The 144,179-nt window shown below is 38.7% G+C and overlaps 5 protein-coding genes across 11 annotated transcripts; 1 reads left to right on the top strand and 4 right to left on the bottom strand.

Moving 5' to 3' along the window:
* Window positions 1-20,809: 20,809 nt before the first annotated feature.
* Window positions 20,810-25,916, bottom strand: LOC124088480 (serum amyloid A-4 protein-like). The gene is made up of 4 exons (XM_046438125.2): window positions 25,767-25,916; window positions 25,133-25,227; window positions 21,642-21,780; window positions 20,810-21,258 (listed from the first exon to the last, which is right to left on the bottom strand). The coding sequence occupies exons 2-4, from the start codon at window positions 25,221-25,223 to the stop codon at window positions 21,096-21,098; spliced, it is 393 nt and encodes a 130-aa protein (XP_046294081.1). The 5' UTR covers window positions 25,224-25,227; window positions 25,767-25,916; the 3' UTR covers window positions 20,810-21,095.
* Window positions 25,917-31,652: 5,736 nt separating this feature from the next.
* On the bottom strand, window positions 31,653-34,266 carry LOC124088481 (serum amyloid A-1 protein). Of its 2 annotated transcripts, none has more exons than XM_046438126.2 (4): window positions 34,155-34,266; window positions 33,642-33,733; window positions 32,377-32,515; window positions 31,653-31,927 (listed from the first exon to the last, which is right to left on the bottom strand). In XM_046438126.2, exons 2-4 carry the CDS (start codon window positions 33,727-33,729, stop codon window positions 31,789-31,791), a joined length of 366 nt encoding a protein of 121 aa, XP_046294082.1. In that variant the 5' UTR covers window positions 33,730-33,733; window positions 34,155-34,266; the 3' UTR covers window positions 31,653-31,788. The 2 variants fall into 2 exon arrangements, with proteins under 2 accessions (XP_046294082.1, XP_046294084.1); XM_046438128.2 differs by having other exon boundaries at window positions 34,175-34,233.
* Window positions 34,267-45,259: 10,993 nt separating this feature from the next.
* On the bottom strand, window positions 45,260-47,818 carry LOC124088479 (serum amyloid A-1 protein). Of its 2 annotated transcripts, none has more exons than XM_046438124.2 (4): window positions 47,777-47,818; window positions 47,244-47,335; window positions 45,980-46,118; window positions 45,260-45,539 (listed from the first exon to the last, which is right to left on the bottom strand). In XM_046438124.2, the coding sequence occupies exons 2-4, from the start codon at window positions 47,329-47,331 to the stop codon at window positions 45,401-45,403; spliced, it is 366 nt and encodes a 121-aa protein (XP_046294080.1). In that variant the 5' UTR covers window positions 47,332-47,335; window positions 47,777-47,818; the 3' UTR covers window positions 45,260-45,400. The 2 variants fall into 2 exon arrangements, with proteins under 2 accessions (XP_046294080.1, XP_046294079.1); XM_046438123.2 differs by having other exon boundaries at window positions 47,757-47,796.
* Window positions 47,819-64,983: 17,165 nt separating this feature from the next.
* On the bottom strand, window positions 64,984-104,567 carry Hps5 (HPS5 biogenesis of lysosomal organelles complex 2 subunit 2). Of its 5 annotated transcripts, none has more exons than XM_046438239.2 (25): window positions 104,428-104,567; window positions 103,898-103,992; window positions 103,573-103,799; window positions 101,737-101,898; window positions 99,639-99,749; window positions 99,435-99,499; window positions 98,218-98,410; window positions 96,774-96,907; window positions 92,961-93,173; window positions 92,590-92,661; window positions 86,670-86,758; window positions 84,667-84,845; window positions 84,059-84,217; window positions 82,896-83,082; window positions 81,904-82,027; window positions 80,572-80,721; window positions 79,891-79,968; window positions 79,079-79,656; window positions 75,056-75,176; window positions 74,723-74,878; window positions 73,673-73,846; window positions 72,078-72,191; window positions 70,121-70,227; window positions 67,588-67,858; window positions 64,984-65,965 (listed from the first exon to the last, which is right to left on the bottom strand). In XM_046438239.2, the coding sequence occupies exons 4-25, from the start codon at window positions 101,842-101,844 to the stop codon at window positions 65,905-65,907; spliced, it is 3,444 nt and encodes a 1,147-aa protein (XP_046294195.1). In that variant the 5' UTR covers window positions 101,845-101,898; window positions 103,573-103,799; window positions 103,898-103,992; window positions 104,428-104,567; the 3' UTR covers window positions 64,984-65,904. The 5 variants fall into 5 exon arrangements, with proteins under 5 accessions (XP_046294195.1, XP_058432944.1, XP_046294194.1 ...); XM_058576961.1 differs by having other exon boundaries at window positions 104,425-104,555; XM_046438238.2 differs by lacking the exon at window positions 104,428-104,567 and having other exon boundaries at window positions 103,898-104,372.
* A 99-nt stretch (window positions 104,568-104,666) lies between these two features.
* Gtf2h1 (general transcription factor IIH subunit 1) lies at window positions 104,667-139,921 on the top strand. Its single transcript, XM_046438242.2, has 15 exons — window positions 104,667-104,841; window positions 112,623-112,791; window positions 117,488-117,680; window positions 118,425-118,590; window positions 119,941-120,034; window positions 121,288-121,437; window positions 121,571-121,650; window positions 127,130-127,257; window positions 127,369-127,456; window positions 129,089-129,177; window positions 129,574-129,691; window positions 133,353-133,443; window positions 133,723-133,838; window positions 135,764-135,856; window positions 138,664-139,921. Exons 2-15 carry the CDS (start codon window positions 112,638-112,640, stop codon window positions 138,748-138,750), a joined length of 1,647 nt encoding a protein of 548 aa, XP_046294198.1. The 5' UTR covers window positions 104,667-104,841; window positions 112,623-112,637; the 3' UTR covers window positions 138,751-139,921.
* The last annotated feature ends 4,258 nt before the right edge of the window (window positions 139,922-144,179 follow it).

The raw sequence follows: 144,179 nt of genomic DNA, 5'->3' as shown, positions 1-144,179 counted from the left end.
GATACTAAGAGAGGGCACTTGTTTTACCAGGTATTGAAAGCAAATGAAAGGGAATACCAAAGAAAAAGAAATGGAAACAGACCCTAAAGGATCAGCAGTAAGCAGCAGAGGGGCACGTTCTCAAAAAGAAAAATGACAACAGGCTGCAATAATGATCTAGGTTTTATAGGGTTTTAGCAGACTAGGTCATGGGAGGAGTTTTGGTGGTGGGCTCATTTAGGGTATAGCAGGAGGGTGGGTAAGGGAACAGTTGTAGTTAAGGGACGTTCCATGGCTCCTATTGTCCATATCCTGCAGGTGTTACAACGTACAGCAAAGCACAGTAATAGAAACAATGGAATTGGCCCAGGAAAGGACAAATTGACCAATATAAGAGAAGAGCCATGTAGATAATATCTTAATATATAATCAAGGACACAATAAAAATCAATGGGGAAAGGATGCATTTTTTAATTGATAGTTTGGGAGCAAATGGTCACTTAACAGAGGAAAATAAAATTGGATCCTTCCCTAACACACATACAAATGTCCACTCTGGAAATATTAAATACTTATAAAATCATAAAGCTAATAGAAAAGAACATCAAAGAACATATTTGTGATTTAAAGATGTGGAAGTTATTTTTCCCATTTTTAATCGATGCATTATAATTATACATATTGGGGGATTTATTATTAGATATTCATAAGTGCACATGACATAAAAATATAATTTGGCCAGTATCAGGCCTCAGTATTTCTCCTTTCTCTCCCTGCCTTTCTTTCTTCTACAATACTGCTCTTCCTTCAGTTTTCATGAGGTGCCTCCCCCTTCCTTTCCTTTTTCCTCTGTAGTTTCCACATGTGGCTGAAAGCTCAGTTCTTGTCCAATCCCATAATAAGAATGCAGTTTTGAGAAAAAGGAAAAAGAAGGTTTATGGCTTTGCTGTCCTGTCCCAAAGTCTGTGATTCTGCTAATCAGCAAGAACAGGAGCCTTTTAAAGAGGTGATTCAAAGACTGTATCCAGCACATAGAGGGCAGAAGCTCAGCTCAGAGGGCACAGCTCCAACTATTGGAAGAGAAGAAAATGGGATTCAGCCATAGAACAGGGGATGCCAGCATGGCAGAGATCTGATGTCATCGGAGAGCGGCCGAGGAGAAAACTTCATCGGTGCCAGCAGCGACGGAAACAGTTGGTCCCATGGTAGGGAGGGTGAGTCACAGATACCCGAGTCTCTCTCGCTTTGTCGTCGAGCCAGAGGCGAGGAGAGGGGCCGCCGCCCACGCCCGCAAGGTAGGAAGACCTGCGACCAACCTGCAGATCAGGCCCAGCGGTCTGCAGGCGTGGTAAGAGGGGCAGGGCAGAGCCACCGCCCGCGCTGGCAAGGTAAGCAGACCTGCGACAGACCTGTGGATCAGGCCCAGCGGCCTGCCAGCGTGGTACACACTTCACCCCAACTGGAGTAGGGGCAGAGCAGAGCCTTAGCCCGCGCCCAGATCAGGCCCAGCGGCTCGCCTGTGTGGTGGTCAAGTGACCCCAATTGGAGTGGGGGCGGAGCGGAACTGACACCCTTGCCCACAAGGTGGGCAGACCTGCGACCAACCTGCAGATCAGGCCTAGCGGTCCCCGGGCGTGGTAGGAGGGGCAGGGCAGAGCCTTCGCCCCCACCTGCAAGGTAGGCAGACCTGCGACAGAACAGCGGATCAGGCCCAGGGGTCCGCGGGCGTGGTAGACACCTCACACCAGTTGGAGGAGGGGCAGAGCAGAGCCCCTGCCCGCACCTGCAAGGGAGAATTTTCAACTATACAAGAGCAACATAAATATATAGGGGGGGGAAAAATTTCAAAAACACAACAGTTTCACCAAGAAGAAAGAAACGCAAGCAGTATGAAAAGACAAGGAAAGAAAGGACTACAAGCAATGCAGGTCAGCTCAACTTTAGAAGAGGTAACAGCTGCAGCAGATGGAATGTCAGATAAAGAATTCAGGATATATATGCTTCAGATGATCTGGAGTATCAAGGAAGAAATTAGACAGCAAAATCAGACAATGAAAGATCACTTCGACAAGGAATTACACAAACAAATCCAGGAAGCAAAGGATCAACTATACAGGGAGATAGAGGTTATAAAAAACAAACAAACAGAAATCCTAGAAATGCAGGAAGCAATAAACCAACTTAAAAACTCAATTGAGAGTACTACCAGCAGAGTAGAACACTTAGAAGATAGAACATCAGACAATGAAGACAAAGTATTTCAACTTGAAAAGAACATAGACAGCTCAGCAAGACTGTTAAGAAACCATGAGCAGAACATCCAAGAAATATGGGATAACATTAAGAGACCAAACTTAAGAGTCATTGGGATACAGGAAGGTATAGAACTCCATACCAAAGGAATGAGCAATTTATTTAATGAAATAATACGAGAAAACTTCCCAGACTTGAAGAATGAGACAGAATCCCAAATTCTAGAAGCCTACAGGACGCCGAATGTGCAAAATTATAAGAGATCCACACCTAGACACATTATAATGAAGATGCCCAACATACAGAATAAGGAGAGAATTTTAAAAGCTACAAGAGAAAGGAAGCAGATTACATTTAGGGGCAAGCCAATCAGGATAACAGCTGATCTTTCAACACAGACTCTGAAAGCTAGAAGATCCTGGAATAACATATTTCAAACACTGAAAGAAAATGGGTTCCAACCAAGAATTGTGTATCCAGCGAAATTAAGCTTCAGGATGGAAGATGAAATTAAAACCTTCCACGACAAACGAAAGTTAAAAGAATATGCAGCTAGAAAACCATCTCTTCAAAACATCCTCAGCAAAACATTACAGGAAGAGGAAATGGAAAATAACAATGAAAACCAACAGTGGGAGGTAGGACAGTAAAGGGGGGGGAATAATCAAAGAGGAAAACAAACCATGTTTAGTAACATAAATAAACAAATATGGCTGGAACAACAACCCATATCTCAATAATAACCCTAAATGTTAATGGCTTAAACTCACCAATTAAGAGACACAGGCTAGTAGAATGGATCTCAAAACAAGACCCAACAATATGCTGCCTACAGGAGACGCATTTGATAGGAAAAGACATACATAGGCTGAAGGTGAAAGGTTGGGAAAAATCATATCACTCATATGGACTTCGGAAAAAAGCAGGAGTGTCCATACTCATATCAAATAAAATAGATTTCAAGCCAAAGTTAATCAAAAGGGATAAAGAGGGACACTACATACTGCTTAAGGGAACCATACACCAACAAGACATAACAATCATAAATATATATGCCCCAAACAATGGTGCAGCTATGTTCATCAAACAAACTCTTCTCAAGTTCAAGAGTCTAATAGACCACCATACAATAATCATGGGAGACTTCAACACACCTCTCTCGCCACTGGACAGATCTTCCAAACAAAAGTTGAATAAGGAAACTATAGAACTCAATAATACAATTAATAACCTAGACTTAATTGACATATATAGAATATACCACCCAACATCAAGCAGTTACACTTTTTTCTCAGCAGCACATGGATCCTTCTCAAAAATAGATCATATATTATGTCACAGGGCAACGCTTAGACAATATAAAGGAGTAGAGATAATACCATGCATCCTATCTGACCATAATGGAATGAAACTGAAAATCAACGATAAAAGAAGGAAGGAAAAAGCATACATCACTTGGAGAATGAACAATAGGTTACTGAATGATCAATGGGTTATAGAAGACATCAAGGAGGAAATTAAAAAATTCTTAGAGATTAATGAAAACACAGACACAACATATCGGAATCTGTGGGACACATTGAAAGCAGTTCTAAGAGGAAAATTCATTGCTTGGAGTTCATTCCTTAAAAAAAGAAAAAACCAACAAATAAATGATCTCATGCTTCATCTCAAAATCCTAGAAAAAGAAGAGCAAAACAACAGCAAAAGAAGTAGAAGGCAAGAAATAATTAAAATCAGAGCTGAAATTAATGAAATCGAAACAAAAGAAACAATTGAAAAAATTGACAAAACTAAAAGTTGGTTCTTTGAAAAAATAAACAAAATCGACAGACCCTTAGCGATGCTAGCGAAGAGAAGAAGAGAGAGAACTCAAATTACTAGCATACGGGATGAAAAAGACAATATCACAACAGACACTTCAGAAATACAGAAGATAATCAAAAATTATTTTGAATCCTTATACTCCAATAAATTAGAAGATAGTGAAGGCATCGATAAATTTCTGAAGTCATATGATCTGCCCAGATTGAGTCAGGAGGATATAGACAACCTAAACAGACCAATATCAATTGAGGAAATAGAAGAAACCATCAAAAGACTACCAACTAAGAAAAGCCCAGGACCGGATGGGTATACAGCAGAATTTTACAAAACCTTTAAAGAGGAACTAATACCAATACTTTTCAAGCTACTTCAGCAAATAGAAAAAGAGGGAGAACTTCCAAATTCATTCTACGAGGCCAATATCACCCTGATACCTAAACCAGACAAAGACACTTCAAAGAAAGAAAACTTCAGACCAATATCTCTAATGAACCTAGATGCAAAAATCCTCAATAAAATTCTGGCGAATCGGATACAAAAACATATCAAAAAAATTGTGCACCATGATCAAGTAGGATTCATCCCTGGGATGCAAGGCTGGTTCAATATACGGAAATCAATAAATGTTATTCACCACATCAATAGACTTAAAAATAAGAACCATATGATCATCTCGATAGATGCGGAAAAAGCATTCGACAAAGTACAGCATCCCTTTATGTTCAAAACTCTAGAAAAACTAGGGATAACAGGAACATACCTCAATATTGTAAAAGCAATCTATGCTAAGCCTCAGGCTAGCATCATTCTGAATGGAGAAAAATTGAAGGCATTCCCTCTAAAATCTGGAACAAGACAGGGATGCCCTCTCTCACCACTTCTGTTCAACATAGTTCTCGAAACACTGGCCACAGCAATTAGACAGACAAAAGAAATTAAAGGCATAAAAATAGGAAAAGAAGAACTTAAATTATCACTATTTGCAGATGATATGATTCTATACCTAGCAGACCCAAAAGGCTCTACAAAGAAACTATTAGAGCTAATAAATGAATTCAGCAAAGTGGCAGGATATAAAATCAACACGCATAAATCAAAGGCATTCCTGTATATCAGCGACAAATCCTCTGAAATGGAAATGAGGACAACCACTCCATTCACAATATCTTCAAAAAAAATAAAATACTTGGGAATCAACCTAACAAAAGAGGTGAAAGACTTATACAATGAAAACTACAGAACCCTAAAGAGAGAAATAGAAGAAGATCTTAGAAGATGGAAAAATATACCCTGTTCATGGATAGGCAGAACTAACATCATCAAAATGGCGATATTACCAAAAGTTCTCTATAGGTTTAATGCAATGCCAATCAAAATCCCAAAGGCATTTCTTGTAGAAATAGAGAAAGCAATCATGAAATTCATATGGAAAAATAAAAGACCTAGAATAGCAAAAACAATGCTAAGCAGGAAGTGTGAATCAGGCGGTATAGCGATACCAGACTTCAAACTATACTACAGAGCAATAGTAACAAAAACAGCATGGTACTGGTACCAAAACAGGCGGGTGGACCAATGGTACAGAATAGAGGACACAGAAACCAATCCACAAAACTACAACTATCTTATATTTGATAAAGGGGCTAAAAGCATGCAATGGAGGAAGGATAGCATCTTCAACAAATGGTGCTGGGAAAACTGGAAATCCATATGCAACAAAATGAAACTGAATCCCTTTCTCTCGCCATGCACAAAAGTGAATTCAAAATGGATCAAGGAGCTTGATATCAAATCAGAGACACGCCGTCTGATAGAAGAAAAAGTTGGCTACAATCTACATACTGTGGGGTCGGGCTCCAAATTCCTCAATAGGACACCCATAGCACAAAAGTTAATAACTAGAATCAACAAATGGGACTTACTCAAACTAAAAAGTTTTTTCTCAGCTAAAGAAACAATAAGAGAGGTAAATAGAGAGCCTACATCCTGGGAACAAATCTTTACTCCTCACACTTCAGACAGAGCCCTAATATCCAGAGTATACAAAGAACTCAAAAAATTAGACAATAAGATAACTAACAACCCAATCAACAAATGGGCCAAGGACCTGAACAGACACTTCTCAGAGGAGGACATACAATCAATCAACAAGTACATGAAAAAATGCTCACCATCTCTAGCAGTCAGAGAAATGCAAATCAAAACCACCCTAAGATACCATCTCACTCCAGTAAGATTGGCAGCCATCATGAAGTCAAACAACAACAAGTGCTGGCGAGGATGTGGGGAAAAGGGTACACTTGTACATTGCTGGTGGGACTGCAAATTGGTGCAGCCAATTTGGAAAGCAGTATGGAGATTTCTTGGAAAGCTGGGAATGGAGCCACCATTTGACCCAGCTATTCCCCTTCTTGGTCTATTCCCTAAAGACCTAAAAAGAGCATGCTACAGGGACACTGCTACATCGATGTTCATAGCAGCTCAATTCACAATAGCAAGACTTTGGAACCAACCCAGATGCCCTTCAATAGACGAATGGATTAAAAAAATGTGGCATTTATACACAATGGAGTATTACTCTGCATTAAAAAATGACAAAATCATAGAATTTGCAGGGAAATGGATGGCACTAGAGCAGATTATGCTAAGTGAAGCTAGCCAATCCCTAAAAAGCAAATGCCAAATGTCTCCTTTGATATAAGGAGAGTAACTAAGAACAGAGTAGGGACGAAGAGCATGAGAAGAAGATTAACATTAAACAGAGATGAGAGGTGGGAGGGAAAGGGAGAGAAAAGGGAAATTGCATGGAAATGGAAGGAGACCCTCAGGGTTATACAAAAGAACATACAAGAGGAAATGAGGGGAAAGGGAAAAATAATACAAGGGGGAGAAATGAAGGTCAATGGGGGGGTAGAGAGAGAAGAAGGGTGGGGAGGGGAGGGGAGGGGGGATAGTAGAGGATAGGAAAGGTAGCAGAACATGACAGTCACAAGTATGGCAATATGTAAATCAATGGATGTGTAATTGATGTGATTCTGCAATCTGTATATGGGCTAAAAATGGGAGTTCATAACTCACTTGAAGCAAAGTGTGAAAGATGATATATCAAGAACTATGTAATGTTTTGAACAACCAACAATAAAAAAAAATAAAATTAAAAAAAAAAAAAAAAGAAAGATTAATGAACTTGAAGACAATAAAAAAAAAAAAAAAAGACTGTATCCATTCCACACCTTCTTGTTTGGAGTTGTAATTCACTTCTTAATTTGGGAGACAGTAATTTCTGAGATCTTCTGGTACCATCCCCAAAGTCTGGGTTACTTCATTACTGGCTTGGGTGTGTACTCAAGTACAGATAAATTGGCCTAAAATGGGGAAGAAAGATTTCCCCCAGATTAGGCAGTGGGAGAGAATAGGAAGGATCAGGGAGAGAGGAAGATAAAGAAACAAATCCATTTAAAAAATAAGATGCAACCCCTTCATGTTCAAAACACTAGAAAAAACAGGGATAACAGGAACATATCTCAATATTATAAAGGCTATCTAGGCTAAGCCTCAGGCCAACATCATTCTAAATGGAGAAAAATTGAAGGCGTTCCCTCTAAAAACTGGAACAAGACAGGGATGCCCTCTTTCACCACTTCTATTTAACATAGTTCTTGAAACACTGGCCAGAGCAGTTAGATGAAAGAAACTAAAGGGATACACATAGGAAAAGAAGAACTCAAATTGGCACTATTTGCTAATGATATGATTCTATATCTAGAAGACCCAAAAAGTTCCACCAGCAAACTTCTAGAACTAGTAAATGAATTTAGCAAAGTAGCAGAATATAAAATCATAGGCATTTCTGTATATCAGTGACAAATCCTCTGAAATGGAAATGAGGAAAACTACCCTATTTTATAATAGCCTCAAAAAAATACTTGGGAATCAAAGGAAAAGGTGAAAGAGCTATACAATGAAAACTACAGAACCCTAAAGAAAGAAATCAAAGAAGATCTTAGAAGATGGAAAGATCTACCTTGCTCTTAGGTAGACAAAATTAATATTATCAAAATGACCATACTACCAAAAGCACTACACAGATTTTTTATATTTATTTTTTAGTTGTATTTGGACACAATACCTTTATTTCACTTATTTATTTTTTATGTGGTGCTGAGGATCCAACCCAGGGTCTTGCACGTGCAAGGCAAGTGCTCTACCCCTGAGCCACAACCCCAGACCAGCACTATACAGATTTAATGCAATTCTGATTAAAATCCCAGTAGCATTCCTCATACAAATAGAAAAAGCAATCATGAAATTCATCTGGAAAAATAAGAGACTCAGAATAGTTAAAGCAATCCTTAGGAAGAATGAAGCAGGTAGAATCACTATACCAGAACTTAAACTATACTCCAGAGCAATAGTAACAAAACAGCATGGTATTGGCACCAAAGCAGACTGGTACACCAATGGTACAGAATAGAGGACACAAAGACTAACCCACAAAATTACAATTATCTTATATTAGGCAAAGGTGCCAAAAACATGCATTGGAGAAACATAGCCTCTTCAACAAATGGTGCTGGGAAAACTGGAAATCCATATGCAACAAAATGAAATTAAACCCCTCTCTCTCACCATGTACAAAACTCAACTCAAAGTGGATCAAGGACCTAGGAATTAAACCAGAGACCCTGCGTCTAATAGAAGAAAAGGCAGGCCTTAATCTTCATCATGTAGCATTAGGCCCCAACTTCCTTAATAAGACTCCTATAGCAAAAAAAAAAAAAAAAGACTCCTATAGTACAAGAATTAAAATCAATGGAACCACCATTTGACCCAGCTATTCCTCTCCTCGCTCTATACCCAAAGGACTTAAAAACTCCAGGGACACAGCCACATCAGTGTTTATAGCAGCACAATTCACAATAGCTAACCAACCTAGATGCCCTTCAGTAAATGAATGGATAAAAAAAATGTGACATATATACACAATAGAATATTACTCAGCAATAAAAGAGAATAAAATCATGGCATTTGCAGGTAAATGGATGGGATTTGAAAAGATAATGCTAAGTGAAGTTAGCCAATCCTCAAAACACAAATGCTAAATGTTTTCTCTGACATAAGGAGTCGGATTCATAGTGAGGTAGGCAGGAGGAGCTTGGGAGGAATAGAGGAACTCTAGATAAGGCAGAGGAGTGGGAGGGGAAGGTAGGGGGCAGGGGATTAGAAATGATGGTGGAATGCGATGAACATCATTATCCAAAGTACATGTATGAAGACACAAATTGGTGTGAATATACTTTATATATAACCAGAGATATGAAAAAGTGCTCTATATGTGTATTATGAATTTTAATACATTCTGTCTGCTGTCATATATTTAAAAAAATAAAATAAATTAAGAAAAAATAAGGTGCAAGACAGCAAAGTGACTCACACCTGTAATCCCAGCAGCTTAGGAGGTTGAGACAGGAAGATTGCAAGTTCAAAGCCAGCCTCAGCAACTCAGTGAGACTCTGTCTCTAAATAAAATACAAACTAGGGCTGGAGATGTGACTCAGTGGTTGAGTGCCCCTGAGTTCAATCCTCAATACGCCTCTCACAAAAAAATTTATTTTTAAACAAAGTGATTCACATTGAGATATTAATAAAATATTATAGGGCTGCTTTTACAGAACACAGTAACAATCTCTGAAGTCTTTTGGTGTTTGTTACTATTGTTCTACAGAATTCCTTTGTTAGAAATAACTTTTGTAAGCACAGCTTTTATTACCCTATATGCTAGTCTTACAGCTGTGCAAGAAAAGAGCCCATTTTCTCTTCCCTATATTTTAAAAAAAAACTTCTCCCACCAGAAATTAGTAAAGTCTCTAGTTTTCAAAGCCAAGTGCTGAAATTCCACTGACTGGCCCCAAAAGAAATGCATGCTGGGTGTGGTGGTGTACACCTGTAATCCCAGCAGCCCAGAGGCTGAGACAGGAGGATTGAGAGCTCAAAGCCAGCTTCAGCAACTTCAAGGCCCAAAGCAACTCCGCCAGACCATGTCTCTAAATAAAATACAAAAAAATTGGATGGGGGCCTGAAAAGAAATGGAATCTATGGAACTGAAAAGGTCAGAGCAGGATTAACAGAAGAAATATATAGTATATCTTATTGTACTCTTTATTAATTGCAATGCATTATTTGTATCTATGTGTTTGTACATTTATTGTTGCCAGTGTGTGTATACAGAGAATAAGTCATACCTGTAAACCCATATTATGAATAAAATATTTTTGTCTCTTTTTCAAAAAAATTTTAACACATAATAATTGTACATATTTATAGCATATGATGTGATGTTTCAACACATAGATGCGTGGTGTCATGATCAAATCAGGGTAATTAGCATGTCCATCACCTTAAACGTTTATTATTTCTTTTTTATGTTTTTTTTTTATTTTTTTAAATATTTATTTTTTAGTTTTCGGCGGACACAACATCTTTGTTTGTATGTGGTGCTGAGGATCGAACCCGGCCGCACGCATGACAGGCGAGCTTGCTACCGCTTGAGCCACATCCCCAGCCCCCATTTATTATTTCTTTACAATGTTGTTTTTCCTTATCTCAACCCTGGAATGCCAATGAGGATAGGAACTGGGTTGTTGGATTCTTTTCACCATCCAAATTCAGTGCCTAGAAAAGAACTTGAAACATATTTAACTTATGAATCTTGGTTGAATAAATATGTTCACTGTTGAAAATATGAAAAATAAAAAAAAATACAAAAATGAAAAGAAAAAGCAATACCAATTTAAGTTGTTTTTTTTTTTTTTTTTTTGTGGTGGTGGGGATTGAACCCAGGGCCTTGTGCATGCAAAGCAAGCACTTTACCAACTGAGCTATATCCCCAGCCCCAGCAATACCAATTTTATAAGTCAAGATTGGGGGAGGGGTGGAGAGACACACTGTAGAAAATTTCATATTTGGTCTCTATTTTCTAGATTTATATAAATATAGGAAAACATACACAAACATAAGGTGTTGGGCTGGGATTGTGGCTCAGCGGTAGAGCGCTTGCCTAGCACATGCAAGACCCTGGGTTTTTGTAAATCAGTGGATGTGTAACTGATGTGAATCTGCAATCTGTGTATGGGGTGAAGGTGGGAGTTCATAACCCACTAGAATCAAAGTGTGGAATATGATATGTCAAGAAATTTGTAATGTTTTGAACAACCCACAATAAAAAATTAAAAAAAAAAAAAAAAAAAAAAAAAAAAAAGACCCTGGGTTCGATCCTCAGTACCACATAAAAGTAAATAAATAAAATAAAGGTATTGTGTCAACTACAACTAAAAAATAAATATTAAAAAAATACCTTGCATTTTCTGTTCTGCTTTTGTTTTCTTTTTCCTTTGTTGCTATGGATTGAACCCAGAGCCTCAGTGCTCTACAACTAAGCTATCACCTCTAAATTCTACTGTTTCATTTAATAACCTAGCATGAACAGGTTTCCATGTTACTACCTTTACTAACAATACGTCAGTGGCAAAACTGAAACTCAAATCTTATATGTTAGGACTGAGCGTTTGGATTCTTAGCCATGTACTATACAGTTGCCACCTGAACTTGTGATTTGGTTGTTTTAAATTCTTTCTCGCTTAATAATCATTCTCCCTTTGAAATTTCAGCACCACAAGAACATTGATCTTGTCTGTCTCACTCTCTACTATATTCCTAGGCCCTAGAACAGTTCCTGCCACGTACTAGGAGTTCATTAAATAGGTGTTGAACAAGTGAATAGAAAGACAAATAAGTTTTACAAGTGTGTTTTTACTGGAAAGGTAAATTGGTTGAGGGTTTTTTGTTTTGTTTTGTTTTGTTTTTAGGATTCTATGTTAAAGAGAAGCATGGCACTATTTAGACAGTACTAAGTCCAGCCGTGCACAAGACTAAACCAGGATCAATCTGAGAGCAGAGTACATTGAGGCACCTGCCTGGAGTTCCTGTAAATTCCTCAGCACTTTCAGAAAAGATAAAACTGAGTCATTGACTAGACGCAATACCTTTTGAGGTTTCTGTAAATTCCCCAGCACTTTCAGAAAAGATAAAATTGAGTCATTGACCAGACTCAATTTCATCAATTATGATGAAATCATATGTAAATAAAATGTACTTGACTTGACTCATAAATAGATTTCAGCCAGGCACAATGGTGCATGCCTATAATCCCAGTGGCTTGGGAGGTGGAGGCAGGAGGATTGAAAGTTCAAAGCCAGTTTGCAGTCCCACCAGCAATGTACAAGAGTACCCTTTTCCCCACATCCTCTCCAGCACTTGTTGTTGTTTGACTTCATAATGGCTGCCAATCTTACTGGAGTGAGATGGTATCTTAGGGTGGTTTTGATTTGCATTTCTCTGACTGCTAGAGATGGTGAGCATTTTTTCATGTACTTGTTGATTGATTGTATGTCCTCCTCTGAGAAGTGTCTGTTCAGGTCCTTGGCCCATTTGTTGATTGGGTTATTTGTTTTCTTATTGTTTAATTTTTTGAGTTCTTTGTATACTCTGGATATTAGGGCTCTATCTGAAGTGTGAGGAGTAAAAATTTGTTCCCAGGATGTAGGCTTCCTATTTACCTCTCTTATTGTTTCTCTTGCTGAGAAAAAACTTTTCAGTTTAAGTAGGTCCCATTTGTTGATTCTTGTTATTAACTTTTGTGCTATGGGTGTCCTATTAAGGAATTTGGAGCCCAACCCCACAAAGCAGTATGGAGATTCCTGGGAAAGCTGGGAATGGAACCACCATTTGACCCAGCTATTGCCCTTCTCGGACTATTCCCTGAAGACCTTAAAAGAGCGTACTACAGGGATACTGCTACATCGATGTTCATAGCAGCACAATTCACAATCGCTAGACTGTGGAACCAACCCAGATGCCCTTCAATAGATGAATGGATAAAAAAAATGTGGCATTTATACACAATGGAGTATTATACAGCACTAAAAAATGACAAAATCATGGAATTTGCAGGGAAATGGATGGCACTAGAGCAGATTATGCTTAGTGAAGCTAGCCAATCCCTAAAAAACAAATACCAAATGTCTTCTTTGATATAATGAGAGCAACTAAGAACAAAGCAGGGAGGAAGAGCAGGAAGAAAAGATTAACATTAAACAGATACATGAGGTGGGAGGGAAAGGGAGAGAAAAGGGAAATTGCATGGTAATGGAGGGAGATCCTCATTGTTATACAAAATTACATATAAGAGGTTGTGAGGGGGATGGGAAAATAAACAAGGAGAGAAATGAATTACAGTAGATGGGGTAGAGAGAGAAGATGGGAGGGGAGGGGAGGGGAGATAGTAGAGGATAGGAAAGGTAGCAGAATACAACAGTTACTAATAGAGCATTATGTAAAAATGTAGATGTGTAACCGACGTGATTCTGCAATCTGTATTTGGGGTAAAATTGGGAGTTCAAAACCCACCTGAATCAAATGTATGAAATATGATATGTCAAGAGCTTTGTAATGTTTTGAACAACCAATAAAAAAAATTGAATTAAAAAAAAAAAAAAAGAAAGTTCAAAGCCAGCCTCTGCAATTTAGCGAGGTATTAAGCAACTCAGTGAGACCTTGTCTCTAAATAAAATATAAAAAATTGGGCTGGGAATGTGGCTCAGTGGTTGAGTGCCTCTGAGTTCAATCTCCAAGACCAAGAAAAACAAACAACAAACAAAAAGCAGGTTTCAAAATATAAACCTGGAAAATTGGAGGGTTGTGAGGAGGCTCCCTTTACCCCTGAGTTTGAAAAGCAGGCTGTTGAATGATCCTTTATCCAAGTACCCAACATCCTACAGACAGCATCCAAGAAGTGGGGTCAGACCTCATAAGCTCCCAGGACATATAGAGAGGGAGCAGTGCAGGCCTTCAGCAACCATGCCCTCCTTATCCCTAGTGCACCAGCTGGTCCATAGCAGAGGACCAAAGGCAGGGACAGGAGAGAGCAGGGTTGCTCTGCTACGGGGAATATGGTATTGTAGATATTGTTGGCCTCTTCATCTAGATTTGGGGTACCAGGAGAAAAGAAAAATGCCTTCTCAGTCCCCAGCTGAGTGCATACTAAGCTGCAAAAATAGTCAGCTTGTTCTGGCATCCCTGTCCAAGCAGCAGAGTATAGGGAAAGTGTTCTTGGGGGAGCTTGATGTGTGGGTGGGTCAGACAGGGACATTCTGGTGTTTGCTTCTCATTTAGAAATCTGGGAAAGATAGAGCAGTCCACACCAGTGGAGTTTGAAGGAGAGGGTGGTATTAGAGAGTGCCCAGAGAGAAGATGGGGGTGAGCTGTTATCCACCTCTGCTGCCTGGATGGGAACAGACCCTCGGTCATTAGGGTGGACCTATTAGAGGGACCACACTGACATTAGTGTAAAGGCAGTGACTGGGCCCTGTGAGGCAACACCTTACCCAGAGAAGAGGCAAGCCCCTGCCAGGACCAGTCACAGACTCTGATGCCTACTGTGATTCTGCCTCTCTAGAGAGTCCTCCATTTCTGAGAGGGATGATGTGAAGGTAAACTTCACCTCAGGAGTAATCATGCCCACCATCTCTGGGGAGACCCCCAAATCAGCAAGGACTATCAGCAACAGTGAGGAGCACATCAAACCAAGGTGAGGCCAGGGTGGTCCCCTGCTTGCTACTGCTCTCTCCTATCCCAACCCTGAGGCCAGGAGGCCCGGTGAAAAGAACCACAGAGCTGGACTCTCCCCACCCTCCTCCAAGGTGCTGGAGCAGGAGCAACGGTGACAGAACTTGTTGAGCCCTCACCCCTCCCAGTGTCCCAAATGCAATGTGTCCAGCAATGGGGACTGCTTTAAAGCACACATGATTTTGAAGTTTGGAACAGAACTGCAGTACAGCAACTTTTAATAATTAAAAAAGGCCCAATTGTTAAGGACAGAGAGGAGAGTATAATATCACAGTTGAAACAAAGTGGAGGAAAACAAAACCACTTGAAGTTAAAAGCTCTGAACTGAGACTCCTCTCTAGATGGTTTATATTTGGGTCATGTATATCATTTATAGACCTAGTCTTCATCTGTTTATTTTTCATTTATTTCTTTTAGATACATGATAGTGGAGTGGATTTTTGACAAGTTATACATACATGGAGTGTAGCTTATTCTAATTAGGATCCCATTCCTGTGGCATGTTGTGGCGTTTCACTGGTCATTCATATATGAACATAAGAAAGTTTTGTCTGATTCATTCTACTGTCTTGCCTATTCCCATCCCCTTCCCTTCCTTTCATTCCACTTTGTCTATTCTAATGAACTTCTCTTCCTTCCCTCTCCCCTTGTTGCATGGTGGCATCCGCATATCAGAGAGAACATTTGGCCTTTGGTTATTTGGGGATTGGTATATTTCACTTAGCACGATAGTCTCCAGTTCCATTCATTTACCGGCAAAAGTCATAGTCATTCTTTTTTATAGCTGAGTAATATTCTATTGTTTATATATGCCACATTTTCTTTATTCATTCATCTGTTGAAGGCTACCTAGGTTGGTTCCATAGCTTAGCTATTGTGAATTAAGCTACTATAAACATTGATGTGGCTACATCACTGTAGTATACTGTTTTTAAGTCCTTTGGGTATAAACCAAGGAGTGGGATAACTGGGTCAAGTATTGGTTCCATTCCATGTTTTCTAAGGAATCTCCATACTGATTTCTAGAGTGTTTGCACCAGTTTGCATCCCCACCAGCAATGTATGAATGTGCCTTTTCCCCACATCCTTTCCAACATTTATTGTTACTTGTATTCTTGATAATTGCCATTCTGACTGGAGTAAGGTAAAATCTCAGTGTGTTTTTTAATTTGCATTCCTCTAATTGCTAGAGATGTTGAGCCTTTTTTCATGTATTTGTTGATACTTTGTATTTCTTCTTTTGTGAACTCCCTGTTCAGTTCCTTTGCCCATTTATTGATTGGGTTCTTTGGGGAGGGGTTGATGCTAAGTTTTTTGAGTTTTTTATATATTATGGAGATTTATGCTCTATCTGAGGTGCAGGTGGCAATGATTTTCTCCCATTCTGTAGGCTTTCTCTTCATGCTTTTAATTGTTTCCTTTTCTGGGAAGAAGCTTTTTAGTTTAATACCATCCCATTTATTGATTCTTGATTATATTTCTTGTGCTTTAGGAGTCTTGTTGAGGAAGTCAGTTCCTCAGCTGACATGATGGAGAGTTGGGCTTACATTTTCTTCTAGTAGGTACAGGGTCTCTGGTCTAATGCCTGGGTCCTTGATCCACTTGGAATTTTGTGCAGGGTAAAGATAGGGGTTTAATTTCATTTGGCTACATATGGATTTCCAGTTTTCCCAGCACCATTGTTGAAGAGGCTCTTTTCTCCAATATATGTTTATGGCACCTTTGTCTAGTATGTACTGTATTCATGTCATGTGTTTATAATAATAGAGAGCCTTGGTTTGCAAGCTGCATCTGGCTTTACCGGTAACCTTTGTTGTACCCTCCCCCCTTGCCCTTCCAGTCCCCCTGAAGCATCTACAAGTTTCATCAGTAATGGTCTTTAAGTCCTGAGGCAACAACCTTCACATAAGATAGCGTCCCACAAGAAACAAAGGTTATCAGTTGGCACAAGCCCCAGTTACAAAATCAATCCCCCACAGCTATAGGAGAGCTGCCTGAGGCTCCTCAAGAGCCACCTTCTGCCCTCTTCACTCTGCCTTCTGTTCTAGGTGGTTGGACTATATAGACCTTTGTCTCTGACTTCTTGCTAGCAGGAGATGAGGAGAGGGAGATTTGATGATTTATTCTCACAACTTCCTCAGCATATAGTCACCACAAACTGAAAGATCACAAACTCCTGTCAGGAACCCTGTCCACACAGATCTCTGTCTCTGGCATTCTCTTTTCTCCTGACTCCCTGTTTCTCCTTCTCCATCCCTGATTTCAGTAGTCACTCCATCCTCTAGGCCTTAGGTCTAAAGGGTAAAATGTCCCCACTTCCCCCAGACACACAGGTAATTTCTAGACCAAGGCATGGCCCAGCCCTTGTGATTGCTCTGTACTGTGCCAGTACTTCATAGTCCCTTATCAAATTCTCCTCACAGTACCTGTTTGAATGTGTCCTCTCTTTCCAGCCAGGGTCCTGACATAGCATCTACCAAGTTTGAATATGTCCCCTAAAAATTCATGTGTTAAACACTTAATCCCCAAATTTACATGTTAACAGTATTTGGAGATAGGGTCCTTATTTATAATTAGAAGAGGTCATGAGGATGGAATTCCCATGATGGCATTATAAGGAGAGGAGGAGTGACCTGAGCTAGCACACTTGCCCTGTCTTACCAGGGTGTCCTCCGCCATGTTTTGATGCAATGAGAAGACCCTTACCAGGTAGGTGCTGGCACCCTGCTCTTGGACTTCCCACCTACAAAACATGAGCTACATAATCCACTTCTTTTTCTTTTCTTTTCTTTTTTTTTTTTTTGGTGATTGAACCCAGGAGTGCGTAACCCTTAGCCACATCTCCAGCCCTTTAAATATATGTATATATTTAGAGCTAGGGTCTCACTGAGTTGCTTAGGGTCTCCCTAAGTTGCCAAGGCTGGCTTTGAACTGGTGATCCTCCTGCTTAGCCTCCCAAACTGCTGGGAATACAGGCATGCACCATTGAGCCTGGTAAACCTCTATTCTTTAAAAGTCACCCAGTCTATAATATTAAGTTGCAGCAACAGAAAACAGACTAAGCCTTATGTAGTTTCACAGAATCTGGAATTTTCTGCCTTATGAAGGATGTATGCATGAACCAATTTTCCAAGGCTAATTATAATAAATAAACAAATTCCATGTCCTTTTATTTGCTATGGATTAAGTAAACTCTGTGATGCATTCCAAGTATGTGGTCATACCATGCTTTGAGGCTAAAGGTCACATTCCTACGGTGGGGGGGGGGGGTTCTTTAAAAACTTTGTGATTAATGACTAAAAGTTTATTATTCCTTCTCAGTAAATACAATAAGAGAGAACCTATCTAGGTTTAAATTTAAATATCATACTTAATCACTTCTAAGACACACATTTATTGATTATAAATTTCTCAAATTATATTGGATTTGAGAAATTTATAATCAATAAATTTGAGAAAGATTCTCTAAAAACAAGTTAGCATTCATTAAGCACTTCATTGCTTTAGGAATACTTATTTTTTTATGCTTTCCTTTCTGTATATACACAAAGTGATATAAGACCAAAATCTATGTCTAAGTGAGTCTAAACATTTTCATTAAGTGTAAAATAAATCTCTGGGTGATAAGAAAGCATTATGTCTTAGTGTAATTGGCAGCATGTTTCTCTTGGCAGTTAAAAATTATACTGCATCCTTAAGAATATGGTGTCTTAGAGAAATTCAGTGTGGCTCACAGTGTGTTCTGTGAGCACAGTACTTTGGAAGTTCAAAATATTTATTCCTTTCTCCCAATGCTTTCCATCAGATACCATTATGACTGATGGCTTATTTAGATATAGGAGTCATAATTCTTGTTTCTATGAGACAGTGTGCAAAGCATTGCCAGATAAAATCAAATATTATCTGCGATAGAGTACAATTATGTCTTTTTTGCTGGTATTTTAGTATAGATTTGCATAATCATATTGAAGTGACTCATTAGCACATTCCACAGGCTAACACTTGTGTAAAACATCCATGCTTTCTACACTTCCTAAACCCTCCTCCTAGATCTGTTAACTTCTGAAGAATAATTTTTCATTCACTCATTTCATCACATATTTATTGAGCATCTACACTATGCCAGGGGCTAGAATAGGTACATGAATGCAAAATTAACATGCAGGGGCTGGAGTTGTGGCTCAGTGCTAGAATGCTCACCTAGCATGCATGAGGCACTGGGTTCGATCCTCAGCACCACATTAAAAAATAATAATAATGTGTCCACCTAAAACTAAAAAAAAAAAAAATACATAAATAAATAATTTTTTTAAAAAAATGACATGCAGTCAGATAGCCATGATTTTTGCCCTTTGTTTTCTTACATGCTTGCCCCCAGCAATGATGAGCATGTGGGCAAATGCAGTGAAACATGCTGAGCTCTAGGAGTCACCATGACTCCCTCAGGTCTGCTGTCCATTTTTTTTGTTTGGTTTTGTTTTCTTAGAGTGGAAAGTAGAAGCTTTATTAAAGGACAGTAGAGGGCTGGGGATGTGGCTCAAGGGGTAGCGCGTTCACCTGGCATGCATACGGCCCAGGTTCGACCCTCAGCACCACATTACAAACAAAGATGTTGTGTCTGCCGAAAACTAAAAAATAAATATTGAAAAACTCACTCTCTCTCTCTCTCTCTCTCTCTCTCTCTCTCTCTTTAAAAAAAATAAATAAAGGACAGTAGAAAAGACTTCTCCCCGGAGGAAGAAGAGGACTCGAGAGGTGGAATCCCCCCCCTTTTTTTTTCCATACTGGGAATTGAACTCAAGGGTGCTCTACCACTGAGCTACAATCCAGCCCTTTTTTAAAAATATCTTTATTTTGTTTATTTATTTTTATGTGGTTCTGAGGATCGAACCCAGGGTCTCACATGTGAGAGGCGAGTGCTCTACTGCTGAGCCACAACCCCAGTCTCTTGCTGTCCATTTTAAATGTTCTGTCTCCCCTGGTCTCATTCTCTTCACCTTCCTTCTTTTCTCAAAGCAAGAGATGTTTCTACTCATTTGTCAATTAACCCATCACCTATGGGATTGATCTACCTCCTCAGGCTTCTGCTTGACTTTGGTGCAGCAGTTATTCTATCTCTTCTTATCTTTTTTTTTTTTGTGGGGGAGGGTGTACTAGAGATTGAACTCAGGAGCATTAGACCACTGAGCCACATCCCCAGCCCTATTTTGTATTTTATTTAGAGTCAGGGTCTCACTGAGTTGCTTAGCGCCTCACTTTTGCTGAGGCTGGCTTTAAACTGGAGATCCTCCTGCCTCAGCCTCCCTAGCCACAGGGATTACTGATGTGTGCCACTGCACCCAGCCTGTCTCTTTTTATCTTTGGAATCTTCCTTTTTATTAATCCTTTACTGTTCCTTGAAACTATACTGACCTTCTTTGGAAAGAAAATCTTGGCTTTATTAGTAAATTAACTGGGATTTTCTGCCTTAACAAAGAGGTACAAACTTTACATAGCCTTTCATATTTAGTAATGTTGTGTCTATCTGCATATCTCACTTCCCCTCTAGAACAGGAAGTAGAATTTTATCCAAGTTAAAAGACAGTGAGAATAAAGACAAGAAAAACTAATGTGAGAACTATTCATTAGGTAAAACAAGCAGAGACTATTTAAAATTTAGTTGGGGTAGGTACTGATATTGTTAAGAAATAAGATGGGGTCCAAGATGATGATTTCTAGGATAGGGCTCCTGGGATTAGGCTTCTTGAAGCAATGTACCCCCTCAATATGGAAGGAGGTCATGGGGGACAAGACCTGGAGCCAGACAGTGAACAGGACGCAACTGATTGAGCAGAGTAGAGTCTGTATTGAGAGAGGCCTGGGTTGAAACCAGAAATAGGGGGAGAATAGAGGTTGATATAATTATGATTGGGTTTATGCAGAGATTGATGGGAGGCTGCCTGTGAAACTTGTGCCAGCCATGATGACGTCATGAAGGACCCAGCATGATGGTCAGTACTTTGTCAGCTCAGATTTACTCAGCATGAGAATCTGGGACCGCTAAGAATGAGAGAGGCTTTGGTGGGGATAATGTGAGGGACCTTTATTGTCACGGGCCAGTTGGGGGTCCTTGCAACCCCACAGTCACAGGCGCCTCCTTTATGGGGCTGTTTACATTCATTGTGACACAAGATGACCGTTTTTCTCAAAAAGTCGATCTCAAAGTTTCTAGTTTCCATCAAGAAATTAAATTTGAAAACATCTATTGGACAACTCTGGATGCCCTGTACCAGTCCCTGGGACACGAAGCCCAGCATTCAGGAGAGGTGTGTGGCCCCCAGCCTAATTTCCTGACAGCAGCAGGAGTGGCAAGCTCAGAACTTCTCAGGCAGGTCGGAAGGTCTGAAGTGTTTGGGATCTTTGCCACTTCGGCCCCACTCTTCAGCCTTCCGGTTGGCTTGAATGTTCTCCCATCCACGATGGCCACCTCCATAATAATACTGATTTAGGAGTCCCCGAAAATACTTGCCAGCAGTGCTAAAATCCAAAGAAGGGGGAAAGAGGAAATTAATCTGACACCTGAGATAGCTCTGCCTCCTAACTCCCTCCTCCCCTGATGCTCAAGGAATGACCAAGAGAAGCCTAGAGAAGTCAGTCCTCAAGGACAGAAAAACTAAAATATCAACGCTCTTGGGAAAAGGCATTGAATCAGCTGATTCTTTCTGTACCCTGACACAGGGCACTTTTGAGATGCCCTCTCTAGTTTTTGCTTTTTCTATAGAGGTGAGAGGCGACAACACTGACCAACTCTGCAGGCCATCCAGGCCCTGGAAGCCTAGATGGAAAGAGGACACGCCACAGGCAGAAGGGATTGGAGGGCGACCAGCTCTGCCTGCTGCTCAGTGGCATTTCCACTTTACCTTATCACTTTAGCAGCCCAGATGCCCCCAGGTCCCCTTTGAGCAGCATCATAGTTCCCCCGGGCATGGAAGTATCTCTCTGAATTTTGGTGATTGGCTTCTCTCATGTCCCAATAGGCTCTCCACAAGTCCGCAGTCCCTGGAAAGGAACAAAAATGACGAATATGAACCTAGTGATGTATTGATGAAGTGGAGGAATGAAAAATTTCTACTGACTTCCAAATTTTTGCTCTTGACAAAGTAATCCTTTGAAATTATACATCGAGACAAAGATATGCAACACTAGAAATGCTACTTCTCAGTGAATTAAATTGGATTGGATTGATTAGCAATTCTGTTGACCTAGGCTATGTCTTATATGGTTCTGCATATGCTGTGTACAAAGAAGAGGTGGGACTGTCATGTAAGGGAGAAAAAAAAAAATGGAGAATGACACTACATCTGTAGGATCCAGGGACTGCATGGGGGATGCAGCGAGAAGAGTGTTGCACATCTATCATGGCCTGAAGAAAAAAGTTGTATGAAGGCAATTCTGATTTAAGTAAATTTGGCTGATATGGGTGTAAATTGCACAGAAAAGCTGTTGAAATAGGCATTTAGTAAGTGAGGAGGTAGAATTGTCTTTGGAGAGCTCCAAAGGACATGGGAAGTGAGGTTTACCTGAAGAGCATAAATGTAAATATTCAGCTCTCTGCTCTGCCAACTACACTCCACCTTAACTCACCTTTTAATTGGGAGAATCATACTTACCTTTCTGGTGGATTAAAAGACAACTTGAATGAATTTTATGGTCAGAATGTTGAGTGAAAGAAAGACATAAAATATACATTCTACAAGACTCCTTATATTCAAAGATCAGAAGCAGACAAGACTAATCTTTAATAATAGAAATAAGAATAGGTGCTACCCTTGGGAAAGTTAATTAACTTTAATTAATAGAGTGCTTAGCATGTTCCACCTCTTGATCCAATGGTAGAAACATGGGTGTTTATTATATGTGTAAAAGTTTGTCAAACTGTACAGTTTACTCTATGTAAGTTATATCTCATTTTTAAAGTTTTTTTTTTTTTTTTTTTTTTTTTTTTTTTTTTTTTTTTTTTTAAGAATACTGGGAAAAGCAGCTGCTCAGAACAGGTCTATGGGAAGAAGAACCGCAGGAATCGTTTACTTGTGTCTGAGTTGTCCACTCAATGAATGTTTTTTATTCCTGCCACGGCTTGGGTCTAAAGTAAGCCAGCTTATTTATACCATCTCACTTGGACAAAAGAAAAGTGGAGATGGATAGTTTTAATTATTCTTTATGTACTTTCTCACTATTTGCATGTATTACTTACTTTGTGTCTATAATTCAGCCAAGTAATTTATCTCTGACATGGTATAGTGACTTCTTTCTCAGATATCTACTTAGTAATCATTCATGTTGTTCAAATTGCTTACCAAGCATCATCTTCAAGCATCTGACAGATTCTGTCACTGGGTGTGATAGCAAAACCTTAGACCATCTTTCTCATTTGTATTAACCAGAGGAATTTATAGTTTAAAATGTGATCCCTAGTCCATTTAACTTCTAAGATTCTGACTAGCACATGTACTTCTTTTAACTATATAATTCTATTTATTTGAATTTCCAGAAAAGGCAAAACTAATTGTGATGAAAAAAAATCATAACAGCGTTAAGGGTGTAGCCCAGTTGTAGGGGACTTGCTTATCATGTACAATTCCCTGGATTTGATCCCCAGAACCATACACACAAAAAGACCTTGAAAAGGAAGTTGGAAGTTGGCAGGTGGAAAGGCAGGTTGGGAGAGGGAAAAAAAAAAACTTGGAAAACCATAGTTTGTCTTGCTCTTCTCATTCCCAGAAAATATATAATATGTAAATATAACATAGAAATATAATTTGAAACCAGTAAAGACAATACCAGACTCATTTGTCATTGTTTATTCAAAATACATTGAACAGTTACTTTGCTGGTTACAATTATATTTCTATGATATATTTACATATTATATATTTTCTGGGAAGCAGTAACTTCCATATTAATGCAAATTACTAGACTTTAGCCTAACATTTTTAATTTTTAAATATGTTTGGATGTATATATGTGTTTACCAACTTAGCACTGCTCTACTAAGTGCCTGAGATGTATTATCTCAAATGACTAGGCATAATGATATAAGGAAGCTTATATCATTGTGTCTGACTCATCAGCCTGGTTTACCCACTTCTCTTTTTTTAATTGATTTTTTTAAAGTTATATATAACATTAGGATTCATTTTGACATAATTATGAAAACTTGGTATAAGTTGTTCTAATTCAGTCCCCAGTATTTTCCCTTTCCCTTCCCTCTTCTCTCCCTCTGAGAGATGTACTTTTTTTTAATATTTATTTTTTAGTTTTAGGTGCACACAATATCTTTATTTTATTTTTATGTGGTGTTGAGGATTGAACCCAGTGCCTCACGCATGCCAGGCCTGCTACCACTTGAGCCACATCCTCAGCCCAAGAGATGTACTTTTAAAACAAACACACCTAGCAGATATAAATGCTGGAGGATCACACAACAAATTCTGAAATACATTGACCTAAAGAAGAAGATATTCTTCATTATACATAGAAAAAATTATCAATTACCAACAAAATTCTTTTTAAAAGCTGTTATTCAGAGACTTTTTTTCATTTTAAAAATAGCACATGAGGGCTTGGGAGATAGCAAGTATAGAGCACTTGCCTAGTGTGCTTGGAGACCTGGATTACATCCCCAGCACCACAATCAACAACAAAACCACATGAAGTTTAAAATTTAGAAAAATTGGAATTCATACACATTCACTTAAGAATCTATAAAAATTCAGTTGCAAAATTAATTACAATACACTTCAAGTTCAAAGTATTACAAAATCTAACAACATATTTTTTTCATTTTAACAATTGGCCGACAAGCTTCTTTTCCATCAGGAAAGACCGGTGTCAGTTTCCTCACCCTATCTCATCTCAGAGTGGCTAATCAGTGAGAGCTTTCTCTTTTTAATACACAGCTATAAGTTAGAAGTTAATCTCCGTGAGCTTTGCATCCCAGTCATTGGCCATATGTCTGGGACAGGGTGGGATTTCTCTGTGCAAGTGCTGCTGTTCTCCTCTGTCCCAGGCACTCTCCCTCCCTGGGATAAAGCATAATATTTATTCAGCTCAGCCACCTCTAGCCTCCAGGGGCATATGAATTCACAACCACACTCTAGGACTAAGAAATTTTCCATCTGTGAATTCCCACAGTGAGAGCTCCCCATTGGAATTCCAGATCCCTCTGCACAAAACACCAGTAGCACAGGCTGGGTCCAAATGTGGAAGCAGAAACAGATACAGAAAACCACACTCCTGCTCTGCCCCATCTGTGGCTTCTCAGGAGAACCCACATCTTGCAGTTATGTGGCCTCTGCTCAGATGAGTCCTGGGGACCACTGGATGTGCTCCCCATCCTCCAGGTTTTTACCTTGGATAGCCTCCTTGAAGAATGAATACCAGCTTTCACTGCTGACTCCCAGGACTAAGGAGCAGAAAACAATTCCTGTGCACAGCTTCATTGTGCTGAAAGGAAAGGAAGAGCAGCAGAATTAGATCTAGTTTCTGAGGTTTGGAATTTCAAAGATAGCCTAGTTCTGCATTTCCATTTGTTTATCTTAGAATTGTTACTGTATAAAAAAATTAAAATGGGGCTGGGGTTGTGGCTCAGCAGCAGAGCTCACCTAGCGAGTGCGAGGCCCTGGGTTGGATCCTTAGCACCACGTAAAAATAAATAAATAAATAAATAGTATTGTGTTCAACTACAATTAAAAAATAAATATTAAAAAAATTTTGAAACAGGTTGGGGAAGAAGCATAAACCCGCCAGATCATTAGGGGGAAAAGAGAGCGATCCAAAGTGTTATTGGTTTGTGGCCCATTTGCACCCAATAAAATAGGCTAAAATCAATCAACAAGCATTTCTTGAGTGCCTACTCTGCTCAGCACTGACCCCATGAAGAAACAGAACACACGATTTCTTCCCAATTAGAATGTACTAACTGTATGAGAAATGGATCTCAAAAATAAAACAAGACAATATTTCTCCCTGGAAGACAGAGTCACCTGTGGCCTTTTCTCCAGCTAAAATTCCAGGGGAAGCAGGGCTTCTAGGACCTTCTTGCGATGAAGCAGCTCCTGGTGTCTCTCCTGACTTCAGTATTAATGGGAAGAGGGGTTCCAACAACCTGCCTTGGCAAAAACCCTCTTGCTCAACCCTTCTCAGTAAATAAAAGATCAGCATATTAGGTAACAGAATTTGTTTATTCACAGTAGATTTCCAAATTGGGTTACCCAAGGTTTTAGTTTTCTGGAAATGTTTCCTAATTGCCATTTTTCTCTCTCTTTTTATAGTTTTCTATCATCACAGAAAATAGTTGTACTTGCAGAATAAATTGTAGGAGAACCAGGGTCTCTCTCCACTTTTCCCATCTGTGGCCTTCCATTCTCACCTGCCAAAGTTGCACAGAGATATTATGCTCTAAGAAGTCATCAATACTAACTATTTGCAAAAGAAATGTTTGCTTATCTCTTGTGCCTTTTTTCCTAAGGAATTTAAGGACAAGGGATAAGTAAGACTTGGATCTACCAGCCAAGGGACGAAGTAATGATTCTGGAAGAACAGAGGAAGGAAGGGCATACAGCAGGAAGATCAAGGGTGAGGGTCTTCTAGGTAGTAGACTCAAGATAGACGAAAGGTAGATACTTTGCTTTCATACTAACATATATTATTTATATTTTAAAAATTTAATATACCTTGGAAGTCCTTCCATATCAGTTTTGTGTTATTTATTTATTTATTTGTTTGTTTGTTTGTTTTTAACAGCAGCACATGATTCCATTGTTTGAATAGACCATAATTACACCACACAATATTGATGGCCACTGTGAGTGTTACTCATATTTTGATATTGTAAACAAAACAGGCCTATGTTTCATTTACTGTTTATACATCCCTGACATATGTACAAATATTTTAATTTTTAAGTAAATGACCTGATGAAAAGATATGAGACTTTAAAAATTTTTTGTAAATCACAAATTACCTTCCATGAGGTCTCTATCAATCTGTACTCTCACCAAAATGAGTGAGAATGGCTGGTTTCATACTCTCAAACCTTTTGGTGTTGGAAATTTTGGTAGATAAAATATAGCTCAGTGAAATTTTAGTTTGCATTTCTCTTATCATGAGTTTTATTTCACATCCTCCACTATGTTTAAGAGACATTTGCTTCTACTGCTATGTATAACTAATTAGAACAAATAAAAAAGAAATATTTAAAAAATTTTTAAAAAGAGCCAATTGTATTTTCTAGGGATTATACATTGATATCTTCTGTTCAAAATGGTATTTTTCTTATTGGTGTGTGGGGTGTTTATTTATTATTTTGCAAGAAATTTTTTTCTTTTTTGTTTTAGTTACACATGACAGTACAATGATCTTGACATATCATATATTTGAATCAGATGGGGTATAATTTTTCATTTTTCTGAGTGTACAGGTTGCAGAATCACATTGGTCATGCAGTCAAATATATATATATATACAGCAATAATAAATAATTTTTTAAAAAAATATTTTTTAATTGTACATGAGTGCAGTATCTTTATTTTCTTTATTTACTTTTATGTGGTGCTGAGGATTGAACCAAGTGCCTCACACATGAAGGCGAGCACTTTATGCTGAGCCAAACACCAGACACCAAGAATTTTTTATACAAGGAAAAATTAGCCCTTTTTCTTTGATATGAGTTACAATTATTTTTTCCAGCTTGCCATTTATATTTTCCTGTGGTGACTCAGTATGCAAAGTAATTCTATATATTCTTTATTGATATTTTCATTAGTGCCCTCTAAATTTTGTGGTATAGTTTGACATTCCCTACTTCATGTTCCATGGTTGCTGCAGATTTTATTGTTGCTATAATATTTTCATTATTTTGTAACTATTCATTACTTTTAAAATTTTAAAATGTTGATAATATTTGCATTATTATGTAAATATGAAGTACATTTAGAACCTGTCTTAACATATCAAAATATGTTTTCAACTTTACATCATTAAGATGATTACCTGATTGTCCCAATCCCATTCATTGAATAACCCCTCCCTTATTACTACTTTGACATACAGTCTTTATTATGTACTAAATTATCATACGCACTCATGGAGATTTTTGTTCCATTGACTAGTTTTTCCTGTACATGGCTCAGTACTACACTGTCGTACTTATTCAGACATTATTCAATGTCGTCATTGCCTTCGTTGCTCTCCTTTTTTAGAAGTAGTTGAGGTTCATTTTCTGTTATTTCCTTTACCTGTTAGTTTTTGCTTCCAAAAACACTGTTGATGATTTTTACAAATTGTGTTGCCCACCACCTGTCTCAACTGTCTCCTTGTCTGTATGGGTGTTTCAGTTGATGTGTGGGGTGTTCAGGAGTCCCATGTCCTCCCCTGCCATTCTCTCTACACCTGTTTCACTAGGCCTCAGGCCACTCTTCCTCTGCAACCACATTAACAAGATCAGCAACCACTCCACATTGCTTAGGCAAGGGTCAACTTCACAGCCTCTCAAATACTACTGACACTGATTCTGGAACTCCACATTCTCCAGTCCTCCTTCCCCAATAGCTGTTCCTTTTCAGTCTATTTTGCTGAATCCAACTTTTCTCAGGACTTCTAACAAATGGAGACTCCAATGGTAGATACTGAGAACAAGCTCCAAAGGCCATGCATAGTCTTTTGTAGTTCCGGGGGGTACTGGGGATTGAACTCAGGGGCACTCAATCATTGAGTCACATCCCCAGCCTTATTTTGTATTTTATTTAGAGACAGGTTCTCACTGAGTTGCTTAGCATCTCACTTTTGCTGAGGCTGGCTTTGAAGGTGCGATCTTCCTGTCTCAGCCTCCTGACCCGCTGGGATTACAGGCTTTGCAACCACATACTAATGAAAAACTTAGTACTCCTTGAGCAAAATAAAGTCATTAACAGGGGCTGGAGATGTGGTTCAGTGATAGAGTGCTTGCCTAGCACGAATGAAGCCCTGAGTTGGATCCCCACCAACACAAAATAGGAAACAAGCAAACAAACAAGGTCACTAATAAAAAGAGTTTTGGAAGCAAAAAAACTTAGTTAGTATATAATAAAATAAGATCAACTTGGCATTTTCCACATGATAGCTCTTAAAAATATGTGAAAACAAAAAAAAAAGTGTTTCCGTATATTCAAGCGTAAGGATAAAGGGTGACAATATAAATCATAAATTCTTGAGTAAACAAGTACTTTCTTCTTTGGATTAAACTCTGATATATTTTTAGGTTACAAATTCTAAGAAGTCAAATGATGTTGAGTTAGGAATTTAGGATATAGGGATATACCAAATCTGAAAGGAAATACCCATGAGCCATTGAGATGCAGAAAGGAGAGTTGTACACCTTGAGCAACTTGCCCTTGGCCTGCTCCCTTGTAAAATGAAGGAAATACACAAGTTCAGGGAAAAGTGGCACAAAATTATGCAGCTCCACCCTGGCTCTATCTCCAGACTGGTCCCAAACTACAGCTCCTCTATAAATGTCGGACCTTCCCAACCCAAGGAGGGACTTTGCCCTCCTGAGATAGCCCACATTTTCCCTTGAGTGTGCACCTACGTCCTAAATAAACCTGTCTATGCCTTTGTCTGTGGCTCAGTCTGAAATGCTATTCCCTTATGCATGCCAAGATCCCCACTGGTCCTGAGTTGAATTTCCCTTTCCCTCTGGGAGCTTCTCAGACCCTACTCAGGAGTCACCTCTTCTCCCATGACAATGTGATCCATTACAAATTTGTGAATGAATTTCTGTACCCATTTTAGTAGTTTTTTAGTTGTACATGGACATAATACTTTTATTTTCTTTTCTTTATGTAGTGCTGAGGATCGAAATCAGTGCCTCACATGTGCTAGGCAATCGCTCTACAACTGATCTACAGTGCTGTCCTGAGCATTACTGTCTTTTGACAATTTTTAACACCTTCAAACTTGACCCTCCCTGAACCCTAAGTTAAAATGCCTTGAGAATGCTCTCACCAGCCAGTCTGATGTCAATATCCATACAGTCATGTTGATCTTGCCCATGTCTTATTGTGAAATAAACTCACCCTCAAATATCCCAAATCTCCTTTACCTCCATGTCTACTAGTGCTTTCAGATAAGAACTATATGAGAAAGTTCTCTTGGGATTTACTATAGCAACAGTTTCCCTACTAATCAAATTGACAACTAATTTAATGACTTTAGCTTATAAATCTCACATTCTCATCAATCTCCTACCCTTAAGAGTCCTCCTTCATTCCACTTTCAAAGCAAAAATGGAGACCAGTAATCAATTTGTTTACTTTGAGCCCCATATCCACATTTCCTTGACTCTCTGTGGTCCTGGAGCTGGACCCTCTAAACACCTCACCCTGGCCAGCTGTGCAGGATGCTAATCTCTGTCAGTAGAGGGCAATGGAGAAATAGGGGGAAATGAAGATCTTCCTGGTGCCCTGCTTTGGCTTCCCAGGCTCCTGTGAGGATCCTCCCCTGCCACACCCAGTGACACTCAGCCCAGGGAGTTTTAGTGAAACCTGAAGGACGTGGTTGTTTCAACAATTTCTGTGGCACCTCAATTAGATTTTCAGTGTGTTCAACAGCACTCCACTTCTGCTAGCCTGAGCTGCCATAACAAGGTACCACAGGTGGCTTCCACACAGATATTTATTTTTCGAAATTCTGAACACCAGGATGTTCTAGATGAAGGTACACGCTAATTGAGCACCTGGTGACTGTGCTCTTCCTGGCTTACAAACATGTACCTCCTTACTGTGACCTTGTGGGTTTCAGAGAGAGAGAAGCTCTTTGTTGTCTTCACTCATAAGGACTATCAGTTCAGGTCCAAATAAAGCCACTCTGGGAAAAAGGCTTCAGCACATGAAGTGGAGAGCATACAACTCACTCAGAAATCTATCCCTTCCACAGCTGACTTCCCAGAGAGATCAGTAGCATGTTTTCTGCTACTCCCATGAGAACAGCTTCTGAGCAGGTTTATAGCTCCCTCACCCCACATTCCCAGTGAGCACAGTGGCTCCTGGACAGCATGCTATCAAGTTCTATTGCTATCTCTATAGAGTTCCTGTTTCTCAGCTTTGACTATGGCACCCAACAAAACATTCTCTCCATGTAATGGGCTATAGATTTGCCTAGGAGAACCAAATGTCTACCTCTAGGGAGGATCATACAAAGTTTATACCCTCCTGATTTATTATCCATGGTGGTAACTATTGTTGATAATTAAGCATTCCTAGTATTAAAATTTCCCTTTTCAAATCTCTGCCTGGTTTGTCTCCTAAAGGACCTGACTGATAAGGAGATCTTTTCCACCATGACTGTTCTTCACAAATACAACACCACAAGTGGTGTTCACTTACATCTTTATTTAGGCTTGAAATAAGGCAATAAAAATAGAGTGGGAGACACTGCTCTGAAGGTATTTCTTGGATAGAATGAACAGAAATTGGTGAATAATTGGCTTTGCAGATGTTGCTAAAAACTAAGCAGAAAACCAAGATGGTGGTATCTGGGGCAGGATAACAGAGCCAGCCTTCCCATAGCCATGCCCCATGTCTCCAAAGGCAGACGAACTGAGGACTAAGGCCCTGGGGGCAGAGAAGGTGATAGGACACAGTTGTCAGGAGTGAGGTGGTCAGGACATGGAAAGGCCTGGAAATAGCAACAGCTAACCACGGGGGCCTGAACAAGTGAGAGAGTCTGATTCTGAGAAGGCTCAGTGCCAGTATCTGTCTGTGTTGTGTGACCACTGAAATCACATCCCCTACACACTGAGGTCCAGGCTGGATCATCCTGGTGTTTATTGTTCACCACTTTGTACCAAACATCCCACCCTCAATGTGAACTATAACACCCACATGCTAGAATTTCCATCTCTTATGCATTTATTGAACAACGACTGTGGGCCATCTATCCATTTATATGGACAGAGGATGCAGTGATTTCATATCCCAATCTTTGGGGGCTCACAGTCAGTCTCCTGAGACAAAATGAAGATGAAGCTCAGTATTTATCAGGCAGCCCTTTAGGTCTGTATTTATTAGGGTCTTCTCCTCTCCTGCCCGCTCTGTTGGCTTCCTGGTCTGCCTGGGAGTCCTCATGTCCTCGGCCAAAAAATTCCTGAATGTTCTCTCTGGCATCACTGAAATCAAGCAAGACAGCAAGGAGATTCCTCAGAAGGCTGATAAACCCCAGGCTACCCTCCCAATTCTCTTCTGTCCAGGGGATGGCACTGAGGGGAGCCCAGGAAGATCAAGGAAGAGGGGCTGATATACCACCCTTGCCTGGCACAGCCCTACTCAGCCTGGCTCCTCACCCTGAACCTGGATGAACAGCACCAGGGAGGGAGGGTTAGGGATCACTCTGTGGCCCTCCCTTTCTCTAGTTCTGAGTTGGCACACATATCCTCAGCCATCTCTGGCTCTGTCAATGGCCCAGGCCCTGCACTGACCATGGTGGAGGGCTAGGCAGAGAGGACAGGAGGAAGACTCAAGACTCACAGAAACCTGCTGCCAGGCTCATTCCCTCCTGATCCCCAGGGCAGTCAAGCTCTGCTCACCCAGGCCTGGCATCCCCAGGAACCTGCCTTACCTGATCACTTCAGCAGCCCAGGCACCCCCAGGTCCCCTTTGGGCAGCGTCATAGTTCCCTCGGGCATGGAAGTATTTGTCTGCACCTATGAAATTTGCTTCTTTCATGTCCTGGTAGGCTCTCCACATGTCCCAACTTCCTGAATTGGAAAAGAAAAGACAAAAGGGATATCAAGTATACATAAAGATCGTGACAATACCTTCAAGGGGGATCCAGGAATTAATATATTCAACATTTCATCCTGTGATTTTTGCACCCATAGATATCATGAGTTGAGTGGAATCGTCTCTATTCCTACCTGGCTTCTGCAAGTCACTCTAGTGAGAGTTGTTAGGGGTCACACCTGTTTGTCTTTGGTGGTCCACTGTGCTGGGGTGAGCTTCACCATACTTAGATGTGCTATGTTTAAGGACAGAAGGGAGGTGTCATTGTCAAACAGGATTCCTCACCTTCAGCACTGTTGAAAAAATTGGGTCACGTGGTTCTCTGTTGTTCAGGGCTGCCCTGAGTCCTGTAGGATATTCACCAGCTCTCTGGTCTGCCACTAGATGTTGGCAGCAAATTCGCCCAGTGGGTCAACCAAAGACATTGCCACACATTGAAAATGTCCCCTGGGCCAGCACATTACACCAGGTCCAGAACCACTGTTCCAGAATGAAGCTCCATGTGATTAGAAATTGCAGTGAGGGAGGGGGCATCCAGGAGGGGAAATCCTGAGTGGGCTGCAGACATGAGGCACTTCTGCCCTGACTCCCAAGGAAAATGTGTTTCTGTACCCTAAATGCACATCACTGTGACATGAGTGCCTCTGGCAAGCTCAGTGAAGTGCACTGATGCTATGGTTGCTTGAGGAAACCCTAGTGTAATGGTTCTCAGCTGGGTTGGCCTGTTTTGATCACCTGGGGAGATACTGAAAGTCCTGACACCCAGAACACAACCCTGCCCAATTCCTCAGACTATATGAGGAGGAAGAAAATCCAAGCATCCACAAGGTTTAAACTCCAGGTGATTTCACGTGTGCCTGACATTGTTGACAATGGAATTTTAGGAAGTGGTGAGCAGACACATCAACTGGGCTAAATTGGCTTCATATATAGCTCATTGGAAACTTCTGCTCTGACACTTGCTTTTTTCATTCCCTTTAAAGAAATGCTCCTCAGTATACCTGGGACATCCTGCCACACAAGGTAGCACAACATAAGACTGGCTCCAGTCCTTCAGAGTGCTCCAAGTAAACCCTAGAGCCATATCTCCACCACCCTTACCTTGAGCAGCTTCCCTCACGAATGAAAAAACCCCACCGCTGACTGCCAGGACCAAAGAGCAAAACACCAGGCCTGTGAGAAGCTTCATGGTGCTGAAATGAAAGAGAGGCATACTCAGCCACAGATGAGACTGGCACCTTTCCCTTTGACATTTATATCCTAAGAGAGCCTAGTTCTTCATTTCTACTGGTTCTCATTATAGTGCTAGTAGTTCCTCTAGGAAATCTGGCAATAGGAACTCACTTGGTACCAAAAGCCTTCACTCTGACCCCATTAGCCCTGAATCCAAGTCTGTCTGAGAGAATAGCATGGTGGCTCCAACAGAGGATAGGGGAGTTGGGACCAGATTGCCACTCTAGAGGAGGCTATAATGCATTCTCCATGGGTCCCCTAAACCCAATCCACACCACACATGAGATAAATAAATAAATAAAAACGTAAAGGATCATTACATTCAAAGAAAATCACATGTTGGTAGGAAAGAGAAAGTAGAGTAAGGGTTTAAAAACTCACTCCTCGCACTTGACAATCACCTGATGTCTGGTGGAGTGGATCTGCTGGTCGCTGAAGGACAGGGAGAGAAGGCTGCTATTTATCCTGAGCCTTCCCCTCTGAGGTCATGGGCAGGGAGGGAGAGCCAACCTGCATTCCTGGAAAGTCTCTGCAGGTCATTTCCTGTAAAAATCTGCAATAGAAATCTTACTGGACTCTAGGTGTTCTTCATCCACGGGTCATTTTGCCCAGTTGTGCAATTTGAAGACACAACAGAGCTTTGCTCTGCATTTGGCAGCTCCATGAGTCAGGTGAGCAGCTCTGCTGCTTAGCTCTGAGAGAGAAGAGGTAATGGAGATGAGGCGATGGAGGGGCAGGGAAAGAGCACTAAGATGGTGCCCCAGTGTGCTGTGAGGTGAGGAGCAAGAGGGGCTCCTGCAGCCAGGATCTTGCTTTCCAAGTCACTGACTCAGGAAGGGGCCTGCTGGGCCAGAGGGCAGATGCTTCAACAGTTAAGCCCTGCTGCGTTTCTATCTACAGTCTTTGAGCTACAAAACTGGCATGCTAGCCCCACACACCTCAGGTGTATCTAAGCTCTCAAAGGCATAGAAAATGCCTGCTCAGCTGATTCAGCGAATTAGAAAATGTAAATCCTAGAGACCCACATAGTGGGAGGAAAGCTTCTGGGTGTAAAGAGCTAAAATGTAATTTATGAAGCTTATAATAAAGCATTATGAAGGTAAAATCTGCAGTGGGAAAATGGGAGCCCAATTGGGAAGGGTTAAGCATCCAGGCAGGTGAAAGTTGGGGAGAGCACTTTGAGCTATATTACCCTGTGGATTTTGCAGGGTGGGAGTGTCAATATCTGGCCTCTTTCACTGTGAATCTCAGCCAAGTAAGCCCTGCTCTGCAGGAGCTGGTGCTGGAACTGAGTTCCAAGGCTCCCACAAGAGCTCGGCAAGGCTAAGGCTTGTATGTATGTGAACAGTCACCAGCTCTCAAGAGAAAACCTCTCATTACTTACCTTAACCAAAAACATTCTAGAAAGAGAATTCTGGGCACCATAGTTCAGCCTAAAGAAAGGAATATCATTTACAAAACTCTCTAAATTGGGTTAAAGAGAAAGTCTGATTCTGTGCCTGAAACCAAATGAAATTGATTGTTACCCCTTCCTTTTTCTGGATGCTACTTGGAGCAGCAAGGGCTACTCGTCACTCAAACCTCTTGCTTTTTTAGTCAACAGTTATATTCTCATTTTTTACTCATAAAAAGGATTACAGACTCTTACACTCTTTTTAAAAATGTTTTTTTTGTGTGTGTGTTATAGTTACACATAATAGTTGGATTCATTTTGACATAATAATACATGAATTGAATTGAATTTACTCCATTTCAGTCCGCAGTGCCTCCTGGTTCTTCCCCTTCCTCTACTCCATTGGTGTTTCTTCTATTTATTTTTTTAATTGGTGCTTTATAGATACCCATGAGGTGGAATTTTCTGTAAATTTTTTAAAAAATATTTTTAGTTGTTCATGGACACAATACCTTTATTTTGTTTACGTAGTTTTATGTGGTGCTGGGAATAGAACCCAGGGCCCCACACCTGCTAGGCAAGTGCTCTACCACTGAGCTAAACCCCAGCCCCTCTCTGTGAATAATTTTGTCAAATTAATTCTTGCCGCAGTCTGGCTGGGCACAAATCACAAGCCACTCAAGAGGAACAAACTTTATTTCTGAACTCCAGCAGCACACTCTACACACGCTCCCCGGAACTCTCCCGAATGCCACCTACCAGGCTCCTCCAGCAACCACCAACCAGAAATCCCTCCTCCGACACTTCCCCAACCAATGAGAACTCTTCAGGAATCCCCGGGAGAGCTCAAAGGGAACTCAAGGGGAAATCCTTGAGAATTCAAAAGTCATCATCTTAATGGCTTGCTGGCATTGCCTCTGAACCACTACTTCTGGCAAAAATGCCATGCGTCATCCCGACTCGGCTGTGGCCCTCAAAATTCTGCATTTCCTTCCTTTTCCATTCATCTTCCCTCCCCCCTCAATCTCCTTCCTGTACTCCACTGATATTCCCTCTATCCTCCTGAGATCTGATCTCCCTCCTTTGTTCCCTTACTTTCCTCTAGCATCTCCATATGAGAGAAAACATTAGACTTTGAATTTTCTGAGTCTGTCTTATTTCACTTTGCACAATGATCTCTAAGTCCATTCACCCATTTAGTGGAAAATGTCATATTTTCATTCTTTTTTATTGTTGAGTAAAACTCTGCTTAATCCCTTCTAGACACATTCTTAATTGAATAATATATCTAGCATATGGGAGAAGAGAGATATGTCAAGATTTTCTTTCTACTTTACATCTTATATGTATCAGATTCAAAGACCTGAGTGACAGCCATCCCTATTTGACCCTGGAAAGTCTGTCCATGGGCCAGTGTGGTGATGCATGCCTATAATCCCAGGAGAAATTGGAAGTTCAAAGCCAGCCTTAGCAACCAATGAAGGCCTAAGCAACTTAGCAAGATCCTGTCTCAGAGCTAGATGATGCTTTTTGGAACACACTTTGGAACACACTCTTGTAAAATGAACATCTGTTTCTAATGCACTTACTTTCAATTACCCAGGTTCTGACAATGTAAGATTGTGTTTGTGATTACATAGTTGAATGGATTACAATATTTATGTATTAATTACACCAGAAGGATCGGCTAGGGAGTTTTGTTGCTGTTTTTTGTGATGCTAGGGATTGAACCCAGGGCCTCATACATGTTAGGTAAGAAATCTACCACTGAGCCATATCCCCAGCCCTGGTGGGTGTTTTAAGAAAACAAATTCCTGGGCCAGAATGTTGGAGGTGCTGGTCAGCAACTTTGAGTGGTCTTCAATAGAATCTGTGTTTGAAATTTTCCCTGTTTTATAGGTAACTTGTACAGAGAACATTGCTTTGTTGGGAAAGAGAGTGATAAATAATGTGGCACAGACTCAAAATAGCACAGGCCAAAGAGGATCTGTGGGAGATGGGGAGGTAAAGAACGGAGAAATAGCAGTGGGACCAAAAGGACATAGATCCTACTGTTCAACTTTAAAAGGAACTGCAAGAGGAGCACCCCATGGGTGAAGATGAACATAAAGTGTGATCCACAGAGATAGGGTGGTTTTAGGTTGTTGCAATGGTGAATGAAGTAGGCAGAACAGTCTTCTGGCTGCAGCTCACCAGAAGGAAAAAGGGGAAGGGAAGGATGCAGATTGACCCAGAGAGAAACTATTTTTGTGCAGGGAAAGCAGGTCAGGCCGGGAGAGATAAAGGCAACAGTGGCTTAGCACATGGGCCAGCAACAGAAGATGGGGTTCTTTCTTGCTCTGGTGCTGAGTGTGGGGTGCTGTGCAAAGGAGAGCAGATTCTTAGGAGCCAGCAGAAGGTCCTCCCCAGAGGCCCACATGGACTGCACAATGAAGCCCTGGGGATGCCCTCCAAATCTCCTCCCAGAGGGGCTAATACTACTATTCACAGAAGTTCTGGACAGATGGAGGGCACTGGGAGGAGGGTAGATAAATCATGGTGAGTGAAAGGTAGATAAGAGCTAAGGTTCCAACATGTGTGCAACAGGAAGCATCTATGAGTAGGAAGTTTGCTCTTAGAGCTGAGCACAGCCTACAAATGTGGATGCAATAGGTCTCCTAGGCCAGGTCTGCTTTTTGAGACCTAGACAGAGGAGTCCCCCCCGAGGAAGGGGTGCTCCGTTTTTCTGTGAACTCATGGAGTCACAAACACTTTGTTCCTCTGTCATATAGGCACATGTCCTAGGAATGACTTTCTGTTACTCATAAAGATGAATGAGCTGAGCTCTGGGGCATATGCCTGAAATCACAGAGCCTCAGGAGGCTGAAGCAGGAGCATCACAAATAAGCGGTCAACCTAGGCAACTCATTGAGAACCTCTCTGTAAATAAAAAGGTCTGGGGGGATACCTCAGAGGCAGAATGCCCTTGGGTTCAATCCCTTCTAACAAAATCAAAAATTACAACTAAAGATGAATCTGCCTGTAAACCCTTTCTGAAGGGAAGCTTTAGAGCATCTAAGGGAACCTTTCAGGGACCGGCACCCAGGACACATTCCGCCCTGTGGCTTATGCTCTTCCTACTCTAGTTCTTTGCCTCCAGAACATCCCAAATGTTCCTTTCTTGGAATTTGTAAACCCCTTGACAAGAGGAGGGGTGGATTATGGTAAATCCCAGGTTGAGTGGTTTGGATTGGAAGAATGCCATAGGGCACAGCAATATCAGCTCTGGCAGCCAACACCTGAACATTGTCCCCTTGCTGTCTTGCCATGCTTCTACCACAAAGTTCCATTACTAAACACCCCAATACCTTTCCAGTAGAGGCTGTGCCACTGGGTTCCCTCCTAGCACAGATCCTCAAATCCAGCCACCTGGACTTGGAAGCAGCTTGGCATTGAAGTAAAGAGCCAAGTCTTGGGCTCAGACAGAACTGGTGTGACTTCTGCTCTGCCATACTGACATTGCGGGGGCGGGGGAGCGGGTGTCTCCACATCCTCGAGAAGTGCAGATGACATTTGGTCAAAGAAATGATTCTTTTGTGAAAGGCCACCTAGGAAGCTGGACATCAAATGGTGTCTATGTTTCTAGGTAGTGGGAAGCTCATGTTACTCTGGGTCTTCAGAATTTCACAAGTTCAATCATGCATCACTTAAAGGCAGGGATGTGTTCTGACTGATGCATGAGGCTATCATGCTGTTGAGTGGACATCTTCGAGTGAAGGTCAGTCAGTCCATGTGGCCTCTTGACTCCATCAGGACACACAGTGGATACAAATGTATGAGACTGCTGCTGGCAGCACAGGGCATAGTGTTCTACAGCAAGGCTTTCTTTTACTAAGAAGAAGTCATAGTGTAGACTAGGAAATACCAATAAAATGTGGGGTAGAGTCAGGCTTGGTGGCTCATGCCCGTCATCCCAGTGACTTAGGAGGCCGAGGCAGCAGGATCACAAGTTCAAGACCAAGGTCAGCAACTTAGTGAGAAGTCTTAAGAAACTTAGAGAGACTCTGTCTCAAAATTAAAAGAAAAAAAAAAAAAACGTCTGGTTGGTAGCTCTGTGGTTAATTGCCCTTGGGTTCTAATTTCATCCTCAGTACCCCCCCCATAATAGTGTGACATAGTAAATACATAAACAGTAACATAGTCGTTTATTATCATCATCTACTATTATATGCATACAGAACTTTTGGTGTAATACTTTTATGTAACTGGCAGTGTTGTAGGTTTGTTTAGAACAGCATTACACAAACATGTGACTAATAACCTGGAGTACAGTGTTATTGTGGTTATCACATTGCTAGGTGGTAAGAGTTTTTCCACTTCTATTATTCTATGAGCATGACTTTGTCTATTCATGCACCAGTTAGTGAGTGCCTTCTATGGGACAGCCACTCCATGACATGTTGGGCAGAAAATGGGCATCAAATCCAGGCTGTGTCTTCATAAAAATGAGGCTTATAATTGGGGGATAATGATTATAAATATATAAGAGAAATCTCACACTTATTTGATGATAAAACCTGTAAGATTCCGATCAATAAACAGGAAAGATTATGTGTACAAAAATTTGATTAAAGAAAAAGGAAAGTTTCACCAAGGATCCTAAGATTGTATTCTCCCTAAAGAACAACAGTCTCCAACTACTCTACCAGCCAAGAGATGAAGTAATGATCGGGCAAAACAGAGGAAGAAAGGGCATACAGCAGGAAGATCAAGGGTAAGGGTCTTCTAGGTAGTTGATTCAAGATAGATGATAGATAGATACTTCGTTTTCATACCAACATATATTACTTATATTTTAAAAATTTAATATATCTTGGAAATCCTTCCATATCAGTTTTGTGTTATTTATTTGTTTGTTTTTAACAGCAGCACATGATTACGCTGTTTGAATAGACCATTATTACACAATACAATATTGATGGCCACTGTGAGTGTTACTCATATATTGCTATTGTAAACAAAACAGGCTTATACTTCATTTATTGTTTATACATCTCTGGAACATGTACAAATATTCTCTAGAATAAATTTTTAAGTAAGTGACCTGGTGAAAAGATAGGAGACTTTAAAAACTTTTATGTAGGTCACAAATTACCTTCCATGAGGTCTCTATAAATCTGCACTCTCACCAAAATGAGTGAGAATGCCTAGTTCCACACTTTCTCTTACACAGTATACTATCAAACCTTTTGATGTTTGAAATTTTGGTAGATAAAATATAGCTCAGTGTAATTTTAGTTTTTTATTTCTCTTATTATGAGCTTGATTTTACATCCTCCCCTATGTGTAAGAGACATTTGCTTCTACTGTCAGGTATAACTACTTAGAACAAATAAAAAAGAAATATTTAAAAAATTTTAAAAAGAGCCATTTGTATTTTTTAGGAATTATACAATGATATCTTCTGTTCAAAATGGTATTTTTCATATTGGTGCTTGGTGTGTTTATTTATTATTTTTGCAAGAATTTTTTTAAAAATAATTTTTAGTTGTACATGAATGCAGGATTTTTATTTTATTTACTTTTATGTGGTGCTGAGGATTGAACCAAGTGCCTCACACGTGGAGGCAAGCACTTTACTGCTGAGCCACACCCCAGACACCAAGAATTTTTTATACAAGGAAAAATTAGCCCTTTTTCTTTGATATGAGTTACAATTATTTTTTCCAGCTTGCCATTTATATTTTCCTGTGGTGATTCAGTATGCAAAGTAATTCTATATATTCTCTATTGATATTTTTGTTAGTGCCCTCTAAATTTTGTGGTATAGTTTGACTTTCCCCACTTCATGTTCCATGGGTGCTGCAGATTTTATTGTTGCTATAATATTTTCATTATTTTGTAACTATTCATTACTTTTAAAATTTTAAAATATTGATAACATTTGCATTATTTTGTAAATATGAAGTACATTTAGAACCTGTCTTAACATAACAAAATATGTTTTCAACTTTACATCATTAAGATGATCACCTGATTGTCCCAATCCCATTCATTGAATAACCCCTCCCTTATTACTACTTTGACATACAGTCTTTATTATGTACTAAATTATCATACGCACTCATGACTTACTTGGAGATTTTTGTTCCGTTGACTAGTTTTTCCTGTACATGGCTCAGTACTACACTGTCGAACTTATTCAGACATTATTCAATGTCGTCATTGCCTTCGTTGCTCTCCTTTTTTAGAAGTAGTTGAGGTTCATTTTCTGTTATTTCCTTTACCTGTTAGTTTTTGCTTCCAAAAACACTGTTGATGATTTTTACAAATTGTGTTGCCCACCACCTGTCTCAACTGTCTCCTTGTCTGTATGGGTGTTTCAGTTGATGTGTGGGGTGTTCAGGAGTCCCATGTCCTCCCCTGCCATTCTCTCTACACCTGTTTCACTAGGCCTCAGGCCACTCTTCCTCTGCAACCACATTAACAAGATCAGCAACCACTCCACATTGCTTAGGCAAGGGTCAACTTCACAGCCTCTCAGATACTACTGACACTGATTTTGGAACTCCACATTCTCCAGTCCTCCTTCCCCAATAGCTGTTCCTTTTCAGTCTATTTTGCTGAATCCAACTTTTCTCAGGACTTCTAACAAATGGAGACTCCAATGGTAGATACTAAGAACAAGCTCCAAAGGCCATGCATAGTCTTTTTGTAGTTCCGGGGGTACTGGGGATTGAACTCAGGGGCACTCAATCATTGAGTCACATCCCCAGCCTTATTTTGTATTTTATTTAGAGACAGGTTCTCACTGAGTTGCTTAGCATCTCACTTTTGCTGAGGCTGGCTTTGAAGGTGCGATCTTCCTGTCTCAGCCTCCTGACCCGCTGGGATTACATACAGGCTTTGCAACCACATACTAATGAAAAACTTAGTACTCCTTGAACAAAATAAAGTCATTAACAGGGGCTGGAGATGTGGTTCAGTGATAGAGTGCTTCCTAGCATGCATGAAGCCCTGAGTTGGATCCCCACCAACACAAAATAGGAAATAAGCAAACAAACAAGGTCACTAATAAAAAGAGTTTTGGAAGCAAAAAAACTTAGTTAGTATATAATAAAATAAGATCAACTTGGCATTTTCCACATGATAGCTCTTAAAAATATGTGAAAACAAAAAAAAAAAAAGTGTTTCCGTATATTCAAGCGTAAGGATAAAGGGTGACAATATAAATCATAAATTCTTGAGTAAACAAGTACTTTCTTCTTTGGATTAAACTCTGATATATTTTTAGGTTACAAATTCTAAGAAGTCAAATGATGTTGAGTTAGGAATTTAGGATAGAGAGATATATACCAAATTTTAAAGGAAATGCCAATGAGCCATTGAGATGCAGAAAGGAGAGGTGTACACCTTGAGCAACTTGCCCTTGGCCTGCTCCCTTGTAAAATGAAGGAAATACACAAGTACTGGGAAAAGTGGTGCAAAATTATGCAGCTCCACCTTGGCTCTATCTCCAGACTGGTCCCTTCCCAACCCAAGCACGGACTTCTCCCTCCTGAGATAGCCCACATTCTCCCTTGAGTGTGCACCTACTTCCTAAGTAAACCTGTCTATGCCTTTGTCTGTGGCTCAGTCTGAAATGCTATTCCCTTATGCATGCCACGATCCCCACTGGTCCTGAGTTGAATTTCCCCTTCCTTCTGGGAACTTCTCAGACCCTACTCTGGAGACACCTCTTCTCCCATGACAATGTGATCCATTACAAATTGGTGAATGAATTTCTGTACCCAAGTTTCATTCCTGTGTATTATTTTTAGTAATAATATCCTGATTAGGAAGTTTTACATATCTACAGAAGATTGAAAAGCTTACCTTACTTGGATATAAAAGTCATTCTTTCTCTTATCCTTCTTTTGCTACTGCCCTACTGCTTCCAAATCTACTTAAATACCGCAACAAATAATCTACTTATGCACATCCACATATCAGCATTACACTCCTTTTAAAAAAACTTTTTTCTTTGTACATGGACATAAAACTTTTATTTTATTTATTGATCTTTATGTAGTGGTGAGGATCAAAATCAGTGCCTTACATGTGCTCGGCAATCGCTCTACAACTGAGCTACAGTGCTGTCCTGAGCATTACTGTCTTTTGACAATTTTTAACACCTTCAAACTTGACCCTCCCTGAACCCTAAGTTAAAATACTTGAGACTGCTCTCACCAGCCAATCTGGTGTCAATATCCATACCGTCATGTTGATCTTGCCCATGTCTTATTCTGAAATAAATCCACCCTCAAATATCCCAAATCTCCTTTACCTCCATGTCTACTAGTGCTTTCAGATTAGAACTATATGAGAAAGTTCTCTTGGGATTTACTATAGCAACAGCTTCCCTACTAATTAAGTTAACAACTAATTTAATGACTTTAGCTTATAAATATCACTTTCTCATCAATCTCCTACCCTTAAGAGTCTTCCTTCATTCCACTTTCAAAGCAAAAATGGAGACCAGTAATCAATTTGTTTACTGTGAGCCCCATATCCACATTTCCTTGACTGTCTGTGGTCCTGGAGCTGGACCCTCTAAACACCTCACTCTCGCCAGCTGTGCAGGATGCTAATCTCTGTCAGTAGAGGGCAATGGAGGAATAGGGGGAAATGAAGACCTGTCTTCCTTGTGCCCTGTTTTGGCTTCCCAGGCTCCTGTGAGGTTCCTCCCCTGCCACACCCAGTGACACTCAGCCCAGGGAGTTTTAGTGAAACCTGAAGGACGTGGTTGTTTCAACAATTTCTGTGGCACCTCAGTTAGATTTTCAGTGTGTTCAACAGCACCCCACTTCTGCTAGCCTGAGCTGCCATAACAAGGTACCACAGGTGGCTTCCACACAGATATTTATTTTTCAAAATTCTGAACACCAGGATGTTCTAGATGAAGGTACACGCTAATTGAGCACCTGGTGACTGTGCTCTTCCTGGCTTACAAACATGTACCTCCTTACTGTGACCTTGTGGGTTTCAGAGAGAGAGAAGATCTTTGTTGTCTTCACTCATAAGGACTATCAGTTCAGGTCCAAATACAGACACTCTGGGAAAAAGGCTTCAGCACATGAAGTGGAGAACATACAACTCATTCCAGAAATCCATCCCTTCCACAGCTGACTTCCCAGAGAGATCAGTAGCATGCTTTCTGCTACTCCCATGAGAACAGCTTCTGAGCAGGTTTATAGCTCCCTCACCCCACATTCCCAGTGAGCACAGTGGCTCCTGGACAGCATGCTATCAAGTTCCATTGCTATCTCTATAGAGTTCCTGTTTCTCAGCTTTGACTGTGACACCCAACAAACATTCTCTCCATGTAATGGGCTATAGATTTGCCTAGGACAACCAAATGTCTGCCTCTAGGGAGGATCATACAAAGTTTATACCCTCCTGATTTATTATCCATAGTGGAAACTATTCTTGATAATTAAGCATTCCTTGTATTAAAATTTCCCATTTCAACTCTCTGCCTGGTTTGTCTTCTACACGACCTGACTGATAAGGAGATATTTTCCACCATGACTGTTCTTCACAAATACAACACCACAAATGGTGTGCACTTACATCTTCATTTAGGCTTGAAATAAGGCAATAGAAATAGAGTGGGAGACACTGCTCTGAAGGTATTTCTTGGATAGAATGAACAGAAATTGGTGAATAATTGGCTTTGCAGATGTTGCTAAAAACTAAGCAGAAAACCAAGATGGTGGTATCTGGGGCAGGATAACAGAGCCAGCCTTCCCATAGCCATGCCCCATGTCTCCAAAGGCAGACCCACTGAGGACTAAAGCCCTGGGGGCAGAGAAGGTGACAGGACACAGTTGTCAGGAGTGGGGTGGTCAGGACATGGAAAGGCCTGGAAATAGCAACAGCTAACCACGGGGGCCTGAACAAGTGAGAGAGTCTGATTCTGAGAAGCCTCAGTGCCAGTATCTGTCTGTGTTGTGTAACCACTGAAATCACATCCCCTACACCCTGAGGTCCAGGCTGGATCTTCTTGGTGTTTATTGTTCACCACTTTGTACCAAACATCCCACTCTCAAAGCAAAACATAACACCCACTTGCTAGAATTTCCATTTCTTAAGTATTTATTGAACAATGACTGTGGGCCATCCACATATTTATGTGGACACAGGATGCAGTGATTTCATATCCCAAACTTTGGGGACTCACAGCCAGTCTCCTGATACAAAATGAAGATGAAGTTCAGTATTTATCAGGAAGCCCTTTAGGTCTGTAAATAATAGGATCTTCTCCTCTCCTGTTCGCTCTGTTGTCTTCCTGGTCTTCCTCTGAGTCCTCAAGTCCAGGGCCAAAAAATCTCAGAATGTTATTTCTGGCATCACTGATCAAGCAAGGCAGCAAGGAGATTCCTCAGCAGGCTGTTAAACCTCAGGCTACCCTCCTAATTCTATGCTGTCCAGGGGATGGATCTGAGGGGAGCCCAGGAAGATCAAGGAAGAGGGGCTGAGATACCACCCTTGCCTGGCACAGCCCTACCCAGCCTGGCTCCTCACCCTGAACCTGGATGAACAGCACCAGGGAGGGAGGGTTAGGGATCACTCTGTGGCCCTCCCTTTCTCTAGTTCTGAGTTGGCACACATAACCTCAGCCATCTCTGGCTCTGTCAATGGCCCAGGCCCTGCACTGACCATGGTGGAGGGTTAGGCAGAGAGGACATGAGGAAGACAAGCCTCACAGAAACCTGCTGCCAGGCTCATTCCCTCCTAATCCCCAGCCAAGCTCTGCTCACCCAGGCCTGGCATCCCCAGGAACCTGCCTTACCTGATCATTTCAGCAGCCCAGGCACCCCCAGGTCCCCTTCGGGCAGCATCATATTTCCCTCGGGCATAGAAGTATCTTTGTGAACCTATGAAATTTGCTTCATTCAAGTCCCAGATAGCTCTCCACATATCCCAACTTCCTGAATTGGAAAAGAAAAGACAAAAGGGATATCAAGTATACATAAAGATCATGACAACACCTTCAAAGGATATCCAGGAATTAATATATTCAAAATTTCATCTGTGATTTTTGCACCCATAGATATCATGAGTTGAGTGGAATCGTCTCTATTCCTACCTGGCTTCTGCAAGTCACTCTAGTGAGAGTTGTTAGGGGTCACACCTGTTTGTCTTTGGTGGTCCACTGTGCTGAGGTGAGTTTCACCATACTTAGATGTGCTATGTTTAAGGACAGAAGGGAGGTGTCATTGTCAAACAGGATTCCTCACCTTCAGCACTGTTGATAAAATTGGGTCACGTGGTTCTCTGTTGTTCAGGGCTGCCCTGAGTCCTGTAGGATGTTCACCAGCGCTCTGGTCTGCCACTAGATGTTGGCAGCATATTCGCCCAGTGGGACAACCAAAGACATTGCCACACATTGAAAATGTCCCCTGGGCCAGCACATTACACCAGGTCCAGAACCACTGTTCCAGAATGAAGCTCCATGTGATTAGAAATTGCAGTGAGGGAGGGGGCATCCAGGAGGGGAAAGCCTGAGTGGGCTGCAGACATGAGGCACTTCTGCCCTGACTCCCAAGGAAAATGTATTTCTGTACCCTAAATGCACATCACTGTGACATGAGTGCCTCTGGGCAAGATCAGTGAAGTGCACTGATGCTGTGGTTGCTTGAGGAAACCCTAGTGTAATGGTTCTCAGCTGGGTTGGCCTGTTTTGATCACCTGGGGAGATACTGAAAGTCCTGACACCCAGAACACAACCCTGCCCAATTCCTCAGACTATATGAGGAGAAAGAAAATCCAAGCATCCACAGGGTTTAAACTCCAGATGATTTCACGTGTGCCTGACAATGTGGACAATGGAATTTTAGGAAGTGGTGAGCAGACACATCAACTGGGCTAAATTGGCTTCATATATAGCTCATTGGAAACGTCTGCTCTGCCACCTGCTTTTTTCAGTCCCTTTAAAGAAATGCTCCTCAGTATACCTGGGGCATCCTGCCACACAGGTAGCACAACATAAGACTGGCTCCAGTCCTTCAAAGTGCACCATGTGAACTCTAGAGCCATCTCTCCACCACGCTTACCTAGAGCAGCTTCCTTCATGAATGAAAAAACCCCACCGCTGACTGCCAGGACCAAAGAGCAAAACACCAGGCCTGTGAGAAGCCTCATGTTACTGAAATGAAAGAGAGGCATAATCAGACACATATGAGACTGGCACCTTTCCCTTTGACATTTATATCCTAAGAGAGCCTGGTTGTTCATTTCTACTGGTTCTCATTATAGTCCTAGTAGTTCCTCTAGGAAATCTGGCAATAGGAACTCACTTGGTACCAAAAGCCTTCATTCTGACCCCATCAGCCCTGAATCCAAGTCTGTCTGAGAGAATAGCATGGTGGCTCCAACAGAGGATAGGGGAGTTGGGACCAGATTTCCACTCTAGAGGAGGCTATAATGCATTCTCCATGGGTCCCCTAAACCCAATCCACACCACACATGAGATAAATAAATAAATAAAAACGTAAGGGATCATTCCGTTCAAAGAAAATCACATCCTGATAGGAAAGAGAAAATAGAGTAAGGGTTTAAAAACTCACTCCTTGCACTTGACAATCACCTGATGTCTGGTGGAGTGGATCTGCTGGTCGCTGAAGGACAGGGAGAGAAGGCTGCTATTTATCCTGAGCCTTCCCCTCTGGGGTCATGGGCAGGGAGGGAGAGCCAACCTGCATTCCTGGAAAGTCTCTTCAGGTCATTTCCTATAAAAATCTGCAATAGAAATCTTACTGGACTCTAGGTGTTCTTCATCCGTGGGTCATTTTCCTCAGTTGTGCAATTTGAAGACACAACAGAGCTTTGCTCTGCATTTGGCAGCACCATGAGTCAGGTGAGCAGCTTAGCTCTGAGAGAGAAGAGGTAATGGAGATGAGGCGATGGAGGGGCAGGGAAAGAGCACTAAGATGGTGCCCCAGTGTGCTGTGAGGTGAGGAGCAAGAGGGGCTCCTGCAGCCAGGATCTTGCTTTCCAAGTCACTGACTCAGGAAGGGGCCTGCTGGGCCAGAGGGCAGATGCTTCAACAGTTAAGTCCTGCTGGGTTTCTATTTAAAGTCTATGAGCTACAAAACTGGCATGCTAGCCCCACACACCTCAGGTGTATCTAAGCTCTCACCTCTAAGGCATAGAAAATGCCTGCTCAGCTGATTTAGCGAATTAGAAAATGTAAATCCTAGAGACCCACATAGTGGGAGGAAAGCTTCTGGGTGTAAGGAGCTAAAGTGTAATTTAAGAAGCTTATAATAACTCATTGTGGAGGTAAAATCTGCAGTGGGAAAATGGAAGCCCAATTGTAGAAGGGTTAAGCATCCAGGCAGGTGAAAGTTGGGGAGAACACTTTGAGCTATATTACCCTGTGGGTTTTGCAGGGTGGGAGTGTCACTATCTGGCCTCTTTCACTGTGAATCTCAGCCTAGTAAGCCCTGCTCTGCAGGAGCTGGTGCTGGAAATGAGTTCCAGGGCTCCCACAAGAGTTCAGCAGGGCTAAGGCATGTATGCATGTGAACAGTCACCAGCTCTCAAGAGAAAACCTCTCATTACTTACCTTACCCGAAAACATTCTAGAAAGAGAATTCTGAGCACCGTAGTTCAGCCTAAATAAAGGAATATCATTTGCAAAACTCTCTAAAGTTGGGTTAAAGAGAAAGGCTGATTCTGTGCCTGAAACCAAATGAAATTGATTGTTACCCCTTCCCTTTGCTGGATGCTACTTGGAGCAGCAAGGGCTACTCGTTCACTCAAACCTTCTGCTTCTTTAGTCATCAGTTATATTCTTATTTTTTACTCATAAAAAGTTTTACAGACTCTTACACTCTTTTTAAAAATGTTTTTGTGTGTTATAGTTACACATAATAGTTGGATTCATTTTGACCTAATCATACATGAATGGAATTTAATTTGCTCCATTTCAGTCCCCAGTGCCTCCTGGTTCCTCCCTTTCTCTACTTCATTAGTCTTTCTTCTATTTATTTTTTTTAATTGGTGCTTTATAGATACCCATAAGATGGAATTCTCTGTAAATTTTTTAAAAAATATGTTTGTTGTACATGTACACAATACCTTTATTTTGTTTACATAGTTTTATGTGGTGCTGGGAATAGAACCCAGGGGCCCACACATGCTTGGAAAGTGCTCTACCACTGAGCTACAACCCCAGCACCTCTCTGTGAATAATTTTGTCAAATTAATTCTGCATTTTCTTCCCTTCCCATTTCTCTTCCCTCCCCCCTCAATATCCTTCCTGTACTCCACTGATCTTCCCTCTATCCTCCTGAGATCTGATCTCCCTCCTTTGTTCCCTTACTTTCCTCTAGCATCTCCATATGAGAGAAAACATTAGACTTTAGATTTTCTGAATCTGTCTTATTTCCCTTTCCATGATGATCTCTAGGTCCATTCACCCATTTACTGGCAAATGTCTTGTTTTCATTCTTTTTTATTGTTGAGTAAAACTCTAATGTGTCTATATAGCACATTTTCTTAATTTCTTCTAGACACTCACATTCTTAATTGAATAATATATATAGCATATGAAAAAAGAGAGATATGTCAAGCTTTTCTTTTTACTTTACATCTTATATGTATCAAATTCCAAGACCTGAGTGACAGCCATCCCTATTTGACCCTGGAAAGTCTATCCATGGGCCAGTGTGGTGATACATGCCTATAATCCCAGTGACTTGGCAGGCTGAGGTAGGAGAAATTGGAAGTTCAAAGCCAGCCTTAGCAACCAATGAAGGCCTAAGCAACTTAGCAAGATCCTGTCTCAGAGCTAGATGATGCTTTTTGGAACACACTTTGGAACACACTCTTGTAAAATGAACATCTGTTTCTAATGCACTTACTTTCAATTACCCAGGTTCTGACAATGTAAGATTGTGTTTGTGATTACATAGTTGAATGGATTACAATATTTATGTATTAATTACACCAGAAGGATCGGCTAGGGAGTTTTGTTGCTGTTTTTTGTGATGCTAGGGATTGAACCCAGGGCCTCATACATGTTAGGTAAGAAATCTACCACTGAGCCATATCCCCAGCCCTGGTGGGTGTTTTAAGAAAACAAATTCCTGGGCCAGAATGTTGGAGGTGCTGGTCAGCAACTTTGAATGGTCTTCAATAGTATCTGTGTTTGAAATTTTCCCTGTTTTATAGGTAACTTGTACAGAGAACATTGCTTTATTGGGAAAGAGAGTGATAAATAATGTGGCACAGACTCAAAATAGCACAGGCCAAAGAGGATCTGTGGGAGATGGGGAGGTAAAGAACGGAGAAATAGCAGTGGGACCAAAAGGACATAGATCCTACTGTTCAACTTTAAAAGGAACTGCAAGAGGAGCACCCCATGGGTGAAGATGAACATAAAGTGTGATCCACAGAGATAGGGTGGTTTTAGGTTGTTGCAATGGTGAATGAAGTAGGCAGAACAGTCTTCTGGCTGCAGCTCACCAGAAGGAAAAAGGGGAAGGGAAGGATGCAGATTGACCCAGAGAGAAACTATTTTTGTGCAGGGAAAGCAGGTCAGGCCGGGAGAGATAAAGGCAACAGTGGCTTAGCACATGGGCCAGCAACAGAAGATGGGATTCTTTCTTGCTCTGGTGCTGAGTGTGGGGTGCTGTGCAAAGGAGGGCAGATTCTTAGGAGCCAGCAGAAGGTCCTCCCCAGAGGCCCACATGGACTGCACAATGAAGCCCTGGGGATGCCCTCCAAATCTCCTCCCAGAGGGGCTAATACTACTATTCACAGAAGTTCTGGACAGATGGAGGGCACTGGGAGGAGGGTAGATAAATCATGGTGAGTGAAAGGTAGATAAGAGCTAAGGTTCCAACATGTGTGCAACAGGAAGCATCTATGAGTAGGAAGTTTGCTCTTAGAGCTGAGCACAGCCTACAAATGTGGATGCAATAGGTCTCCTAGGCCAGGTCTGCTTTTTGAGACCTAGACAGAGGAGTCTCCCCCGAGGAAGGGGTGCTCCGTTTTTCTGTGAACTCATGGAGTCACAAACACTTTGTTCCTCTGTCATATAGGCACATGTCCTAGGAATGACTTTCTGTTACTCATAAAGATGAATGAGCTGAGCTCTGGGGCATATGCCTGAAATCACAGAGCCTCAGGAGGCTGAAGCAGGAGCATCACAAATAAGCGGTCAACCTAGGCAACTCATTGAGAACCTCTCTGTAAATAAAAAGGTCTGGGGGGATACCTCAGAGGCAGAATGCCCTTGGGTTCAATCCCCTCTAACATAATAAAAAAATACAGCTAAAGATGAATCTGCCTGTAAACCCTTTCTGAAGGGAAGCTTTAGAGCATCTAAGTGACTCTTTCAGGGACCAGCACCCAGGACACATTCCGCCCTGTGGCTTATGCTCTTCCTACTCTAGTTCTTTGCCTCCAGAACATCCCAAATGTTCCTTTCTTGGAATTTGTAAACCCCTTGACAAGAGGAGGGGTGGATTATGGTAAATCCCAGGTTGAGTGGTTTGGATTGGAAGAATGCCATAGGGCACAGCAATATCAGCTCTGGCAGCCAACACCTGAACATTGTCCCCTTGCTGTCTTGCCATGCTTCTACCACAAAGTTCCATTACTAAACACCCCAATACCTTTCCAGTAGAGGCTGTGCCACTGGGTTCCCTCCTAGCAAAGATCCTCAAATCCAGCCACCTGGACTTGGAAACAGCTTGGTGTTGAAGTGAAGAGCCAAGTCTTGGGCTCAGACAGACCCAGTGTGACTTCTGCTCTGCCATACTGATGTGGGGGCGGGGGTTTCCGCGTCCTCGAGAAGTGCAGATGATATCTGGTCAAAGACATGATTCTTTAGCTAGGAAGCTGGACATCAAATGGTGTCTATGTTTCGAGGTAGTGGGAAGCGCTCATGTTACTCTGGGTCTTCAGAATTTCACAAGTTCAATCATGCATCACTTAAAGGCAGGGATATGTTCTGACTGATGCATGAAGCTATCATGCTGTTGAATGGACATCTTCGAGTGAAGGTCAGTCAGTCCATGTGGCCTCTTGACTCCATCAGGACACACAGTGGATACAAATGTATGAGACTGCTGCTGGCAGCACAGGGCATAGTGTTCTACAGCAAGGCTTTCTTTTACTAAGAAGAAGTCATAGTGTAGACTAGGAAATACCAATAAAATGTGGGGTAGAGTCAGGCTTGGTGGCTCATGCCTGTCATCCCAGTGACTTAGGAGGCTGAGGCAGCAGGATCACAAGTTCAAGGCCAAGGTCAGCAACTTAGTGAGAAGTCTTAAGAAACTTAGAGAGACTCTGTCTCAAAATTAAAAGAAAAAAAAAAAAACGTCTGGTTGGTAGCTCTGTGGTTAATTGCCCTTGGGTTCTAATTTCATCCTCAGTACCCCCCCCCCATAATAGTGTGACATAGTAAATACATAAACAGTAACATAGTCATTTATTATCATCATCTACTATTATATGCATACAGAACTTTTGGTGTAATACTTTTATGTAACTGGCAGTGTTGTAGGTTTGTTTAGAACAGCATTACACAAACATGTGACTAATAACCTGGAGTACAGTGTTATTGTGGTTATCACATTGCTAGGTGGTAAGAGTTTTTCACTTCTATTATTCTATGAGCATGACTTTGTCTATTCATGCACCAGTTAGTGAGTGCCTTCTATGGGATAGCCACTCCATGACGTGTTGGGCAGAAAATGGGCATCAAATCCAGGCTGTGTCTTCATAAAAATGAGGCTTATAATTGGGGGATAATGATTATAAATATATAAGAGAAATCTCACACTTATTTGATGATAAAACCTGTAAGATTCCGATCAATAAACAGGAAAGTTTATGTGTACAAAAATTTGATTAAAGAAAAAGTAAAGTTTCACCAAAGATCCTAAGATTGTATTCTCCCTAAAGAACAACAGTCTCCAGCTACTCACATCATTGCCTGACCCCTTCCTGTCCACCTTAAAATAGATGAAAATGGCTCAACTCTTTGGACTTCCGCCCCAGTTCTTGCTGCCATACTGTTAGTGCACCCAGGATCACTGCAGTGGGCAGCACAGGATAGACTTCCCTCTTGTTCCTCTTCCTAACAAGCTAATTGTCAGGAATGTAGGAGGGCTTGATTAAGGACATAGATCCTAATTCTGTTGCACTTTATCCCTTCCTCTGAAGCCCCTGACCTTCATGAAGAGCACCTTCCTCCCATTGAGCTTCCATGTTGCAATTTCCGGGCTCCAGGAGATCCTGAGCCAGACTAGGACTTAGTCCTGCGTCTCCTCTGCCACTTATTCCTGTGTCTCCTCTGGCAGAGGCTTCATGCCTCTGCAGCCTGTTGGACTTCACCCAACAGAAAGAATCAGGGCAGAGGACATCAGGGGGAATGGGGTGGTGGGATTCAGTCCCAGCCCACCATAAGCAACAACCAAGTCCAACCTGGTGTCTGGAACCACTGCCATCACAGTACAAAAGAGTTCTGCCTTGTGTTTACAGATATTTTGTTGTCTTTCTCATCAAACATTTGCAACAAAGAAGAGTAAATTATAGACAGCTCAATATCCAAAACTTCTTATGTAATTGTATAGAACTGATGAAACTAAGAACTGATGAAACTCATTTGGGGATGGGAAATCATTTTAAGTCACAATAATGTTTCCTAAGTTTTCTGTAAATTCCACTGAAAATAACCAGCACATATTATGTAACATCATTCACCCTTTGGCATCATTAGGTTACTCACATATAAATCGTTAAGAATATTTTATAATTTTGAAAAATAAAAAGGTTTTCAGCATAGACAGACAATAAAATATATGTCAAAAAAAGTGACTCCTGCCAAGCATGATGGCACAGGCCTGTAATTCCAGCCCCTCGGTACACTGACTGTTAGAAATACCAGGGTGCCACAAGGAATCAAACATGTACTTGTAAGTGACTCAGCAAGGTAAATATTACTTGTGCACCAGGGCATGCTATCAAGGAAAATCTTGCAAGCAAGCACACTTGAGCAAGCAGTTTACCTGTTTTTATTCCTAACACAGTGCTACCCATTACTTTGATAAGAGAAGCTCAGTATTACAATCTACACAATTGGCTAATCTTAGAATTGGGGAAGGCAAAGGATAAAGCTTTAGTTAAAATGGCTATCATTGAAACTTGTGTCCCAATTAAGGCTAAACACTGTATTTTGAAAATGGACCGTAGAATTTTCCATTTCTCACATGAGACACGAGGATCACAGTTCAAAGCCAGCTTCAGCAACTTAGTGAGGCCCTAAGCAATTTAGTGAGACCCTGTTCAAATTTTTTTTTAATATAAAGGGCTAGGGATGTGGCTCAGTGGTAAATTGTCCCTTGGTTAAATCCCCAGTTCCAAAAAAAAAAAAAAGTGACTCCTTCTCTGATTTTCCTATGACAGGCTGGCAGGAATGTTCGGGAAGTGTTTTTGATTGCCTTGTTGAAAGTCTATTTTTGTGTGTGTGATCTCTCTATTTTACAACTTTACATAATCTATTTCACTCATTGTGCCTTTAAGCTAAGAGACATAAAGCAATTTGAAGTATAGGCATCTAGTTTTCTCTCAGGCCCTCTTCAGTCTAGTTTCTGGTTGGTTCTAGAACCTCAGGCATGGTACATTGCCTCTCTCAGACTTGAGTTGAACTCATCTGAAAAAATGGACACAATGCCCAGTTCATAGGGTTCTTAGGACTGACATAAGACAGCCACCTAAAGCACAAATTTAAGCCTGTGTTTTCAACCCTGGAGCCTTTTTTAGCTCCCATGGTGCACAGAATGTGATGTCACACCTGGCCTCTGAGTCTCTGGACTCTCACTCTCTTCTACATGGTGTCCACCAATAAGAAACACAGGCTGTGTGGGGCTGGGATGTGGCTCAGTGGTAGAGTGCTTGCCTAGCACGTGTGAAGCACTGGGTTCAATTCTCAGCACCACATAAAAAAATAAATAAAGATGTCCATTTACAGCTAAAAATATTAAGAAAAAAAAAAAAAAGAAACACAGGCTGTGGGACTTTGCTCCCAGTTCTCCTCTACATTATTCACTGTCCCCAATCCCCACCTTCTTGATTCTATTGATACTTTAAATTGCAGCTTTTCATGTTCTCTTTTGTGAAATCTTCCCTGAAACACACCCCAGACAATCAACCCCTTTTTTGGTCTACACAGAGCTCACACTTCTGTCACTGTAGTGGAGTTCTGCCTGGTATTATCTTAGAGCTCCTCTAGGACAAGCCTGGGCTGGTAGGTCTTTACACTCCCAAATGTATCCCTAACATAATCAATAGTAGAAATTAACATTCTTTTTGCTTCCGGGACACGCTAAGATCTTTCTGGGCACAGGGCCTTCGAAATTGCTGTTCCCTCTTCCAGAACCCTGTTCTTCCAGATGTGCACCTGGTTTTTTGTCTTGGGTTTCAGTTGAAATCACCACAACAGAGAGGCTTTGCTTGACTACCCAATAAAATGGCAAGCTAGTCAATTTCTATCTCACCTCATTTATAGTTTCAGGATCTAAAGTAGGTTTTTTTTTTTTTGTGTGTGTGTGTGTATTCTCTCTCTCTCTCTCTCTCTCTCTCTCTCTCTCTCTCTCTCTCTCTCTCTCTCTCCCTCTCTCTCTCTCTTCTTTCAAAAAAAAAAAAGTCCATGAATAAAGAACCCTATTTGTGACTAGGGATATGGTTCAAGTAGCAGCGCGCTCGCCTGGCATTCGTGAGGCACTGGGTTCGATCCTTAGTACCACATAAAAATAAAATAAAGATATTGTGTCCACCTAAAGCTAAATAATAATAATAAAAGAACCCTATTTGTCTCTAGCAAAATGTGTCAAAGTGACTGGTTCTAGTATGAAAACAATAAATATACCTTTTATTTATTTTTTTTTAAGGAAGACTCTTAGGACACAGCTTAGACAAACTCCATTTCTTTGCTTTTTCTTAATATTTTTTTAGTTGTTGATAGACCTTTTATTTTATTTATTTATATGCAGTGCTGAGAATCGAATTCAGTGCCTCACACATGCCAGGCAAGTGCACTACCACTGAGCCACAGCCCCCCCCCCCAAACAATAAATATTTCTTAAATGAATTTGTTAAAACTCATTTTAAGAGAAGAAAAAAAAACAATAAAACTAGAAGACATTATTGGTGGTGTTTTGTTAAAGCAAGTTCTATAAACCTCTGTAGCAGAGCACTTGTCTGGCATGAGCACATTCTGAGTTCTATCCCCAGCATAAAAACAAAACAAAACAAAACAAATCTCTTCTTCTTTGCTGTCTAATGAAGTGGTAATATTCTTCTATCCTGTGTTATCATATTATCAATATTAACTGAGCCAGGCTTAACACATGGTATAAAGTAGACTGATGACTATATTTTCTGTGCTCACTGATTTTCTCAGCAGTCAGTAATTTTGGTTTCTTTTGAAATAGGGGTGTGGAACTCTTTCTGTGGCAACAAATAAGATTCAACATAAATTTTCAATTTTGTCTTCATTTTTGCAAAAGGTAAGTGTACTTCAAGGTCAACTGTCATGGAACATTTGGGCTGGTGTTTAGAGGCTGCCTCCTCTAGAGATGTGTCAATCAATGAATTAAAACATTAATTGAGTAAGACCCAAAGTCTTTCTGGAGGGTGATTCACATTGGGAGAGGCTGTGGGATTAGTCACCCAACTGAGACTTTGTTCTTCTCATTTTGAACTGTGCAATTACCAGAAGTCAATCCACCTGGATTAAAATAAATTTTAAAAATTTGTAGTAGCAGCAAAATCCAACATGGAAAATTTACCATTCAGGATTGAGTAAAGTCAAATTTTTCCTTTTACCAGAAAGTCTGTGTCAATATGATTAGTTAACAAATTAAAAGTCCTTGTTATGCCCTCTGTGTCCCAAACATTCTGCAACTACCTGGTTCCCGTACTTAAGAGACACAATTTACACCATAGTGATTCAATAAACAAAAAGTACTTTCAGGTCCAAGTGATTTCCCTTCCAACTCCCCTTGCATGCAAGCTGATTGCCTTCTTGGAGACTCACATATCTTTGAAGTATTATCTCATTCTGAATCTCTGATGAGATGCTGATGGGCACATTCCCCAGAAGCAAGGGCCTCCACCTTTCTGAGGCCTAGCAGAGAGGAGCTCCAGTTTCACAAAATTTCCTCCCAGGTATGGGGAACTGAGCCCACCAGCACTTATAAAGGGAATAGGAAAATGATGATTGAGCCCCTGCTGGGCTCACCTGCACTCCTGGCATACAGATGTGTTCATCTCTAGATGCAGCACATTCAAGAAAGGTATGGAATACTGGGCCTTGAGACCAATGAGAACATTTCAGAGTCAAAGAAGAATGGATCTTGAGGTTTCCTGGGGCTCAGCTGGCCACAGTGTGTCCCAAATCTATTCCCATCTTCCACCAGCACTCCCCATTGATTCAACATTTAACATGGGATTCCTCAGACAGGCAGGGAGCCATCAGGGGTCGAAGTATCTTAGTTTTGTTTCCCTCACCCACCACATTGCCAATGGCAATCTTAGGAGCTCCCAAACCTTACTTTCTTTAAATGCATATGGGCCAGTACCTCACCTGCCTCTCAACCAGTGCTCCTGTCTTCCTGATTCAACATGCTTCTCTTTCCCTGTTGGTGTATGTGTGTAGGTGGGGAGGTTGTTGTGGTGGTGCTTGTTTCATTTCTTCCTAATTACCAGAAGTTTGGGCCCTCTCTTCTGCTTGAAATAATTGTAATGATAAGATTTGTTTTACAATATGGGTTTTATTATTATTCAGATATGGCAAGTCCCACAGAATCATTGAAAAAAAAATAGTTGGTTATACTCACAGATCCCCAAAGTCAGGGATGAACTGTGGTACGTGGGCCAGCCAGGGAAACAGGGGTGGGTCAGGAGAAAGAGAGCAAGTGAAGCGTGGACAAAGCCTATTTTTGGAGTTCTGTGGGAAACTCTCCTGTTTAGAACATCTTCAGCCTCCATTCACATCTATGCTCCATTCTCCCCTCTGCAGACTTGTGAGGAGGCTAGTGGTCTCCTCTACAACAGGTTCCAGGTGTTCCAGAGCCCTTGGCCAGTCCAGTACCAATGCCAAGACTAAATGGCCTGGAAGCAGTGCATGAGCATCTCCAGCCTGGACAGTGGTGTTGTGTACTCTCTGTCCTGGAGCCACTCACTGATGTCCCTGCCTCCCTCCATCCCACCACCTTTACCCATTGGGCTGGTACGTGCTAGAATCTGGTGCACAAACACACACTGTGCCCCTTACCTCGGGATAAGACAGCAAAGAGCTCTTCCCACCTTTCCCCTGACTTGGAGCTTGGCACATTCCCAGATGGACTGCCAATTTATTATACAACACTCTCATTGTCACCATGTGGACCTCCAGGATTCAGCTGGGTAACTAGAAAGTCCCCTGCACTACCTTGCCCCACTCAGAAGCCAGTTTTGTCAATATTTACTAATTGTGCAAGCAGAGCAGGAGTTTTCTGTGCCTTAGAGCTGGGAGCCCAGTATGCTCAGTGTGCTGTAAGGTGCCTTCCAGGACACAGGAGGTTTGCTGGGGCTAGCCTGTCTGTTTTATAGCTCATGAAATCAAAGGGGCTTAACTGCTGACACTTGCTCTGGCCCAGTAGAACCCATCCTGACACAATGACTGGGAAAGCAAGGTCCTGGCTACAGGAGCTCCCCTCACTCCAAACCTCCTGCAATGCTGTAGCAATCCAGGGGGGCTCCCTCCTTGCCTCTCCACAGCCTCAGCTCACCCAACACTGACCAGCACAACAAACCTAAATATTGCCCTCACAATTGAGAAAAATGATTATAGAGTCCAGTACATATTCTTTTGCAGTGTTTCTACAGAAAATGATGTGCAAGGATGCTCCCAGGCACCAAGCCTGTCTCTACCTCCCTGGCCATGATGCCAGTGGGGAAAGTTCAGGATAAATACCAGAAACTTCTTCCTGGAAGCCACACACAAGCGCCTCTCTCCATCAGACATGAGGAGAGGAGCAACTTTCTAAAACAATCTTACTCTGTGTTCTCTTTTCCAAAAAGATTATAAATTCACTTAAAAACAATTATCCCAGTTAGTATTTGTTCCATGTGAGGTCTGCCCCCAGAGGACTTGTGGAATGCATTGTGTGTGTTTGTGCACATGGGCATGCGTGTGAGTATGTATGAATTAGGCTAGTGATAGCAATTGTGTAATAAATGCAGAAGAGATTGGATTTGTTGATACTGCATGTTATTCTTTGCAGCAAGGACTGCCTTGTTGGTACAAAGGGTCTGAACACTTTCATGAAGGCTGAGCCAGGGTGTGAGTGGTGGTGGTGGTGGGTGAACGTCACACAGGGCAGACCCCTGCACCCTTCCAGAATCAGATCCTCTCCCTCCCAAGGCCCCTTGAGTGTGTTGTTTCTATTTTCAGTCCTTTACATGTCTTGGCCTCCTCACTCCCTTTCAACTGTGTTTGTCACCTTACCACTGCTCCCAGCATCTTAGTCCTCAGTATTCTGTGTCTGGAATCAGGGAACACAGCCATAGGACTGGCCCTAGAATCCTGCCCCAGCACCTGCCTGGTCTTCTGTTCCTTTCTCAGCAAGACTACAAATACAATTATTCACCAATTTCTGTCCATCCTAAGAAATGCCTCCAAAGTACTTTCACTCTGGGCTGGGGATGTGGCTCAAGCAGTAGCGTGCTAGCCTGGCATGTGTGCGGCCCGGGTTCAATCCTCAGCACCACATACAAACAAAGATGTTGTGTCCGCCGAAAACTAAAAAATAAATATTAAAATTCTCTCTCTCTCTCTCTTAAAAAAAAAGTATTTTCACTCACTCTATTTACATTGACTTATACAAAATTTCTAGAACAATCCATGTCTGAAAGGGAAGCTTAGTGACAACATCAGAACAAGTGTCAGCTGATTTGTGTGGCCTTTGACCTGTGTGTCCTAGAGGAAGGAGGAAGGCACTTTCCTTCAGGAGCCTTTCCCAGCAGGGGGCAGTCTGCAACATCCTTACTCTGACTATTCTCTCCTGCGTCCCACATAGGTTATGAAATTTGGGTTTCCTTTGCGTGAAATGTGCTGGCTGAGAAATACAGTGAAAAAAAGCACATGACACAGAAATAATTTTGAGAAGCGAGGGTGGAATGGCTCTGCGACTTTAGGTTCCTGCTTCCACACTGGAAGGAGAGAGAGAGAGAGAGAGAGAGAGAGAAAGAGAGAGGAGCCTGTGTTTTATATATTTATACAAGGGGGCTTCAAAGGATTTTAGTGGAATGTTCTTTTGCCAAATAAGGCAGGAGGGGGCCTGTACAAACCCAATGGGTAGTGCCCAAGTCTGGAGCTACAGAGCAGCCTCTCCAGTCGAGCAAGGACTGAGAGCACCATGTACTTCGCATAATAAGCCACAAAATGACTTGCAATACCAGACCAAAATCTCCTTGGCTCCAAGGCCGAAGAGAGGCTATTCAGATAGCTCAGGGTGGCCCCCTACACAACATGCTATTTTTATTTAGGAAAACAGTTCACTAAAAAAAAAAAAAGAATCTGAAAGTTAAAAGAATTGTGGGTGTCTTGTCCATAGCCCAGTTCTGCTATGCCAGAGGGTAGGTGGCAGATGGGCCAAAGAAAATGCCCAGAGACAACATGGGAGACATGGTTTATTGGAGGAAGCTTAAAAGAGATGAAAAACTCTTCCAAGAAGAGTTCAGTGGTGACAAGCTGACAACACATCTTTCTGTTATGATTTAGATATTACAGGTCTCCCAAAAGCTCATGTGTGAGAAAATGCAAGAAAGTTTAGAAGTGAATTGATTGGGTCATGAGCATATTAATCAGTGAATTAATTCCCTGATAGGGATTAACTGGTTGGTAACTGTGGGCAGGTAGAGTGTGGCCGGAGTTGGTGGTTCACTGGGCGTGTCCCTTGAGGTATATATTTAGTCTGTGGTGAGAGGAATCTCTCTGCTTCCTGGTGCCATATCCCCAGGTGTTTTCTTCTGCCACGCACTTCTGCCATGATGTTCTATCTCACCTCAGATCCTGGCTGTCTATGGACTGACACCTCTGAAACTGTGAGCCCCATATAAACTTTTACTCCTCTCATTGTTCTTGTGAGGTCTTTTGGTCTGGTCAGCGAAAAAGCTGACTAAAACACTGTTCCTCCCGGTGTTTTGCCAAGGAGGGCCTCCTCCACAGTCTGTCCCCGTGGCAGCCAGCTGGACCAGTGACATATACACAAAAAAGAACAAGGGTTGAGACTTGCTCTATTTCACTTCTTCAAGTTGGCAAAAGGATAAACAGTTATAACAAAAATATTCTAAAATGTAGATGCTTACGGAATACACAAATTTACATCACACTTAACAGTGCTGCAGTTGCCAAGGGCTTCGGCCCTGTACTGTCCTTTGGGTCCTTCCAAGTTGTTGTTCTATTTCTCTGTACTGTGCTTTGCCACTCAAAATGCCATCTAAGTGGTACAGAAAGCTCAGTCCTTGTTCCTGATGCCAACCCAATAATGAGAAAATGGTTTCGAAGAAAAGGAATAAGAAGTTTTATTACTTTCCTAGCAAAAAAGCAGGAAAAGCTTCTTTGACTCCAGTCCCAGAGACTGTGAATCTGTCCATCAATGGAAACAGGCTTTTTGTTGTTGTTGTTTTTGTTATTTGTTGTTGTTGTTCTCTTTAGTTATACATGAAAGTAGAGTGCATTTTCACATATTATACATACATGGAGTATAACTTCCCATTCTTGAGATTGTGAATGATGTGGAGTTACACTGGTTGTGTCTTCATATATGAAGGAACATAGAAAATTATGTCTGATTCATTCTGTCTTGTCTAATCCAATCAACTTCTATTCTTCCCTCCCCTACCCTTGTTTAGTGTTAGCATTCACATATCAGAAAGAACGTTGGGTTTTGGGGGTTTTTTTCGGTATTGACTTATTTCACTTAGCATGATAATCTCCAGTTTCACCCATTTACTGGAAAATGCCATAATTTCATTTTTCTTCATGGCTACTATTCCATTGTGTATGGATACCACATTTTCTTTATCCATTCATCTGTTGAAGTGCAACTAGGTTGGTTCCATATTTTAACTATTATGAATTGAGCTTCTATGAATATTGATGTAACCACATCACTATAGTATGCTGATTTTAAGTCCTTTGCATATATACCAAGGAGAGGGATAACTGGGTCAAATGGTTAGAACAAAGACATTCTAAAATATAGAATTCCAAGTTTTCTAAGGAATCTCCATACTGATTTCCAGAGTGGTTGTACCAATTTGCAATTCTACCAGCAATTTATGAGTGTACCTTTCTCCCACATCCTCGCCAACATTTATTGTTACTTGTATTCTTGATAATTATCATTCTAATTGGAGTGAAATGAAATCTCAGTGTAGTTTTAATTTGCATTTCTCTAATTGCTAGAGATGTTGAGCATTTTTCATGTATTTGTTGATGACTTGTATTTCTTTTTCTATTAACTGCCTGTTCAGTTCCTTTGCCGTTTATTGATTGGGTTATTTGGTTTGTTTTGTTTTTGTTTTTTGGTGTTAAATTTTTTTAGTTCTTTATATATCCTGGAGATTAGTGCTCTCAGTGGGCATTTTTTCCAGGCCTTTCTTCCATTCCTATTTGTTCCACTGGACCAAGATTGACAGGAAACCACAGGCTCCTCATCAGCACAGTAGTGCTGAATTGTGCTGTTCTGCCTAGTTATCCATAAAATTTAGTAGTATCTGATTTCTACTAAACAAAGGATGGGAAGGTTGGTTTGAGCTGTGACCTCAATCTAAAGCTACTTCTCCTGACATGAGGGGAGGAAACTTTTCTGCCACATGCCATGAAGGGACAAAGCCTGAAGGGACAAAACCCTAATAGAATTTCAGTTAGGGGATTGTCAGTCTTGAGCAGGAACACAACCAGAGAGGCAATGTGCAGAAAGCACCCAAGTATCAGAGGACTAAGGATGAGGGAAAATTTGGGTTCTGAAACTGAAAAAAAGAGTTTGGTAACAATGTCATAGAATGTGGAGTCCAAGAGTTTGGGCTTTATTCTGAAAACAGAGGGGAACTGCCAAAAGTTTCTAATTGGGAAGTGGCAAGACCAAGGCTGTGCCTCAAGAGGAAAAGGATTCTGGCAGTGGATCTGCAATTAACTTCCCAGGAGACCAAAACAATCACTCTTTCTCAGGGGCCTTCATTTACTATAAACTAGGAAAATGCTGATTCTAAATCTAGGAATATGGGGTGGGTGACAAGTTGAGGGAGGTTAGACTAGTTTGCAGACCCCCAGATTCCAGATCTGGGCAGGATCCCTGACCTTTGTCTTAATAAGCTTCTGTGACCACCCATGGTCACCTACCTTTTAACATGCTTGATTAATTGGCAGCAATCCCTGAGGATGACCTTTAAAGGTCACTGGAGCCAGCCTCAATGGTCTAGGCAGGAAGGAATGAGAATGTGTATTGGTGGCGAAAGAGAATGGGAAAAATGACTAATGGAAAACACCATCGACACAAAATTGAAAAGATTTACCTATTAATTAGAAGTGAGAAAAAAGGAGATGGAAGAAGCAAGGATAACTACAAGGTTTTGAGCCTTGATCAAAGTAATGACAAATTTAATACAACAAAATTAATTTCAATTTGGTCTTCCCACTCTCTGATCCATATAAATCCAGTTTCTATGGGTCTGTCTGATCACTAATAGGAGAAAATGATGTTCTAAACCTTTCAAATGACTAACATTATTACAGACACCATCTGCATGTTAGTCTCATTTAATTCTAATAGGTAGCTCAAATCTCATTCCATATGCCAGGTACTATGCTGTATACTTCACATTCCATCATGTTATTTAATCCACAAATCACCCTGAATGAGAGCTACTATCATTCCCATTCTACAGATGAGAAACTAAAACTTAGGAGAAATGAAGTAACTTCCCCAAGGTCATTGAGTTGAAGAGCAGATGTTTAGGCATAGGCAGTCTGCCTTGGGAGACAATCTATTGGCCATTATACTACTCTGTAGCTGTTAAACAGTGGTCAAATCTGGAAACAAAAATGAAAGTGAAGCACCCAAGAATTACAGTCTAGGGTTTTGTTTTGTTTTGTTTTGTTTTTTTCTGTTTTGGTAAGGAGTGTGAGGGAGGAAGCAATCTGTTTAGAAATTTTAGGCAAGTGATTGATGTAATCATATTTGAAAATACTGCCTAATAACCAAACATACTGTTTAAATTTAAATGTTTAACTAAAGATTTTTTTCCCCTGTTTGCCTTGGAAGATAAATTTAGGAGATATGAGTTGTGTTTGTTATGTTAGAAAATTCCCTGTACCCTTCTGGTAAAAGGATTGCTGTAATATGCATTGACAAGGGCTGTCAGGAAATGATTGCACAGTGGTGTCAGTTTATGCTGCTTGTTATTACATTTTTTTCTGGATCCTCTTTCAGTCATGCAATGATAATGACTAACACTGACAGTGAAAGGAGGGCTCTCACTTTCCTAAGGGTAAGCCTCAGTACAGACTTACATTCAATTTAAGTCAATGAAGCCAGAACTCAGGTGATGCTAGTGGGAAGGTTTCCCACACTTTCCAAAGTTCTAAACCAACTAACTCTATAAGGCCTCCTTTCCCTGACAAACTCTTCAATCCACCTGCTGCATCATGTTCAGGTGTCATGTGTATATACTACAGCAATGTGTATCTGTGTTCTCTGTTATAAGTGAGAAAAAAAGGAATGGACATTCAATGTATCTAGCACTTTATTCTCCACATTTTCGTGCGTATGGCTCAAAAATAGACCTCATGTCAACATTCTGTTAAAATGAAAACTTGCATCAGCTTTTACATTTATTGGTAATGTAATATATACTATGTAAATGTACAACAGTCTAACAAATGACAATCTAGTTACATAGCTTAAATAATACAAGCACTTGCTGCGTCTTTAATAGTACTCAAGTTTCTCTTATGGCTTTTTAAAAATAATTTTGAAAGGTGCATGATTCTCTTGGGCTTCTCTGTTTAGGAAAAAATTAGAGACAACATGTTTCCAGTAATGAATTAGTCAACTACATATATGTTCATGTTAGAAAATGTCAAATAAATACTGGGAAAAATACTTTATATTAACTCAATTTTACATTTGGGAGATTTTTTAAATATCTAATTTGAATCTTCAGTATTTCATTTGTTTTATATGTCAACTCATTATCTTATGTCCTATTTCAGTAGTTTCTAGACTGTCCCAGTGAAAATAAAAAAGAATTCAATTCCAGGTAATAACATCATCCATCTCCATGTGACAAAAAACTTCTGCTCCCAACATAGGAGCCACACTAGAAAAAAATTTCCCCCAATCCACTAGTGAGAAGCAAATATATTTTAGTTTAGAATGAATACTGCACAGCTGTGAACATTCACATTCTGAATCCAGAAAACAAGGATTCCTTTCAAAATCCAGATTCATTTCAAAATCCAACATTGGTTGAGGAATGCTGAGGTTACAGAGCCACAAATGCCAAGAATACAGACACTGACAACTAACCCTGACAAGGCTGGCAGGGTTTCAGTTCATGCCTTTCCAAAGGTTCAGGATCATGATTCATTGTTGTTATTGTTGTTTTTCCCAAAAATGTGATGACATCCTGCCAAATCTTCTTCCATTAGGGCTGCTGAGACCAGAGAAACCGATCACATTTTTCAAGCATGCTTTGTATCAAGGCTCTGAAATCCCAAAGAAAAGAAACAAGCACATTTAGCTACAGTTGATCATTCTCTACAGAAAACATTAAAACCTATAAAAGTTGATTGACCCAGTGAGTCAAAAGACAAGAGATTAAAATCAAGAGCGAAAGGCAACCTATGGAATGGGAGAAAATATTTGCAAATCATATCCAATAAGGGTTAACATCCAGAATATGGGAGAATACCTACAACAACAAAAAGAAAAAACAACCTGATTTAAAAATGGGCAAAGGGCTTAAATAGTTACTTCTCCAAAGATGTTATACAAATGGCCAATAAGCATATGAAAAGATGCCCAACATCACTAATCAATATAGAAATGCAAATCAAAACCAAAATGACATATTACTATTACCTCACATCCACTAGGTTAGCTACTATTAAAAAAAAAAAAAAAAAAAAAACAGAAAATAGAGTTAACTGGGACATGGAGAAATTTGAACCATTATGCATTGTTAGTAAAAAATATAAATAGTATAGCCACTATGGAAAATAGTATGGAAATTCCATTTCTGGATATTCACCCACAAGAAACGAAAGCAAGGTGTAGGAGGGATATTTGTGCACCCATGTTCATTGTAGCACTATACAAAGAGAAAGTAGAAGCAACCCAAATGTCTTACAACAGATAAATGGATAAACAAAATGTGGTATATACGCACAATGAAGTATTATTCAACCTTAAAAAGTCAGAAAATTCTGTTAACATACAACAACTAAGAAGAACCTTGAGAACATTATGTTAAGTGAAATAAACCAGTCACAGAAAGAAAATACAGTTGAGTATCTCTAATCCAGAATTCCCAAACTTTTGCTGGGCATAGTGGCTCATGCTTGTAGTCCTAGTACTTAGTAGACTAAGGCAGGAGGACTGAAAATTCAAAGCAACTCTGGGCAACTTAGCAAGACCCTGTATCAAAATAAAATTTTAAAAAGGGTTGGGGATATAGCTCAGTGGCAGAGTGCCCCTGGGTTCAATGCCCCAATGCCCAGTTCTACTCCCTCCACCCCCCAAAACCCCAAAACTTTAAAGAAGGTTTGAATTTTGGAACATTTCTGCTTTGGGATTTTTGGATTAGAGATGCTCAACCTGTAAAGTCTATGCAAATATTCCAAAATCCAAAAAAATTCTGAAACCTGAAATATTTCTGGTCCCAAGCATTTGAAATATGATAATTCAACCTGTACTATACAATGTTACTTAGAGGAGGTAGTTAAAAAAAAAAGGTAGAATTATCTTTTTGTGGTGCTGGTGGCTGGGGATCAAACTGAGAGCCTCAAGCATAGTAGGCAAGTGCTCTACAAATGGGCCACACCCCTACAATATTCTTAGAGAATTGAGTATACATCATATTTGGGTACTCATATTAATCCAAATAGTGTCTTGGTTATGATCATGAATGAAATTCTACTTTAGTTTCTTCCCTTAATCACTTTAACTACCAAATCAATCTCAGTCTCCCCATCTGTTAGTGAGGGGTCAGGACTAGATGATCTCTACAATCTCATCTACCTCTAAAAATCGGGGGAGGGGGGGTGTTGTACATTCTCCATTGTACATTCTCCAAGCACCATGGAAAGGCATGATAAACTGGCATTACCTCTGCCTTTTCTCAGCAATCCTCAGGATATCACAGGTTCTGGTAAATTTCTCTGACAACTCAAGGGCCAGACCACACTCCTGTAGCAATGACCATGCTGGATCTGGACCCATGGCCTTAGCTAACAGGAGTGCCACATTCTCTGTGTTGATGGGAGAAGGCCCATCATTGAGGTTCCCATTTAGTGACTCCTGGGGGACTGGACTTGAACTCTTCTTCTGTACAAGATGTAGGAGAAGCTTCCATTCCTCCACAGTCTCTGGGATCCAACCTACACACACACACAGAAGCAATGTTGGCTCTGACTACTCTTAGTACATTGCCTGCAGAGAGGAGATAGTAGAAACTGCAAAGACATTTAATATCAAAACAAAAATATGCAGAAACATAATTTCATCACCATGGCACAAAGTTTTCGGAACATATATTGAATAAATAGTTCATGATATAGAGAAGTCTCAAAATTAGCTTCAAAATCCATTCAATAGCTTACTGAATGCTCTATGTCATGTGCCATGCTATGCACGGGATATGCAATGATGAACAAAAGACAATCCTTACACTCTTGCAGATTTGACAATCTAGTATACAAGACAGAATTAAACATAAAAATATATACTTATAAACTGTGCTAAGTACTCTGAAGAACAAAGAACCACTAGAGACAATAGCTGACTTTGTTTACAGAAAGACTATGAGGAAGTGACATTCAAACAAAAACTGAAAGATGAGACAAGCTTAGAGGGCATGTTCATGTGGCCCACAGAATGCACAAACTTGGAGCAAAGAGTAAACATAGAGGGAAGGGACCTGCATTTCTGATGCAGGAAACATGGAAAACAATGTGACACAGGAAAGAAACTGGTGGGTTCAAAGAATTTTTATAAAAGCCTATAATGTATAAAGGTAGTAGAATGAGTAAGATGATAAGGCCAGGTCTTAAGGACCAACCTAAGAATCCAGAATCTGGACTTTTCTGAGTTCAGCAAACAGAGTTTCAGAAAAGAAATTGCATAATTCAATTTTCATTAAAAAAAAAATCATTCTGAAGGGAAATGGGTTAAAAGTGGTTAAGTGTGGAACCCAAATAACCAGTTATGAAGTTGTTGCAACAGTCTAGGCAAGTAGCCAGGATGAGAAATTAAAGTGGATAGATATGAGATATATATTTGGTAATAAAATCAACATGACTTGGATAGTGACTGATATAAATCACAAGGAGAGAGAAGTGTCAAGAAAGGACCTTATTTAATACATTGGGAGTAAGAATTCTTAATATTAGTATAATTATATTAATAAAATATTGGGAGCACTTTCATCTGGGTTGGGAAGACTAGGAGATTATTTATGCTTCTTGAATTATCAACCTTTTTCTATAACAAATATGTTGTAATTTTAAACACACAAACCAGTTTTATCTTTTACTGATGATTCTCATATATATATATATATATATATATATATATATATATATATTTTTTTTTTTTTTTAATACTCCTACAAAAACAGCTGGCCCTCCTATTTAATTTCTGAAACAAAGATGATCTCCGTAATTATAGATATAGCTGGATGCTCAGAGCTGACCCTTGCCAGTCAACTGGTTTCTTGCTTCTGCTCTAACTTTCCCTGTCCCACACCAGCAGGGTTGAAAAAAATTGTAGTAAAGGATCACAGGTCTTTCCACTGAGAAGCGAAGGACCTGAAGGCATGCTGTCAGCATCTGTGCACTGAGATGAATACAGAAGCACTACAAAACTGACCAAGACCACCTCTCGGAGGGCAGGATGGACTCTCAGACTTCAGCTATCAGTGTGTTAAAGTCCTGGCCTTCTGACAATTATCTTATCAGTGTGAACTAATGAAAAAATTTTAAATGGAAATTATCGAAATGCCTGTGAATGTTAGTTCATTTTAATGAATTAAAACTTTTGACTGTCTAGTGAGAAAACATGATGCAGTAAAAATACACAAGCACAAATTCTGAGAGGCCTGGGTCTGAACACCAGCTCTAGAATTTACTAGTTGTGTGATTTGGGTCATTTAATTATCATTTCTCGGCTTCAGTTATGACATCTGGAAGATAGAAATAATAGTAACTATCCCCAAGAGTTTGTTATCTCATTTAAAACAGCATATGGAAAACACAGCATTAGTGCCTGACATATAGTAAGCACTCATCAAATAGAAAAGGAAACAAATATGTGTGTGTATACATGCACGTGTGTGTGTATATACATATACGTATCTCTCTCTCTATATATATATATATATATGTATCTCTCTCTCTCTCTCTATATATATATATATATATATTTTCTATATATATATATATATATATAGAGAGAGAGAGAGAGAGAGAGAGAGAGAGAGAGAGAGAGAGAGGGAGATATCTCAAAGGACACAAATTTAAAAAACCCTACAAATTTGATAATTACCTAGAATGGTCATTAAAATGTTTACCAAATTCCCTTATTTAAAAGTCTGGAGAGACTTCTAAAATACTCAATCAAGTAGCTGGTTGGCAAGTACACACCATTATCCCCTTCCATCAGGCTCATATCATCCAGATACACAATGTTGGTGAAGGCCTCTCTTCTTCTCTCCAGCTCCAAACAGAGAGTAAGATATCCAGGCCAGAAACTTAGAGAACAAAGTTGAAGAAAGGAATAAGACAGTGAATTTATCCATAACTGTGCTAATAGTAGACAGTAGCCACATGTGACTATCTACATTTAATTAGAAGTAAACAAAATTTAAAAATCAGTTTTTCATTTGACCTGTCCATCTTTTAAACATTTGACAGCCACATGTGACTAGTGATTACCATATGGGACAGTGCAATAAAACATTTCTATTATCATAGCAAATTCTATCAGACAATTCCAATCAATAGCTTTAAAGAGAAAAGCAAAGGCCAGGCCCAGTGGCACACGTCTGTAATAAAAATTACCCCGGAGGCTGAGGCAGTAGAATGCAAACTCAAGGCCACCCTAAGCCATTTAGTAGTAATACTCTGTCTCAAAAAGTAAAGTGCTGAGGATGTAGTTCAACCCCAACTACTGCAAAGAAGAAAAAAAAACTAGTGACATTTGAGGCCAGGCACCCATTATGAGGCATTTAAACTTTATATAGATTCATACACTTTTAGATTCAATTCAAGAATCAGCATATTTCTTCTCCCAATGTACAAACCTTGGAAGTTCTCCTGCTCTTCCCCTTCCTTTATTTGCTGTATAGTAAGTCCCACTGCATTCTCCTTTGAAACATCCATTGGATGTGTCTTTTTTGCTGCCCCACTAATCACCAATCCACTCATACCTGAATTAAGGCAACAACTTCCTAGACCTTTCTGGCTTCATACTTCATGTATAATGGTCTTTAGAAAGCTTCACTTTCATTTTTTTTCCTCCTCTACATTTTATGTCCTTTCCCTTCCCTTCAATTCCTTTTCCCTTCTAGTACTGGGAATTGAACTTGAGGAATTGGCCCTTTTTGTACCAAAAAGTCTAAAAGGGTCTATATAGGTAACTAAATTCTTCTGACCAGCTTTCCAGGTCTTGCATCTCATCATAATGCCAGGAGAAAGAGAGAAGGTTGGAAGGATAGGGAGATGGGTCCCTGGGTAACTTCTTGGGCAGCATCCCTCTTTTGGGACCCCTCCATCTTTGGGAGCTCTGCTTTCTTTCTATTACCTTAATAAATCCTGTTAACTTTGCTCTCATCCTGTGTCTGTGGATTTTATTCTTCAGATTCATGAGCAAAGAATCCAACCCCCTGCTCCATGATACAATCACCCATCAGTCTCATCCCTCATTATCAATGAATAAATATGTATTAAGTACTTACCACTATATAAATTAGGCAATGTGGAGGAAAAGAAAGATACAGGTCCCTCCAAAAGATTATTACCCAGGTAAAGCCATAAGACAACATCACCAGGCAATAAATAATCACTCATGAGTGATGTGGATAATAAGCAGTGGCAGTTTTTCTTGCCCTTGCCCTTACTCTTTCTCTTACCAGACCAGCCAGTCTTCTGGCTCCTCTAAAAATGCAAATCTTACCCAGACTTCAGGGCTTACCTCCAGAATCTCATCTTCTCCTAGATCCTTTACCCACAATTCTACTGAGCCTATTCTGATTTCTCTTCTTAGAAATCCATTATCAACCGTAACTGACATCATATAAATGGAGGCTGAATTAAATACTATCTACATGCCTGAGAACCAGGGCTAACAACTGAGCCTGGGGAATGGAAAGAAATTAGCAAGAGCCAGTCACACACACACACACACACACACACACACACACACAGCCACAAAATTTAAATGTGAAAATTGTTTACTACCACTAAAACAAAAAGGCACAGTTATCTTTAGGAAGCAAAATTGAATTCCCAAGTGATAACACATACCAATTCAGGCCCTTAACTATAAGGTTATGCACTGAAGTGATTCTTAACTTCAGCTTCTGTGAAAATCCTTACTTACCCACAAGTCCTACAGATATCAGTCATTTTCTCTTTGGTCGTAAAATCTGCAGGAAGTTTAATTAGCTGAAGGATCAGCTGACTATAACCCCAGGAAAACAAGTGTGAATGAGGCCTGTGAAATAAAAAAAAAATAAAAATAAAGAAGTCAGTAATTAGAAAGGAAATAAACTCTAAAAAGTCCTAATTAGTTGTCTAATAGGAAAGAATACAGTTTATGTCATAGCTGCCTGTAATCTCAGTAACTCAGGAAGCTGAGGCAGGATGATCTCAACCAAGAAAGGCTAGCCTAGGAAACTTAGCAAGGCATCGTCTCAAAAAATTTTAAAGGGGCTCGGGATGTAATTTAATGGTAGAGTGACCCTTTTAAAAATCCAGTATTATTATATCTTCAAACATTTCCACTTGGCTTTTGAAAAATGTAAAGTAGCTACTTCTATAACCTGTTCATTTTTAAAAACTAGAAATTTAGGGGTTAGAGTTGTGGCCCAGTGCAAGAGTACTTACCTAGCATGCAGGAAACCCTGGGTTCAATCCTCAGCCCAGTATCACAGTAAAACAACTAGATATGTTAAGTAATCAAAACCAAAAAAATATAAATAAAAAATACTGGGCATGGTGGTGCATGCCTATAATCCCAGTGACTCAGAAGGCTGAGGCAGGAGGATCTCAAGTTCTAGGCCAGCCTCAGCAACTTAGCAAAACCTTGTCTCAAAAATAAAAAGGACCAGGGATATAACTCAGTGGTAAAGCACTCCTAGGTTCAATCCCTAGTACAAAACAAACAAACAAAAACAGCAAAAAGAAAGGCTATAATTTTACTGCTCACAGCCACTGCTATCCTTCTAGTCCTTTAGCTAGATATAAAATAAGACAGGCATTAGTTTTTTTTTTTTTTTTTTTTTTTACCTATTTCCCTCCCTGGTACTGGGGATTGAACCCAGGGGCACTTAACTGATGAACCACTGAACCACATCTCCTGTCCTTTTTCAAATTTTTTATATTTTGAGACAGGGTCTCACTAAGGGCTGAGACAGGAGAACTGCAAGTTCAAGGCCAGTCTCAGCAACCTGGCAAGAACATGTCTCAAAATAAAAAAAATAAAAAGGGCTGGGGATGTGGATGAGTGATCAAGTGTCCCTGGATTCAATCCCTACTACAAAAAAAAAAAAAAAAAATCCTCAATCAGGTTATGTCTAGAAATCCCTTGAAAACTTTTTAGAAAGAAAAAAAACAAACAAGAAAAACCAGTCCACACACACAGTTTTCTCTAATGGGTTTAATCACCAAGGACTCTTAATGTGGGTCCATAAATGAAGTTCAGAGAGATCATTTAATTCTCTGAAGTCATATGCAAAACTTTGCATTAATGTGCATTTTTCTGAAAGCAATCATTAAATTCTTATAGGGTCTGTGTCCCTAAAAGTGTTTAGAACCACTATAAAGTACACTCAATTTTATTATTACCGTAAATTAGGTCAGTCTTTTCTATAGCTAATCGTAAAGTGAGCCCAGAATGCTGCATGTGAATAAATCAGTTCCATCCCAAAGGAACATCAGAGCTTAGTTCTTAGAAAGAGGACTCCCCTTCCATACCTGGGGTATCCTTCATCATCCATAATGCTTGTACTTGGTGGAGCATCATGGGACACTGCCAAAAGCAGCCAATCCAATCTTAAAGATTCTGGTTGTAGAAGGGACTCAAGGAAGTATGACCTGAGAGAAAGTTGGATTGAAGAATCACCAATCTTCATAATGAGAGAAAACAAACTATGGGATATGAAAAAATTTGATCAATAGATCAATATAGTAGATAAAATAACTTGAAAATTCTTTTACTACAGAATATCTAGAAATGCCTGTGAAAATTTAATAGTCTTCTAAATGAATAACTGAGTCTTCTAGATATAAAGAGAAAAAAAATCAAAGTTCCAATAAGTAATAAAAACCAGTGTGACAAATGTGAACTGAAGGAAAAAGAGGAAGTTGACAGTTTAATAACCAAATGGGAATTTATAGGTATGGCAAGATAGGAAATGAAGAATCAGCCTGAAAAGAGAAAAAGCTGGAAAAGAGAGCCATTCACAAAAAGTTGGGATATTGTCAATGAAAAGGTGGCAGTAGCCAGGCATGGTGGCACATGCCTGTGATCCCAGCCACTTGGAAGGCAAAAAGATCACAAGTTTGAGGCCAGCTGGGGTGATTTTCAAGACCCTGTCTCAAAATAAAATTTAAAAAGGGCTGGGAATGTGTCCAGTGGTAGAACACTTGCCTAGCATTTGCAAGATTCTGGGTTCAATTCTCAGTACTGAAAAAAAGAAAGAAAGAAAAGGTGGCAGTAGATATTCTCACTAGTAGAGAACACAAAAAGCTCATCTGTTTTAGACTAGGCTCTGAATCAAGGACATAGTTTTGTACTCATGATCTGAGAATCCCCGAGAGGGAGGGTGGGTAAAGAAAGGTAGTACATATATATTTGTGGTGTGCACTATGAATTGTAGCAGAAGACAAAACTGCTCAAATCCTCATCTTTCACAGTAGGTGCCTCAACTTGGTGCAGTTAATAGTAAAAATGTTACACCTGCGATAAAGAGAACCAATGCCCTATCAAAAAAAAAGGGAGTCTACAAATGTGCTACCCCTCACCGTTGATCTTCAGGCCTTGATTTCACCAGACTGTCTAAATAGGCCAAAAACTGAGCAGGATTTTGATGACAAAGTTGCATGATATCTGAAGGCAAAATGTATGGATAAAACCTGATTAAGGATCGAAGGGCAGATTCCCCAAACTTCTCATACAACCTGCATTTAAAAACAGAACCATTAGTCTCCAACTTCAGAGAGAGAATACAACTTGATTACATTAAGTACTAATTAGAAATGAAAATGAACATACCAATGTGCAAATGAGTACAACTTCAATGAAAAAAAAAAATGCATGTACTTCAGTTCCTATAAACACCATATAGGACAACCTACCTGGTAGCATAAGCAATCAGCAAAGGACTATCAAAAGGAACTGAATCATCTAGTAACTTTAATCTTGCTGGTAAGTCTCCTTCTTCCATCTCCATATATATAGAAGTGGAACTTGCCATTTCTGAAAAATAAAGCACATCTTTTTTTCCTTCAACTCCTAGCTGCAAATGTTAATTAACATACTCATTCAAAAAGCACTGGTCACACACCTACTATATGCATCTACTACATACAAGGCCCAGTGATTATTCAGCATTGTAGGAGAGATTAAACAAACAAACAATTTCATCTGGTCTTTGTGCCTATCCATCTGTCAGCTTGATGTAGAGGACAGTGTGTGGTATTGTTCATGCTGAGATCCACGTGAAGTAGAGTGGACTAAAACTACAAGGGAAAAGATTTCAGTTCAACACAGGATTGGTAGGCGAGCATATGTGAGCAGCCAGGGCAACAAGAGATTTTACACATTAAAAAAAGCATTTTAATATGCTAAGTGAAGTTAGCCAATCCCTAAAAAACAAATGCTGAATGTCTTCTCTGATATAAGGGAGGTGACTCAAAATGGGATAGGGAGGAAGAGCATGAGAAGAAGACTACCACTAAATAGGGAAGAGAGGTGGGAGAGAAAAAGAGGGAGAAGGGGAGTTGCACGGAAGATGGAAGGAGAACCTCATCGTTACACAGAATACAAGTATGATGTTGTGATGAGAAAAAGAAAAAAAAAGTGTGTCACATTAAATTGGATAGAGAGAAATGATGGGAGGGGAGGGGAGGAGTAGGGGGGGACAGGAAGGGCAGCAGAATAGAATAGACGTTATGATTGCTGTATGTATATAGGTGACTCTATGACCAGTGTGATTCTGCAATCTGTACAATTAGAAAAATGAGAAATTATACCCCAATGATTCAAATGTATGAATTGCCAAGATCATTGTAATGTCATGTATAGCTAATTAAAAAAAAACAAAAAGCATTAAAACAAACAAACAAACAAAAAGAACAAGCCAGGTAACACAACTCAGGAGACTGAGGCAGGAGGATCGCAAGTTCAAAGCCAGCATCAGTAACTTAGTGAGGCTCTAAGCAACTCAACGAGGCCCTGTCTCTAATAAAATATAAAAAAAGGCTGGGGATGTGGCTCAATGGTTAAGTGTCCCTGGGTTCAATCTCTGGTACCAAAAAAAAAACACCAACAAAATGTAATCTCTACTTTTGTGGACTTTAAATTTAATTGGGAGATAAAGCATACTGAAATTTTTAAACAGGATACAGGAACAGATAATAAATATATAAGTGACCATTACTCTTGAAAAACATGAGTATCTGGGGCTATATATGTCTACCATTTATATATATATATATATATATATATATATGTGTGTGTGTGTACACATACATATATATAGATATCTCACAAACATAAATATCTATCATCAATGCCAAACTGATCAATTTTTTTCTAGCACTAGTATCTATTTATCGCTTAGAATTAAAGTCAATTAAATAATTTTAAAATATTTGACCTGCTTTTTAAAATATTGGTATAGCAAATATTCATCTTCTGAAGTAAGATCTGACTTTTGGGAATAGCAAAAGTCATTTAAAGCCAAGTCTGATGAATAAGGTGAGTGAAAATCTAGTTAAAACAAAAAGTACATATACACATATGAATCTAAAGATAAAATGAGTTTTTTTCCAAGAACTTTTCAACTAGTTCTGAAGACAAATCCCAAACAGTTCCAAATGTTGTCTTCCATAACTATAACATCCTTTAAAAAGTGAGCCCTGTTCAACTGACCATTTCTAGAAGTCCAATGTGCAATCCATTACCCTACAGGGTTCAACAGGTAATTTCTAAAAAGCCAACCTTCAGTTTCTGATGTCTTTTTTATTTTTTAAAGTCTTTTCTTTGTTTCGCAAATTGTTCCCCATTTGACTGTGGCAGGCAATAAACACTTAGAGGAATCCAAAGGAAGCCATCACTTAGAGTTGGAGAAGTAAGGGAAAGCTTTATGACTGGGTATAATCTAAGCCAAACTTATTTCACCTCAATTCAAGTAAACACAAGTGCTGTCTCATCTCAAACTGCCTACCAGGCACCGATAGAAAGCAACAACCGCCACTCCAGATGATGCAAACTCTTTTCTGCTATTCTACTGTGACCAGGGTGGGGTATGATCATGTAACAGAAACAGCAAATTTCCAGCAATATCCTCACACATTTCAACCTATTTGAAGAGATATAACTTGTTTCTTATTTTGTATAGAAGACAATCTCCTGCTGGGCATGGTGGTGCACACCTGTAATCCCAAAAGCTCAGGAGGCTGAGGAAGAAGGATCACAGGTTCAAAGACAGACTCAACAGCTTAGCAAGGCCCTAAGCAACTTTGCAATACTCTGTCTCAAAATAAAAAATAACAAAGGGCTGTGGACCTGGCTCAGTGGTTAAGCACCTGTGGGTTCAATCCTTGGTACAAAAAAAAAAAAGACAATCTACTACAACTCAGAAAAATAATCCAAAACCATTTTTTGTGCTATTAACAGCTATATGTGAACTAAAACAAAATTACTAATATAGATGCATGTTTCTAAAAAGCGAGATCTTTAAGTCAGATAATATAAAACTGTATCTTGGACTGGGGATGTAGCTCAATGATAGACCACTTACTTATTATGCCTGGCACAATTCACTTTTGAAATAAAGAAAAAGTGTGCTTAAAATCTAAATCAATTAGATGTGGTATCTGTTATTCAAACAGAATTCTCATTAAGAAAATTTTCCTCTTAAAAAAAAAGACAATCGGGGCTGGGGTTGCAGCTCAGTCATGGAGTGCTTGCCTCGCAAGTGTGAGGCATTGGATTTGATCCTCCACATAAAAATAAATAAATAAAATAAAGGTATTATATCCATCTACAACTAAAAACAATTTTTAAAAGGCAATCAATACATTCTTTAAGGAATGAGAGAAGATTTGTGTCAGGTTGGCAAATAATGTGACCTTCACTCAACTCTAAGGTGGACACTGATGGATATGAGCCCAAATCTTTAAGGCAGACATGCAAGCGCTTCACCCATATTTATTCTCTACCTCCTGGACTCATGCACCGAGGTCACATTTCCCAGTCTTCTCTGCAATTAGGAAGGGCCATGTAATAGAATTCTCACCAGATTATGAATAAAAGACAGGTAAGGCATTATCAGGCCAGGTCTTTCAGAGAGCATGTTCCACATGCTTTCTCCTGGATATAGTAAGCAAACTTTAACCAACAGCCCCAAGGGAAGATGGAGCTTAAAACAATGGAAGGAACTTGAAATGCTAAATTACCACAAGAGCTGCTCATTGACCTGGAACACCTGCCCTAAGCAAGAAATAAACTTCTATTATGTGCAAGTTATTACATTATGAGATATTTATTACAGCAGTTTAGCCTAGCCAACAAATACTATCTCTGTGCCTAGGTTTCCTCATGTATAAAATGGAAAAACACTATCTACTCTAAAGATTGCTGTTAGGATGAAAAGAGATGATGCCTGAACACTGTTTATCATATTATATTGTACACAGGATACTCAGTATATATTATTTCTATATTACTGTTATATGACAGATTTTCTTGTTTTTATATATTTGTATTTACAAATATTTACTTTAGCCCCAACTGCTCTGACATTGCTATATCATTTTCTGTATGTAACTATAAGAATAAGAAAATGAATTTCTCATAATGGAGTTGTAAATGAAGTCAATGTTAATTAAATAGTAAAATGAAGGCTGGGGATATAGCTTAGTGGTATATCTTATTAGCATATTCCACATGCTTGCCTAGCATGTGGAAGGCCCTGGGTTCAATCCCCAGAACTGCAAAAATAAATAAATAAAATGAGTAGAAAACAGAATGGAGGGTTGACCACTGCAGAAGTGATTTTTCCAATTAAATCATTATTTAAACTCAAAAATTCCAAAATGCTAAGGTCCTCCATATTCAGTTCTTTATCTTTGATAAAGCAATTTGATTATTACCTTTCAATCCTTCAATAAAAGTATCCCAAACACAAGGGTTGTTAGTATAACTAAGCTTAATACTCTCCTTTGCTCTTTTCAAGTCCAAAAGAAAAAAGTACTTCTTTAGGAACTGACAAGCCAGAATTTCAGAAGAGCATTGTTGCAAAGTATGGTCCACATGTTCACCAGTGCTCTTGATAGCAGAATTCAGTATATTCAATTCCAAACACAATGTTGTCAATTCAGCCAGGTCCTTTTGAAGACTGTTTGCTATGGTGCATGGAGAACATACTTGAAAAAGGTCATCCAAGGGCTTCCTCAGACTAATTACAGATTCACATGCTGTTTGATCAACAGTTTCTTTATTGTCTAAAGAGTCCCTTTTTTCTTTTTCATTATCTTCATCCAATATTCCCTTTTTTGACTCATTAAGTAATAGTACGTCCTGGTTCATTTTCATGGGTGAGTTGCCAGTATCTGAAATGCCTGCAAAGTTCTTCATGGCAAATGTTTTTTCTAATTGTGAAAGCCACTCCAGTAAAACCATTCTCAGAGACTTGGGTTCAAATAAAACCAGAGGATCCAGCATCTTGGTCCTATATAAAACAGTTAAGTGTGAAAAGAATATGATAAAACATACTCATCTGGAATAAATGTTCTTTATGAACAATTCTCTTAGCAACAAAACAGAGAACAGTGACTTTGAAATGTCACTAACTCTTAAATTTCAATTGCAAATGAGGCTTCCTCTCTGCCTCAGACTGTCCCAGGCCCACTAGGATGGTCTCCAAAAGCCACCTCACTGACTATAAAATTTCATCCATACTCACATTGCTTCTGCTGTTGCTACTGTGAGCTCCTGGAACATGTCTCCTTCTGGTGGTTCACCAGTTATCTCTTTCCCTCCTCTAGAAGAGTATAAAAAATAAAAATAACATTCACAAGAGTTAAAGAGGATTAGAGCTTTCTTAGGAAATATTTCTATGTACTTACTAAGTGGCAGGTATTGTTCTTCATGGTATGTTACACTGCCTGAACAGTCCTTTTCTCTTTTTCATTATCTTCATCTAATATTCCCTTGACTCATCAAGCAATAGCACATCCTAGATCTTATAGGCCAGAGAGCATGAATAACTTGCTCAAAGTCACATGCTAGTCAGAAGAAGAGCTAGGACAAGGCCTAACTCTTACTTAGTCATCTTACTCTTAATCAAACACTATTCTGACATACCAGAAATTTGACATGATTATGGGGGAGAAAGGTGGGTTTTGCAGCGGAGAGATTAAAGAGATCTAAATTAAAATTCTTTAAAATTCTATCTCAATAAATTTGCTATGGGTTGATATAATTATTCAAATCTTTGTGGAAGTCTCAATATTTATAAGATACATAAACAATCTTCAATGAATAGGGTCAAACTGTGCTTTCTCCAACAGGTCAGTTTATGGCTTTCTTCAAACTAACAGCTGGTTCCTCTAGAATGTACACAGATTTATATGTAAGGGCTTACTCAATGTCTTCCTCCTGTGGGCAGGTAACCAAACTCATTTCCTCTTCACATGACTGATCATCATCCCTGGTATCTGATCTCATTTTTAGCTCAGGGCTTGCATGAAGGGTGCCAATCTTCTCAGTAGTTTTACGCACAAAGCTAGAAACACTAGAAGTAAAATAACAAAAAAATTATATGAAATGTCACTACTGCCAAAAATGAAAAATTCAGTACCTGAGTTTGCTATGTTCCTATTAGTCCTAGGAAGACAGCTTGAACTTAATAATAGAGATTGTTTATAGTAACTTCTCTAATGAAGAATATATTTCACAAAAACCTCATGTAAAACAGACAATATAATGATTCACTTCATTTAGAAAACTGCCCTGAGAAACAATGATTCAATGCTAACAAAAGGTCTTAACTTTAATTATGTCTGTAATGTTTATGTCAACTTAGGCAATGTAAGCCATGTGATCATCAGCTCATCCTGGTCACAGAATAACAAAGAGTTTATTCATAAAACTCGGCTGCTAACTTATTCACAATATACTCTCCTAGACAATCAAAATTTGTATCCAGTAAGACTCCGATAAACAGTTAAGTAGCTACACAAAGTCTCCCCTCTCAAACTCAACTGCTAATACTGGTCCCATGGAATGGGTAGAAAGAATTCTGAATCTCCAATTCTGACACCCAACTGAGAAAGGATCAAAAGATGACTAGTAATAGTGTTCCAGGCTAGGGTTGTGGGTTCAATCCTCAGCACCACATAAAAATAAAATAAAGAAAGATACTGTGCCCACCCACCTAAAACTAAAACATAAATATTAAAAAAAAAAAAGTTTTAAAAAAATAATACTGTTCCTATCAGGGATGAGGAAAAGGTAAATTTTTACATTTTGCTCTGTCTGGGAGAAGCCAGAGCTATAACAAATCAAGTATTTAGCTTCTGAAACATGGAAGGAAGTTAAATTCCCCAAAGTTGGAATGAAAAGTTAACAGCTTCACATAATAGGTTATATGAGAAATAATTTAGAGACTTCTTTTTCTCATTTAAAATGCTTTTTCATCTCAGCATCAAGTACCAAATGTGACCTTTTCTTTAGCATTGAATCATTGTTTCTCAGGGTGATTTCCTAAATGAAGTGAATAATGGACTTTTCATGAAATATATCATTGATTAGAGAAATTGCTCTAAAAAAAAGAATCTTTATTAAGTCCAAACTGACTTCCTAGGACTAATAGGAACATAGAAAACTTGGGTATTGAATTTTTCATTCTTAATTGTAGTGACATTTTTTTGTGAAGTCAAGTCAGAAATGGAATTAAATGACAAGACTAATTTACCTTTCTTTGACAGCCTGAAGAGACATAAGAGGAGATGGAGAACGAAATGATAATGGAATGCCAAAGGGGAGAAAAGTTTCATTCTTATCTGTCTCAAACGTCACTGGAACATGAGAAACATTATCTAATGAATGGAATTGGGGAAAAAGAAATAAAATCAAATCACATGGAATTTTTTCTTTAAACTTTAAAGAAATTCTAAGATGAATAAACTAAAGGAAATGAAGGATTCAATATCAAAATCACAACTGGCCCAGATACAAATGAGTGTGGAACACAATTATACAAGATGCATGAAATGGTCTACATAAAACACTTAGGCAGGTACCTTCATTTGCCTACTAACCCTGAATCCCCAACAAGTCAAAAAGGAAGTTTGGGGCCTCTATTATTATCTTCTCAACAGTTCAATCACAGGAATACGTGAACATTGGAAAGGGAAGGCAATGGCTCCCAAAACTGAAGCAATTTCTCAGTCCTGATGGAAAATAATTTTGTTAGTAAGGATAAAATCTTTCCACTCTTTTGGTTAATGATCTTTCTCATCCTTTTGCAGCATTTCGATGCATGATTGAAATTAGGCACTTACTGATGTTAGTTCAAACATGAGGTTAAAAAAACAACTAAAAATAAGCTGGATGTGGTGGTGCATGCCTACAATCCCAGCAGCTCAGGAGGCTAAGGTACAAGGATCACAAGTTCAAGGCCAGCGTTAGAAGCTAAGTAAGGTCCTGTCTCAAAATAAGAAACGAAAAGGACTGGGGATGTGGCTCAGTGGTTATGTGCCCCTGGGTTCAAAAATTTAAAGAAACAACTAAAAATAAACCTACTCTCCTAATGGTAAGCAGATCTATAGGTTTAGATACAAAATCTATCAATAGGCTAAAAACTACTCATACCTAGAAACTTTATGTACAAGATAATTTTGGTAAGAAGAACCCACAGAAAATAACTGCTTCTCATCAACAACCAACAGGAAATATATTCATCACCTTCATTTTCCTGTGATCCACAACTCTGATCTGGCTGGTCTTCTTCCTGATGTAAGGTAAATTCTTTAAGTCTCTCATCTTCTGAGAAGGTTTGGCTATGAAGGGAGCAAGAGTCTTCATCTGACTGACTGCCTCTTCTACTACTAATGATACGATAAATACCAGAGTCCAAGATGCTAAAACTTTCCTAAAAATGAGGTAAAAAGAAAGAAAGAAATCAAAGTAAAAATTTCCTTTGTAATACAATGCAGCTTTTTCACAGAAATACCAACACTAAAATGGGAAGCCAGTAACAACTATTATGGCTTATTAGAACAAATTGGTGAAAAAGTTTAGGTGCCTGGCAGCTGGGTATTTCACATGTGCTACTGGCATCATGCTGCCTGATTTCTCTAGCTTGTCTTCATAAAGCATGGCAGTGAGAATAAGGAGTAAATGAGATAATCCCAAGTTGTACTGAGACTCATATTAGCATGAAGCATCTGAAATCACCAATTAGGAGCAACCTAATTTGTGCTGGAGGCTATACAAGGTACATTCTGGAACAGAAAATAATAAACAATGACAAAAACAAAGTATAGCTTCAAGACACAGCTAAGTTTCATACAGACGCCCAACAGCTAAAAGAAAGCCTTTCTTCTACAACTTGAATCTCACGTGTCCCCACAAGGGCCCATGTGTTGAAGCCTTAGTCCTCAACCTATGGTACTTCTAGAAGACAGAAGAGCCTTGGGATACACTGGAAGGAAGTTAGATCACTTAGAGTTTGCCCTTGAAGGGGATATTGAGACTACAGTCCCTTTCTGTTTCTCTCTTTGTTTCCTAGCTGCCATGAGGTAAGTAAGCAGCTTTGATCCATCATGTGCTCCCTGACTTGATGTTCTACCTAGCCATCAACAACCATGAGCTAAAACCTTTGAAACTATAAGCCAAAATAAATCTTTCCTCCGTATAAGCTGTTTATCTCAGGTAGTTTATCACAGTGATGGAAAGCTAACATACCCTATCTCAAAAAAAAAAAAGGAATGAAAGAAAGAAACAAAGAAAAAATGAACTACAAGGAAAGGAAGACAGGATTTGGAATCCTAGGGGTAAATGAGTATAGTCTAAGGTGAAGCAATATTACTTTACAACAAAACCCCTTTAAAAGTGAGAATACTTACATGTGATGAAATGGAGCTTCTTCTACTACTACAAGCTGAATCCAAAGGTTCAAATTTTAAGATCAATTCATCCAGCTGAGAAATTAGATCACTACAGGTTTCAAGGTCCAGTTGAGATTTCAAATGCTCCAATTTATCAACAGTCAAAGTTTTTCTTGCCTAATGAAAGGAAAAGTAAAACCCAATTGTATAGCTGACTGTCTGAAATTAAGTCTATACTCACATGAACAATAAATAACAATAAATAAATGAACATAAAATTAGATCTAACAAAGAACTAACAGATGTTTTATAAAGACTTAGAAAGCTAATGAAAAACTTAACCAGAATTATCTCAGGAACTAAGAATTTAATTGAGAATTACCAAATACTCCCCTTAAAAACAAGTTCTAAAATTCAAATAAATTTGATATTTTTTAAACAGAAAGCATAACCTTCTTATTACCCTCCACCACCCCAAGATATATCTGCTATGCTTTCTTTGGGGATTTATTGCTACATCTGAAGGTCATATAGAAGAGCTAAGAAAAATAAGCAATTTTGTAAGACAATCCTGAAAACTAGCATGGTCTAGCTTGATGAACTTATTTAGATGAGTTCTGACTCACTTTACTGGCAATAATAGAATTTTGGAAAAGACAACACGTGCGAGCAGCCAGGTCCCATTGGCTTCTCCTCAGCAGGCGTTCCACACAGCGCTCCACAGACAAGAGGGAGAGATGTGAGACTTTCCCATTTAGGTGCAAACAGAACAGCTCATTTTTGCAGACAGCCATATCCTGAATATCTACACAAATCACAGGGGTTAATGCACAGGATGTTAGCCCAACACTCCTTTTCTGTTTCTGCAATGGCTGAAATTATTCTAATAAATTGACTTTATAAATAAGGTTAGTTTTGACTATCTCTGCTTTTATACTTGTATTTCAATGAAGAAACCATATTTTAGACACTATTCTATAAAGATCAGGAATAAAAGATATGAAGAAAGAACCATATCTCTCTGATTTAAAATCCTATGGTTAAAATGCTATTTTCTGTGAAAAGGAATTGGGATTGTAAAATAGGTGATCTATATTAGAGTCAGGACTAGTGTTCCTGAGAATTACAACCTGATGATCAATGAATGGATTAAAATATCTGTCTTGGCAGAACATCTTGAAAAGATTCAACAAGGATGTGAGGGTGATCTAGCTGTGACCTCTGTCACGCCATTGATTGCTAGGGTTAATTCAGCTGATCTGGCTGGCTAGATGGGTGTCCTCTTCCTCCCCCATCATTCCACGTGTGTCCCTCCCAAAGCTGCGCACTGGGTCCGTAGAAAATGACCTTCCCTGATAGAGGAGGACCTGTTCTTTGTTCAAGAGTATATAATTAGCTGCACTCCCCTGCTAGAACCTCCAAACAAGCTCTCAAGACTCAACAAACTAGTTTTCAAAGAACTTAATCCACAAGAAATCAATGTTGATCAGACCAGTAATACTTTCTTTCTCTCTCTTAAGTAGAAAAAGACCCCCAAAAGTCAACATACACTCTCTACTAAGCAGCAGTGCTAAAATAGCTGCATTTCGCCCATATCTGGTTTTAACCAAAAGAATATAAAGAGTGTCTTTGTCTTAGTTACATAATAATGACTTCTGTTCCCTCAGGGACTTTTTTTTTTTTCTTCTTTTTTTTAGTGTTGGGATTGAACCCAAGGCTTGACACACACTAGGCAAGCACTCTACTCCTGAGCTACATCCCAGCCCCTTCAGGCACTTTTCGAATTCTAAACTGTTAAGATACAAAACTGGAGTGAAAGCTGAACTTCTAGAAGGGATAAAAACTAAGGGCAAATAGAGGGGAAAATTAACCCATTTATTCTTTTTTTGTGGGGTGGTGGTGGTAGTGCTGGGGATTGAATCCAGGGCTTTGTGCCTGTGAGGTAAGCACTCTACCAACTGAGCTATATCCCTAGCCCACCCCACTTATTCTTTAGCAGTGGCTACAAATATTTAAAAATAATAATTTTAAAAAACTGTATTTAAAAGTATCCTTAAAAACAAATATCTGAATATAAATTCAAAGATGTATGGTTAGGAAGTACCTTATAATGAGAAACATCTATGATCCTAATTTTTATTTTTTTATTTTTTAGTTGTAGTTGGACACAATACCTTTATTTCACTTATTTATTTTTTTATGTGGTGCTGAGGATCGAACCCAGGGTCTCACACATGCGATGCGAGCACTCTACCACGAGCCACAATCCCAGCCCCTATGATCCTAATTTTAAAAGAAGCATTAACCCATTCTCTTTTCAACTTCTTACACTGCAAGAGAATCCTCTTACAATAATCAAATATCATAAGCATTTATGAAATTAAAAATCACATAAGAAAAATATAAGCCAGGCAAGGTGGTGCACCCTATATCCTTAAGAGACTTGGGAGGCTGAGACAGAAGGGCCATGAGTTCAAGGCCAGCCTCAGAAACTTTGCAAGACCCTGTCTCAAACTAAAAAATAAAAAAAATTCAAAAGGGCTGGGGGCATAGGGTGTAGCTCAGTGGTAAAGAACCTCTGGGTTCAAACCCCAGTACAAAATTAAAAGAAAAAGAAAAATATAACTACCTTTGACTTCACTCCATAGAAGAACTTGAACATTCTGAGGAATGAAAATATAAATTCCTTTTTCTGTCCAAGTCAGTACACAATGCTCACTGAAAGAAAAAAAATGTAAGAAGTTAAAAGAATTAAAGTTTGTTACGATACAGAAGTTTGATATATTTCCCTGAATTCAGATCCTCACATTATCTATTAAAGTAAAATCAGACCATACAAAGAAAATACAACAGTGATCCAACTAATCAAATCTTAATACTCTCCTTTCTGTCTATAACAGCATACACACACAAAAAAAAATGCATAAAAAGATGCCAGATTGGGAAAATTCAGACACATACACTAAAGACCTTCTAGAAAAAGAAATGGCTGGTATCTGGAGAAAGAAAAGCTTAGGGACGACTTACCCGACATTTATGAAAGTAGTTAAGCTTCTTGTATTTGATATGATAGGGGCTCATTTAAAGACTAACATCTTATTGCCAATCAATCATTGCTCTAGTTAGCCACTTTTAGAAATGATAATATTCTAATTTTGTTAATTGTGTGTATATGACAAAAGATTGAGTGCATCTGGTCACATACATGCCAGAAGATTTATCAAGGGCTCTACCTATATCATCTAACTTCATAGTCCATGAAGGTAGAAGTGTTATCCTTATTTTACAAAAAAGAAAACCAAATCTCAGAGAGATGACATAATATGCCCAAGCCCATTCAGCATGAAGACAGAAGAGTCAGAAAATGAAACTAAGGATGGTCTAGCTCCCAAACCTGGACATTTTTTTTTCCCTCTCATACCCCACAGAATCTATTTTCTCCCTCATTTATTCTCAGTAATCTACCCTGTTATCCAGTATACTAAGTATTTCATTTTATTGAATTATCAAAAGTAACAGATTTCCTAATTACCAAACCCAATAATCCTTCACTAATCCCAGGCAGAAGACTGTTCCTTCTTTCTTGAGTTCCATTTCCCAGATTCTCGGATACAGTTCTTTCTTGGGTCTCTGTCTGCCTCTCCAGGACTCTGGTTCTCTCCATTTCTCCTGTTCTTCTTTCTTTTTTTTCATACCATTTACTCATATAAATATGAGTGTATCTCATATATCTCATGTACCTTCTCAAGGCTGCTACTAATGTATATATACCACTGATAATTTCCTTTCCTTAACCCTAGTCAGAACATTCCCCAACATACAGGGTTCTCACTATAGCTCCCTATCAAGGATCAGCTGAGGTTCAACTACCCTCTGAAATCCTTTCCCACAGCCCCATAGCAACTGTGCCTCTTCCTGTACTCAAATCTATTTCTTGTCAGTTCACTCATGTACTTAGTCATGTACTACTCTGTTACAACTCTTGTTTTTTTTTTTTTTTTTTTGAGAGAGAGAGAATTGTTTAATATTTATTTTTCAGTTTTCGGTGGACACAACATCTTTATTTTATTTTTATGTGGCGCTGAAGATTGAACCCAGCGCCGCGCGCATGCCAGGTAAGCACATTACCGCTTGAGCCACATCCCCAGCCCACAATTCTTGTTTTTTATTGTTAAACTTTTTTTTTTCTTTTTAGAAATAAACCACATTTCTCCAATTAAGTATAATCTTAAGCATGGAATAATATTTTCTTTGTCTCCAAGAGTACTAAAAATGGTTCCTTGAGGCCATGAACCTAAGAGTGATACTTTATAGGACTTGGATCAATACATACAATATATACAAATATTAACATTCTGTCCAGATCACTGACCCTAGAGGAAAGTAATCTTTGTCATAAAGATGGAAGATAAGGTCAGCATTACAGTCCAAAGTAAGTAAAATTGGGAAGGCTGTCTTCAAGAGCCATAGAAAATATATGATATGTACTCTTATCTGAGTAAAGAAATAAGAGGTCATAATTTTTTATATTAAACTTGATATTCAGCCTGAAAAATTTCTTAGAAATAGTAACCTACATTAAATGGGGGGTGGTGACTAAAATTAGAGCTGACAATTAAAATTTATACATTTTTCATCCCCTTATTACTTCACTAACAATAAATAAGTTGGGACATAAGCCTAACAGCATTGTTTACAAATTCAAGAAAAGAAAGTGTTAGCCAGGTGCATGCCTATAATCCTAGCAGCTCAGGGGGCGGAGGTAGGAGGATTACAAGTTCAAAGCCAGCCTCAGCAATTTATCGAGGTGCTAAGCAATTCAGTGAGACCCTGTGTCTAATAAAAAAATACAAAATATGGATAGGGATGTGGCTCAGTGGTCAAGTACCTCTGAGCTTAATTCCCGGTTACCCCCCCCCCCAAAAAAAAGAAAGTGTTATCTATGTACCAGAAAAAAAACAAAGTACAGGATATTAGAATGCTCCCTTATGAGTTTTGTAGGTTGTGCCAATGAACATAATTTAGGACACAAAAATGGAGGAAAAAGTAAATTAACAAGGACAATAAGAAGCCCTCCTACTCATGTTTTTCAAGAAACTTTCCACTGAATTAGTCATTGTTTAAGAGCCTTCAATGTGCCTAGTGCTGTGGTACTAGAATGGATATTCATAACATAGTAAGATAGTGGTGATGATGGAGGAATAAATGAGGTTTGACAACAGTGCATAGGAACGAGTACCTAACCCAAGCCTGCTGGGGGAGTTAGCAAAAGCAAAGTGACATTAATTATTATTTTAGCTGAGGAATAGGCCAAGCTACATCATGAAAGGCTCTATTTGCCACAGCAGGGACTATAACGAAAGTTTTAAATAACCAAACTTGAAGGATAACTACTAGGAAAATCAAGCATATTTCTGAGGAAGAATGCTTTCTACTACACAGCGAGGCCATACTATCACCCAACTTATCACCCCACATATTATGTTATAGTTAACTGAGTGTTTTATGTACCAGGCACTAAGCCAAGCACTGAGAATACAACAGTGAACAAAATAGCCATGAAGCCCTCAACAAGCTTACTGTTTAGGAGCAGGATGGGTTTATAAATATTAATATTTAATTATAAACTGAAGAATGCCATAAAGGAAGGCCCCTAATAAAGGAAGACGTTTTAATATGCTTTATGAAGTAGAGGCAAATAATTAGCTGCGTTCCTCCAATAACTTTCAGGATGAATAATGGGTTTATTAAATGTTAAAAGGTCTATAATTCATTTTTAAATACTTTGGTTTAGTGAATGTGATATACATGAATTAATTTTTACTTTGCCCTTGGTGGCAACTAGTTAACATTGACAGTTTTTAATTTTTATTTATTTACTTAATTGCAGTATTAGGGATTGAACCTGGGGCCTTTACCACCGAGCTACATCCCCAGTGCTTTTATTTATTTTATACTTGTTATTTATTTACTTTTGTTGTACATAAGATTGAACCCAGGGTGCTTTACTACTAAACTACATCCCTAGCTCCACCTCCCTTTTTTTTTTTTTTCATTTTGAGACAGGTTCTTATTAAATTGCTGAAGCTGGCCTCAAACTTTTGATCCTCTTGCCTCAGCTTCTGAAGTAGCTGGGATTACAGGCAATCACCACTGCACACAGCTTATTTTTTGTTTTGAGACAGGGTCTTTATTTGCGGAAGCTGGCCTTAAGCTTGTGATTCTTCCAACTCAGCTTCCTGAGTCACTGGGATACAAGAAAATGCCATCATGCCCCACTCAGTTGTTTTTTGGTTGTTGTTTTATTATTTTATTGTCTTTTTATTTTTTATTTTGAGCAGGGTCTCGCTAAATTGCTCAGGGCCTCACTAATAAACTGCCTTTTTTTTTTTTTTTTTTTTTGGTACTGGGTATTAAACCCAGGGGCACTCTATCACTGAGCCACATCCCCAGCTCTGTTTTGTATTTTAGAGACAGGGTCTCACTGAGTTGCTTAGCACCTCACCATTGCTGAGGCTGGCTTTGAACTTGCAATCCCCTCGTCTCAGCCTCCCAAGCCACTGGGATCACAGGTATGCACCACCACACCATGCTAATAAACTGGTTTTTTTAAAATCACATTCTAAGTTGGCATGGTGGCATGCATCTATAATCCAAGGCACTGAGAAGGCTGAGTTTGAGGCCAATGTCAACAACTTAGAAAGATTCTGTCTTAATACAAAAAACAAAAAGGGCTAAGGATGTAATTCAATGGTAGAATGTCCCTGGGCTTAAACCCCAGTATCCCCACACACACACACAAAAATCACAAATCACATTCTAAGAGTGATTAGTTACTCTTTAAAAGAACCCAAACAGAAGTCCACACTCCAGCCAGGTGCAGTGGCACATGCCTGTAATCCCAGCAGCTTGGGAGACCTTGAGGCAAGAGGATCGATCAGTAGTTCAACTTAGTAAGGCCTCAGCAACTTAGTAAGGCCCTAAGCAACTTAGCAAGACCCTATCTCTAAATAAAAAAGGGCTGGGTATGTGGCTCAGTGGTTGAGCATCCCTGGGTTCAATCCCCAGTGAAGTCCACACTCCAGTGTGCCCTATAAAAAACTCTAAATACCATTTTCTAAATCAGCATTAGAGATCTTATTAATCAGCCTAAGGACATTAGAAATAATTTTTCACTGATGAAATAAGTAAAGTTCCAGCACAGAGATTAGTGGGAAATTATACATTCATACTCATACCCTTGTAGAATAAGGTATAGTAATTGGCAGACCCAGAAGTTGACAAACTCTACAGTGGACTCTGTGCTGCCACTTAATATGGATTTTGCATCTAATGCACCTAGAAGGCTAACTTGAAGTTAGAATAGGGCTGAGTCTACCTTGAATAGATCTTTCATGCAAGATATTTGTCAGAGTCTCTAAAAAGCAGAAAGTTGAAATTTTAATAAGATTTCAAGAACAAGTTCTACAACTATGTTTGTGCCTGCCTATTAATAAACATATATCTATGAGGTAGATTTTAGTCAGGGACTTGCTTTCATTATATCACCCCAACAGGTAGAAGATGTTATAAGAGAATGAATACCAACAGCTCTGGTTGTCAGATATTCCCTGACAATTATAGACTCTCCATTTGGTTTGGAAAGGGATTTTCTTTTGTTTTCCCATACTTTTTTTTTTTTTTCAAGTGGTGCTTTATAATTGTGCATATGTGGGAAAGTATTTTCTCATTCATTTTCACTTTTTTTTTTTTTTTTTTTGGTGTTGGTGATCAAACCAAGGCCTTGGGCATGCTAGACAATCACTCTACCCTTGAGAGAGAGAGAGAGAGAGAGAGAGAGAGAGAGAGAGATTACAGTCTTATTCCTCTTATATAGAGTATTTCATGTAACTAGTCATTTTTTAACTTTCCAAAAATAATTTAGGGTAAAAAAAAATTTTAAAAAGCTACTGGGGGGGGCTGGGCTGTAGATCAGTGGTACAGTGCTTGCCTCAAATGCGTGAGGCCCTGGGTTTGATCCTCAGCACCACATAAGTAAATAAATAAATAAATATTGAAAAAAGAAAGCAAGCTACTGGGGACTGGGTTTATAATCCAACAACAGAGTATTTTGGATAAGGCCCTAGGTCCTAACACCACAAAATAAAAAATAAATAAATAAAAGCTAAATGGGAGAGCTAGGTGTGGTAAACTGAAACATGTAGTCCCATCTACCTGGGAGGTTGAGGCAGGAAGATTGCTTGAGTCCAGGAGCTCAAGGCCAGCCTGTCCCCCCAAAAAAAGTCAGGGGAGGACTAAGGGTATATATTGCTCAGTGGTATAATACTTGCCAACATGCAAGAGGCTCTGGCTTTAATTCCCAGCACTATAAAAAACAAAACAACAACAACAAAAATGCTCCCCCACCACCGAAGAAATTAACTAGCTAGGGTATGGTTCAGGGGTAGAGAACTTACTTAGTATGCACTGGGTTCAGTGCCAGAACCAAAACTAAATAAATAAAACCAAACTGCCTTTGAATAAAAGGAAAAGCCAAGGGAAAAACTTACCTAAGATGCAAGAGTTTGGGAAAAGACAAAGACTGGGAGCATCCAATTGTATGATCATATTGAGGTTCTGATCTAGGAAGCAAACACATACATTAATGATTTACTAACAACCTAAAATTACAAAGTTTTCCCAATATTGTGCAATTTTCACTGCCAAAACAATTTCAAGAGCTGAAATGCATCTGCCCTTATTCAATTAACTCCAATCAGAGGAAGGACAACTGATTAGAGGCTTTATCTTTTGATAAAAATTTTACTTAGTTCTTAAAAGGTATAACAAAATCTTTAACAGATAGGAGAAGATCTGAGATTTTAATCCAACCTCCAAGAAAATTCCTCAAATAATCCCAATCAGCCACACAAATCATTACCTTGGAGTAATCACAGGAAGAGGTGGCAATGAGAGGAGTTTCTTGAACTGATGTGTACTTATAACTTCACCATCAAAGTTCACTTCCCACATCCTAGAGCCAGGACGAGCACAAAATATCAAAGGTTGCTGGCTCCCAGAACACCTTGCAGGGAAGAAACAAGCTCCATATTCTCCATCTCTTTCCTTGTTTCCAATTTTCCAAAACTTTTCTCTAATATCCAGAAAGGAAGAGACACTATGTTTACTTACAAAAAAGTTAAAGACAATGGCATTATGAATCAGCATGGCCATGATAATCCCACCCACAATGTTCTCTTCCTTCTTCATATTAGTATTATGCTGGAAAGAACAATGTAATAGAAAGGTCAAAATAGAGCTCTGCTCTATTTCTGTGACCGGAAGCAAACCTCTTCACATTAGTACTCAGTTTATTATCCATAGAATGAGAGATCAGAATTGATGGAAAAACCTGTTTCAATCTAAAAGGTGAGTGCCACCAAACCATTTCATCATACATCCTTGAACCCTAAAGTCCTTGTGCAATACAATGCTCTCTGGACATCCCATGGAAGCCATGACTCTACCTTTCCACCTCTATCTCTAAGATATGTCATCACCACAAACATCCAATAAACTCCTCTTTCCCCAAAATGCTACGTCCCTCTGAAACATATCTTGGAACATTCTGTCCACTTAGGATTACATGAGTTAAATACATAAAAGTATTTGAGCTGAGCGCAGTGGTGCATAGCTGTAATCCCAGAGACTTGGGAGGCTAAGTCATGAGGATTGCAAGTTTGAGATACACCTCAGCAACTCAGCAAGGTCTTAAGGACTTAGCAAACTTCTGTCTAAAAATAAAACATAAAAGGGCTGGGGTTGTGGCTCAGTAGTAGAGCATTTGCCTAGCATGTTTGAAGCACTGGATTCGATTCTCAGCACCGCATATAAATAAATGAATAAAATAAAGGTTCATCAACATCTAAAAAAAAATTTTAAAAAACATAAAAAAAGGTCTGGGCTTCTGCCAGAAAACTCATTAAAAACATTTAGTGTTAATTAATACATAATATCTATACACACACACACAAAAAGAGTAAACGTGTCCTTTTTGCAGTCTAAAAAAACAAAAAAGGGCTGGGGATGGGACTTAGTGGTTGAACAACCCTGGGTTGAAACCCAGGTACCAAAAAAATTAAATCAAATAAAAAGTTCAAAGCCCACCTGGGCAACTAAATAAGACTGGAAAACTTAGTGAGATCTTGTCTCAAAATAAAAATAAAAACTTTTTAAAGGGTAGAGTGCTTGCCTAGCATATGCAAGGCCTTGGGTCCGACCCCCAGTACTGCAAGGGGAAAAAAAAAAAGTGAGTACACTGCCTAGAAACATGGAAGGTGATAAATGATGAGTTTACCTTTTCCTAAAACTTCCTGTTACTTATTCTTCATGACTTAGTTTCAGCAGTCTTCCTCTGAGAAACTTCCTTGACTCTCATATGCTGAATTACATGCTTCCTATATTATGCTTTCATAGTACTGACCACATTATAAGTGGCAATTATTTCTATTTGAATAGATTATTATGTTTTGAGACAAAAGGCATTTCTTATTTCTTTTTATTTTAATTTAGAAATTTAATTCCTTTATTGGCATTGCTATGCTTTTATTTTTAATTTTAATTTGTTCTTTTTAGATATACACGATGGTGGAGTACATTTCATACATTATATATAAAAGGAGTATAACTTATCCTAATTAGAATCCCATTCTTACGGTTGTACATGATGTGAAGTTTCACTGGTGGTGTATTCACATATGAACATAGGAAAATTATGTCCAATTCATTCTGCTGTTTTTCCTACTCCCATCTCTCTTCCCTTCACTCCATTCCCCTTTGTCTAATCCAATGAACTACTATTCTTCCCTACTCCCCCTTGTTGTGTGTTAACATCTGCATATGAGACAGAACATTTGGCTTTTTATATTTTGGGACTGGCTTATTTCACTTAGAATGATAAGTTCTCCAGATCCAGAAAATTATTCTTTTAAAAATTTATTATAGAAAAATTTACTGACAAAAGTCATAAAATCATTCTTTTTTATGGCTGAGTAATATTCCACTTTGTTTATATACCACAATTTCTTTATCTATTCATCTGTTAAAGGGCACCTAGGTTAGTTGCTTAACTTAGTTGTTGTGAATTGAGCTCCTATAAACATTGATATGGCTGTCTCACTATAGTATGCTGATTTTAAGTCTTTGGGGTTTATATCAAGGAGTGTCTTATTATACCTTCTTAGTTGAATACCAAATATATAGCAGTGTCTGACCCACAGAAATCACTCAGTACACTACAGATATCTCTTATTGGGTAATGATCTATTTATGCTCTCTGGCACAAATTTACTATAATTCAATAAAATTATAGTAAATTCAATAATTCAATAAAAATTCCTGTACTTATTTGCACCATGCATAAAATATGTTTTACTATAAAAACATGGATGTGAAAATGCTTTGATATGGACTTAGGGTAAAAAAAAATTTTTTTTATTTTATTTCTTAAATTCCTTATTTGGGAAATAAGATATATTTCTTGCTTGATATTTTATGTCTAATACAGTGCTAAACACCCAGAGTACAGCATGAGGTTAATTAATACTTTCATATCCTTAAAACTATCTCTACATTATGGATGTGGAAACTGACATTTGGCAAGATTTAAATAGGGGCAGAACAGGGAGTTGATATCATGTTGTCAGGTTCCATTATCCAATGTTCTCTCTCCTCTATCATTGTTTGTTTTTTCTTTTCCTTCTCAGATTCACCTTGTTCAACAGCTGACAGGAGAAGCAAATTCATAACTTATCACTTTTGTTAATCATTAAGAGTCCCAGTTATTGTTTTCTTTTTAAATACTGTTTGTTGAATGGGGACATACATTGAAACTAAAAAAAATATTAACATAATTGAATTTTTAAATTATTTTACTATTATATCCTTGAAAACAGAATTCTACCTAACAGAAAGGGGCATACCTAAGGCATGTTACTTCTGCAGCAAGTTCTACATTACTGCAACTCAACTCAAACTTATCACTCTTTGAAATGAGGGGGGTTCATAATACAAACTCATTGTTGTGTGTGCTCAAATTTTTCTATAATAAATTTTAAAAAGAATAAATGATACTAATAAGTATGGTAGCAAGCAAACCAACCAGCCAGGGCCAGTTAGGGATGGTGGTGATACTGGCCAGTGAAAATCTCCCTGCAGTAAAAACAGCTGAGAAACTTTGCATAATGATACATAATACTCACTTCCAGCTATTTCTCATTCTTTTGTGATATTTCATGACTACCTCTAATACACTCCTTTCCATTCATCATACATTTTATCCACCTTTGAGATATTGGTGAAATAATTGCTGAATTCATAACACTCTTAATTCTTCAGCCAATTTTACTCTGAAGTAAAATGCTATTAAATACACAGCAAATTTTAAAAACAGCAACAACAATCAGGGAAGTCTTCCTGATTGTCCTATTGAACAAGACTTTAGCCTTTAGCCTTTTGCATCCTTTAACTCAATGTTCTATAAGATTATACTTCATGGTTGGGTTCTTTAAATACTTGTCTTGATTACCCATCACATTTCTCGATCTCCTCTACCTCCTCTTTACTTGCCAACATTAGCTTGTATTCAAACAGTTCCTTATTAATATCTGTATAATTAATTGAGTGGTTTGTGCTAGATGACTTCTAAGATTCTCCTAAATTTCTATATATCTGATGACTCATGGTGTCAACATACCTCTCAGTGTCACACAAGAAAGATCGAGTAAGTGAAGATATAAGCAGTCTTCCATCCAAATAATCTAACTGCACAACACAAGAGTCAACTGTTGTTATTGTCTGAACAGGAAACATCACAAAGGCAGCAGATGCCTAAAAGGGACATGAGAAGAAAATAAAGTATTTCATTATAACATTTACATAGAATCTCCTCCTCTTTAAATAAAATTTCCTCCTCTTTTAAATAAAAATGACATGGATAACAAAATAAAATTTTTAAATAGGCAAAAATTTAATTTGCCTAAAGGGATATGAAAATTTAGCTCTCAAAAAATTTATGAAATAATTTGATACAAACTTAAGGCTTAATCCTTAAAGCTCTGTTTGTGATTATCTAACCTTAGAGGTTGGAATAAAAAAGTTGAAGCAAGTTTTGAAACATGTGAAAGAATTTTTCATCTATAGATATATTTCTCCCTTTGGGAAAAAGACAAATTAAGTCTACACTATGTAAAGGGTTTTAACTGGACTTTGAATCAAATGATAATTTAGGGGCTGATGATGTAGCTAGGTGGTAGAGCACTTGCCTACCATTCATAAGGCCAGGGGTTCAATCCCCGGTACCAACCTTTGATGGGGCACAATGACCAAGCCAGAATAGTCTAATGTGTTTATTTAAAACAGAATAATTTAGTCAACTGTAGTTAGATGTCTCCTTTTCTGTCAAAAATTCTCCTAGAAAATGAGTCACGAGAGAAACTTTCCCCACATGATCACCTACAAAAACTCTAAGAACAGCTGTGTCCCAGCTGTGATATAAAGGCCTTGGAGAAGCAAAACAATGAGAAACTGATCTGCAGTGTCTCAAAATCAGACTGGAGCATTCTGTTAGAGTTACCTGAGTCCCATCCTTTTAAGCAATAAGTGTGGCAGGAAGCCTGGGGACCTACACATCTGAGCATAAGTCCCTTTATGATTCCATTCACATTAAGTTACATTTATCCTGAGACAAAATATTCCTATACCCATGAGTTTGGTCTACACAGGGGCCAGGAAAACAGGAGACTGAACAATTGGTGCCATTTCTGTATTTGCCATTTTATTAGTAACTAGTAAATAGACACCTTTTCTTTCTCAATGGCCTCGTATTAAAGAATACTATTATTATTAATATTATTATTTAAATGCACCAGACAGGTGAGTTAGGAAATACAGCAATAGACAATGTGCAAATTATTGAAGTCAGTTCACAAGAGCCACTCTACAACAGTATCAAACGAAAATAGTCTGCCATATGTACTGCCATATGTACTACAAACAATTCTCAAAACCTTTTAGGTCTGTGCTTTAAATCTGTCCCCCCAGAAATACATTGAATAAAATTGTATCCTTTAACTCAATGTTCTATAAGATCACACTGAGTATCTCTAATCACATACATAAAGAACTAGAGAGGTTCTCACCTTTGCTTGTTTAGATGTATTGAGTTTGATGGCAGAAACTTTCCCCACATGATCACCTACAAAAACTCTAAGAACAGCTGTGTCCCAACAGAGAGCTGTAACTTTTCGGCCTTTGTGTTCTGAAGACACGTAAATTCGTTCTGGTTTCCCACGACGCTCTTGATTTAATTCCCAAACAACTACAAGACCTTGACTGCAAGAATTGAGTGACAGAAGCAAATTTTTGGCAGTGGTGAAAAAGATAAAAATTTAACTACATTGAATCGTCAATTATATTAAACACACAAGCAAACACTTGCTCTTCAGAAAAAAAAAAAAAGGAAGTAAAGGCCAGAGGGAGGGTAGAGAAAGGGGAAATGCTGGGAACGATATTGGTCAAATTATATTGTTATATTATATGCATGTACAAATATGTAACAACAATCCTACCATTATGTACAATTATAATGCACAAATAAAAATATGGAAAAAAAAAGAAAAAGAAAAAAGGAAGTAAAGAGCCAAGTTACTCATTTCCTTGTTTTAGTTGCCAAACCATCATAACAGAAGAACTTAAATGTTCTAAATTATATCTGTTACCTTCCTCTTTTAGGACCTTTAAAATGTTGTTGACTCAAATTAGCAGTTTTTATAAATCCTAGAGTGACTAGGATGGCTGGAAAGGTGTCCCAGGACACAGGACTTCCAGTATCAACACTGGGACAGTACTAGGCAAATTGAGGTGGCTGGCCACCCTCAGTTTAAAATGCATTTGGAAGGAAGTAGCCAGACAATCTCATCGCCCTGCTCCCAACACAAACACAAAAACAAAAAGGGAGGAATGTTGGGTGAGTGGGAGACTCCCCGCTGAATCCCTTACCCCTCCCCTCCTCAAGCTGAAGAGCGCCAAATTCAAAGGTTTTCTCAACCAATCCCTGAAGGACACAGTGTCCTGAGTCACCCTGCCAATCAGCACCCAACATGTCCCCTATACAACCCTTCTTAAGCAGAAGCTTGTAAGGACACACTCTCTGCCCTCTGCCTTCTTCCTCTCTGCTCTCTTCCTCTTCTTTCTCTCATCTTTCCCCTCTCTGATCATCTTTCTCTCTGCCCTCCTCTCTCTGCTCTCTGCCTCTCCTTTCCTTCCCCTTCAGGCAGCCCCCCAATAAAATCTCTTGGTTGAAAATAAAATAAAATGCATTTGGAAAAGATCAGATAGTTTTAAAACAATTTTTTACCTGGTAGCTACAGCAACGTAATCATCATCATGTAAACAGCAAGCAACCTGAGATATTGCACCTTCCTAGGACACAAAAGGAAAAATATTGTTTAAGTACCAAGTTTTCATCCTTCTTTTATTCTAAATGATTAATCATATTGGAGAAATTCACATTTACAAAAGATACTCTTAATTGTATGTGACAGGCTACCCTTGGTCTTACCCGGTGTGAAAGAAAAAGCCTGTGCTTCCAGCCTTCTTTCTGAATGAGATTGAGTCCTCCTCCTGAGCTGCCCAAAGCCAACCATTTCCGAGACACAGCTATGCTTGTGCACTAAAATCATGTGAAGAGACATGCATGAGACACTCATAGCCACTTAACCAAATAAACTACAGACTGGAAATAAATAATGAGGATTTCTGTTCAGGTTCCTCCCCTCAGTCCACCCTCTGACCAGATGGATACAACATAATGGCACTCACTCTCTAATTCTAGAATACTGAAAAATATCAAACAAAGAACATTTATATATCAAAAAGGCTGAATAGGCTCAATTGTATAAATGAGTAATCTTTTTTGGGCAAAAGCCAGTTATTAGACCATTCGTATTTTGTGTAACTTGGCTAAGGTCATTCCAATGCTGACTGCAGTGGGGGAAGACGAAGTAAGTTACCAGGGGATAAAGCAATTTGCTCCCTTAAATAACTTCTAGTCTGCATAATCATCACAAAACACCACAGTCCTTAGAGCAAGTGAGACTCTGGAGGGCACAGATTCAGGTCACCGTACTACCATGTCTCCCCAACCTATCAGTCTGCTGACTTCTCTCTTGACCTGCCAAACAAAGCAGTGGCCATGCTATGCCCAATAATCTGTGGCCAATTATTGGTTTGCTACTAAGAGACATTACTAACCTTCTTCAACTTTGTTGCTTTTCACCACAGAAGCTGAAAAACCTAAATATTCACTTTCCCATTTTCCCTTGTTGCCAGGGGTAACCATGTAGCTCAATTCTAGCTAATAAGGCTAAGACTGCTTTACCTTCCCAGACAAAAGGCAGAGTTTCAAGAAAACAAACCCTCTGCCCTTGGCCCCCTCATTCTTTTTTTTTTTTTTTTAATATTTATTTTTTAGTTTTTTCGGCAGACACAACATCTTTGTTTGTATGTGGTGCTGAGGATCGAACCCGGGCCGCAAGCATGCCAGGCGAGCGCGCTACCACTTGAGCCACATCCCCAGCCCCTTGGCCCCCTCATTCTTGCTTGAGATACAATAGGGACATTAAAACTGGAGGCAGGATATGTATCTTGCAACTATGAATAAAAGCCAACATATAGATGATGACAAGAGAGAGAAAGATGGAGAGCCTAAGTCCTCAGTGACATTGTTGGGCCACTATACAAAAACCAGCACCACCAACCTCCAATGAGATGATAAACACCTTAATTGTGTAAGTCACTGAGATAAGGTATTCTGTAACTTGCAGCTAAAAAATATTTCTAACTGATATCACCTCTCACAAATGTTGCTCATATTGCTTTGCCTATTGTTTCCTATTTTCCCTCTCCTCAGAGGCTAAAATGTACTTTGGAGCAGTAGCAAAAGTGCAAAATCAAGTTATTTTTGAATTAGTTATGATACTTTTGTTATTTACCATATCATCCTGCCTTTCATCAAACAAATTCAGATTGCGGGAACTATACACTTCCCACACAGCTAATTTTTACTCTGCTCCCTAACCAGTGGTTATATCAAATTTCTTGTTTTGGAATAAGGCAGTGGTTCATGTTGTTCAAAATGTAATGTGGGGGCATACTCATTTATACTATTAATTTTAATAACATGCTTTACTTTCTGAGAGAAGAAAGCAAGATTACTGAGAAGGAAAAAATTTTTAGAACCATGGTTTCCAGAGCTGGGGAAGAATTCGAATGATAGTTTAAAAACTATATCACATAAGAGCTATGATGCCAGGCATGGTGACACACACCTGTAATTCCAGGATCTTGGAAGGCTGAGGCAGGAGGATCTCTCAAGTTCCAGCCAGCCTGGGCAGTTTAGCAAGACCCTATTTCACAATAAAATAAAAAGGACTAGGGGTATGGCTCAATCATAAAGGACCACTGAGTTCCATCCCCAGAAGAAAGAAAGAGAGGGAGGAAGGGCTAATGACTATGCTACTCCCACGTAAGGTATCATGAGGACAGGTAAGAATACAAAAGATTCCACAAAACAGAACTAGAGACCAGGGGGAAATATAACAGAGCACCTAAAAACATGAATATGAAAATGAAACTAACACAAGGATGAAGAAATTCACCTTTAAACGACTGGAGTCCAACCGCAAGGCTGAGAGTAATGGATCCAGTGACTCAAACTCTGCAAGAACATGGCTGTAGGACTCTGGTATCACTGGCACAAAAGTCATTTAGTCAAAAAGGTGAAACTTGTTCAGGCACAGTATTCCTTGCCTGAAAAAAATCTGCAAAAATAGAATTTAAGATCACCATTCATTCAGGATGCATTAAAGAAATGCGTGGGGAACATAAGGAAAACATGAGACAGAACAACTAGTTCTACTTTGAACATGCTGGTTAAAAAAAACAAAAACAAAAGCAAAATAGTAATAGTGTGGTCCCTCTATTTCACATTCCTTGACTCTAAAACTCTTAAAGTATCATGTCTAGATTTCAAGGCCCTCCAGCATCCTATCCCACTGCATTATCTTATAGTGTAAGAAGGTAAAACTGATACAGTAGGGCTTAAAAGAAAAATTGGTCAAGTTCCTTGAAGTAAAACAGCAACCCTACTATATTTGAGTGGTAAATTTTTAGGAGTCTCTCATTTAAATGCAATATTCTGTTGATAAGGCCTCAAATACTAAAGCCTTGTCAGCAAGCATTAAAGTTATCAACCAAAATTTTAACAGTGCTTAATGAAGGCCTCTAGATCTCTCCATTGAACCCAGCAGGGGCCTGATATGTATGTTTTTTGAATGAAGTGAGAAGATACAAGGAATTGGAATACAAAGAATAAGAGCTCGAATAAAAGAAACTAGATAGGAATTAATAGAGATAAGAATATTAGGTAGCAAAAATCAAATGCCCAATGAGAACTTTGTAAACTAACACCGAGTTGCCTATCTGTTCAACTAGTCTCAGTAACTTTCTCAGGTACACGTTTGTCTGTGTGTGTGTATGTGTGTGTGTGTGTGTGTGTGTGAGAGAGAGAGAGAGAGAGAGATGGCACCAATTTAGAGAGAGAGAGAGAGAGAGAAATGGCAACAATTTCCAGGCAAAAAGAAAACTGTACCATTACACACATACTACAGTCTTATTTTCTGGTAGTAATTTTGTCTCATACAATTCAACATGCACAAGAAAAATGTTGTTCTAAAAACAACCAACCAAAAATTTAGTAGAACTATACTCAAAATACTCGAGAACTCCTGATCTAAAAAGATTCTTCTCTTATTTTTTTCACTCATTCATTTTATTGTGTAACTAATACAACATCAGGCACAATGGTGGGAACAAAGTAAGTAAAACAATTCCAGAAATCAATTTACAATCAAACAGGGAGAAAAACACAAATACCACATACAGATATAAGAGAAACATAAACAAAGTGTTTTTTTAGAACTTAAGGATTAGAGGGATCACACTGAATTAAAGGGAACCACAGATAACTTCCTAAGGGAAGTAGCACAGCACCAGGTAGGTTTTATCAGAAAGAAAGGGAAACGGTAGTAAATAGTGCAACAATAAGCAATGATATAGAGATGGAAAAATGAAAATATATTTGATGAATACATGTTCAGTCTTTGGTTGAAACACTGAATGGAATAATGAAAGATAAAGCTGGGTCCTCTACAATGGGATCAGTAGAGGAGATCTCATCTCTATTTCTTACTCCAGTTCATCTCCCTGTTACTTCTCTCCTATTCTCCAACTGAACTATGTGTGGTCCTCTTTCAATCTATAAGTTTGTTGTGCCTCTATGATTTAAAATATGCAGTTCATAAACTCTTATCCCATCTAACAAAACCTTATCTTTCTCCAAACTGAGTTTAAATGTCACTTCTGTGAAGTCTGTCACAGCTCTATCCTAGCAAACAAAAAAATTAAGCCCATAGATGAGGGTGAGAAATGCTTACCAAAATCAATCAGTAAAACAAAGGTTGGCTTGTTCAAAGCTCACAGGGCTAATAAAAGGTAGAGTTGAGAAAAGAATACACATCTGATAAGTCCAGATCTAATCATCTTCCCATTTCCCCGATTATTCAATAGCAATGTGAAAGAGTCGTATTCGGGGTTTGCTGTTCACACATCAAATACAAATCACAGTGTTCTTTTGGCCCACTAGTTGTATGGAATGAAAGGGCTGTGAAAGAGACAAGGAAAGGAACAAAAATTAAAGAAATAATGCGAAAAGGAAGTAACAGATTTTATTTCCATGAATAATAATCAGAGAATTCTCACCTCAGAGAAATTGCAACATATTTTGTCACTGCATTCGTTCATTCAACATTCTGAGTATCTACTACGTTCTCAGCCTTCACGCACCGCTGGAGATACTAGGATAAAAACATACAGTCCTCGACCGCAATAAACTCCTCATCTAGTGGAACCACTACCTTTTTAACAGCGGTAACATTAATACTGTATTACGCCCTCTTGAGTTCCGGTAACCAAGTTTTCAAAGCCAGGCTCACAGACCAGGAGCCCAAAAGTCCCAGCCCTGCCACACCACATCCCGGTCAGCAGCTCCCAATTTTCAGTGGTCCGGACCTTCTGGGATCCGCACCCAGCCACTCACCGCGCACTGACAGCGGAACTTGAACTTCTCTCTCCCCTCTCGCTCCTCCCCGGCCTGACTTACGTCACCCAGGAGCGCCGGGGACGCGGGATAACGCTATTAACGGCACTTCCTTGTCACGTGACGATTACGCCCCTCCCTGCGCGTGGTCCCACCCCCCTCAGGCCGCGGTTGCAATTACGCTCCCTACCACCTGCAGTCGGTGGGTCGCCGCAAGCGGAAGACACGCCGTTAACCGGGATCGGAGGAGCCCTAAGCCAAATGGGTGTGACAGATAGGATTCCGGAGATCTTCACCGCACGAAACCGGAGAGAGGAAACGAAACAGGCGGGAACCGGTGGGGGAGGGAGGGAACTAACGGAAGGTGTCATGGCGGCCGCGCTCTGGGATCACATGTCCCGCAGGCCCGCCTTTGTACTTCCGGTCACGTGCCCTCAGAGACCTCGCAGCCAGCGATGGAGGCGAGACCCCCCAGTAACAGAGGCGGTGGCGACTGCTGCGGCCGCTGGGTTTCAGCCGCTTCCCAGCAGCAGCTCTAAGCTCAACGGAAGTCGACCCGATCCAACTCAGTTACTCACTCCTAGCCGGAGACTGTAGTTTCCACCTGGTAAGTTTAGACCAAAGAATGCGGGCAGGTGGGCGGTGAGTAGCTGACAGGCCCGGGGGTCGCGGGACGGCGCGGATTCTGCACCTTTTCCCAGCGTCGCTTTTGCTGTCTCCACACCGTTTAAGATTGCCGTCTCCTTTGCCCTTATTATCCCGAAGTAGGAAAGAGGCGACCTGATCCTTAATCTGCTGGTCTAAAGGAGTCCTGCCCTTCCACGGAGAGCAGGGACTCGAAGATCCATCCAACGCCGGGATCTGACTTACTTCATGAGAATGAAGGAAGTGGAGGCCGCTCCCGGGCAAAGAGGTCCTTCCCTTTAGGAAACGTACTGTAGAGAGTCTTTCGGTTTCAGTAAGGAAAGCTCTCACCTTGGAGGCCGAATGAGCTCGTGCTTCCACCTGTCAGTCCTGCCGCCTTTAAATTTTTTATTTACACGTGAGCCAACCTACACACTAACAGTTTTAGTCATTCCCGATGTGATTGTCATGTAATGAAAAAAATGGAAATATATAATTATTTCACAAATTTTCCAATGTTATCAGGCTAAATTGAGTAAGGTGGCTTATCTGATTGGCTTATGTATTTATTGATTGATTGATTGAGGTGCTGTGGATTGAACTCAGGAACGCGCTACCACTACTGAGCTACATCCCCAGCCCCTTTTATTTTTTGAGACAGGGTCTTGCTGAGTTGCCAAAGCTGGCCGCGAATTTGGCTATCCTCCAAGTCGCTGGGATTGCAAGACCACACCCAGCTGATTGACTTTTTTTGTTGTTTTTGGTACTGAGGATTGAACCCGGGGCACTTTACCATCCCTAGCCCTTTTTTTTCCCCCCCTTATATGGAGTTTCTCTAAGTTGCTTAAAGCTTTGCTAAATTGCCAAGGCTAGCTTCCAATTTGTGATCCTCCTTCCTCAACCTCCCAAACTGCTGGGATTATAGGCATAAACCATCATACTTGGCCAGCTGATTGAGTCTTAAATGCCCATTTTAACATCTGTAAAATAGGAGTGGAAAGAGGTAGGAAATTTTTTTATCCATCAGAAGATCCAATTTAAAACATGAAAATGCACTGGGGATGTAGCTCAGAGGTAGGATACTTGCCTATCATGTAGAGGCCATGGGCTCAATCCCCAAAACAGCCAAAGAAACAACAAAAAAAGACCACCAAGAGTGGTTTAAGGGCTGGTGTTGTGGCTCAGTGGCAGAGTGTTTGCCTTACACGTGTGAGGCAGTCGGTTCAATCCTCAACAACACATGAAAATAAAGATTGTGTACATCTACAACTAAAAAAATGTTTTTTAAAAAATTGGTTTAAAATACATCTTGCAATACTGGCTCCATACAACCCAATATTCTCTCATTATACAGAGTTGTGATTTTTAAACTTTTTAAAGCAATTAAACAATTTCTCCCCATGAACTCTTACCTGGAATGCCAGTATGTAAAGCAGCATTCTTTGGTGGAAGGCTATACCAACTCAGCCTCCCCTTTCCTAGAGGCTAATCTTTGGTTATTAATACAAAGTTGCCAATCCTAAAATTTTTAAAAGCTAAAACCATAGCTGTGAAAGTGGAGAAGTCGTAACAGCAGGGAAAATAACCTCTAGGAGCAGGCCTAAGATTTACAGAAGGACTGGGCTCTAGGGAGAACTTAGAACCTATAAGTAGTTTTAAATCCTTAATTCTTAAAGGGGGAGATGGTCTGCTGCCCTTACCCAGTTGACCTTTAGCAGCATGACACAATGATAGATTTGAGTCTCTCCTAAGTGATGTTAAATGCACATTGCAGTACAAATGTGTAAAAATAATTAAAGTGAATGCAGAGAGGGCTCTTTAATAGAACAGATTGGTACAGTCAGAGGGAGAAAAATCATTTAAAAGTAGAGGCAAATATCTGAACTTCAGTAGGTTGTGAATGCTTCATGTGTGTACTGCTCACAAGGCTTTTATCTTCCCCTGCTCGTATATTATTTTAAAGCCTGTTTGTGTGTGTGTGTGTGTGTGTGTGTGTGTGTGTTTCTCTTGCCATCAGAATGTTGTATGGTGTATTTGAGATCCCTTAACCCTTTGACCACCGTTTCTACCTTATGGATATTGCTGTTAGAGATGTCACTGTGCTCTTCCCCCTTTCTCTCCTCCTACCTTTAATGTGGCTGTGTCAGCCATTGATATAATATTCCCTCTTTTCCCCACTTTGATTACCAGATGATTATTCTTCACTTTTGGTACTCTTGTCAGTTTTTGTTTTTTTTGCAGTGTTTACTAGTGGTCATCAGCCCATTTTCCTCTATTATGCATCTCTATGTCACATATTCCTCTTGACTGTCCCTGCACTGCTGTAAAGTGAAAAGGTACTTGGCCCTAAAATTGCCACATTAGTATTCTCCTTAATATCATACTTGTTGGAAAAATATCCTTAAAGCAATACGTTTTGGTTACTTTTGACATACTTATAAGTTGTTATTCCCTGTATTGTTGAATTATTAAAACATTTTTTGATTGCTTGATACAAATAGTATTCCAGATCTCCTGTCTTTTATGTTGGTAGATAAAGCAGCTTTCTCTGGCAATTCTCCTATCTGAAAGGATAAGGGTGATAGGAGTTTATATTTTACGGGTTATCTTTTTTCTCCTCCATTTATCTCTGCACTTTTAAAAAGTGTATGTAGGTGATAGAAATGCACAGATGCAGTAATTAAAAGATTTCTGCTCAACCATTTTAAATTCTTGCTATCCCTGTTTCCTTATAGGGCAGGATCCAGTTAATGGAATCTGTGTGAGAAATGGTGCTCTGATATGTGAATTGAGAGCTCTAGTGCTTCCTGGAGTTGAGCCTAAGATTTATGTGCAAAGATTTCTTGTGTCTTGCTGAGACTGGATTATTTTAAGAACAAAGATCTTATAGAGATATCACAGATATTTGTTGGATTCTTCCTAGGAGCCAAATACTATGCTGCTTGGTGCTATACTATGAATACAAGGGGCCTCTGCCTTCCTTTATTAAGTTTGCAGTTTGTCGAATTTGAAGAATTTAAGGAATTACAGAAAAAAGAATTACAGGGACTGAGGCTGTAGCTCAGTGGTAGATGGCTTACCTAGTATGCATTAGGCCCCTAGTTTGACTTCCAACATTGGGAAGAAAAAAATGTAGTAAGTGCTATGGGGAAAATAATAGCAAATGTTAGCTAATAATTTGGGGGTTTGTTGGTGTTTGGTTTTGGTTTTGGTGGTGCTGGGGGTTCAATCCAGAGCCCAACATATGCTAGGCAAAAGCTATGATTTTGAAGTTTAGAGTACTAGACTGAAAAATATGCGTAAAAGTTAGCCAGTTAATGGGAAAATGTAGCTTCAAGCAAATAAATTTTTAACTGCCTATCAATACTTTTTTGAGAAGGTCTTGGTATAAAAAAGTTATGATAGGGCTGGGGTTGTGGCTCAGCAGTGAAGCATTTGCTTAGCAAATTCAAGGCCCTGGGTTTGATCCTCAGCACCACATAAAAATAAACAAAATAAAACTATTGTGTCCAACTAAAAAATAAATATGAAAAAAAAGTTACCACAGTATTATCACAAAGTAATCTTTTTTAAGTAAAGCTAGATCTTCATTGACCTGACTTGTTTAGATATAGCCTACAGCAATATGTCTTCATAAACAGAATATTTTGTGGCTCTTATTGAGTTCTACTGGGAAGACCTGTTTGCCTCCCAAGGAATCTCCCTCAAGAAAAATCCGAAAATCACTGAAGCCATTTAGAATAACCTCAGAGGTTCATTCTATTAACCCTCCTAAAATTGGTACATTCGTCCTTGAACAATTAACAGAAACACTACAGATGATCAGGGAAACTTGCCAAGCAAATTAACTGAGACAATTGACCATTGTGCCCAGTATTCAATAATTTGTCTGATTTTTTTTTTTTTAAGGTCCCACCATTTTTTTTTTTCCTGGTGGTGGTGCTGGGCATTGGAACCCAGGGCTTCATGCATGCCGGGCACACACAGTCTACAAATTAGCTGCATTCCCAGCCCTCCCCCAAATGAATTTTAATAGGTTTCACATGTTATGTTATATAAGAGGTTATGTTTTTCCTGGTTAATTTAAAGTAGCTGATTCAAAATCAATTTATACAGTCCCATGAATTCTTCACTTTACAGTTTCTCTGTCTTCACCTACTTACTTTCTCGTCTTCTCAACTTGGAAATTTTCTGTTCTTTTCCAAAGCTAACACTTTGCATTTGGGCCTGTAAGCCCAGTTAATTGGGGACTTGCTCTATCAGCTACCCCTGTTCACTGTTTTTTCTTCTAATTACTGATGTGCTTTAAATTATTTAATAATTATGTGGTAACCTCCACCAACTCTCCCCTCCCATCTTTCTCAGATTTTAACTCATGTTTCCTAAAATGTTATTTGTATAGCATACAGTATAGTTTTACAATTTCGGGATGGGCTGTTTTCTTTTTCTTTTTTATGGACACAATACTTTTATTTATTTTTGAGGTACTGAGGATCGAACCCAGTGCCTCACATGTGCTAGGCAAGCAGTCTACCACTGAGCCACAATCCCAGCCCCCAGAGTGGGCCTTTTAAGATTGTCCGTTTATTATGTGTATTAGGAGATTGATATAAAAATATTTAACAGTTCCATAAATGTAAAATTTTATAAATTAAAATTTTAAATTTACACATATTGTAGAAATTGAAAATAGGGGTTACTTTTAATTCTTACCCACACTTTACTTGTAAACATATGATTTGATAGGAAATACATCTCAGGAAGACATTAACTTCTTTTCTCATTACTAAATACTTATTCATTGTAGATTATCCAGAAAACACAAAGAACATTTAAATCATTTATGTTTCTGTCACTCATAAATGTTATTAGACTGGTGTCTATCTTTCCAGTTATGTATATTTGAATAACAGCATAATGAATCTCTGAGGTCAGCCTGATTCAGGTCTGAACCCAGTTCTACTTTCTTGATAATTTGGGAAAGTGCATTGATTTCTCAGACCCAGTTTCCTTATCTACAAAATGGAACTAATTTTAGGACCTTCTTCATAGGATTATTAAATATGGACTGAATGAGATAATACCTGAAAAGAACTTAGTCTTCAATAAATTTTAGATAATTTTTTCATATAATAATATGATTTTTAAAATATAATAATAAAACATGCTTTATATCTTTTCATGTAATTAAGTAGTCCTAAAATAGAGGCTTTTGAACTTTTTGAGCGACTAGCCTTTAATCAAAATCTTAGGAGAACATCAAAAGGTTAGTCAGTTAAAATATGGTATTGTGTAGTAAGAATTTTAACTCTGTTATATTTGGTGTATACATATCAAAACTGGAGATTGTAGAACAACATGGGGAAATATTTTCAGTGGCAAATGAAAAACACAAAATCATTAGCTTGGATTTACTTTATAATATCTGTAGTGGTGATACAGTTAATATCAATGCAATTTAAAATGAAGAAAATTAATGTTAGGGCTTGGGGTTTGTGGAGTTTTTTAAAATTCCTTTTCGTTTTTGAATTTGATAAAAAGCAATTATCTAATTAGGCTTTAGTCTAACAAATTACAAATGCTCACATAATGCAGATTATCTCCACCTATATAATTCAACATTGCCTGACACTCTCTATATCCAAAACTGAATTCCTTGTGTTCACTTTCAAACCTGCCCTTCCTTTTCATTTATTTCTGTAAATGGCACCTTGTCCTCATGTCATTGAGAGTTAGAAATGGGGCATTAGTGAGCAATTGTGACACTTCTTTCAGTACTTATAATGTCTATTAATCTGCTTCCTTGGTTGTCCTTGATCCCTTCCTCTCCAGTTTCACTGCCCCAGCCTGGTTCAGAGACCTGTTCTGATCTCTCTGTAGTCTCTGTAATGCTACCTAGAGATTATTTTTCAAAAATACAGATCACTCAAAAGTATTTAGATATTTAGAGGGTTTTTGTTGCTTAGAACATAGAGTGGCATTCTCCACTCTGCTTCCATTTTAACCGTCTGACCTCATATCCCACTGACCTCCGACATGATTATCATATCACATCCAGATTCTTTACCATTCTTAGAGAGTTTCACGCCTTTGTTCAAACCATTCCCTTTGTTTGCAATGCCATTTACCCTCTACTTTCTTCATCAGAATCCTCTCTTCAAGACCAAATTTATGCCTAACATGGTGGCACATGCCTGTAATCCCAGTTACTCAAGGCAAGGCCAACCTCGGCAACTTAACAAGAACCTGTCTTAAAAAATTAAAAGAGGGGGTACTGGGGTTGTAATTCAGTGGTAGAGCGCTCACCTGGCATAAGGCTCAATCCTTAGCATCACATATAAATAAAAATTAAGATACTGTGTCCACCTACAACTGAAAAAATAAAAAATGAATTAAAAGAGGGACTGGGGATATAGCTCAGCGGTAAAGCACTTGCCTAGCACGTGTGAGGCCCTGGATTCGAGCCTCCACGTTATATAAAAATAAATTTAAAAAATAAAGGTACTGTGTCCATTTATAATGAAAAAAATTGTTTTTAATTAAAAAGAGTTGGGGATATAGCTCGGCAGTAAAGCACCCTTGAGTTCAGCACCCAGTACTGCCCCCCCCAAAAAAGGATCCAGTTTATAACTATTTTTGTATAATAAAGAAACTACTGATACATGCAACAGTATGGTGAATTTCAAAATGGTGAAAATCTAGAGACATAAAAGTACATATGTAAGATTCCTGGTACAAAAACTAATAATAGGTGATAGAAATCAGAAGATAGTGGCTGGAGAGTAACGAAAACAGAATTAACTAGAAAATATATGAGGGAACTTTTCGGGGATGATGGAGATGTTCTGTCTCTCCTTTGGGGTATTTGTACATGGGTGTATGCAATGGGCAAAACACATCAAACAGGACACTGAAAAAGCTATATATTTTGTTTGTTAATTAGACCTCAATTTTTTAAAAAATTGGCAAACCAGGGCTTCCCAAGTAAAAAAAAAAATTGCCTGAGTCCTAACTCAAAATGTCTTTTGTGTCCCTTTTGGGACTTGACACATTCTAATTTGTATTACAGATAGCACACATACACACATTTTGCTCACTGGGCTAGAAGCTCTTTGAAAACAAATCTTGCTGTTGACTTTCATTCATCTTTGGACAACTTATAGGCTCTTCGGCTCAGTACAAATTTCCTAAATAAATATATTCACCCTTCACCCTTTTCCCACCTAGAAGACCGTTCATGCTTGTAGTAAGCACTTGGAAGGCTAGATAGAAATGCCGCTTGAATTCAGGTGGTTGAGACCAACCTGGATAACACAGTAGAACCCTCCTCTTATACAAAGGAACGTGAGACTGGGAATGTAACTCGGTAATAGAGTGCTTGCCTGGCTTGCGCAAGGCCCTGGGTTCACTCCCCAGCAACCCCCCCACCATGTAAACACACACAAAAGCCTATAAGAGAGAGAGATGACTACTAACAATTCAGATAATCAACTTAAGAAAAATTAGAAATCGGATCTCACTTTTTTTGGTGTTGGGAAGCAAACGCAGGTCCCTGCACGTGCCAAGTAAGTACTTTACCACTGAGCTACATTCCAGGACAAATTTTTATAATACCTAGATAAACTGATTCTTCAAAATTATACTTTAAACTGTGCCTGAAAAAATAAATTTAAAAAAAAAAATTAAACCATTGTTGACTAAACAAACCCTTCCCAATTGATGTGTGAAATTTTTTTTTTCCATCATCTTTTTTTCCTCTTTTAGCACCTGATAGCCATCATGGCAACTTCATCTGAAGAAGTTTTGCTGATCGTGAAGAAGGTGCGTCAAAAGAAGCAGGATGGAGCTCTATACCTCATGGCAGAAAGAATTGCTTGGGCGCCAGAAGGCAAAGATAGATTTACAATCAGCCATATGTATGCTGATATTAAATGTAAGTCAGCTATACTAAGGTTTAATACATATGTATGACACATTTACTAGTAACTTTATAGAAGTATTGTTTATAAATCTTTGTGGGTTTTGAATTTTATATCAAAAAATCATGTAGAAATTACAAAATACAGGCTGGGATTGTGTGTCATAGGTAGAGTGCTCGCCTAGCATGTGTGAGGCACTGGGTTTGATCCACATAAAAATAAAATATTGTGTCTACCTGTGACTAAAAAATAAATTTAAAAAAAAAAGAAATTGCAAAACAGGATCAGTGAATATATACTGTTTTATAACCTGATCTTTTCACTGTTAACAGATTGACATACAGATGTAAATCTGCCTCATGTGAAGATTTATACGTACTCTTAAAAATTGTGTAACACTACACTGGATGTGTGTGTAGTTGTGTATTTAACTCTTCTCTGTTGAAGGACAGTTATGAAGTTTCCAGAATTTTGTTGTTGCAAGTATTTCCACAGTGTAGAACTGTGCACCAATATCTTTTTGAAATTGTGTAGGTAGAACACATCCCTGCCAAGGATTAACTGTTTCAAATTGTTTATACATTTTAAAAATTAACAGATGATGACAGGTTGTCGTATAATAGACTTGCACCATTTAGGCAAATTGTCTAATTAATCTTTAGTTATGTGGCCATCTTTTCTTGGGAAGATACATTCAACTTTATACTGAACAAAATGGGAGATACAAAGCTTTTTTTTTTTTTTTTTTTTTTTTTTTTTTTTTTTTTTTGGTGGTGGTGGTGGTGGTGGATGCTGGGGATCAAACCCAGGGCCTGGTGCATGCTACCTCAGCCTGAGAGCATAATTTTTTTTATTTATTTTTATTTTGAGACAGAGTTCTGTTAATTTTTCCAGAACAACTCTACCACTGAATCATATCCCTGGCCCTTTTTTAAAACTTTGAGATAGTGTTCTGCAAAGTTGCAATCCTTCTACCTCAGCAACTATAGGTGGGCATCACCATGCTCATCTTTTATTTTCTTTATAATTTTCAACTTTGAAAGCTAACGTCAAAACAACTTCTCTTTCCAAATTAATTAGATTAACTCGGAATTTTTTACCTAGAAGTCATGGTACTATGTGGTTTAATAAAAATTGCGTTTAAAAGCACCAAGTGGTGGGCTGGAGTTGTGGCTCAGTGGTAGAGCATTTGTGTGTGAGGCACTGGGTTCAATCCTCAGCACCACATAAAAATAAATAAAATAAAGGTATTGTGTCCATCTACAACTTAAAAAAAAAAAAAAAAAACCCAAGTGAATCCTGGAGTTTAGAACTTTTATTCTGGAAAGGATTTCTACTCAAGATCTTAAGGTCTTGAGTAAGAAAAACCAAAGAGAAGGTGGACAAACAACCCTCTACAAATTGTGGTACTTTCACTCAAACTATTAATATGGATTCATTTATTTCCCTGAACATAAGATTCTTCTAAGGCTGGAGATACAGCTCAGTTGGTAGAGTGCTTGCCTTGCATTCACAAGGCTGTGAGTTCAGTCCCCAGGAGAGAGAGAGAGACACACACATGTACACACACCAAAAAAATAAAGATTTTTCTAGATAAAATCCTGTATAGATTTCCAGCAGCACGATGTCTCCAAATCCAGACAACTCTCAATTTGCAGGTGCTCAGTTTACAAATGTCTTTGTATATAAACAGTTTCCCTAACCCAAGGATTTACCTGCTGGAAATGACCAAAATCCCTAATTTTCTCCATTAGAATAACTGTTAATTTTCAAAAGGAAATATTGTTTTTAAGATTCATCACACAGTACTGCCCAAATTGTATGGGGTTTTTTGTCAACTATCCTGATAAGAATACCTTCTCTTAAAACTATTTCTCTGGAAAACTACCACGTTTCCTAAAAAGTCTTGCAAACTAACATTTGTACAACAATAGACTTATAAACTAAAATCTGCCTGTATTAGCATTTCTTATAAATGGGAAGCAAACCCTATTGTGTGTGAAAAACACACATTGTAATGCCCTAAAGAATATACCATTCTCCCATTTCTTCACAATTATAAGTTATGAAGGAGGGGAGTGCTTACCCAAATCTAGATCTGTACTAGAACAGGTTTCATTTTCAGTTGAATATTTGAAAGAATGTCTACTTCTGAAAGAAGTCAATGGAAAGTATTAATAATAAACTACACAAGTAAAAATTAGCAGTAATTCTTATCAGAACTGAAGTTAGGGACTGGAGATACAGCTCAGTTGGTAGAGGGCTTGCTTTGCATGCAGAAGGCCCTGGCTTCAATCCCCAGCACCACACACACACAAAAAGAACTGAAGTTAGTTTGTTAGTTCAAAAACTTTATAAAAGGACTGGGGTTGTGGCGCAGTGGTGGAGCATTTGCCTTGCACATGTGAGGCCCTGGGTCCAATCCTCAGTACCACATAAAAATAAAGATATTTTAAAAAAAGTTACCTCATTTAAAAAAACAAAAACAAAAAAACGACTTTAAAACATAGACTCTCAGAGATAGGGGCTAAAATTGACGAGTGGTAAAGCAGTGACTAAGTTTCTTGGAAAGAAGTAATTGTTTTTGAGGAAAGGGATAATAGAACATGCTGGCTTACTCTGTAAATTGCTTCTCATTGCTGCATTTAAACTCTTGGTCTGGAACCATCGTCTTTCTAGTTAAAATTTCTGTTTATTTAAAGTTTAGAGTTCTATATAGCCTAAAATGAGCTTTCTAGGCAGTATGTCGCACTGTCATGAGTCACCAACTTAATGGGACAAAGTCTTCTGTTCCTTCCCCTATGAAAGAAAGAAGGAATGCTATTCCCAATGAAGGCTGCTCTTTAAAAACACAATTCTCCTTCAAGGTATATTTTGGCACTCCCAGCCCTGGTTTTTAATTTTAAAAATCTTAAACTTACAGGAAAATTCAAATAGTATAAAGAAAACCTATGTAATGAATCCATATATATACTTCAATTGTATTTTGCCATATTCATGTTATTACTTGTGAGTATACTTTTTGCTTATATCATTATCTTACCAAGAATATAATAAATATCCAGACCATTGTTAAAATTCTTAGTTATCCCAATAATGTCCTTTTTTTAAAAAATATTTTTAGTTGTAGATGGATACAATACCTTTATTTTATTTATTTATATGTATGTAGTGCTGAGGATTGAACCCAGCACCTCACACATGGTAGGAAAGTGCTCTACCATTGAATACATAACCCCAGCCCCTCCTCCCCAATAATGTCTTTCATTGCTGTGATTTTTTTTTTTTTTTTAAACCAGGACCCAGTCTAAGTACATGTAGTTGTGGTCTTTACCTCTTTCAGAGATGGTGTTACAGAGTATCACATGTCCTGAATCATTTATTTCTGTGTTTTGTTGTTTTGCTTGGTGATGGGGATCAAACCCCGGAGCCTGTACACACTAGACAAGCACTCCACCGCTGACTAAGCAACATCCCCAGCCCTTTGTATTTCTTACGAACTGAAAGTCAAATACAATATCTTGATCATATTCCGGTTAAACATTTTGGGCAAAAATAATACTTAGGTGGTCCTGTTTACTTCTTTTTCTATCATCTCAAAAAGCACATAGTAAGCTGGGCACTGTGGCACACACCTATAATAGGAGGCTGAGGCAGGAGGATTGTGAGTTCAAAGCCAGCCTCTGCAAAAGTGAGGTGCTAAACAGCTCAGTGAGATCCTGTCTCTAAATAAAATACAAAATAGGGTTGGGGATGTTGCTCAGTGGTATAGTGCCCCTGAGTTCAATCCCCAGTTCCAAAAAAAGCACACAGTATCAGGTAATCCTGCCTTTTTTTTTTTTTTTTAATATTTGTAGATGGACACAATACCTTTTTTTTTTTTTTTTAAATGTGGTGTTAAGGATTAAACCCAGTGCCTCACACATGCTAATCAAGTGCTCTACCACTAAGCCACAACCCCAGCCCTGTCCTTTTTTGATCACTTAAAGTGGTGACAGCATATTTTTCAGAGGCAACATCATGTATTTTCCTTTGCAGTTAATAAGCAAACCTTGGATTTGTTAAGCAGGGTTTTTTGTTTGGTTGGTTGGGTTTTGTTTGTTTGTTTTAAATGATAAGTCATTTTTGCTAATGTTGATTTTTTTTTTCTTATTTTTATTTATTTTTTTTAATGCAGTGTTAAAAAAGTGCTAGGCAAGTGCTTTGCCATTGAGCTACAGCCACAGCCCTTAATGTTGATTTGAGGCAGTGGTTTAAATTAGCTTCAGGACTCCTGGTTAGCTGATTACAAAGCTTTGAATTTTTTAAAATTGTTTTTATTTTACTTTGCGATGCTGTTGCTTCTCCCTAGGGCCTCGCACATGTTCTCACCACTGAGCTATAACTCCAGCCATGGTTAGAAAGCTTAAAGATTTACGTTTGCCCTAGTTAAATGGAAGCATTGGTATCTGGAAGTGGAGGTGAAGTGGATGAGAAGTCTGACACCAAAAGAATACCAAAGAGGGAAGTAGTGTTAGTAGTGAAATATTGATTCATACTGCGGTTACATGAGAAGAATAGTGCATTTCTGCAGAAGCCTTCAGATGGGAACAGAGCAGCTAAATCCTAAAGGGATCCTCAGTCTTCTTGGCAGGAAAAGTAACTTAGTATATAGCAGTTTACCCAATATGGGTGAGTAGTTCATCTAATTAGCTTCATGCTTCTTTTTAGGCCAGAAAATCAGTCCAGAAGGAAAAGCTAAAATTCAGCTTCAGCTGGTCCTACATGCAGGGGACACAACTAACTTCCATTTTTCCAATGAAAGCACAGCAGTGAAAGAGCGAGATGCAGTGAAGGACCTTCTTCAGCAACTACTGCCCAAATTCAAGAGGAAAGCAAATAAAGAACTGGAAGAGAAAAACAGGTGAAGGATCAAAGATTTAGCTTTTAAAGAGATAGTATGTATATTCTAGTCTTCTAGTATTGTAATAGCTTTGTTATTTCTCCCCGCTTGTGCTGTTATCTTTACCTCTATTTTTAGTTCTCAGTTTTAGCATTTTACTTACTCTGTAACTTTGGGGAAATGAGAATATGCAAACCCAGAAGTTAAATTAACTACATCAAGCCTAATGTCTGATTAAGAGCAGAACTGAGATTAGAAGGTACTAGGGTTCCTTAATTTCTTTTCCCAGTTCTTTCAGAGAATGGACTGAACCATTAGAAATGTGTAATAATGAGAATTTCATCACCATTATCTGTCAGGTGCTCAGTTTCCCAGCTCCCAGTACTTGTCACAATGAAGGATAAGTTGCTAAAAAATCTCAAGCATACCTCTGCTATTTCCCATTCACCTTTCTGTATGAAAGAGAATTCAGTAAACAAATACATACATAGTGATTATATTATTGTATTAACAAGGTTATAAAGATTAATAAGGCCAAATCCCTTAAAGAGTTTAGTCTTTGTTTCTTCAGATTTATCTTCCTTTATTTCTCCAAAAATTGTTTTGCTCTTAATTGCTTAAAAAATGAACTAAATGATCTCTGCTGCTCAGTCATCACAAAATAAAAGTTATTTCAATCTTTTGTGCCACAAAGTCTTTTAAAAATGTTATTTAAATGGTGTTTTATTCTAGAAGTTAATTATGTTTAATATATTCCATCACCAGAATGCTGCAAGAAGATCCTGTTTTGTTTCAGCTTTACAAAGACCTTGTTGTAAGTCAAGTTATCAGTGCTGAAGAATTCTGGGCCAATCGTTTAAATGTGAATGCAACAGATAGTTTTTCCACATCAAATCACAAGCAAGATGTTGGTATTTCTGCAGCATTTCTGGTATGTAAACCTTCTAAATTTCTGAAAGAAAAGAAGTGAAAATTCCAATGTGTGTGTTTTCTTTTTTTCATAACTTTATTTCATTTATTTATTTTTATGTGGTGCTAAGTATTGTACCTCATATGTGCTAGGCAAGCACTCCACCACTGAGCCTTAACCACAGCCCCTATGTTTCCCTCTATATTTCTTTTCAGTTACATTTCCTTGGTTTTGGGACTTGATCCTAGCCTAGTGGAAGTCAAGTGAACTTTGAAAGTGATTGTTAGAAATTGTACTAATACTGGACCCAGTATATAACCTAATAGTAGAGTACTTCCCTAGCATGTGTGAGGCCCTGGGGTCAATTCTCTGCACCACCAAAAGAAGAAGAAGAAGAGAGAGAAATTGGACTAATATTTTTAAATTTAGGGCTTTCTGGTACCTTTTTTAAGTGATTGCTGTATTTTAACTTATAATACAAAGTTAAATGTATAATGATATCATTATAGAAAAAGGTTTATAAGGACTGGGGTTGTGGCTCAGTGGTAGAGTGCTTGCCTAGCATGTGTGAGGCACTGGGTTCGATTCTCAGTACCACATATAAATAAAGTCCATTGACAAGTAAAAATATATTAAAAAGAAAAAGATTTATAAAATAAATCTAGTAGAAAATTGGGAATTCCTTACCTGTGGAATTAGGGAATAAGATTCTGAACTCTAGAGGAACTAGAACCATATTTATACATTCAAAAAGTTGAATGCCAGGGCTGGGGATGTGGCTCAAGCGGTAGCGCTCTCGCCTGCCAAGCGTGCGGCGCTGGGTTCGATCCTCAGCACCACATACAAAAAATAAAGATGTTGTGTCGGCCGAAAACTAAAGAATAAAAAACATTAAAAAAAAGTTGAATGCCAGTTGTATGTTTGGTATCTTTCTGGTTGCTCAGTAGTAGCTTGAATTTATAAAGCCTTTCCTAAAGAAACCAGTTAGTTAATTTATGTTTAATTCATAACCAGAGTTTATAGTGGTTTGGGCATCTGTACAAGTTTTATGTTAAAGCTCCACTAGCTCTCTACCTTTTGACACTCAAACAAGCTTCCTTTATTCCTGACCAAATGCAATTTTTGACCATAACAGGCTCTCAAGGATGCAGATTTTGTAAGTTACTAGGAGTATGAGAAACAAGTCTGGCTTTTTTGAGCCCTGTCCCTATGCTAAAAGTGGAAGTAAAGGACTTACTTTGTCTATAGGTCATTTAGAAAGCCTGTTTCCCGCCTTTCTGTAGTGTCTGTTCAGTACTTAGTCATATTCTCTGATGTTCTAACTAATATGTATGTAAATTCCTATGTGTATATATGTGGTCTTTGTTTTAGGCTGATGTCCGGCCCCAGACAGATGGTTGTAATGGTTTAAGATATAATTTAACTTCTGATATCATTGAATCCATATTTAGGACCTATCCAGCAGGTAAGAAGAATTAGTTCTTCAGATGGTTAAAATATTTGTTTGGATGAAATCTATATCAATGAAAAAACAAAAAGCTTCCTTTATTCCTGACCAAGTGCAATAAAATACATAAAATATTTTATCCATTGCTCAACATGTGGTAGATTCTAAGGGCTCAGTCATTAATGTGCATTTATTAATTCATTGGTAATGATAATTGCCATTGTTTCCATCAGTGGTTCTTAAACTTTAACCCTCAAAATACTTAAATGAAATAACTTGCTGCGGAGGCATCTATAAATGAATTCCTCCAGAGTGACCTTTCTAATTCACAAATCATTTGCTATGCAGAAAGCATCCTAATGATTTATGATTGCACCCAAAGAATGAGAGCCACAGTTTTAGTCATGCTCCTAATTAAACAGTGTTTCTTTAAGCCATTTACTGTTCTCGCTTCCCCACCCCTGCCCCTTTAGTCTTTAAGAAATGCTTCTCCCTCAGGATTCAGCTCACGTATGGATTGCCTCCTTGTCACTTCTATAAAATCCTGTCTTATTCAGGCTGATCTATTCTCTCCTTTCCTAGTATTTTGTCTGCCCTCAAAGAATTATCATGATGTTAGGTAATTATATCTTTGTTTCTGATAACATATTCACATAGACTTTAAATATTTGCCAAACACTAGGACTTTTTTCTATATTTGTTTGATCACAAATACCATGTGAAGTGAATACTGTTATAACCTTCATTTTACAGATGAGAAAAACAAGGAACAGAGAGAGCAAAAGTAATATGTACAAAGTCACAACTATAAGGGGCAGGCTTAGAATTTTGAACTCAGATTCTGGCTGAAGAAACTGTTCTGAAACACTATATTCTCTAGACTATAAAATTCTAGTGAACTGAGCTGATAGTCCCATGGTTAATGAAATTTGTATTTTCTCATCACTTAACAAGAGTACCTTGGATTGAAAGCACTTATTTATAAATAAACAAACAATCAGACTTAGGTCAAACTCCAAGGTTCTTGGTTTTTCTGCTAAAACTTAAGGACTTTATTTTCTTGGTGCATAATGCAATTTTTTAAATAATTTGTTAAGATTTATAGTGCCTCGCCTAACTTCAAATCATATTTCATATATATCATTAGATTATGATATATAGCAGTAAGGACTTTATAGTTCTTGCTTTTAGTTGTATTTCTATTATCTAATCTGAGAGGTTTTAAGAAATGAAAATTTAGTAACTATTTCTTGTGGTTTTTCCCCCAACAGTAAAAATGAAATATGCAGAAAATGTTCCCCATAACATGACAGAAAAGGAATTCTGGACACGTTTTTTTCAGTCTCATTATTTCCATAGGGACCGGCTGAATACAGGGTCAAAGGATCTCTTTGCAGAATGTGCCAAAATAGATGAAAAAGGTAACTGTTTATCCCTGATACATTCTAGTATTTAGCTTTCCACTCTAGTTATTAGAACTATGAATGGTGTTTTTTTTGTTTTTTTAATATCTGAAGGGTAAACTTTGAACTTTGTATTTCATTTGTTTTCTAGGTTTAAAAACAATGGTTTCATTAGGAGTGAAAAACCCACTACTCGATTTAACAGCTTTGGAAGATAAACCATTAGATGAGGTAAGAAACAATAAAAGGAGTTAGAAAGCAGTATTTTCCTAACCTTAACATTTTCATAGTTTTTAAATTGCGTAAGTGTAGATATTCCACTTATTTTTTAATTAAATTATTTATTTATTCTAATTTGTTATACATGATGACAGAATGCACTTCATTTCATAGTACACATATAGAGCACAGTTTTTTAAGTTAACTGTACACAAAGTATTTTCACACCATTCATGTCTTCATACATGTACTTAGGGTAAATATCTAGCTCATTCCACCATCTTTTCTACCCCCTTACCCCCTCCCTTCCCTTCCCTCCCCTTTGCCCTATCTAAAGTTTCTCCATTCCTCCCATGTTCCCTCCCATAGATATTCCACTTATGGTATTGTAAAAGAAGGAAAATACTGTTATCTGAAATGGTTTTTGAAAAGTATTTTTTAGCACTCTTGAGACCCTGGGTTTTTGATCCTCGGCACCTTTAAAAAGGGGGGTGGGGGGCTTTTCAGTAGTATTGTTTGCCATTAAAATTACCTTGAAGAACTGAAATCCCTGTATGAGTTGCTAAAACTTTTTAGAAACAATTTTTTAGCTTTCCCATGAGCAATTATCCAGGTAATTATCAGGGCTTAATATGATAAGTTCAGCATTCTACCTTAGTGGCTAACTTTTTTTTTTCTTCCCGTGTTTACTTGTTTTTGTGATGCTAAGGATCCAACCCAGAGCCTCAAGCCCTATAGGCAAGCACTCTATCACTGAGCTACATCCCAGCCCCTAGTTAACATTTAATCTAAAGAAATGGGGATAAATGTTAGTAGACTGGAAGATATTATAACAAACATTTGTTGATTGATTGCCTGCTATCTGCCTAGCCTTGAGTATTCTGATGTCCCTTACCCCCCACCCTAATCTATTCCAACAATTAGACCATTAAGTGTAAGCTACCTACCTCAGTATCATGAGTCCAAGTGTACAGATTTGTCCATTCACAGAGAAAGAAACTATTCCTTTCTGATCTAGTGTTAATTCCATCTGTCTCCATCTCTGGTCCAAGAACTTGCCTTCTTCAGTTATTCCCGTAATTCTGTTTTTCATTTTCTTATCATTCGTCTGCCTTATTTTCTGCTGACTACATAAACATACATCCCTTTATTTTCTCCTTTCTAACTTTTCCCTTTATTTTAGTACATGTACCCAGTTAAGGAAAAACAGTGTTAAAATTTTGTGCTGCAATCTGATTTCACATTAACAGAAAATAATCTTTGGTGCTCACGTGAGTCATTTCCTTAATATTCAGTCATTTTTCTTGGTAGTTCTCCAAACTCAGTTATTTCATTGGTGAATTTCAGCATATTACAAACATATACCGCTTTGATTCATCCTGAGAAAATGCTTAGTGAGCTTTAAAGATGCAGGTTGTTAATAAAAATAATTGCATTTTGTACATGCACTTTATAACTTTTTTACCTCTCTAATTATCCATGTCAATACCGTAGTTGTTAAAAAAAACATAGGCTTTAAAACCAAACTACTTAACTTAATGCTGATATTTTTTAACATTTCTGAATTCAACTATTTTTGGTTTTTTACTTTTTTCAATAAAATGAAACTAATTGTACTGGCCTTATAGGATCATTTTAAAAGTTAAAAGAGGGAGCTAAGAGTGTGGCTCAGTGGTAGAGTACATGCTTAACCTTGGGTTCAATCTCCAGAATCTACCCACTCCCAGTAAAAGTTAATAGAACTGGTATGTGGTAAGTGCTCAGTAAGAAATAGGTGTTATTTTTATTATTATCTACATTTTTAAATGCCTTCAGAGTATTCTGTTGTATTGGTATGGCTATTTCAACGTCTGCATAACCAATTATTTTATTTTATTTTATTTTTTGGTGGTACTGGGGATTTGAACTCAGGAACTCATGCCAGGCAAGCACTCTGCCGCTGAGCTATATCCCCAGCCCCTAACCAATCTCTTTAATAGAAACAATCATTGATTCTATTTTTCCTTTAAATACCTTTATTTTATTTATTTTTAAGTGGTGCTGAGGATCGAACCCAGGGCCTCACACGTGCTAGGCGAGTACTCTACTGCTGAGCCACAACCCCAACCCCTCTATCAACTTACAATTGTTTTAACTGTCACAGGATATTATCAAGCCTCTTTCTGAACAAATTCTGTTTCATTGCTTTAAATACTAATTACATAATGACAAATCCCAAATATCCCTGATCTAACTGAAAAGCACCAAAATCTTATATAAAATTACCTGCCTGATACCTCCACTTATATATTTTACATATATCTTATCTTACCATGTCCAAAATGGAACTTGTGATTCCCATCCTGATAAACTTTATTTCTTCTGGCTTTTCCGTATCCCAGTAAAAACCATTATTAACATTTGCTCAGGCCAAGAAACAAAACAAACAAAACCTGGGAGTGTCTTTGATTCCTCCCCTTGGTTCACATCAAACTATTCAGTTCATCAGCAGGTCCTGTGGTTTGATTGCTTGTTTAGTTTTCTATTGGATCTTCCTGTTTGTACTTTTGGCCCATATAGTCCATTCTCCTCTAGCAGGAAGAGGTATAAATCAGATCTTGGTGTGAAGCTCTTCGATGCCTTCTTATTGAACTTAGAATAAAAATCAGAACTCCTAGTCAGGCATAGTGACACCCACCTGTAATCCCAGCAACTTGAGAAGCTGAAGAAGTACGATCTCAAGTCTTAGTAACTTAGCAAGACCCAGAATAAGAAATATAAAGTGCTAGGGGTAAAATTCAGTGGTAGAGTTCCTCTGGGTTCAATTCCCAGTTAATCCCTACACACACACACACACACACACACACACACACACACCCCACACAGAGCCCTCCCATAAGGCTCTGCTTCATTTGGCCCCTATCTGCTACTACCTCAGCTTTGGCCTCTGCCACTCACTCAAGCCCCATATATAATGACCTCATTTTGGTTCCACACCAAGTTTTCTCCATCTCTGGACCCTTTACACTTACTGGTTTTTTTCCTTCTCTTCCCCTATTTTTTACCCATCTGTTCTAATGTCGCCCTATCTAAAGTAACTCTACCCAATTCATTCTATCATGTTACCTTCTCTGTTTTATTCCTGTTAATTTGTAACTTCCAAAAAGCATCTTGTTTTGCTTGATAACTACTAGTCGTTTTCTCAGTAGAGTATGTTCCATGAAGCTGACACAAATGGCATATATGAAGAACATAGTAATTATTGAATCGATGCAAAAATCACATAGGAAGCCTTCTATTATCTCTCTGGAACTTTTTTCTTTTTCCTGTTAATTGTTGGGTGTTGACTGAATTTAGGGCCTTGTGCATACTGGGCATGCATTTCTTGTTTTTTGTTTGTTTGTTTGTTTGTTTGTTTGTTTTTTTGCAGTCCTTGTATGGAACCCAGAGCTTTGTGCATACTAGGCATGTGTTCTGCCACTGAGCTACACTACAAGTCCCTAAACAGACTTTTTTGTAGTGCTGGGGATTGAACTCAGGGTCTTGTGCATGAGAGGCAAGCACTCTACCAACTGAGCTATATCCTCAACTCACTGGGCATGCATTTCTTTAGCCTTATGTCTCAGCAATTCTTGACTCACCTTTCATTATAGTTATACTGAATTACATATAAACTCATGACACAATATGTATTACTTTTCTCTTATATTTTTGTTTAGGCGGCTTCGTTTCTGCAAAATGTTGCCACCACCCATGTCTATAGCAAGCACCTGTTTATCCTATGGTGCTTCTTGAAGCTTTTTTCAAAGCTCTTCTCCATAAGATTAACCACTTCCTCTCTCATAGGTAACTCTTACTCACATATACTTGCTTATAGCCCAACTTCCTGCTAACTAGTATTTAAGTTCCTGTGGCACATGGTCTTACTAGTTTATCAAATAATTACTAAATTCTTCATATATGCCATGTGCTGGAGATAGTCCAGTAAACAAAAATAAAGTCAGCCTCATGGAACATACAGTCTACCAAAAGTGACTGGCAGGTATGATGGAAAATAAGATTTTTTTTTAAAAATATTACAAATGTTATGAAGAAAACAGGCACAGTGCCTGTAATCCCAACGACTCAGAAGAAGAATCATGAATTTTAGGCCCTAAGCAGCTTGGTGGGACCCCTTTGCTAGGAACAAAGATCAGTGGGAAAGCACCCCTGGTTTCAGTCCGCAGTACTAAGAAAGAAGGGAAGGGAAGGAAGAAAGGGAGAAAACAGGACAATATGATGGAATGACTGGTTTGTGGAGAGCTACTTTAGTTAGGGAAAGTCTAACTAAACAAGTGACCTTAGAACAGATGTCTAATTATCTTCAAGACCTAGCATATGACATGTATTCAATCATTTTTTGAAAATATTATGTAATTTTTCAATATCACATTTTATAGAGCTTAGAAAAGTTGATTACCTAGAATAATGTCTGGGAAAATTAATAAAGCCAGAATTTTATTTATATATACAAATATCTTAGTTGGACACAATAGCTTTATTTTATTTATTCATATGTGGTGCTGAGGATCGAACCTAGGGCCTTTCATGTGCTAGGCGCGCGCTCTACCACTGAGCCACAACCCCAGCCCATAAAGCCAGAATTTAAATTTCTGTCTGACTTCATAGTCTGTGTTTTTCTCTCATTCTGTTGTGTTACTTCATTTACTATTTAACTATATCAAAAATTCTCGAGCCATACACGCTGGTACATGCCTGTAATCCCAGCAGCTCAGGAGACTGAGGCAGGAGGATTGCAAGTTCAAAGCCAGCCTTAGCAAAAGCGAGGCATTAAGCAGCTCATTGAGACCCTGTCTCTAAATAACATACAAAATAGGGCTGGGGATGATGCTTAGTGGTCAAGTGCCCCTGAGTTCAGTTCCCAGTATCCCCCCAAAAAAGAAAAAAAAAATTATCTTTTGTGTTTTTGGACAGGGTACCAGGGATTGAACCCAAGGGTGCTTTGCCACTGAGCCACATCCCCGACTCTTTTAATTTTGTATTTTGAAACGGTCTCACTAGGTTGCTTACGGTCTTATTAAGTTGATGAGGCTGACCTCAAACTTGCAGTTCTCCTGTCTCTGCTTCATGAGTTACTGGGATTACAGGCATATGCCACCATGCCCAGCAAGAATTGCTTTTTTAAAAAAATACAAAGGCTCTTGATATATAGCTCAGTGGTAGAGCATTTTCCTAACTGGATTGAGGGCCTGGGTTCCATCCCCAGCATCTTCAGAAAAAAATGCAGAGTTGAAGATTAAGAGGGGCTTTTGTAAAAAGCTAAAAGGAGTTAATGATATTTTTTATGTGTGTAATGTCACTTATTTTTTAATGTTTACCTGTGGCTATTTAAAATTCATGAGAATGCATTGTTCTATAATCCAGCACATTTTTCTACTAAGCTTATCTTTTTCCTATTAGATGAGATCAGAATCTTATTTTGATTTTTAATATACTAAATTGTTTTTCATAGGGCTATGGCATTTCCTCTGTGCCATCTACTTCCAATTCTAAATCCATCAAGGAGAATAGTAATGCTGCCATCATCAAGAGGTTTAACCATCACAGTGCCATGGTTCTGGCAGCAGGTCTCAGGAAACAGTTAAGTATACCTGCAAAGGTGCACTTACTGGGCTTCTCAGGATATCCAGTTTGTGGTAGATATTTCTACTTATATTTTTTTACATTAATGTTTTTCCCCTTTGTTTTAAGAGAAGCACAAAATGAACAAAATGGTGAGCCGAGCAGCATGGATCGAAATTCTGGAGATGCAGACAGCTTTCAGCCAGCAGTCAAAAGGGTACGGACAAAAAATTGGGGCCACTTAGGAATTGGGTTTCTCCAGATATAAAGTATCTGGGAGGAGTACTTCATATTGCTTATTACATATGACTTTCTCTGATCAAGACATTGTTTGCCTTTGAGTGTGGAACATTTTAAAGCTCCTCAGCTTTGGCTCTTTAGCCAACTTTTCCTTGAGTCAAATCTATTACTATTTTTATTGAGGTTTTATTCCCTTTCCATAAATACAAATACACTATTTAATGTGTACATTTTATTTTATTTACCTGGAAAGAGTATTCAACAAAGGCAATTGAAATTTTAAAAAGTTCACACATAGGATTTTAAAAAGTGAATTGGCCTTCCTGTTAAACCTAGCATTTTAGAGCTGGAAGTGTCTTCTCATTAAATATTCAAGAAGTCATTTGGGACTATGGAAAGAGTTGGCTACTTATTTCTTTTCTGCAACTTCATTAAGCTACTCTCTCTGTGTTTTTTAAGCCCCAATTATAAAAATAAATTATATAAGGCTTTCTTAAGAGAGCAATCGGGTGCCAGGCAGAGTGGCACATGTCTATAGTCCCAGAAACTTAGGAGACAGGCAAAAGGATTACATGTTTAAAGCCAGCCTCAGAAATTTTGCAAGGCCCCAAGCATGTTTTATTTTTTCAAAGTAAATATTTAAACAAGTGCTGGGGATGTGGCTTAGTGGTTAAGTGCCCCTGGGTTCAATCCCTGGTACCAAAAAGAGAGAGAGCAATCAGGCAGTATGTAAATTTTTTTAAACTTTATGCTCTCAATTTCACTCTGGACTTTTTTTTTAAGGAAATGATGTGTGCAAAGATTTAGATATATTCGTTACGGTGAGACAGTAACAACATCCTAACATTTGTAATACATCCAATACAGTGGAGATTGATACAACCATTATTGACTTTAAAAGTATTAATAGGTCAGTGGTAGAGTGCTTGCACAGCATGCATGAGTTATTGGGTTCAATCCCTAGCACTAAAGAATAAAATTTTAAAGAATAATAATTGGGGTTTGGGCTGGGGCTCAGTGGCAGAGTGCTTGCTATTTTCAGCTTGCAAAGTATGACTAGATAATTCATTTGGGGGAAACATGATAAAAGACACACCTTCATATGCCAGATTGGCAAAAATTAAAAATTTTTAATACTTAGTGAATACTTAGTATCATCAGAGTGTAGGAAAATAGGTACTTTTTGTAATTGATTGATCAGAAATTGGTTCAACCATTTATAAGACAGTAATCACTAGGAAGTAAAGTTCATATCGGATGATTTCATTTTTTTACCTTCCACACGGTTTTATCTTTTCAGTCATGTTCATTACTTGTGTAAGAGAAAGTTACTGCTGGACACAGTGGCGCAAGCCTGTAATCCTAGTAGCTCAGGAGGCTGAGACAAGAAGATCGGAAATTCAAAGCCAGCCTGAGCAAAAGCAAGTCACTAAGCAACTCATGGAGACCCTGTCTCTAAATAAAATACAAAATAGGGCTGGGGATGTGGCTCAGTGGTTGAGTGCCCCTGAGTGCAATTCCCAGTAATCCCCCCACACCGCCCTCAAAAAAAAAAAAAAAGAAAAGAAACTTACTAACAAAATAAAAAAGACTTTGTTAATAATTATAGGCGAAGTTACAAGAATCCATTGAGTATGAAGACTTGGGAAAAAATAATTCCATAAAAACGATTGCACTAAACCTCAAGAAGTCAGATAGGTAAGTTTGATCACTGGTTAATAAACTTGAAGTAGAATAGTTACATAGCATAATTCACTGCAAAATATATTTTGCAAGTATAGCATTGATTTTTTTAAGTCAGTTTATTACCATTATAGTATCTTTTTATCTTTAAATTTACTCTGTTGCCTGGTACAGTGGCATACACCTGTAATCCCAGCTATTTGGGAGGCTCAGGCAAGAGGAACCAAAGTGAAACCCTGTCTCTAACTAAAATACAAAATAGGGCTAAGGATGTGGCTCAGTGGCGAGTGCCCTTGAGTTCAATCCCTGCTACCCAAAAAGGCGGGGCGGGGCTGGGGGGTGGGGGTTGAAAGACAGAAATAGAGTACTTTTACTATGTATGACTGGTTTCTTCTTCTGTGCTATCTTCAGGTATTATCATGGTCCAACTCCAATTCAGTCACTACAGTATGCAACGAGTCAGGACATTATTAATTCTTTTCAAAGTATTAGACAAGAAATGGAAGCTTACACACCCAAGTTAACTCAGGTAGGTGACTTATATTGTGTAGTTCCCATACTTACTTCCTCGATTTATGAGCACAGCCAGCTTGAAGTATATAACTGATATTTTAATTGGCTTTAGAGACCTATTCCTGAAAAATAATTTCTTTTAAAAAAAAGGAGGTAGAGAAAAGGTATTTGGCATATTTAGGAAGCATCTGAAGGTAATGAAAAACAATGAATTTTGTGATTGCTAAGTTTTTATTTCCACACACTCGGTCGGTTTTATTAGGGAAATTGCCAAATTATTTTTTACCTTCATTCTCTGGATAGTCTACATGACCTCAAACTCAGAATATGTAAAATAGAGATCATTATGTCTTCATTTTTCTCACCCTTCACACTTACAGTTAACTGGCAAGTTCTATCAGTTCTTTCAGTATTTCTTGATTCTGTCAATTTGGTTTAGGCAAACTATGTATTTTCCTCAACATTACTATAAATTCTTTTCATTAAAAATTAGAAGAGTAATTACTAGGCACTAGTGGGTGGGAAAGGAGTGAGGGTAAAAGGGTGGATGAATAAAATATCACAGTGAATCCCATTAATTTGTACCATTAATATGTTAATAATTCTTTTAAAAGATCCTTTGTACTTTGGCCCTAACCCACTTCTCCAATTCCATCTTCAGCCAGTCTCCACTCCCTCTACACACAACTTGAGTTCTATATCACTCTAAAATATCCAGACTCTTTTGATCACATCATTATCATGCTTCCTGTGCTTTTCCTTATGCTTTATATCATCTTAGAATGCCCAAAGACTTGGTTCTGCCCCATAGAAACTAATAGTGTTTATTTAAGAATCAGCTCAGATTTTATTGCTTCTGTAAAGCAGTCTTCGACATGTACAGAGAGGAATTGACTTTTCTGTTTTTGAAGGCACTAAGGCATCTAGTATAGACCTATTGTGGATTTTATCCCACATTGGAACCTTTTTAACTTTTTGTTTTGAAATAATCTCAGATTTACAGAAAGTTGCAAAAAGTGTTTTTAGACACCCCCCACCATTTTTTAAAGTAAATTAACAGTGTAATCTCCCTTTACTTCTAGGTCTTTCAATGTATGTTTCCAAAAAGCCAAGCCATTGTTTTAAATAACACAGTACAGTTATAGAATTAATAGTTAACATTGTTGGCTGAGGATATAACTCAGTGGTAGAGCACTTGCCTACTACCATGCACAAGGTCCTGGGTTCAGTCCCCAGCATTGCTAAATAAATAGATAAACATTGATAAACTATTATTATCTGTCCTAACAGGTCTTAATAAAAATGGGCTGGAGATATGGCTCAAGCAATAACGCGCTCGCCTGGCATGCGTGGGGCACTGGGTTCGATCCTCAGCACCACATAAAAAATAAAAAAATAAAGATGTTGTGTCCACCAAAAAAATAATAATAATAATAAAATCACACCAATTATATCACTAGAGTTATTTATAATAAAAATTTTACTTGATCTAGCAGCCAAACCTGGTTCATGAGGTATATTTGGTTCTCTTGTCTCTTTAATCTCAACTTTAAGTTGGAACAATTTTTCAGTCTTCCTTGTCTTTCATGACCTTGACATTTAAGGAGTATAGGCCAGTATTTTGTAGGATATCCTCAACTTAAGTTTCTCTAATGTTTCTTCATGATACACATTTTTTGACGCTAATACTACAGAAATTATGTTGTGTCCTCAGTGCATCATATCAGAATTCACATGTTCTAACTTTTATTTTATATGTATATATATATTTGTGATAAACATTTATTTATTTATTTATGCTGCTGAGGATCAAACCCAGTGCCTCACTTGTGCTAGGCAAATGTTCTACCACTGAGCAACAGCCTCAGCCCCACATATTCTAACTTATAATATTAACTCTGATCATTTAAGGTAGTATCTGCTGGTTTCTCCACCAATTTTTTTTCCTTTTGTAATTAATACATCTTGTATTTTTTAATCTAATCCATACATATGGATTTCTGCATGTAAAAACTCCATTGCAAAATTTTAGACACAGAAGCCCTGATTTGAGTTGTTCCACAAATGATTTGTTCCTTCCTAGAGCCACAGGCCCTGGCACTTGTTAGGCACTCATTGAATAATGGATTAATTATGTCCCTAAATGTTAATACTGACACCATGGGGAATATATTTTCTCCCCCTTGGCTTTGTTTATTCACTTTCTTCAAAATAAAAAGGGGTTAGGGATGTAGCTCAGGGGTAGAACACATGCCAAGCATTTGCGAAGCCCTAAGTTCTATCCTCACCAATGTAAAAAAGAAAGAAAATTTAAAACAAATGATAAATTTTCTATTATCTTTCTTCCCCATCTCCACCTCCAGCACTTATCAAGGATACATGTTAACATATTTTGGGGGCAGGCCCCGGTTGTGAGGGGTTTTTTGTTTTGTTCTAATGATGGAGAGCCTCATGCATGGCAGGTATGCTCTCTACCATCAAGCTGCATTCCCGTACTCCATTGAATGTTTTATTTGACCTGTTTGCTTTCCATAAACTCAATTTTACCTACAATGGTAAAGAGTTGAATTGAAGTAGTGCTTCTGAAAGGACTTAACTAGGGGCTGGGGATGTGGCTCAAGCGGTAGCGCGCTCGCCTGGCATGCGTGCGGCCTGGGTTCGATCCTCAGCACCACATACAAACAAAGATGTTGTCAGCCAAGAACTAAAAAATAAATATTAAAAAACTCTCTCTCTCTCTCTCTCTCTCTCTCTCTCTCTCTCTCTCTCCCCCCCCCCCCCCCCCCCACTCTTTCTTTAAAAAAAAAAAAAAAAAGAAAGGACTTAACTAGGCAAAAGTTAGTGAGTTTCTAGTTCCTATGGACTTGCCAATTACAGTAGTTCCTCCTTAGCCACAAGAGATACCTTCCAAGTCCCCCAGTGGATTCCAGAAGTTGTGCATAGTGCCTTTAATGCCTTTTCTATCTTAACTAAGCATTTACCAAACACTGTGGTCATAAGTTTTGCAGCTTGAGGTATAGAAGCAAAACTAGCATGAATTTTTTTTCCTTCATAATTCATAGATTTGTTTTTATCATAGATCTTAGTAATCTCAGTATATATTTTTTTTTCCATAAATCCAGAACTTTCACCTCATCATTTAAAGGAAGCACCTTCTGACTTCTTGTTTGTCATGTCTGAATTGCAAACATTACTATTTTTGCATGTGGGGCCATTATTAAGTAAAATAGGGGTTAGACAAGTCCAAAAGTTCCGCAACAGTAGGTCTGGTAACCTAGATGGCTACTAATTAATAACAGGCAGATAGTATATACAGCAAGGATGCACTGGATGATTCATGTTTTAGGCTGTACAGAGCAAGATTTCATTATGTTGCCCAGAACTGTGCACAATATAAAACTAAGATTGTTTATTACTGGTTTTCCATTTAATATTTTCATCCCATAGTTGACTACAGGTAAATAAAACCAGAGAAAATAAAACTACTAATAAGGGAAAACTGTATTTCTAGAAAACAGGTTTTTCTCTTGCTACACAAACCATTTCTGGCCTCAAGGGAAATAATTTTCTCTAGCTGCTGAATTTTATAGAAATAAACGCTTGACCTTCTGGTAAAAATGGAAATGTTAATTCGGCAAAAAGACAGAAAATCAGTTTCTATGTCTCCTTTCTTTCAGGTTCTCTCAAGTAGTGCTGCTAGTAGTACCATCACAGCACTGTCACCTGGAGGAGCACTTATGCAGGGAGGGACACAGCAAGCCATAAACCGTATGTGCTGCGCCACTTTTTGCTATACCTTTGCTTAAATAAGCTCTAAAGAACAAGACCACGGGAGTGCTAAAGTTAATTGTTTTTTCATTGGGGCACTTCTGGGATCTTTGCTGATTGGTATGTGGTACTGGGAAGTGAATCTATTGCCTCATGCATGCTAAGCTTGTTCTCTGCCACTGAACTACACACCACTATTGCCTTGAGTGATCATTTTTTCAAAGATTATACATGTGTGAAAATAACTTTTGTCCTGTGGACCTCTTCCTTCTCTTGCAGAGATGGTGCCAAATGATATTCAGTCCGAATTGAAACATTTGTATGTGGCTGTTGGAGAACTTCTGCGGCATTTTTGGTCCTGTTTTCCTGTTAATACACCATTCCTAGAAGAAAAGGTTGGAATCAATTTTAAATACAGCTAGTTATTATGTAGTGAGTTCATGAGATATTATTTTGAAATTGGAAAATTTTATTATTTACCATTTGCCAGACAGTGGTAAAATTATTTTGTATATGTTATGTGATTTATTCCTCACTGTGTCTTCATATTTTTGGTTTTACCCATTTCATAGATTAGGAATCTCAGATCTAGATCAGTTCTATATTTATGATCATATAATTTTAAACTTAAACATAACTCCATGCCATAATAAATAATGGAAGAACAGTGGCCCAAAACAAATAATATGTGTAAAATTACTTATTTGATACATTTTCATTGATAGTAAAATCCAAAATGAGAACTAACAACAAATATAGCCTTTTTTCTCCCCTTCTGTACTGGGAATTGAATCCAGTGCTTCACACATGCTAGGCAAGTGCTCTGTCACTGAGCTACATCCCCAAACCAGCATTAAGTATTTAACACCAAAACCCTTTTAGCCAAGTAAAGGACAGTTGACAAATGAGAAAATATTTATAGCATTAATAATAGCTTTCCTTATATAGGTTGCTCTTTAAACATTTGTTAAGGATAAGAAGTTGGGAGTACAGTTCAGTGGTAGAGCATGTACTTCTAGCATGCTGGAGGCCCTGAGTTCAGTCCCCAGCACCAAAAAAAACCAAAAATCAGAAAATGAAAGAAAAAGATAAAGATCTCAGTAAAAAGAACAGGCAGCGGGTGGAGGTATAGCTCAGTAATAGCATGTTTGCATAGCATACTTGGACCCTAGTACTGAGTGGTGGGGGTGGAGAACAATAGGCAGTCCAGGTATAATCACATCTGTAACCCTAGGTACTCAGAAGACTGAGGCAGGAGAACTGCAAATTTGAGGCCAGCCTGAGCAATTTAGGGAAATCCTGTCTCATAGTAAAAAATAAGAAGGCTAGGGATGATAGTTTAATGGTAAAGTGCTCATTCAACCTCTATTTTAAAAAAATAGAAAAAAAGAAGAAAAAATAAAACTTTTTTAAAAAATAAAAAAGAAGACGCAGCAGAGGCAACTCACTAAAAAATGCAGACAGCCAGTGAACTTAGGAAATTTCCAGACTCACTAATACTAAAATAAAGCAACAATGAAAGTTTTTTTTTCACCCAGTAATTTGCAGAAGAATAAAATGATCATTGTTGGCCTACTTGCTAAGAGAAGAGACCTTTTTTTCCACTTCCATAAGTTCTTTGACTTAGAAACTCAACATTTAGAAATTTAACCTGTGGAAATAATAACGTGTATAAATATTTAACCACAGAAATGTTTCTCTGTTAGTAAGAAAGAAAAACTGGAAATGGCCTAAATATCTACCAGAAGGGGATTGATTGGTTAAAGAAACACCTGGTATAACCAGGCACTGGCCCATGCCTGTAATCCCAGTGGCTCAGGAGGCTGACACAGGAGGATTGTGTGTTCAAAACCAGCCTCAGCAATTTAGCAAAACCCTGTCTCAAAATATAAAAAGGGTTGGGGATGTGGCTCAGATGTTAATCACCCCAGGGTTCAATACCTGATACCAAATTAATTAATTAATTAGAATTAAATAGGGTGGGGATGTGGCTCACCTGTTAAGTGCCCCTGGGTTCAATCCCTGGTACCAAAAAGAGAAACATCTGGTATGTTCTCACATTGAAATATTACACATCTATTTAAAATAGTGACTTAGATGAGTATTTACTGACTCAAAGATTCACATTAAGCCAAGTCAAATTTTGTAAGAGCATGTACATTTTTTTATACATTTACACACAAAGCAAAATATTTAGAAGGCTATGAATTATGAACCAAAATATCAAAGATGACCTGTGAGTAAGTAGTAGGATATAATAGATATATTTTTATGTTCTTTCAAGATTTCTTTGTAATTCATTGTTTTCTATCTTTTTTAGGTAGTGAAAATGAAAAGTAATTTGGAACGATTCCAAGTTACAAAGCTCTGCCCATTCCAAGAAAAAATTCGAAGACAGTATTTAAGCACAAATGTAAGGCACCAATCTGATTTTGGCCTAATTTTCTTTCTCTTTGTAGTAAACTAATGAGCTTTCTTTGATATAAATAAGCAGATACTTTGTTCTTTTCTGTTGCTTAGTGTACTGTTTTTTAGTTGTAAAATGTCATTCATTCACAAGATTATATAAAAAAGTACATATACTCACCAATTGGGAAATGTACTGAGATATTACCATCATTCAGATATTCTGAGTGTATAAAGTAAAACATGGAGAAATGATTGTTAAAAATGCATGGTGAATTATGACCTCTCCATATTTTACTTTATACATTTGTATAAATGTGTATACATATGTATATATTCCTAAAAAATGTATATTACTAATTTGGAAAAACTAAGCAACACAAGCCTAGCAACATAAGGAAAGGCAGAATTAGTACCAATAAACTGAACAGTTCTGATTGTTTACAGCAGGTAAAATGAATAAGTGAAAATGTCACTTTGTGCCCAGGATTTTTAGGATTGTCTTTTGTTTGTTTGTTTTTGCAGTGCTGCGGATTGAATGCAGGGCCTTATGTAGATGAAAGGCTATACCCAGCCCTTAGCATTGTTTTTAAAAGGCCAGACTTCAACCACACAACATAGTTTATGTGTAGTATGCAATTGTTTCTGGAGATGACTTGTGAAGAATAATATATACAAACACAACACCTAGTATTTCAATAACTAGGGGTTGTGGCTCAGCAGTAGAGCGCACCTAGCACGTGCAGGGTACTGGGTTCGATCCTCAGCACCATATAAAAATAAAATAAAGGTATTGTGTCCGGCTACAACTAAAACAAACTATTTAAAAAAAAATAAAATGAAAAACTAGAGAATCAGAAGGGGAGTTTGTTTCCTATCTTTTTTAGGTAGTGAAAATGAAAAGTAATTTGGAACGATTCCAAGTTACAAAGCTCTGCCCATTCCAAAAAAAAATTTGAAGACAGTATTAAGCACAAATGTAAGGCACCTATCTGATTTTGACCTAATTTTCTTTCTCTTTGTAGTAAGTGTGCTTTCTTTGATGTAAATAAGCAGATACTTCGTTCTTTTCTGTTGCCGAAAAGCTTACAACTGAAAGCTTGTAAAACGGTTTTCAAGATAGGGCAGCCCAGTTAAAACTTGCACAATATTGTTTCTTTGGTTAATGAGCTGGGCATGATGGCACATGCCCTGTAATCCCAGCAACTCAGTAGGCTAATGCAGGAAGGTTGTAAGTTCAAGGCCACCCTCAGCAACTTAAGGAGACCCCATATCAAAAAATAAAAAGATAGCTCAGTGATAGAGCACAACTCTTTCAGTCCCCAATACCACAAAAATAAAAAAATTAAATTAAAAACTGAAAAATCTTTATTATTTAAGACTTTTTCCAAGTGTTTATTCCTTAAGCATTCTAAGTGCATTTTCTCAAAATATAAAAATTGCATATTTATAATCATAAAAGAAGTTGGGAATGTCTCTCAACAGTAGGCCGAGCATTGCAAATAAGTTTTGAAGTCTTGTGCCTTCTTAGTTGATTATAATTGTTTGGAGCGCTATATTGAAAGGGGTTCTGAGACCATGTGTAGCCTTACAGAAGGATATGGTGTTTATCAAATTGGTATTGTTCCCTATCAAGTAGAATAACTGATTTTTATAGTTTCCAGACAGCCAGATACCATAACCTTACCAATCATAATAATCATAATAGGTGTGTCAAGTGAGGGGGATTGATGGGAAGTATTCTGTGTATTGAAACCAGAGCCTTATGTATAAAGTACTCTACCACTGAGCTATATCCCCAGCCTAAGTTTTTGTTTTAGTTTTATAGCTCTCAGATCTAAATCATTGAAACACTAAAAGTATTTTAGGACCTCCCTGCCTCCATCCCCATCCTCCCAGAATTGACTTACAGATTTAACTTCCAACCACATAACCCTGTACACTTCTAATGAAATATTCCAATTCATTCTATCTCAGTCAGTGTGATCTGGCTAACATCTAGTTACACATATGATGAGAGCAAAATTTTTCACTCAGATCTACAGTCCTAACCTAAGATGTGATGTTATACATTATTTGAAGCATTTAAACCATTTAAGTTTTCTGTAACCTACTATTCTACATTGCAGTCCTGAAATGTTGAAACTGAAAAGACCCTTAAAAACAGTTAAAAAAATGCTTCACAAAATTGTGCAATAGAATTAACTGCAGGGGCTTTTAAAATTCAAATTCCTGGGGGCTGAGAATGTAACTTACTGATAAAGTTCCTGTTCAGCATGTATGAGGTCCTCTGTTTGATCCCAAACACTGCAAAAGAGAGTAAGGCATTTTTCATATGTTCTGTAAAAGATAATTTTGATACAACCATCCTGGCCTTGGTCAACAGACCAGTGTCTTAAAACCAGAAATTACCAACTTAGAGCACAGTTAAAACTTGCGCAATATCTTTTCTTTGGTTAATGACAGGGCAGACATCACAACAGAGACAAAACAGGTCATTCTGGCCTCTGCACTGTACCATACCATCTCCCTTACTTTTCCCTACGGAATGTGTCAGATAGGCTCCAGGTGTAGCTCAGTGGTAGAGTGATTGCCTAGCATGTGTGAGGCCCAGGGTTCAGTCCCCAAAACCACAAAAACAACAAAATCTCTCTGTTAATACCTTTGCAGAGGGCTTGCACATCCCTTGTTGATTATGGAAGTACTGATCAGCTAGGACAATACTCTAGAAAGTCTGTGCCAAATTTGAGTTGGGAGCATTAACTGCCCCTGCCTTTGCCTAGTTGTGGTTAAGTGTCTTGCTGTGTCTTTCAGTTGGTAAGTCACATAGAAGAGATGCTTCAGACAGCCTACAACAAGCTACACTCGTGGCAGTCACGGCGCTTGATGAAGAAGACGTGAGGTCCATGGAATTCACAGGTTTTGTGAGATTGAGAAAACTGTGACCTGCAGTGTCTCTGGAAACCTGGCCTGTCAGACATGCAGATGAACACAAGGAATAACAAGAAACATCTGCACCATGCCAACTCCCAGAGCAGATTCCATTATATTTGCACATTGGGAACTGAAAGGAAGGAAGGGACTGTGATTGAGCTAAACTCTGGGGAGGTAAATTAAGGCAGAACCAAAATGAGCTAAGTTGCAAATATATATGTATATGTATGTACATATATATGTGTACATATATATGTATTTAAAGACTGTTTACTGCAGTTACTCAGGAACTGCTTTTGATTCACATTAAGCTGCTTTCAGAAATTAAAGAAAAAAACAACACTTTTTTAAAGGGTGCATTGATAAAATCTAAGGGTTTTTGTTTTTGTTTTGTTTTTTTGGTTTTGTTTGTTTTGTTCTGTGTAAATTTTTTCCCTAAGTTTATGGCACAGGGTAGACCTTAAGTATTTCTCCTCCATCCTCCACCTGGATTCTCAAGTTTACTGAATTCTAGTTGTACCTTACATCAGTTAAAGAGAATACTTTATAAAATAAAGCAGAGGGAGACTGTTGCTCAACCATCAGGAAACAGTTATAGTCAGAAGACATCATTGGTCCTGTGTTTCCTACGGAAATAAGAAACAATAAATATTGCACTGAATGTTTGTGGTTTGGAGTTCCTAAATAAAGGGGGAACATATTTGCAGAAAGTCCCGCGGGGTTTTAATGCAGATTTTGTCAGAAGACAATGGCGCTGCATGTTTTTCTTTGAGTGCAAATGTATATTGCTAAGATTTTTTTTTTTTTAAGATGGCATGTGCTTTGAAAAGAGAAATTGCATTTTTAAGAGTTACGAGTGAGAAATATAAGAAATCTTACTTATTTTCACCTCTTTAGAAGAAATAAAAGATGTTTCTCATATCTCCTTTTCTCTGTTATCTGTTACTGTCTTTGGCGAATCGATAATCATTGCATAGTGACTGAAAAGCCGAAATGCAAAAATATATTTTTTTTCCTTGTTTCTGGAACTCGTGCCATATTTTGTTCCTGAGAGGATCAACTTTACTGTCTATCTAAGACTTCAGATGCTTGTATTAAAAGTTACACCAAAAGTAAAAGTTTTTACAGATACTCTTAACTGGAATACATCTTGTGGTTTCTCATTATGTGTGATACTTACTTGAATGGACTGCTCAGGGACCACCCATTCTTTTTAAAGCTGTAATACAAGCTGGTTATCCTTAATGCCTAGACTTGATCAAAATATTCATACCTTGAGCTGGAAAAGTAAGGGCATATTGCCTTATAATATTTCACAGAGCACTTTTCAAATATGTTATTACCACAATTACTCTGAATAATAATAATGGAGCAAATAGAAAAACATTTAAATTTAAATTAAGAATGTATGTCTGGGGCTCTGGTTGTGGCTTATTGGTAGAGCACTCGACAAGCATGTGCAAGGCACTGGGTTCAATCCTCAGCACCACATTAAAAATAAATAAAGCAAAGGTATTATGTACAATTACCACTAAAAAATATATTTTTTCAAAAAAAATGTATGTCTGTTGGGAAAGGCAGGCATAGATAGAATGCTCTATTTAAAGATTAAATGATACATGGAGCCTGAAGAAGACAAAAACAGTTTAGGTTGTGGACATAGTGGTACATGCCTATAATCCCAGCAACTCGGAAGGCTGAGGCAAGAAGATCGCAAGTTTGAGGCCAGCCTTAGCAACTTACTGAAACCCTGTCTCAAGACAAAAATTAAAATACTGGGGGTGTCGCTCAGTGGTAAAGTATCCCTGGGTTCAATCCCCAATACCAAGAAGGAAAAAAAAATTTTTATTTTTTTTATGAGAAATTGGGTAGGCTTTATTTTTTGTTGTTTGTTTTGGTACCGGGGATTGAACTCAGGGTGCTCAGACATTAATAAAATACAAAATAGGGTAATCTTACCTTACCATATTTTGTATTTTATTTAGAGACAGGATCTCAATGAGTTGCTTAGAGCCTCACTTTTGCTGAGGCTGGCTTTGAACTTGTGATCCTCCTGTCATGTGCCACCACGCCCGGCTGGGTAGGCTTCATTTAAAATGGCAAATTTTAAAAAGCTTCTCAGCAAAGGAAACAATAACAGGAGAGAGCCTATAGACTGGGAGAAAATCTTTACCACATGCACCTCCGCAATAAAGCACTAATCTCTAGGATATATAAAGAACTCAAAAAACTAACACCAAAAAATAAATGAGATAAGGAACTTGGACACTTCCCAGAAGAAGAAATACAATTGATTAACAAATATATGAAAAAGTGTTCAACATCTCTAGCAATTAGGGAAATACAAATCAAATCTAAGATTTCATCTCACTCCTATCAGAATGGCAATCATCAAGAATATAGGCAACAATAAATGTTGGCGAGTATGTGTTAAAACAGATACATTCATACATTGCTGATGGAACTGCAAATTGGTGCAACCACTATGGAAAGCAGCATGGAGAGTACTCAGAAAACGGAATGGAACCACCATTTGACCCAGCTATCCATCTCCTTGGTTTATACCCAAAGGACTTAAAATCAGCGTACTACAGTAATACAGCCATGTCAATATAGCAGCTCAATTCAAAATAGCTAGACTGTGGAACCAAGCTAGGTGTCCTTCGATAGATAGAATGGATAAAGAAAATGTATATACTCAATGGAATATTACTCAGCTTTAAAGAAGGGTGAAATTATGCCAGTAAATGGTTGGAGTTGGAGAATATCATGCTAAGAGAAATAAGCCAATCCCACAAAACCAAAGGCCGAATGTTTTCTCTACTGTGCGTATGCTAATTCACAATAAATTGTTGGGGGGGTGCAGTTATTGGGAAGAATAGGGTTACCTTAGATTAGGTAGGGGGACGTGATGGGAGGGAACGGGAGGGGGGAGGGGATGTGAGGATAAGAAGATAGTAGAATGAAACAGACATTATTACTTTATGTATACATGTGACTACATGACCAATATGATTCTGCAACATGTACACTCAGAAAAATGAGAAATTATATCCCATCTGTTTATGATATATCAAAGTGCATAAATGCATCCTGTCTTTCTGTCATAACTAAATAAAACAAATTTAAAAAATTTAAATCCCTAAATAAAAGTTTCTGAGATCAGTGTACATGTATGAATCTGTAACAGTGAATACCACTATTATGCATAATTATAAGGCACCAATAAAAATATATGCATAGATAAATAAATAAAAAGGCAAATTTAGCTAAACCTTGGAAATTAAATAGGATTTTTTGCAAGATAGAGAAGAAAGTAATTTGTTCTAGACTAAGGGAAGAGCTTTGTGAAGGTTTGAAAGACTCCCAACATGTTAGAGAAGCAGATTTTAGGTTGGAGGCTTAATTGTGAGGGACTGAGAAAAAGGCTTTTTAATTCAGGTTGTGAATGTTCTTGCGTGCCAAGGGAAGAAATTGAGACCTTACTAATTAGGTATGGGAGACCTGGGATACAAGTTAGAGCTTATGAATTTTTTTTTAATATTTATTTTTCAGTTGTAGTTGGACATAATACCTTTATTTTATTTATTTTTATGTGGTGCTGAGGATCCAACCCAGGGCCTCATGAGCGCTCTACTGCTGAGCCACAACCCCAACCCCTTATAAGTTTTTTAATTTTTGTTTTTATGCTGCTATTGTTTAAATAAAAGGTTCTGGCAGTTAGGGAAACCAGAATCTAGAATACTTCTGAATGTTCAGGTCTGGTAATTTGGTTAAAATTAAAGTGAAGTCCCAGTAAACAGAGGACGGGTTGGGAGGGTTGAGTAAAAACATTCCTAAGGTATATGTGACCAGTCCCATAAGGGGTGAAGAAATCAAGGGGGGTTTCAACACAGGTAGCTGTTAATTTCTTTCATTTATTTATTTATTTTTATTGCGGTACTGGGGATTACCATCCCCCAGACCTTTTTATTTTGTATTTTGAGACAGGGTCTCGCTAAATTGCCAAAGCTGATCTTGAATTTGTGATCCTCCTGCCTCAGCCTCTAAAATGGCTGGGATTGCAAATGTGTGCCAACACGCCCAGCTTATGCCAAACACTTTTCCTGCTATATCTCACTTCTGATTTCGCAGCAACCAATGGAACTGGTAGATCTACAGATTATTTATCTATAGATTAGGAATGGTTTGGAGAGTAAATAATTTACCCAATTCACACCCAGCAAGTAGCAGAACAGGAATTTGTCCTAAACTGCTAAGTCTTCTCTAGTCATTATAGTTGAGAAGTCTGTGAAATTGGAACTTTTATTCCTGAGCCCAGGCTTTCATTGTCTAATATCTCCTTTGACCATTCTGTCATTTCTGCCTAATTCTATTCTGTGCAAACCACATCATGAGGTTAGTCGGCCTAGTAGGTCTCATTGACCTAATTAGCTACAAATTATGAAAGTATGTCTTGCCTTAGGAAAATGAGTTTCTTGGGTTGGGGAGGTGGCTCAGCAGTGGAATGCTTCCCTGACATGCACAAGGCCCTAGTCTCAATCCCCATCACCACCAAAAAAAAAAAAAAGTTTCTTGTAGAAAGAAGCATAGAGTCAGTAGTGTCAGTCTACTTTGAACTTAAATTACAGAATGAGTAAGTACCTTGATATTTGCTTAAGTCTGGAACAAAATAATGTTTGAATGTCGATACCTACTCATCCAGACTGAGGATGTAATCCAGAAAGTGAATTCCTATTGGTGCATACACCATCATTCTCAAGCTGACAGTGCCTTGGAATGGAAAGCAGCCAATTTTAAACTTAGATTTGCTGTCTCCAGTGTGAAGACTTGTATGGGATTCCTCCAAGATTACCTCTGCCCTTTCCCAGTTTAGCTTGTTCAAGACTCAGCTGTTCTCCCAGTTCTCAAGGCCAGGGAAGTCTTAGTTATTTTCAGCTCTTAAATTGTCCAAAGCTGGAACATTGCCTCGAACCTGGTTAAGGAGTGATCAGCCTTAGTAAGTAGTTCATCCCCTTGTTTGGGTGTGTATTAGTCAAACAGAAGAGACTTTGGAAATCTTGGCATCTAGTGGTTTTCAAACTTTGTAACCACAGAACCTTGTTTTTGTTGTCATTAACAGACCCCTAATACATGTAGCACACATGTGATGGTACCTGTTGAGATCCAGCTCCTCCTGTCTCCCTAACAGAATATGACACATGAAAAACCAATACCCTCTCTGACCACATGGCAGCCTGGGAGGCTGATACTAGGAATGTGCAAAGTTGAAGTATAAGATAGTTTCTGGCTTAAATTTTACTGATTTGTCCTCATAGAAATAAATAGCAAAATGATAGACTTAAACCCTACTCTATCATCAATTACATTGAATATAAACAGGCGGAACAATTGGA

This window comes from Marmota monax, unplaced genomic scaffold, assembly GCF_021218885.2.
Source record: "Marmota monax isolate L192 unplaced genomic scaffold, Marmota_monax_Labrador192_F-V1.1 WCK01_AAM20220418_F8-fsc00061, whole genome shotgun sequence".
NCBI classification, from domain to species: Eukaryota; Metazoa; Chordata; class Mammalia; order Rodentia; family Sciuridae; genus Marmota; species Marmota monax.
The sequence above is the reverse complement of the archived record's forward strand: the minus strand, read 5'-3'. Positions and strand labels throughout refer to the sequence as shown.

What these genes read in the sequence shown, in the direction of transcription:
- LOC124088480 (XM_046438125.2), bottom strand. Translation starts at nt 25,223, where the DNA reads ATGAAGCTGTGCACAGGAATTGTTTTCTGCTCCTTAGTCCTGGGAGTC. An exon ending in CTTCAAGGAGGCTATCCAAG is followed by an intron (nt 21,781 to 25,132) that starts GTAAAAACCTGG and finishes GTTCCTTTCCAG; the next exon opens with GGACTGCGGACTTGTGGAGA. An exon ending in TGGGCTGCTAAAGTGATAAG is followed by an intron (nt 21,259 to 21,641) that starts GTAAAGTGGAAA and finishes TTTGGATTTTAG; the next exon opens with CACTGCTGGCAAGTATTTTC.
- LOC124088481 (XM_046438126.2), bottom strand. Translation starts at nt 33,729, where the DNA reads ATGAAGCTTCTCACAGGCCTGGTGTTTTGCTCTTTGGTCCTGGCAGTC. An exon ending in CGTGAGGGAAGCTGCTCAAG is followed by an intron (nt 32,516 to 33,641) that starts GTAAGGGTGGTG and finishes TTTCCAATTCAG; the next exon opens with GAAGTTGGGACATGTGGAGA. An exon ending in TGGGCTGCTGAAGTGATCAG is followed by an intron (nt 31,928 to 32,376) that starts GTAAGGCAGGTT and finishes GCTTGATTTCAG; the next exon opens with TGATGCCAGAGAGAACATTC.
- LOC124088479 (XM_046438124.2), bottom strand. Translation starts at nt 47,331, where the DNA reads ATGAGGCTTCTCACAGGCCTGGTGTTTTGCTCTTTGGTCCTGGCAGTC. An exon ending in CATGAAGGAAGCTGCTCTAG is followed by an intron (nt 46,119 to 47,243) that starts GTAAGCGTGGTG and finishes TTTCCAATTCAG; the next exon opens with GAAGTTGGGATATGTGGAGA. An exon ending in TGGGCTGCTGAAATGATCAG is followed by an intron (nt 45,540 to 45,979) that starts GTAAGGCAGGTT and finishes TTGCTTGATCAG; the next exon opens with TGATGCCAGAAATAACATTC.
- Hps5 (XM_046438239.2), bottom strand. Translation starts at nt 101,844, where the DNA reads ATGACTTTTGTGCCAGTGATACCAGAGTCCTACAGCCATGTTCTTGCA. An exon ending in CTGATTGCTTATGCTACCAG is followed by an intron (nt 74,879 to 75,055) that starts GTAGGTTGTCCT and finishes TTTTAAATGCAG; the next exon opens with GTTGTATGAGAAGTTTGGGG. An exon ending in GATATCTGTAGGACTTGTGG is followed by an intron (nt 70,228 to 72,077) that starts GTAAGTAAGGAT and finishes TTGTTCTCTAAG; the next exon opens with TTTCTGGCCTGGATATCTTA.
- Gtf2h1 (XM_046438242.2), top strand. Translation starts at nt 112,638, where the DNA reads ATGGCAACTTCATCTGAAGAAGTTTTGCTGATCGTGAAGAAGGTGCGT. An exon ending in ACACACCCAAGTTAACTCAG is followed by an intron (nt 129,692 to 133,352) that starts GTAGGTGACTTA and finishes CCTTTCTTTCAG; the next exon opens with GTTCTCTCAAGTAGTGCTGC. An exon ending in GACAGTATTTAAGCACAAAT is followed by an intron (nt 135,857 to 138,663) that starts GTAAGGCACCAA and finishes TGTGTCTTTCAG; the next exon opens with TTGGTAAGTCACATAGAAGA.